The sequence below is a fragment of the Zootoca vivipara genome, chromosome 2, assembly GCF_963506605.1.
Source record: "Zootoca vivipara chromosome 2, rZooViv1.1, whole genome shotgun sequence".
Lineage (NCBI taxonomy): Eukaryota > Metazoa > Chordata > Lepidosauria > Squamata > Lacertidae > Zootoca > Zootoca vivipara.
In genome coordinates this window covers 101371480-101515658 of record NC_083277.1, presented here as the reverse complement: position 1 = coordinate 101515658, position 144179 = coordinate 101371480, and the positions used below count along the sequence as shown (strand labels likewise).

Below are 144179 nucleotides of genomic sequence, written 5' to 3'. Positions count from 1 at the left end.
CACTTTACCTGTAGCTAATTATAATTTTTTTTCCACAGCACTATTCAATAGCTTCCTCGGCTGCAGTGAAGAAACCTAAATAGAAAGGAACTGTTATATGGGGCAATTCCATTCAGATGTGCTGCTGATTTTTCCATGCAACTAATTGGACGAGAAACTCTGTGTGTGGCCCCAGAGTCTCTCTGACACACCCAAGTGCTGCTCAAATCGACTCGAAGGACTGATTTCTCTTTCCTTCATTTCCTTACCCTCCTACTCGTCAATTTGATATCCTGCTCCATCACCCCTCCAGAATTAAGGTTTATTTAAAAATGGTGAAAATAACAAAACAAAAAAAAGAGTCAGCCAACTTTCAACCGATTGAAATCACAGGTGAGTAGATTTGCTGAAACTGCTGAAATGTTGAATGCTGGGTGTGGGGTGCAGTTGGATGTCAGTTCTCAAAGGAGTACGAGGCGATAGTCCAATAAAACCTGCCCCAGCCTGGTGCCCTCCAGATGTGCCTTCCAGCCATAGTCAGAGATGATAGGATGATAGAGATGATAGGTAATGTGGGTGTCCAGAACATCTGGAGACATCAAGTTGGGGAAGGCTGCTCTAAAATCTAGGCTGTGGGGTGCAGGGTTTGACATTTAGATGTGGGAAACTTGCTGAATGGCTTTGGGTTCATCACACATCACACTGTCTAGCTGACTTCCAAGGGTGGTTGCAACGTCAGTCTGTGGTGCAGCGGTTAGAGTGTTGAACTAGGAGATGGGAGATCAAATCTCCAGTCAGCCAAGAAGTTCACTGGGTAACCTTGGGCCAATCACTACCTCTCAGCCTAATCTACCTCACAGGGTTGCTGTAGAGATTACATGAGGAGGGGGAGAACCATGCATGCAGGGAACCTTGAGTCCCTTGGAGGAAAAGGTGGGATAGTAATAATAATAATAATAATAATAATAATAATAATAATAATAATAATAATTTATTACCATATAGAAAGAATGTGATTTGTACAGACCAGTTATTTCTTTTGCACAATTTGAACCAGTGTTTTGTGTGGAACTGGAGAGATGGAAGGTGTCTCAAGAATTTACCGTATCTCATCTATTGGTCTGTTTGGAATCTGTCCAGTTTGCTACACTGTGTATAGCTCCAGTCCTGCAGAGCCGCTCAGAATGCATGGCAGCAAAGGGAGGCCAGGTTGCAGTACCAAGGAGAGCTCCTAGCAAACAACTTGTTCTGACAAGGGTTGGGAATGAACGGAGGTCTTCTTAGTGTCTGTTTCCAGCCTATCTCTCCTAGGCTCCTCTCCCAGACTTAAAGGGATAACCCTCTGACCTAAAGGCATTTTCTGCACTCTGTTGCCTCCTACGTTGTTTGATCTTTGCATTGAAGCACCAACAAGGTAATGTGGGTGGCCCTTGGTTCCTTAGACCCCAGGGGAGGAGCCCCTGAGGGCCTTGGCTTCGGTCTAAAGAATCCTGGTGCTTCTGGTTCTGTGGGCTTCTGCTAGCCAGACATGGTACAGTGGTTGCCTAATCATGAGCATCAGGCCCAGGAACAGAAACTCAGTCTCATTCCTTAGCTGGTAATCCTGTAGCCTCCAGCTTGGTGTCTGCCAATTTTGGACTCCAAGGTCATGATATATCAACCTGTTCTTCCAGCTTCAGGGATGTCACAGTGTCATCATCTCAACTGGGAGCCTGTTTCACTGCCCAATCATGATCACTATAATATTGCTGCATGATTCAAGCGTTTGGCCAAGTTACAGAAATCTACGCTCTTTTTACATGGTGTTGAAACTTCTTGGCAAAGTTATTTGCCCACAGTGTTGATATGCCATTCTGCAGCAGCAGGCTGCGAAAGATTGGAGAGACATAAGAAAGCAAAGCTAAAAATGTTAGCAATGATTTACTTTATTGTTTAAGGGTAACATGGGTTAATTTTTTTTAGTACTCCTGGGGAACATAATTGGTTACTTAGGTTTATTATACACCTTAATTATCAAAATTGAATAAAAATAATTATTTTAAAAAGTTCAGGAACTATGGAAGTTGTGCTACACAGTCACATACATCCCTATATGGGCTCGGTAGCAAAGGGGTTATTGCATCAAGTTTATCTGTGTTTGGTTTTTTATAGCTCCTTTGTTCAAGGAAGAACACCTCACGATGATTTAAATAGGGAATGATGATAGAGAAGTCAGTCCACACTCTCTGCCGTATGGAAAAGCCTCTTACGATACCCACCTGGATGTTGGCAGCAGCAGTCGTCAATCACATCCCTGCCACATGCCTTCTTTAGATGAGCAGGCATAGGCAAACTTGGCCCTCCGGATGTTTTGGGACTACAACTCCCATCACCCCTAGCTAACAGGACCAGTGGTCAGGGATGATGGGAATTGTAGTCCCAAAACATCTGGAGGGCCAAGTTTGCCTATGCCTGGATGAGGGCATGCACGGGAGAATTCATTTTGTTGTTTGGGCAAAAGAGGGGGAAATGCTTGGATTAATGCAAACAAAACCCCATCATTATCTCATTTTTGGTGTTTTTCTATATATATATTTCTAAACAAATCCCATGCAAAACATTGAGTTGAAAAGAAAGGAAATATTGTAACTTCTAACCCCTGATTTTATCTTTCTTTTAAAGAATGAATGCTTCAAAGTTGTATAAAATTACTTAATCAACAAAGATCCAGTATGGAAAATTGCAGATGGGTAAGAGAAATATTTCTTTTAAACCAGTCAAGCTATTCATGTTGATTTCTACCTATGTTTCCACCAGCAATTTGGGGAATAATAACAACTGCACTCTGCCTTCACCTGAAAACTAAAATAATTTGAATTTCAGAAACATCTGAGGCAAAAAGGTTTCATTAGCACTGCAATCCTATACATCCTACTCAGAAGTAAGCCCCATCAAGTTCAATGGAGCATACATCCAGGAACGTGGGTATAGGATTGGAGCCTGATGCTTGCCATTCTTCCTTATAGAAAGCAGATTAAAATGCTAGAGCTTATATATCCAGACATTTGTCTCTCTCCCCACCACCAAAACGAATTTATTTTTAATCTATATCTATTATATTTTTATTCATTGGTTTGAGACCGTTTCTATGCTACTCAATAAAGCAGATTAACCACCACCCCCAAATATAAATAATCACAATAAAGTCAATGATATAAACTACTGACATATAGAATCATAGAATCATAGAGTTGGAAGAGACCACAAGGGCCATCCAGTCCAACCCCCTGCCAAGCAGGAAACACCATCAAAGCATTCTTGACATATGCCTGTCAAGCCTCTGCTTAAAGACCTCCAAAAAAGGAGACACCACCACACTCCTTGGTAGCAAATTCCACTGCCAAACAGCTCTTACTGTCAGGAAGTTCTTCCTAATGTTTAGGTGGAATCTTCTTTCTTGTAGTTTGAATCCATTGCTCCGTGTCCGCTTCTCTGGAGCAGCAGAAAACAAAATTTCTCCCTCCTCTATATGACATCCTTTTATATATTTGAACATGGCTATCATATCACCCCTTAACCTTCTCTTCTCCAGGCTAAATATACCCAGCTCCCTAAGCCGTTCCTCATAAGGCATTGTTTCCAGGCCTTTGACCATTTTGGTTGCCCTCTTCTGGACACGTTCCAGCTTGTCAGTATCCTTCTTGAACTGGGGTGCCCAGAACTGGACACAGTATCCCAGGTGAGGTCTGACCAGAGCGGAATACAGTGGTACTATTACTTCCCTTGATCTAGATGCTATACTCCTATTGATGCAGCCCAGAAATTGATATATTGATATCAATTCCGTAACTGAACATTGATAGTAAACCTTTCTCCTCCTGCCACTCTTGACTACTCCAAAGAACCCAAAAGTGCAATACCCTCTGGTGTTTCACCTTTGGTTTAGATGCCCATAGTGGCAAGGCCTGCTTTTATAGGCAGACACTGAGGTCTAGTAGAGCTTCCTTAGACCCCCCCACCATAGCTGCCAAGTACCCCGTTTTCCCCAGGAAACCCCCGTTTTTACTTACCTTTTCCCGGTGGTCCCCCGTATCACTTCGTCTCCCGTTTTTCTCCGTTTGTATCTCTCCCAGTAACCAGTCAGGTGTGCTGTCAGGTTCCTGTTGCATAACACAATGACAGTGACTCTTACCTGTAAGTAAAGAAGAGATATTTATCCTGGCTAATAGCATTACTGACTCAGCAGCAAGCACAAGGTCCAGAAACCATGTTTCCTGCTGAGGGAAATGGCTGCCTCCCATGAGATCGGATCCCCAGCAGCGCCAGACATTCAGGGTTAATATGAGGGTAATTAGACCTGTAGACACCACCACCCCGGGTAGGGGGGGACATGCCACCCGCAGACCGTCTGTTAATTGCCTCTCGCAACGGAAATAAATATTCCAAGGTACTTGTTCATAAACAAGTTAGGGTCAGCGGTGAGGTGGCTCAGTTGGCTGATGATCCTATAATACTACTAATAATTTATTACAGGTAGGTAGCCTTTTTGGCCAGCTGTAGTCGAAACAAAATAAAAAAATTCCTTCCAGTAGCACCTTAGAGACCAACTAAGTTTGTCATTGGTATTGAGCTTTTGTGTGCATGCGCACTGGTATCTGAAGAAGTGTGCATGCACACAAAAGCTCATACCAATGAAAAACTTAGTTGGTCTCTAAGGTGCTACTGGAAGGAATTTTTTAAAAATAATTTATTATTTATACCCCACCCATCTGGCTGGGTTTCCCCAGCCACTCTGGGCGGCTCCCAACAGAATATTAAAAACACGATAAGACATCAGACATTAAAAAAAGGTGGGCAGCAGTAACCTGCTTGTTGACACCACATCACAAAAGGGAACTAAAGTGAGACCAGACCAGAACGTCGCTTTTCCAGAAGACGAAGCCACACCTCGGTCATGACAGAACAGCGTTACCTGAAGAGCTTTACCAAGATGAACCCAATGATCTTCGTGGCAAGTTGACATTTTCCTAGCCTCAGTGATGGAAATTCACCCATCAGCTACGCAGCTGTTGCTTCCATCGTTTTGGGAAGTGTATGACTTCACCAACCACATGAGTTTGCAACCAGGCAGCCATCCTCATGAGTTTTCAGAAGCACTGGTTGCACAATCACAGCTGAATGACTTCACTGGTGCATCAGTGGCATTTTCTGAGGCCCACTTCATTTGCAGTAGCTGTACTCCTGCCAGAACACACAAATTTCTCCAATCATGGCATCCTCAAGAAACAAAAGGGATGATGCCCAGCCACCACAGGCATTGCCTGCTAAGTTACTTCATGCAGACCCTCCAAGTGTCCCTATTTTCCAGGGACATGCTGAATTTACAGAAGCTGTCCCAGTTTTTGATTTGATCCCAGAAAGTCCACTTTTCATCAGGACGTCCCTATTTTCATCGGGGAAAGGTCGGAGAGTATGGAGTTATGTGACCCCAGAGCCAAGGAGATAAGTAACTATAGAACCCTAAGAACACATCTGAAGGCAGCCCTATATAGTTTTATTATGTTTTTATATATGTTGGAAGCCGCCCAGAGTATTGTTTTTATTACAATGGAATAGGATGTCCCTATTTTCAGCAGAGAAATGTTGGGGCGCATGCCTAAACCAGCGGGATGCGGGTGGCGCTCTGGTCTAAACCACTGAGCCTCTTGGGCTTGCTGATCAGAAGGTCGGTGGTTTGAATCCCCATGACGGGGTGAGCTCCTGTTGTTCTGTCCCAGTTCCTGCCAACCTAGCTGTTTGAAAGCACGCCAGTGCAAGTAGATAAATAGGTACCACTGCGGTGGGAAGGTAAACGGCGTTTCTGTGCGCTCTGGTTTCCATCACGGTGTTCTGTTGCCCCAGAATCAGTTTAGTCACACTGGCCACATGACCCGGAAAGCTGTCTGTGGACAAACGCCGACTCCCTTCGCCTGAAAGCGAGATGAGTGCTGCAACCCCACAGTCGCCTTTGATTGGACTTAATTGTCCAGGGGTCCTTTTCCTTTACCTTTACCTAAACCGACATAAAGCTGGGATGGGTAGAGGCAGCATAGAAGTGGGCAAGAGGAGTAAAGCTTGTTCTTTGCAATGACAGTAGGCAAAAGCCAGCCTCAAATTCCCAATCACCCCATTTCTTGCATTGTGTTGCCAGCACCAGTGGAGACGCAATGCTGTGTCTTGTCTGCCTAGCGCCGCCTTACATTGCCACACAAACAATACACCCCACAACACCCTCATCAGACCTGTTCTGCCAATGTTGTGTATGGATTGGGTCCTTACATGAATATATAGCTAAATGTGAAGTGCCATCAATGAGTGACACTGAGTGCAGTGTTACTATTCTATTGTTGAAATTGGTGTGTGTGTGTGTGTGTGTGTGTGTGTGTGTTTGTTTGTGTGTGTCTGTGTCTGTGTGTCTTTAATTTTTGCCATTGCGAAAGCATAAGATCCTGACTATACTAAGCTGGTGTAAAGTGTCGTTGTTACTTCCACTACTGGTGTCAACCAAAGGATTTTTCTGTCGGATGGAGGAAAGATTAACTTATCTTTTTACATATGTGGGATGGCAGCTCTGGTTGCAGTGAACCTTTCTGAAATCCAACAGTATTATATCATTTTCTGGAACGGAAACAAACCGGATGACAATGTGAGACCACAGGACTCATTTGCAGTTTACATGCAGGTGGTTAATTATGATTTGTATCAAAAGTGGATATTTATGTATTGCAAAATAATGTTCCCTTCAAGTGCTTAAAATCCAGTTGTTTCCATGCTATGTCTCTTCTGTATATAAAAATGTAATAAAAGAAGAACTGCAGGAAAGCTACATGTTGATTCTAGAGAAAAGAAATATTGAGTTATTTGCAAGGGACATCCTACGGAAACAAGCCTAGACAAATTTGCTTTTCCTCTGCTAAACATCAGGTGGCTTTTATACTGATGCTTGATAAACATTCATTCATTACGCTTAGTCTACTCTCTGTAGGAATTAGCTGAACACAGCCCATGGCTTTTCCTGTGTGACCCACTTACCCATGGGTATAGCAGAAAATGGCCAATATTATGCCATCAGATATTATGCTACAGAGTGGTAGCCAATATTATGCCATCCTGATGTTGATGGATTGCAACTCCCAGCAGCCTCAGCCATCAGGACCAATGGTTGGGGATGATGAGAGTTGTACTCCAATGACCTCAGGTGGGCACTAGTTTGGCTACTGGGGACTCCTCCAGATAGAATCATATACTCATAGAACTGGAAGAGGCCAAAGGGCTGTCCATTCCAGCCCCCTGCAATTTGCCCAACGTGGCGCTCGAACCCAGATTAGTAAAGAATCACGGAATATTGAGGGTAAATGCCTTCCAAAGTGAATATCCTATACAGAATTTTGCCGAGAGTGAGCTGGAGCGAGATGGTGCTATAAGCACAGCAACACAGAAGAATGATGGTAGGTGCTCCAAGCACAGCAACAGGATGCTTGAAACACAACAATGATTCTTCTCGGTCAAATACATTTCTCTTCATGGAATATCTACTTGACTCTTATTAGTTTGTGACAGTCTGCCCCTGCAGCCTGATAGAAGAAGATGGAAACCGTCTCTCATGTCTTGCTACGATGTTGTTTTTATGAGGATATACGCTCAGTCTTTATCACTCCTGTTATGCAGAAAATTCCAAGTGGGTCCGAACCTCAATGCTTAAAATCCCTGATAGAGGATAAGGATCCAGAGATGAGGCTAAGGGTGGCTATATTTGTGCGGCTGCCATAAAACTCAGGGAACAAGCTGTGCTATTACAAAGACTAAGGCCTCAGATGCAAACTCTAGATAATATTTTGGAGACTAAGACCTAAACCACATTTCTAATGGCTGTCATAGTCATATCGTTTGTTGTTATATTCGATTGTAAATTCAAACTTAATTCTTGTGTGTTTTATGTTTGCTTAGTACGGTATGTGAATCTGGTCTGGGGTCGTAATAAATTTCTATTCTATTCTAGTTTGATAGTGTTATATTAATATTGTTAGTATACTATTAGCCTACGGATTGCTTTGTGATTCGTCACATTCACCTGAGTGCATCATTTCGATAGGGAAGAGGCTTTTCCCCTCTCTTTGCTAGAATCCCTTAGGGATCTATCTGCTTTTCTCTCTGCACATACTGTTCCTGGGTGACAGCATCAAAACCCATGGCTTTCAGCACACCTCTTTTCTTTCTTTCTTTCTTTTTAACCATTGAATTTTTATTGATTTTTCCAATTTTTAACAACTTAGACATTAAACATTGATCAAAACAGTACATAGCTTTCCCCAGCTCTGACTTCCCTCCACCCCCCCCCCAGCAGGTAAATTAGTTCCGTCCTCTCGCGTATTTCTGGTTTCGCTTAAAATCACAAATATAGGATTTAACTCATAACCGCCAACGTTTTCATTCCTTTGTAATTCGTCCTAGCATAGTCTACAAATTTACTCCATTCTCTATGGAACTTCTCGTCAGCCTGGTCACGGACTCTATAGGTCAGTTTGGCCATTTCCATAAAATCAGGCAACTTCGTTTGCCACTCCGTTATTAAGGGTATCTCATGTGACTTCCACTTTTGAGCGATTAGTAATCTATCAGCCGCAGTGGCATACATGAAGAATCTTTGATCTATTTTTGCAATCCCATTATCCATCAGCCCCAATAGAAAAGCCTCGGGTTTTTGGGGGAAGGTATACTTAAATGCTTTCAGTATACCTCTACCCTGATGACACCCATCAATACCTCTCTATCCCAGAAATATTCCCCTCCACCCATCAGGCATCTCCTGTTCTTTCTCCAACATTTTAGCAGGATATTTTCATCACCATCTCATCCTCAATCTATCAAAAGCTATACATCTCATCTTCCCTTTTTTATTTTTTATTCCTTTCTCCGTTGTCCTTGTCACCAACTTTCTTGATGATCTGGCCCAAAGCCTCATCTTCGAGCCCCACTTCAGCTCATTGCCAAGTCATGGTGTTTCTATGAGCAAATAGTCCAGCTCACACTTAGACCATGCCCTGCCTTGATTATTGGAGATTTATACTCCCTGGACTTCTATTGACACACATCAAAGCTCATCTCTGTACAAAGAATTTGCCTTTTTAAAACAAAAACAAAACACAACCCTCTCTGTAATTAATGGTCCTTACATCCCTTCTCTGGCTACTGGTGATTATGGGAAAATCAATTTTACTCCATCTGCAGGATGAAACTTCGTTTATGTTCTGATGTATAATTTATGTGCTTCTTCTTCTTCTTCTTCTTCTTCTTCTTCTTCTTCTTCTTCTTCTTCTTCTTCTTCTTCTTCTCCTTCTCCTTCTCCTTCTCCTTCTCCTTCTCCTTCTCCTTCTCCTTCTCCTTCTCCTTCTTCTGTCACTCTTAGCCGAGTAAGATTGCCTTCCATAAACACGGTTTTAACCAGGGGTCCGTAAGTGACTGTGGAGGCCAATTCTGGATCCACACATCCTTCCACAGTGGGGACATTGGTTTCCAGGAGTTGATCACGGTGTGGATTTGTCAAGCGTGCCTTCCTCTTAGCACAGCATCTCTCATGTATATATATAAACACACCATTCCTCCAATATTGTCCCACATTCTCCCAACAGATGAAAAACCTCAATCTGTCAGTAGTGTAAAAATGTGGGTGGAAAATGAGTATTACCAGTGAAATTGGGGGAGTTAGTTTAAGAAGCCAGGCCTTCCAAACCAGAAGACTGGATGTCGGGAAAGATTTGTTTCTTACTTCTTAGCATATGTCCCCCTGTCTGAACCACCTTAGAATTCTAAAGAAACACACAAAGCAGATCCCACAAATCTGAAGTCTGCCCATCAATGGTGTTGTGAATAGATGATTGGACTTGGTCCAGAGAGACACAGGTTCAAATCCTCCCTCATCCATAAAGTTTACTGGGTGACCCGGGATTCGTGGCTTACTCTTAAACTAACCTCATGTCACAGGGATACAGTGAGGATGATTCTAATATAGATTACCTTGAACTCTGAAGAAGTGGGTTACATGTGTAACTAAGACAATGTGCGCACTATAGCTTTAGAGCACATTCAAAGCACATTATACAATCATAATGTGCAATGCAGGAATTCTTTCCCTCAAATAGTTCCAGGAACTATAGTTTGTGAAATATTGCTGGAAATTGTAACTCCCTGAGGGTTAAACTGCAGCGCCCAGAATTCTTTGATGAAAAGAATGTGCTTTGAAAAGGTATATTGTGCACACAGTCTAATAATACTAATACTAATAATAATAATAATAATACAGTCCCTAGTTGTTCACAGAACACAGTCTCTAAACAGCTCATATCCTTTGGCATATGCTTTTTACATCTTCTTTAAAAAAAAACCCTGGGGCATCGTTTTAGTCATTCCCCAAAGCATGCTGTTTCAACTGTGTGGTTTAATCAGGTACCTTTCCACTAGGACAAGGGTGAATTGTAATCAAGGCAAACTGCTATAAGGTCACTCTCCTTGCCTTGGTTTCCTGCGTTTAGAACCTACTATCTGAAACAATTTGTTTAATCTCCGCCTCTTTGGTATTCCAACCAATTTATAAAGCAGCTTTTGGGACATGACGCAAAACGGCAGTTTTAAAGCCACAGATCCTTCTAGTAAATCTGTAAGATTAAGCACCTCACACCCGCAAGAGTGTGTTCCTTGGGATGACAGAATTATGGCCCCGGGATAAATCTGATTTCATAATCCTGCTTAGTCTACATTGATCTGGATAAACAGAGGCCCATCAGCTGAGAGGTTAGCATGACTTAGGCAAAAGGGAGTTTTTAACTGTGAACACATTTTCTTCACAAAAGGGATGGGAAAGTGGCAAAGGATGTCAACCTAAATGTGAGTTAAATGCAAGTGTTTCTCCCTTCTCAGTCATTCTCAACAGTCTTCTTAGTGTCAAAATTACAGGAAATAATTTTGCGACTGTGCAGAGAAGGACCCTCCTTCCTCAAATTAAGAGATAAATAAAAGAAAGCAGGTGAAACGAGATTTTGAAGGGAGACAACAGAGTTGAAGGGGTCCCGTGCTGTTTGGTGATGCACCCATCAACACAGCCATTATAGATTAGCTCTCATGGCAGGAGGATGCAGTTTCTCAAACACATATATCCAGTGCCCCCCCCCCCGAAAAATAGATGCTGGTACTCACCATGAAATTGTTACAGTAAATGTCATACTTTTTAACCAAAAAAATAGAGGTGCTTATAGTCACCATGAAGTATAGGGTTCTGGTTGTGTTGCAGTATAACAAGAACTATTCACAAAATACACATCTACCAATATGATGGTTTCTATGCATCAGTGTCTAACAGACAAAGCTGCTGAAATACATTACTGGAAGCCCCTTCAAATGTTGCATTCAAATGTTGAATGTAAAATAATAATAATAATAATAATAATAATAATAATAATAATAATAATAATTTATTCAAGCCTTCTGGGAGTCACTGATGCTTGAAAGAAAAGGATGTTAATTTAGGTTATCAGCTCTGGAGATTTTCAGAATCTCCGGCACAAAATCAGACCGCAGATGCCTTTTAATTTTGAAAGCAAGAAAGACAGTGGTGTCGGACCCAATATATATCTACTTTAAAGGTAAAGGTAAAGGGACCCCTGACCATTAGGTCCAGTCGTGACCGACTCTGGGGTTGCGGCGCTCATCTCGCATTATTGGCCGAGGGAGCCGGCGTACAGCTTCCAGGTCATGTGGCCAGCATGACAAAGCCGCTTCTGGCAAACCAGAGCAGCACACAGAAATGCTGTTTACCTTCCTGCTGTAGCGATACCTATTTATCTACTTGCACTTTGACATGCTTTCGAACTGCTAGGTTGGCAGGAGCTGGGACCGAGCAATGGGAGCTCACCCCGTCACAGGGATTTGAACCGCCGACCTTCTGATCAGCAAGCCCTAGGCTCTGTGGTTTAACCCACAGCGCCACCTGGGTCCCTATATCTACTTTAAAAATTGCATAATGGCAAAAGTGTTAAGCATGACTCAGTCACACTTAATATGCATTTGCTGATTTTCCCCCCCCCCCCCGGCAGCTCTGAACAGAAGCAATATGGGGCATATGCTCATACAAGGCTTTAGCTTATTGTTATGTTTCTATTTTATATTCCATTTTCTCTTTTACTTCTATTTCGGTAGCTTCTTCCACTTGGTGGCAAAAGTACTGGAAAATTACTCTCCGCCAACAGATTCCACCCACCATTACTCCCACAAGCAGATCTCATAAGAAGATGAAACACATTCTTCTTGCTAGCTTGCAGAACAAAAAAATCAAACAAAATAGGAGACAGAACCTTAGTGAAGAGAAGAGAACAGAATAGTAATGCAGGCTGCTGAAATATGAGCTATTATCAAAAATATTTGGTTTTGTGGGGATCCTTTAAAAATGAAAATTCTTTTCATTATTTTTTTTAAAAATCCAGAAATTAGTTTTCTGGATTTACACTGCAACTGTATACCAGCTGTATGCTTGCGGGTCTCACAGTATGTTAGAACTGGGTAGAAGACAACTTGTTTAGGCTTATAGACAGATGCTGGAAACCTGCAATTAGCTATGGTGTTGTGTGGCAATGTCCCTCCCTCCCCAGAATGACCGCTTCCCCAACATAAAGGGGAGGCGCATTTTGCGCAGTCGCGTGCAGCCCCCCCTGGGAACCCTAGGGCAGACCTGGAAGTTTGGAGGCTGGCACTGCCTACCTGAGGCTGGAGGCTGGAGTCACCGCCCACTCCATCAGCCGACCAATCCGGCCGAAGGGGGCGTGCCAGGGGGATTGGCCAGGTAGGATCAGGTAGGCTTACCTGCACACAAAGAAGAGGAGCCATTCTTGGGAAGCAGCCGACGGATTCAGAGCTTTCCCACCCTCCACTCCCTAACCTTTTGCTTGCTTTACAGGTCCATAGAAGAATGAAATAAAAATAAAAAATAAAATAAAATAAAATAAAATAAAAATAAAAAATATGTTACTTCCACAGGCTTCTTGCTTTTCAGGTTTTCTTCCACAGGCTTCTTGCTTTTCAGGTTTTTCTTCCACAGGCGTACACGCACGCAGGCGCTGCTACGACCGGTCGCTGTTAAAGGGCTGGAAAGGACTTTCCCTGCATTGGCAGGTTTCGCCTTTCCCGTAGCAATTCGTCACAACTTTGGCGGATGCAGGCCTTGGGCGGAATCCTTTAGTCATTTACACAAAGGGGAGGGGCGTGGGGGCGGTGACCCCCCGCCCTATTGCGGCGGCGGTAACAGGGTTCCCGTAATCGGGCATCAGGGGGGGGCATTTGGCGATGCCACTTGGCTGGTTATTGACCTCCTCCTCCAGCGGCGGCGATCCGGGGGGCGGGCTATCTGCTTGAACATATGTTCTCCAGAGTTAGCCCAACCCCCCACTCATGCTGGACAACCCTGAAGATCACCCCACCCCCTGCGGGGGGCTGGGAGGGATATACGCCCAATGCCTGCGCCAAGGTCTTCCTACATCTGAATTTTAATAAAGCTGTGGCCAATTTTTAATCCCATAAATACGTGGTCCTGTGTCATTATTCCACTCGGGGCTGCCCTGGGGGGCTGGGGGGACTCCGCCTGACTGCGCAAATAAGGAACAAGACACAGTGAAATAGGTTTAAGTGGGTGAAAAGGCCACAACTTTATTGGTTTCGGATGTTGAGCGGTATTGGCATAGGCATTGGACCCTAACCGGCTATATCCGACTGTAACCCGTGTGTTACAGTCCGGGAGAAATTAACCACCAGAAAGGAGCCCAGTGATGTACATCTACCGAGACACCTCCTGTGGCCACCGTTGGGGGGTGCTATAAGGCCCTGACCTCCGTAGGCTCAGGACAAAGCTACCGCCCCCGGAACCCCTTTAACGGGATTAAATCTCCAATTTCGGGCAGAGGATGATGTAATCTGCCCCCCCATTCTTTATTTATGCGAACTTCCAATGCCTAACCGCCAAACCAAGTTGTGACGAATTGCTATGAGGTAGGCGAAAAAACCAGTTTGGCTAATCCAAGTGGAAAAAGTCCTACCCGGCCCCCCGGCCAACCAAGGCGACCAACCGAAGTCCATAGCAGCGTCAACCTAACCTGCCTAACCTAAAGGGCATGTGGGTGGGTGATCCGATCGCTCCAGGTGCCGGGGTAAAGAGAGGCAGCGTTCCCGCCTCTGGCCCAATTTAAACGCGAGGAGACCCCGCCTCCCGGGCGACCCGATTGGCCGGCCGAGGTATGACGGAGGCGGGAATCCCCATCTTGCGAGAGGGCTGCGCACACAGCCCCCTTGCGAGAGTTGAGACGGGCCAAGCCCACAACACCACCTCCGCGAAAAGGCGGAAGTGGTTTTCTCAGTGCATGCTCATCCTCCTGGGGAGGGAGGGCATAACTTAGTAGTAGAGCATCTTATTTGCAAGCTGAAGTTCTTAGGTTCAACACCTCTATGTAGGGCTGGGGGTCCCCTGTCTGAAACTATGTGAACCAGGAAAGACTGCATTGCAGGTACTTTAGCTACATCATGGTGTCACGAAGGCACAAATCAGTGTCTGAATGCAAGACTTTTAAAAGAGTTGGTTCCAGTACAGTGGGTGGCATTCAGATTCTACCTTAGGGATGCGGGGGCGGTGTGGTCTAAACCACAGAGCCTCTTGGGCTTGCTGATCAGAAGGTTGGCGGTTTGAATCCCCATGGAGGGGTGAGCCCCCGTTGTTCAGTCCCAGCTCCTGCCAACCTAGCAGTTCAAAAGCAGACCAGTGCAAGTAGATAAATAGGTACCGCTGCTGCAGGAAGGTAAACTACACTTCCGTGTGCTCTGGTTTCTATGGTTTAGTCATGCTGGCCACACGACCAGGAAAGCTATCTGGTGGACAAACGCCGGCTCCCTTGACCTAAAGCGAGATGAGCGCCGCAACCCCATAGTCGCCTTTGACTGGACTTAACCATCCAGGGGTCCTTAACCTTTACCTTACCTTCTACCTCAGGCTGCAAAAAGGCACAGTTTACATTCTATATTTAAGTGCTGAATTCAACTCCTGAAAATGGGTCTACTTGCATTACTGAATGCTCCCCCCCTCATTTTGAACCATGCAGAAGTACCTGGAGAAGATTGACGAAGCAGCTCATGTCAATCAATGTTTGATAAGCCAACAGAAGCAGATCCAGGCTCCTCATTCTTATCTCAAAGTCCCTGCCTGGATCAGACTCCCCTGTTGCAAGATTTGGTTTTATGGATGGTGAAAAATGATTTCCTGACGTCTTAAAAAACATGCTCTTTTTCCTGTTTTGATGGAGGAGAAAAACCCCATGTATTTCATTAAAATGGAAACTTTTGTCCCAGTGCTATGCAGTGTATCACTTGATCAAGATTTCTTTTTTGGAAAAAAAATCTTAGCCAAGATGTTTTCCCCAACAGAAACATCTTGTGTTTGGGAAGGAGGAGGTGGGGTTGAGGAAAGGAAGGTTGCAATTAAGAAATTCCAGTCTCTTCTCTCTGAAAGTAAGAATTAAACACAAATGAAAGGCCAGGTAATGGTTGATGGAACATTCAAGCATGAATCACAAATGCAGCATGCACCCCAACCAAACATGGTGGGCTTGCTGATGTGCAAAGTTGCTCCGTGGCAAAAAATTGCAGCTGGTAGCATGGAGAGCTATGAATTCACTGTAGTAACTGATTGAGTATGTACAAGCATGAAGTCCCTAATGGAGCTGGATGGTTCAAACATAAAGGGTTTGCAAAAATATTTCTTAGGTCAGAAAGCATGGCTATCATATCCTTCATAAAGCAGGGGTGGCCAACATGTAGCTCTCCAGATGTTGCTCCAGACTACAATTCCCATCAGCCCCAGCTAGCACGTCCAATGGTCAGGGATGTTGGGACTGGAAGTCCAACATCTAGAGGACCACACAGGTTCATCACTACTGATGTAAATCAACAGTAGACAACAGGACAGCACAGCAGCTTCACTTTCAGGATACTTCTTGCAGAAGATGCTGCTGTTCAGATATGTTTCCTGCTGTAGCTGTTCCTTTCGGAAGAAGCTACCTGAGAAGATAGGTCCACTTTTGACCCACATCCCATCATTTGTTCCACTCCGATAGGAGACTTCGCAGTCAAGCACAACTTACAATTACGCTGGAAGAGGTCAAGCAGAGAATTACTGCAATAACGGCCTCCTGCTTGTATTGCTCTTGACCCCAAAGTAATAAGCAGTGGGTGAAGAACAAAAGCTGTTTTCTGGGTACCACTTCAGTCAAGTAGAGTGGGGAGCAATGACACCACCTTCTTAAGGTGTGAGATTATTAAACTCCAAATTAGACAGCATCAACATTTGGGTAAGCAGCTCTTGAGATGATTAACTTTTGTCACTCACCACTAACGTCTATTATCGGAAGATGTGACCCTGCAAAAATTAAAATCCACTACACATCCCAGATGTGTCTGTTTGTAGCTGAGGGAGAGGTAGGAGGAGAAGGTGCCTAATCAGCTGAAGGTTAATTTCTGGTTAAACTGGGTCTGGATTGGAAAACTATGGCAGTTCAAGATTTACATACTAATGCACCCTCTGGGTTTCCAAAATATGACTGACTTTGTTGCTCCAGTTCTGTCTCACCTTATGTGTGATAAAGGTGGAGGTAAGGCTATACTGTATCACATTTCTCTTGGGCCATTAGTAACCCATGACTGAGAACACTGAGTGAGGAAGTTACATAATTTCACAGCTAGAGTCTTCTTTTAAGGAATTGCTTGTCTTTCTGGTTTTCCCCCACCATGTTTTTTTTTTAGATTTCACAATTCCAAATGTTAATCTGTTTTTTAAAAAAGTATTTGTTGTTGTTGAATTCCCATTTATGCTTGAGTGCATCTGACATATTTAAGCAGTGTCTATATGTGAGAGAGTGGAGTGAGTGGAATTGAACTCCAATGAAATTCTAGGCTGCAGTGGAATCCCACCATGGAGGTAGACTATAAATTGGAGGCAACAGCAGTGGGTATTCCTCTTGTAATTTTTTTTAATGTAACATTCTTCAAGGTTAAGAGAGTTTGTGTGTTCACAGACAGCATGAATGTGTGAAGTAAACAGCATGAGACTGGTGTTCCATGTTGACAATTGCTAGCATTAAAAAAATAGTAATGCTGACAATGTGAGAAACTTTTGTGTGAAAGTTTCTGTTTCCTTAGCTAATTGAATATGAAAGGGAGTGCTAATTAAAGGTGCTTTCATATCAAATCCCTAGATTCTGTTGGAACCAGCTAGCACTGAACAGATATGTCAATTTCAGGTCCTTTCATCTTCTCATTTCCCCTCTTCTGTTCTCCACATTTCCACATTCCTCACAAAAACTCAGCAGTGTTTTAGAACAGGTTTCTCCTAACATACACTCATATATTTAATTTTGCATAATATATACATTTTTTATGGAACAATTTCCTTTATTATGATGCATCTGTGTATGGTATTTTCACTAATATATGCATACTCATGCACACTAACACACAGTTGTGGGGAACCTTTTCAACTGTAGGGTCGCCATATTTTGAAGAGTAAGAAAGAAGACACATATGCCAACTTCTACTTTCAACTATGGATCGCTAAGACGACTCTACCCATGAAAAAGAGGATATGTCCTGGAAAAAGAGGACATATGGCAACCCTTATCAGGATCTGTCTCACAGGCTAAATATGACAGGTGGGTGATGCTGCCCACCTGTCAATTGCATGACATCATTGTGACATCACATGATTGACAAGGGGATGGGATACCTGCCTGTCAAAATCTCTAGGACTTTGTGAGTCATCCTGCTTAACAGGAGAGCATGGGAGAGTCACAAAGGACTCTGCAAGTTTTCTCACTTTAAGCACATCCTTTGCTTGGAGCTAGGGGTGGAAAGGCACGCCAGTTTCAGTCCTCTTATTTTCTCATTTTGCTAATCTTAAATCCATTTTTCCACATTTCAGTAGTTATTTCTCTCTGTGTGTTTTATTTTTTAAAAAAAATCGTCATAAAATAATAGATTTGGATCCCTGTATTATACAAAGAAAAGGGCAATTAACCTTTACATTTTGCCGATTCATTCGGATGCATTATAAGAAGCTCTGATTACATATCCTAGAAATGCTCCTCCACCTTTAACAGTTGCATGATAGTGATTATCAAGTGATTTTAATATTTGTTAATGGAAGTTTTGTTTTGTTTTAAAGAGAAGCATATAACTGATCAGCGCTACCTCAACTGTTTGCATGAGTTGGCTTGAAAGCTTGGGTGAATGCCTAAACCAGAATACAGAGAAGTTAAACATCCAAGAGGGTAGCAGGAACCAATAGTCTCTCTCTCTCTCTAAAAAAAAAGTATCAAAGAAAACCATTTTAATGCTCATATTTCCTCATCCTTTCTCTTCCCCACTACTTTAGTGATTAACATCTTTTTTCCTAAAGTGAAAGCTTGACAGCAAATAAAGGGGGCAATGAATGTTTGGGACGACGTGCAACATTAACAGCCTTGTAAAAATTAAATGACGCATTACTTGCACATTATTGCTGAACTGGCACTGCACACTTTTGCATAATGCACATGCCTTCCACTTTATTCAACGTTTTCCAGTCAAGAAACAGCTTCTGATTCTTGCAAAAGTTTCCAGTGAAATTGTGCACTTCTATAACTTTTCTCTAGCACACTATTTTTCCTCTCTTGTGTCTCTCTCTAAATCTTTAAAATGGATACCAACTCTGGCCATTAGGAGCAGAGTTGATCTATTTATAACACAACATAGACTACTAGCCAAATAGCAGCAGTAATTTGATAATCATAGCAAGTAAATCTAAAAGATTAGGAGATCAAACTGTCAGAAGGGAAGAAGATCTAAATTAGCTAAAATACAGGTGGGTAAAGATGAACAAGAATAAACATTTTTGACTAGTGGTATGCTTAATGTTCACATACCTTTTCCCCCCCCATCACTGAGAATTTCCGAGACCTGCAAAAAAGCATGTTCGCTGCAAGTGATTATAGCACTTTGTTGCAACATCACAGATTGGTATAATCATGGTTACAACAAAGTGATGTTGCAGCAAGGATCTCACACTGCTTCACGCTCAGAATTGGCTATGTGACAACATCATGAAGCCAGTTCAGAGCAAAGACAGTGCTTGCTCTGAATGGGCAAAAATGTTTTCATGCCTGTTTAGAGCCCTCCCCACAAAAAGTTTCTGAAGGGGCTGCTTTTCATAGGAGACAACAGTGTTCTTAGAAAGTCTTCCCCCAATTTCAATTCTGACTTTATTTTTACCATTAATCACCCGACAGAGTGCAGATAACAAAATTTAAAACAAGGGGCAAAGGGAAAGGGCACAGAGATCTCATTTTGAACTTTCAATTAGATGACTTTATTTTACCATTAATCACCCAGCAGAGTGCAGATAACAAAATTTAAAACAAGGGGCAAGGGACAAGGGCACAGGGATCTCATTTTTTGAACTTTCAATTAGATGCAGAACTGGATGAGAACATACATTTATTGGTGTGGCCTAAATATACCCTTGAACCAAATACCTTTGCAGATTTACCTTAAAGATGGGAGGAATGTGATCGTTTTAAGTACGACAAGTGTGTCCGTGTTAGATATTTGTAAGTCCTGCAGTGCTTTGTGTCGTTTTTCTATCCACGTCTTTCCATGTAATGTAAACCACCTGGAGCTGAGTGTGTGGGATGGAGCATTAAATGCTATAGAAAGGCTGCTCTGTCCCACAGAGGAAAGAGAAGCCGGGTGGTGTAGGAGGCAGGGGGAGTGTGCAGTTTATCACACATGCAGGTTGGAGGGGAAAGAGTCGAGATTTCCAGCTCTGAAATGGTGTTTGCTTATCTTCATGAGAACTGATAACTGTACCATACTGAGAATGCGAAATCTAGAGGCTACGTTTCGTTACGACTCCTTTCTCTTGTGTGGCTTGGAATAATAGAATCTCCCTTCCTCAGGAACAGGAATGTAGGAGATGCTCGGAAAAGAGGCAGAAAGCAGAGGTAGAGACCGAGAAGGGACACCTGCATAGCCCTACCCAAAGGAGGCTCAAAGTAAGCCATAGGCAAATCTGTCAGTTTTCCGCCCATGTCACCTTGGCACATCCTTACCCATAATTCTGTTCTCCTCCGTGCCTGCATCTAATCTGTGGGATTTCAACACAAGCTCCTCTCAAAACATTTATTTAAATCGGCGTTTAAAATGTATTCAAGTGTGGATGTTTTCTGGGGTTTTAGCAGTTCTAGGGGGGGGGGAGGTGCCAGTATTCCCCATCAATACTTTTAAACACTTTTTAACAACAACAACCAACAACAACAACAACAACAACAATTTATTATTTATACCCCGCCCATCTGGCCGGGTTCCCCCAGCCACTCTGGGACGGCTTCCAACAAAATATTAAAATACAGAAATCGAAGAAGAAGAAGAAGAAGAAGAAGAAGAAGAAGAAGAAGAAGAAGAAGAAGAAGAAGAAAAAGAAGAAGAAGAAGAAGAAGAGGTGCTGGTATTTTGTACCCTTGTGTACCCCCTTGTTCAGTTAGCACTTAACATTTTGAAGGGGAATGGGTGATCAGGGCTTTGCTCTCGAGATGATGGAGGCGTCCCAGAGCAGTCGAGTTCTCCACTGTGAGAAAGGGCAGTCCGCTTAGATGCATTTCCAAAAAAGAACTTTTTAATCATGAGCATGCTAATTCCACCTTTTGGAAATTAACAGAAGTAACATGCTTCCTATAGGATGGATGAATCAGCTGAGCTGCCTCATTCAAGGCCGCCTGCAATGCCCAGCTGTCTGCAGAAAAGGGAGCTGAGGAGGTGTTTCTGCAGCACATGGTGGAATCATAGAATCGTAGAGTTGGAAGAGACCACAAGGGCCATCCAGTCCAACCCCCTGCCAAGCAGGAAACACCATCAAAGCATTCCTGACAGATGGCTGTCAAGCCTCTGCTTAAAGACCTCCAAAGAAGGAGACTCGTTACTGACAGAGGCCAAGAGTTGACCAGACAGTAGTCTTAGGAGTGTGTTTAACACTCAAGTACTAGGCCAGGCATCCCCAAACTGCGGCCCTCCAGATGTTTTGGCCTACAACTCCCATGATCCCTAGCTAACAGGACCAGTGGTCGGGGAAGATGGGAATTGTAGTCCAAAACATCTGGAGGGCCGAAGTTTGGGGATACCTGGCCTAGGCAGTCTTTCCATGTCACTGTATAGCATAACCCAGACCCTCCAAGTGTCCCTATTTTCCTGGATTTACAAAAACCAACCCAGTTTATGATTTGATCCTGAAATGTCCCACTTTTCCTCAGGATTTCCATATTTCCATCAGAGAAACGTTGGATGATATGGAGTTATGTGACACCCCCCCCCCCCCGAGCCAAGGGTTTAAGTAATTATACAACCTTTAGAAGTCCTCTGAAAGCAGCCCTGTATAGGGAAGTTTTAAATGTTTTATTATGTTTTTATATATGTTGGAAGCCATCCTGAGTGACAGCAACAACCTAGTCAGATGGGTAGGGTATAAATAATAAAGTTGTTGTTGTTGTTGTTGTTGTTGTTGTTGTTGTTGTTGTTGTTGTTGTTATAGAATAAAATGTCCCTATTTTCATCAGAAAAATGTCTGGAAATGGGACTTCCTTCTGAGTGGACTTAGTTACGATCGCAGCCCTAAGTCTCAGTATTTCACAGAATGAAGAAAAAGTGCTAGGGGGGAAAGGCTAAGGATTTACTGTGTGCTGATACACATGACAGAAGCCACTTGTATAATTAGTGAAATGAAAGTCTGGTTTAGATAGTGGTTCGCCACCCCCACCCCATTTCACATTTGGCAGTCAAACAAATTCTGGCATGGGAGAAGCCTTTATTTTAAGTTGCTATTCAAAATCCTTTCTTTTTAGAGGGCTTTTGCTAGAACATGTATCAGCTGGAAATGATGTGGCTATTTTTAGGAGTCATTTATTTCTTCTTGAAATAAGAAGGGGTGGGGGAAATAGCTGCACATGCTATTTGCAATCATCCTTGATCACAGGGATGATATAAGAAGGCACTTGGTGTATAGCACGTTGCCATCCAAGTGCCTTTGGCAATTTCTGCACTTAGCTCATTGATTATTTCCTTCCACCAAGAATGGACCGACTTCTCCCCAGAAGGCTTTGAACATTCTATCCTTCTGTGGTGTTCAGGTCTCCTGAATGGACACTCCACTGTTTTTCAATCAGGTAGGTTTCCCCCCCTCTTTTTCATTTTATTCACCAATCCTGTCAATGCTTTCTCCTGTTGCTACTGCATCGTCCATCTGCATACAAACCTTCTCTAAATCTTCCTTTACAAAAAATGCATATAAATGTACAACTTTGCAGAGATAGTTCCGTGCAATACCAATCACTGCATTTGTGGGTCTCTCAGGCGACTTCCACCATCACTTCCTAGGAGCCTCACAGCTCAACCCTACACAGGAGTAAACGTAAGTCTCATGAGTTCAACAGGACCTACTCCCAGGTAAGGGTACATAGAATTGTAGCCTTTGCTTTTTAAAACAAACAAACAAACAAACTCAAAAACAAAAGAAGAGGGCATGAGGTCTCATGGTTAGGAAAATAAATCTGGAAAAACAAGATAGCAGCGGAGCATGCTTCCCAAAATGGGGGGAAATGGTGGAAAGGCTGTTGTCATCTAAAACTGCACTCAGCACCACAAGTGCTGCTGAAGGAAAGGAGTTTTGGGGAGCTGCCTGTGGCATTTGGGGGATCATTCCTAAAGCACAGCACCATCGGACTACAGTAGTGACAATTTTGGGGGACAGGTGTATTTCTTTGGTCATTCCCCTTGACAAGAAGGAGGTTATGAAGGTGATTTTCCCCTTGGGTCACTGCATAGAGGTGTGTGGGACCTTTGGTCCTCCAGATGTTTTTAAACAACAACTCCCATCACCCCTGGCCATCAGCCATGCTTGCCGACATAGCCACCTTAAATATTGGGGCCAGAGAAAGCAGTAGGCCATGCTGTTGACCTAAATTATGCTCACCAGGTTCTCTCCTTAACCTGTGCTACTAACTTTAGCCTTTCATAAACTAATAGACCCACCTTAGGCTCTGTCTCACCCAAAAGGGATCACATATATATCTTAATTCGCTCTGGAGGTCCATTCTGAACCTGAAACCATTCTTAATCTGAGGTACCACTTTAGCTAATGGGGCCTCCTGCTGCCGCCGTGCGATTTCTGTTCTCATCCTGAGGTAAAGTTCTTAACCCAAGGTACTACTTTCAGGTTAGCGGAGTCTGTAACCCAAAGTGTTTGTAACCCGAGGTCACACACACACACACACACACACACACACACACCCCCCACACACTTCTCTGAGGACCAATCCACTTCCTTTGTTTCTTGATGAGGTGGCCTCATCACATTACATGTCTCTATGCTCCAATTCCGCTATTACCCAACATCTCCCTAAGGGAATACCATTCTCCTTTCAGCTATAAATCCTTAAAATGCCCAGTCCACACATTGCTTGCCTGCCTTTTACTTCAAAGATTTATATTGGGATTGCCAGATTGAATACCAGGTTGGCTTATGGTGCCTTTAATAGCTGTGCCTCAGGAAGAATCTCTGAAAATTGCCCTTTACACACACACACACACACACACACACACACACACACACACACACAGAATGGAACATTTGTCTTTTCAAAGCATCTGTTAAAGACAGACACACACACATTTGTAGGGCATGGTAGCCATATGACATACTTTACAAAGGACACTCCTCTATTTAGGGGTTGTCCAATCTAAGTCCAGTTTAAAGACAGAGAACCATCCATAAGACTGGAGGGCAGAAGTTGCCCATTAACAATGAACACACAAACAAGAGGTCTATGTTTCCAGGGTCACCTTCTCCCTCACTATGATGAGTTGCATTCAATTTCCATTTAAATTATCATCATCTGTGCATATAAAGAACATCAATACTGTGTTTTATTATGCACTTGGGAGTATGCCCTCTTCAGCTCAATGAAATATGCATTTGATCAGGATATAAGGCTGCAATCCTAGTAACGCTTATTAGACGTAGGGTGAAAAAGAGGTTGGGGGTTCCTGTACCTTTAATACATGTGCAGAAGAGGGAAGCTACACCGACTGAAATCTCCCCACCCTTCTGTGCAGCCATTAAAAGTGCAGGATACTTTTAATAGTTAAAAACTGGCTACCCTTACCTAAAGTCCAACTGACATATCTGAGACACGCAGCTTTGTAAACATACTGCCATGGATATTGCAAAGACCATAGTTATGAAACTGAAATTCAGACACACCCCTCTTTCTGACCAATCCAACAGCCTCCACTCATCGCCACCCACCCACCCCGATTCCTTCCGGTACTTCACCTGGGACAAAGGCAAGCTGAAACATTTTACCTTTGCTCATGCTGTCCTCCTAAGGAGGGGAAAGTCCATTAGCAGCAACGGAGCAGTTTATTCCTGTCAAAGCCAGATTTTTTAATAGGTGTTTGAATGTTAACTGTTGCTTGCTGTCAACAGAAGGCCCTTCGTAAAGACTCATTAGGCACCAAGTGGCTGGCTCTCAGTGTAGCTGCAGGGCGTGAGCACAGAGCCTGATCTCGGTTTGTGCGCCGAGAAGCAGAGGAACGGCATTAGCAGTAAAGAGCCTGGTGCCCCTTGAAGGCCCTTCAGGATGGAACCAAATGTTTTATTGCAGAATAATTCCTAGAAAACCATTCCTGGATTGCGAAAATTACAGTTTAACTAGAGAGTGGGCTAGAAAGAGTTTTGATTAAATGCACTGCTGCTTCTCTCTCTCTCTCTCTCTCTCTCTCTCTCTCTCTCTCTCTCTCTCCCTCCCTCCCCCTCCCTCTCCCTCTCCCTCTCCCTCTCCCTCTCCCTCTCCCTCTCCCCTCCCATTCAGTTTGGGTGAAAAGGCTTCAGAACTGCAACATAGACAAGGGCAAACCCCCCCCCCCGTGCCATAGAACAAAGAGAATTTGCTTTTACCTTCACTGAACATAGGAAAGAGGGAATATTAATAACAGCAACAACAGTAATAGGCTCTGTGGGATTCACTGGGCTGGACTCTTAAAAAGTGTGTTTTAAGGTGCTTTACATATTGTTATATGGGACCCAGGTGGCGCTGTGGTTAAACCACTGAGCCTAGGGCTTGCTGATCAGAAGGTCGGCGGTTCGAATCCCTGTGACGGGGTGAGCTCCCGTTGCTCGGTCCCAGCTCCTGCCAACCTAACAGTTCGAAAGCACGTCAAAATGCAAGTAGATAAATAGGAACCGCTACAGCAGGAAGGTAAACGGCGTTTCCATGTGCTGCTCTGGTTTGCCAGAAGCGGCGTTGTCATGCTGGCCACATGACCTGGAAGCTATACGCCGGCTCCCTCGGCCAATAATGCGAGATGAGTGCGCAACCCCAGAGTCGGTCACGACTGGACCTAATGGTCAGGGGTCCCTTTACCTTTACCTTTACATATTGTTATAGAATTGGGGGGGGGCATTTAGAAATTACTACATGGTAGGATTTTGATTAAATTGGGATAGGGATGAAAGTACAAACTGCAGAACTGTGCCAGGCAAGGAATGCCTGGGCTGGCTTATGCAAACTAGCCTGGCCACCCTAGCAAAGGGCAAATCTGTTAACTTGACAAAAAGGGGTTGATGGGCCTTCTGAGAGGAATCCTTTGGCCTGGGGAGACAGATGTTGTCAGGGTGATGGGGTATGTGTTTTAAAGTGACAGCAAATGAGAGTTTTGAGCAAGGTGTTCTGGGAAGAAGGAGGAAGAAGGAGGAAGATGGGGATTCATCTTGGGCAGGCTGGCTGCAGGCTGGCTGGGAGGGATGCCTTGCACTGCTGTGGGGGACGAGCCCCTCTTGAAATGACCGTGCTGTAAGATCTGGACTCCCCCCCCCGCCCGGTGCAGACTGAAGGTGTAAGTAGGTGACTAAACCATATTTCTTAAAGCTACAACAGTCTCTGCTATGTCTCAGTTCTCCAAAGGAACACAGACCCTGGGTGGGTGCCTGGAACCTCATAAACTATTGCTACCACTCAGCAGAGAGGGAGGGGTGGAGGCACCCAACTTTTGTAGCAATAAGTTATTGCAGAAGTTCTTTCACATTATCATTTCCATATTGCAGATGAGGGAAGGGGAAAGTGATACTGTCAGAATGGCTTACTGAAGGTCACTTGTTGAGTTCCTAGGCATGGTTAGCCCCTACACGGCTAGATCTCTGCAACAATGCTGTTGCCGAATCACAGGATTGAGCAGGGTCTAAAGCAGGCACCCCCAAACTGCGGCCCTCCAGATGTTTTGGCCTACAACTCCCATGATCCCTAGCTAACAGGACCAGTGGTCAGGGATGATGGGAATTGTAGTCTAAAACATCTGGAGGGCCGAAGTTTGGGGGTGCCTGGTCCAAAGAGAACTAGACGCCAGCAACCTCCATCCACAGAAATACTCCAATAAAACAAGAAGCAACCCAAAGCCCAGACAAAGGAACCCTGAATCCAATCAGTTAATTAGGGGCAGAAAGCATGACAGAGATGAAGAAAGGCAGGGGAAAGGCCAGGCCAATGCAGAAGAACCCCATCCCCATGCTTTCCGGTGGTGGCACCAAGGTCTCTAGCACAGAGCCCGCTAAAATCAAATTAAGGACCTCGGAGCCACTGCCCCGTGTATTCCGCTTCCCCTAATGAGTCCGTTATGAACTCCAGGCGAAACATGTCTTTGTGGTCAAAGCAGCAAAGCAGTGAAGGCAACACTCAAAACCACCATGTTTCCAAATTAAGGGCTTCAAAGCTGCTGCACTGTGTTTTCCCCCTCCCCTAATGAGCCCAATGTGAAGTATACAGCACAAAGAAGCGGAACCCCAGGCTCAGTGCCCCTCCGCAGCCAAGGCAGCCAAGGCTGGGGAGGCCAAGCCAGAAACCGCTGCTATCCCATGCCTTGCTGTCAGGCTCTTCAGAACACACCATGTACCAGCGACAGACGGCGAGGAAAGCACAGGCCAATCATTACAATTATAATTTTATTATTTATATGCCGCCCATCTGGCTGGGGTTGCCCAAACCACTCTTGGCGGCTCCCAACAAAATATTAAAAACACAGTGAAACATCAATCATTAAAACCTTTACTGAACAGGGAGAGCCTTCAGATGCATTCAGATGTTTATCTGCGTGACATCTGATGGGGAAGGCATTCCACAGGGTGGGCGCCACTACTTAGGCTAACCCAATATGCATGGGCGTACCCAGGATCAAAGCTAGGGGGGCACACCAGCCACCCGATTGGCTAGCTGGCAATGACGTGGCCAGGATCCCCCCAGGAGGCATGGTCAACGTGCACGCCCCCCAGAGAAAAGGGGGCCGTTTGCAAGGCAGCACACGGAGCCACCCGCGCTTGCACTCCTGCCTCGCCTGCTCCTTTAATGGCAGCAGTGACTAAAAAGAGGCAGCAGCAGCAAAGCTGCCTCTGTTGAAGGAAACCTGGACCTGGGCTAACTTCAGCCCACACTCTTTCAAGTCACAGCGAGCACAGCACAGAAAGTGCTGCCCCACAATGCTCCACGGCACTTCATTTGCACTTGAAGGAGTGTGGGCTGAAGTTAGCCCAGGTCCAGGTCCAGGTTTTTTTCAACGGAGGCAGCTTCACTGCCGCTGCTGTTTCGCTTCAGCCAAGCAGGCTGAGGCGGAGCACAGCAGGCAGCGCCCGTGCCTGTCCTCTCCAGCTGCCCTGCTTCTAGGGGAGGGCAGCTGCCCCCCTACCCCATGCTGGGTACGCCCATGCCAATATGGCTGACTGATTTTGCCATGCTGCAATGATCCCAGAGATGTCAAGGAAAAAGGGAGACCTGGGGGAGGTGCAAATCATTAACGGGGCGTGTCCCCCCAAGCCTATTGGCAAAAAAAGAAGAAGCCACATAGTCAGGAGCAGATGTCCCCTCCCCTCAGAAGATAGCCAGACATGACTTCCTTCTTCATAGGGATGGAGCAAACCCACCTTCAGCTAATGATGTGTATAAAAAGCAAAATTGTTAGCACTATCTGGGCTTTAAGATCCCGAGGAAATGCAGCCAATGGAAAAAAAAAATTAATTATGTGATCTGTAATCACTGTGCAAGTATTAGGGATTCCCATGCTCTTTTGTGCTGCTAAGACTCTGCTCTAGCTTCTTTCTGTTGTAACCCACTTGGCCACAGACGATACCCATGAAATCCGAGCTCACTAGAAGTGTTCCATAGATATGGTCAACAGAGAAATACATTTGTGTAACTGGAGGCACAAACAGTTCTGTCTTATGCCACCGATACACAGCACCCCACTGAAAAACTGAAATCGCTGCAAGGCATCTGAAATGGCAAGAGATCTCGCGCTCCACTGTTGTCTCTAGCAGACTTTACTTTCATGCTTAAACAGCCAATGATGCTTTCCATGGATAGATATAGCTCTTGTTGGATGGAACCATTCAAACTGCAAGGTGAAGCATTGCTGTTCAAAGGGCTGTACCATGAAAAGAAGGGTTGTACCATGCAGATCTCCAAGTGTCCCTATTTTCCAGGGATGCAGATTCTTATTGGCAGATTCCCAGGAAGTGGTATTCAGAAGCATAGTTCCTTTGACCATGACACCTTTACCTAACTGCAAGCCTTACTGGATACCGTGGGACTTATTTCCACATGAACATGCACAGAGTTGTACCGCAAACCAGAAACCAATGCTCAAGTGGGAGGTGAAGGCAGAGATGGAACAAGCTAAGTGAGGCTTTCAGAAGAAGGCAAATGGTTTTTATGATGGAAGGGAGAAGGCAACTCAGAAAGCAATGATGATGATGATGATGATGATGATGATGATGCCCCAAGTTTTTAGGACCTGAGGAGAATCTCCCCTAGTAGGGAAGGAGCTGTACAGGCAGGGTTTTTGTGTGTTTTTTTAGCAGAAACTTGGGAGAACTGAGTTCCTTTACCTTTTTAAAATTAAATATATTTTTGTCACATATACACCCAATGCCTGAGCTGAAAATCTACCCATATCTTTAATCAATAAAGTTGTGGCCATTTCTAATCCAGATCATTGTCTGCTTGAGTTTATTAATCTCACCTTACATTTAACCATTGCCCGGGGTAGGGTATGGCACTGCAACTGGGCCCACAACAAACAAACAAGCAAACAAACAAACAAACTTTGTGGTGAGTTCCCCAACCTTTCCCCCTCCAGAAAAAAAAGCACTGTGTACAGGAATCTGCTACCTAAGGAATGAGGTGGCATTCCCTTCCAATGAGCCTATAATGCAGCCCAAACTCCATAATCTACCATTTTATACAACCCCAAACACAGGGATAATATGCACAAGTATTAGCAGACACTCAACATACTCGTTTTGTTTCCTATCCTTGAGTAAAACAAGTCTGTCTTCACTTTAATCAAACAGAAAGCACTCGGAAAGGAGCTAATCGCAGCTACCCAGTGGTGGTTTGCACAGAATTATATTAAAGTGCCAGAGCTACAAGACTAATATACTTCTAAACATGTTTCGTTTTATTAGACTTAGCACAAGGGTTTGTACGGTTCCAATGATCTTTAATGGAGATTAGTCTAAATGGAAAATGTGTTTTTTATTTAAGCAACTAAAACACAACAGGCACTGCCGCGCTGGGGATTGCTGAGAGCACTGCTTCGGCATTCCGAGGCCAAAGCGAGAGCAATTTATGCATTCTGCAAAGGGTTATAACCCCTTTGGAATACAAGGCCTGGTGTGTCCGTATGGCAGTTATGGAATGGAGACTGTAATTCAGTTCCAATGTGCGTATTATTCACTATGTATCATCAACCCAGGTCTGACATAATTGGCCATGAGAGACAATGCTTCAGTAGGATCCAGAACTAATGAAACTGTAATCTTGGTCATTTCATCGGATTTCCTCCCACACTATTAGATCGCACTATCTCCGATAGTCGGTTGATAGAAATAAAATGCATATAATAATAATAATAATAATAATAATAATAATAACAATAAATTGTTTATACCCCACTCATCTGGGTGGGTTTCCCCAGCCACCCAAGGCAGCTTCCATCATATATAAAAACATAATAAGATATCAAACATTAAAAACTTCTCGATAAAGGGGTGCCTTCGGATGTCTTCTAAAAGTTGTATACTGTAGCTCTTTTTTTCCTTGACATGTGGTGGGGGGCCTTACAAACCTCCACTGAAGGAGAGTCCACAACCTCCAGAGGGAGACTGTTCTAATGTTGAACAGCTCTGACTGTCAGAAGGTTCTTCCTGATATTTAGTTGGAATCTCCTTGCATGTGTAATTGTGCAATGTATTGGTGCAACCATCTCCTTGGTAGCAGAAAAGTAAATGAGCACTGATGAGCAACCAAAATGGTCAAAGGCCTGGAAACGATGTCTTATGAGGAACGGCTTAGGGAGCTGGGTATGTTTAGCCTGGGGAAGAGAAGATTAAGGGGTGATATGATAGCTATGTTCAAATATATAAAAGGATGTCATATAGAGGAGGGAGAAAGGTTGTTTTCTGCTGCTCCAGAGAAGTGGACACAGAGCAATGGATTCAAGCTACAAGAAAGAAGATTCCACCTAAACATTAGGAAGAACTTCCTGACAGTAAGAGCTGTTCGACAGTGGAATTTGCTGCCAAGGAGTGTGTGGAGTCTCCTTCTTTGGAGGTCTTTAAGTGGAGGCTTGACAGCCATCTGTCAGGAATGCTTTGGTGGTGTTTCCTGCTTGGCAGGGGGTTGGACTGGATGGCCCTTATGGTCTCTTCCAACTCTATGATTCTATGATGGGTTATCTCCAGGTTCACCTGCCTCCAAATCCTTGATTATTTCCCAGTTTGCATACAGCATTCAGTGCCAAATGTGATGAGTCACGATTCTAGCTCCTCAGAATGGCTAGGATGCTCTAGTGTAAACCCTTATTTGTGAGCACAAGGTACCATTTCTGCTAAAACTAGGTTTCTAGAGTAGAAAGGACAACTAATGTAACTTGCTGGGAACATTGATTTTATTGTTAAAAGGCATCATAAATATCCGAGTGAACAATGAGGAACCTTGCCCGGAATTCTTAAAACATTTTCCACTGGTCTTCATTCTTGTTTGCGTATTAGATGTCAGCTTTTATATTTCTCTGTTCAGTACAGAGCTCCTAAATGCCTATCCAAGGGTAATACATCATCATTATTATTTTGTGAAAAGTCCCAACGCATAGAGATTCGTCGTACTATCACAGAAGTGTTGATTCAATCAAAGCTGAGCAATCAGATTGACTTGGAAAAAGTAGCTTATTGAACATGCGAGATTACTTAAATCTGTGGGGTTTGAGCCAATAGCTTATGAAAGTTGCATCCTGATTAGACGCCACACCTCCAAAATAGTGAATACAAGTCCACCCCACCCACCCGTTGCTTGTTTTCATATGCTCTTTTGAAAGAGGGGGTGGGACCTAAAAGGGATATTTACTTGTTACATAAAAACACAGTGCAGTGATTATTTTTGTGCAGCAGGGATCTGCTAGCTTCTCAAGAATCACAATGATCCTTTTTTAAAAGTTTGAATGCGTTGCTAGTGAGGAGCCACGGTATAGCCATGTTTTTAAATATTTTGGATTATTCATTTATATTATTTTCATGGAAGGGGTATGGGTGGCGCTGTGGTCTAAACAACTGAGCCTCTTGGGCTTGCCAATCAGAAGGTCGGCGGTTTGAATCCCCATGACAGAGGGAGCTCCCGTTGCTTGGTCCCAGCTCCTGCCAACCTAGCAGTTCGAAAGCATGCCAGTGCAAGTAGATAAATAGCTACGGCTCTGGCAGGAAGGTAAACGACGTTTCTGTGTGCTGCTCTGGTTTCACCAGAAGCGGCTTAGTCATGCTGGCCACATGACCCAGAAAAACTGTATGTAGACAAACGCCGGCTACCTCAAAAGCGAGATGAGCGCCACAACCCCAGAGTCATCTGTGACTGGACTTAACTGTCAGGGGTCATTGCCTTTTGCCTATTCTTTTCATACTTACCAAGAGCGCAAGAATGAGCAATGCACGTGAAAATGTTCGTGCTTATACAAAATTCATGGAAATTTATTTTAAAATGTGGAGTTCCGCTCAAATTCTTTGGGGGACGTAATTTCTACTTTATGACTTGGAATGCAAATTTTAAATGGTGGAAGAATTTCTACCTACCTGCAGCTGAGAAGCTAAGACAGGGGCTGCTTCATCGCAAAGATCCTTTAGTGCTGCAGATGTACATTTCCAATCAGCTAGAATTAAACCAGTGGCTTCACCCATGACTTAGGTGGATGCAATCTAATGGGCAGAATCTGTAGAGGAACTTTGTTGAATGGAACTTCCTTGTGCGTACAGAGAAGAAAAGGGGGGGAGGAACCAAATACCCCAGGACTACAATTCCCATCATCCCTGACCATTGGCTATGCTGACAGGGGTTGATGGGAGTTGGAGCCTAACCATCAGTGTCGCAAACTCCTTTTCCCTGTCCCAAATCCCTCTCTAGGGTTTACTCACAAGTAAGTCCGCTACAGATCCTGCTCATTTGATTGCAGCAGTGGTGGCAATATCCCTGATGAATAGCTAATTGTCTCTTAATTACACTCCTCCTGTTCTCAGCAGCAGTTGGGGCTTTAATTACTGCTATCCTTTTATTCTTCCCCTCCCTTTTTTCTGTTGCGATCACGAAAGAGAGATACAAAGGGGAAATGTTATTTATTAGCATTATTAGTATCACCTCTGAAAAATGAATGGCAATTCTGAGAAGGGGGCTAGAGCACAAACCAATCTAAACAGATTTTCTGTGTGAAAATACAGGAAATGGGGAAACTGTTCCAACTTTCTTCAAAGAGTCCTCTGCAGTTACTTTCATTCCGACATTTGCAAGCTGCTGTGACTCTCTAGAGTGTAGCCTGCCTTCTTCACTCTTCCTCCCCTGGTTAGCAGTCCCACAGCCAACTGCATCTCTGTGCTTAGAGGATCAACAGCCTGGCTGGGTTTCTTTAGTTTGGAAAAAAAATGGCCTACATCCCTCGGAGTAAGAGCTGCTTCAAAACAACAAACAAACCAAGCTCTAACATTGTGTATCGTTCTCTTACTAGCATTCCCTAGTTGCTTCTAGGGGTTGCGAATGATACCTCTGGCCAGATTGCTTTTAGTTGTTTGAAGCATTAAGGTTTTCAAACTATATGAAGCCTTTCAGCCAGGAAGCACAGAGCAAAATGCTAAACTTCAATCAAAAGTGCAGTTAAATATCAAAGTTCAGTTATTCAAGCTTAGCCTGAAATCCTAAACCCACTTACCTTCTTCTTCTTCTTCTTCTTCTTCTTCTTCTTCTTCTTCTTCTTCTTCTTCTTCTTCTTCTTCTTCTTCTTCTTCTTTTTCTTCTTCTTCTTCTTCTTCTTTATTCCTTGCCCATCTGGCTGGGTTTCCCCAGCCACTCTGGGCGGCTTCCAACAGAAATATTAAAATACACTAATTTCTTAAAGATTAAAAGCTTCCCTAAACAGGGCTGCCTTCAGATGTCCTCTAAAAGTCTGGTAGTTGTTTTTCTCTTTGACATCTGATGGGAGGGCATTCCACAGGGTGGGTGCCACTACCAAGAAGGCCCTCTGCCTGGTTCCCTGTAACTTGGCTTCTCGCAGCGAGGGAACCGCCAGAAGGCCCTCGGCGCTGGACCTCAGTGTCCAGGCAGAACGAAATGTGCATGCACACGAAAGCTCATACCAATGACAAACTTAGCTGGTCTCTAAGGTGCTAGTGGAAGTAATATTTTTATTTTGTTTTGACTACGCAAGACCAACACAGCTACCAACCTGTAACCACTTATCTAGGAGTAAGTCCCACTAAGCCTCTGAGGAGGCTTTATGAAGGCTTGTATAGGCAGTGCTCTTTTCCTGGGGTATGCAGGGGTACGCATACCCTTAAACATTTTGTGAATCTAAGTTTGGCCTCATTGAGGGGCAGTATTTCAATATAAGTAGGAAATGAGAATACCCCTGAACATTTTTTTAAGGAAACAAGCACTGTGTGTAGGATTGTTCAAAGCTCTCTCAAAGATAAAGGTAATTGAGGCAGATTTAACGAGACTGTCTCAGTGACCAGATGACTCAGGTTTGTTCCTGTTGTTTTTTAAAAGATTTTTTGAACGTTTTAAAAATATACTTTTTGCTAATTCAAGCCTATTTCTATTCCCACAGGCATGTGACCTGTCAATAACTTTCAATGTAGTCTAATTATTATAATGTGAGTTCTTTATTAAAGAGTGCCTAGAGTATATTCAGATAAATAGACTCCATCGCGTCTTCAGAATGTTACTTATGTAGCGGATCCTGGACTTCTGCCATTTATTTCATGAGCTAGAGCTATGCAGTCTTTACAACATCAACATAAGACTTTTATTGGAGCCGTGAAAAGGTTGTTGTCTACAGCCTTGTGATGTGCCATAATTCTTTATACAGTTAATTCCCTTCCCAAACACAGCTTATTGAAGTGATTCTGGAGCAGGTACCAACTGGGCATGTTAAATGCACCTGGTAATGATGTAAACAGAATGAATTAGGAACTATTAGGACTCCCAACATGGCACAGGATACCTGGTCCTCAATGTCTTTCCCTCTATATTCATAAAAAGTCAGATAAAGATGTGCCCCCCGTCTATGGTTTCTCTGTGATAAGCCATGGGTGTGTGTGGTCTACCAGAAAAATGATGCTTGGGCCCTGGCAGTGGTACATATGGTGGTACATATGGTGGTCCCCTCCCCATTTTATCCGCACAAGAACCTCATGAGGTAGGGTAGGCTGAGAAATAGTGACTGGCCAAAGGTCATCCATTGAGCTTCATGATATGAATCTGATCTCCCACATGATACACTTGGACCACTGTGCCACACTGGCAGTCCTGTGTGTTCCTGCAGGTAATCTTGTGAGGCCCAATGAATAACTTGGACAGGGCCATAATACTAAATGGGCCCTCTGCAAAGCTGACCAAGTGGTAATGTTCTGTGAGGATTAGCCAGGGGCTAAATATGAAAAAGCAGAGACAGCATCTTAAAAAGCAGAGACATCACCTTGCCGACAAAGGTCCGTATAGTTAAAGCTATGGTTTCCCCAGTAGTGATGTATGGAAGTGAGAGCTGGACCATAAAGAAGGCTGATCGCCGAAGAATTGATGCTTTTGAATTATGGTGCTGGAGGAGACTCTTGAGAGTCCCATGGACTGCGAGAAGATCAAACCTATCCATTCTTAAGGAAATCAGCCCTGAGTGCTCACTGGAAGGAAAGATCCTGAAGCTGAGGCTCCAATACTTTGGCCACCTCATGAGAAGAGAAGACTCCCTGGAAAAGACCCTGATGTTGGGCAAGATTGAGGGCACTAGGAGAAGGGGACAACAGAGGATGAGATGGTTGGACAGTGTTCTCGAAGCTACGAACATGAGTTTGACCAAACTGCGGGAGGCAGTGGAAGACAGGAGTGCCTGGCGTGCTATGGTCCATGGGCTCACGAAGAGTCGGACATGACTAAACAACAATTATGGAAGAATCCAACAATGAAGCCACCTCAGAAGTTGCTTTTCTTAACCTGTCTCAAAGGACAGATGGAAGGAAGGAAGTTATGACTGAGACGCAAGTGGGGGCTGGTGCCCATTGGTACAGAAAGCAGGAAGGCCAAGAATAGGTGGAGGTGAAGCCAGTGAGAGATGGAAGAAACTAATTCTAGTTTTATCCCCATTCCCCTCCCTTTTGAGTTCTACAAGGGCAATGCTGAGATTAAAGAGGAGGAAGCTTGCATGTAATGCAACCAGCACCCCACGGACTGGTTGGAAGATAGAAGGCAGACAGGTGGGGGCTGGTTGAGGGCAGACTTTGGTTGGTGGGGCAGTGCCCCATGCTCCCTATGGGATGAGGCTGTGCTGGACATGAGGAAGAAACAAGTGAAGAGTCACTCTTTCCTTACCATTGCTAGGCATTTTGTTGTTGTTCCCTGTCTTGTTCCAAAGGGTCCTTCAACTCAAAGCTCAACCCCAAGTTATGAGGCTGCTATAAAGCTCCAGGAAATGGACTATATGGTGGTGGAGTAAATGAGGGTTGTCGTGTGAGCTGGGTTCATGATGAGACCATCGTACAACAACTGCCAGTGGCAAAGTCTACTTGGTGCCACACAAGCCATATCCTCCCTCTACTTCAGTGGATTATATGAACTAGCTCTGCCTCACAAGTGGAGATGATCAAAACTCATTCCTGACATTATTCTTTTCTGCCCCATGAGTCATTTGAAGACAGATGGGAAGCAGCCCATTTGTGGTAGCCCTGCAAACAACCTATCTCTTGACTAGCTTCTCTTTGGTCATGTTTCATCTGTGATTACGTGGTATGGTTAAAAAAACACAATGCCACTCAATCTGCCAGCTCTTCTGTTCTTCTGATGCCCGCTTGGTTTTCCTGGAAGAAGAAAAAAAATCAATTTTTCTTTAAACATGTAAGAACTTTTCTAATGGTGCTGCTGAGCACAGCTAACCAACGCCAGCTAGTCACTCTTAGGTATTAATTAAGATGTTATGTGGGTTCATTAGACGGAACACTGGGAGATAAATCCATTTCTGAGGACAGTGAAATCAATGGTGGCCTCGAAGCTACGTCAAAGTGTGGGCCTGGGGATATGGAACTTTCCAAGGGTCAAGACAAGGTCTTTGCAGTTCCACTTTCTCTTCTAGTTGCTTTCATTGATTAATTATTTTCCCCTCTTCAAGGACGTTAATTCTGAAGTAGGGATGAAGAGTTCATTCCATTTACAGTTTTCATGCGTCCTTTCATAAGTCTGTTCCATCCTGCTTCCACATTGATCTGTCTGAAAAATGTTGTTTAAATCCGAATTGAACATAAGTTGGACTAGATGTTCTAAGGGACCTCTCTACGTCTACCCAGCCCCAAGCAATTTATCTTGGGAAAGGGGCATATAAAGAATGGACTAACCATTATGTGCCTGGATGGCTCAGTTGGTCAGAGCGCGGTGCTGATAATGCCAAGGTTGCAGGTTCAATCCCTGTATCGAACAGCTGCATATTCCTGCATTGCAGAGGGTTGAGACTAGATCAGTGGTTCCCAACCTTTTTTTGGCCATGCCCCACCTAAGCATCTCTAAAATCCTAATCCCCCAATTTATAATTCTTATTATTCAAAAAGTGAACTCCTATTCATGTGGAGGAAGCCCAAAAGGCCATGAACTGTTAATAACTCATTCTCGAATTGCTCCCCTTAAAAATCAAATTGCCCCCCTCCTGTGGGGCGTGCACCCCATGTTGGGAACCACAGGACTAGATGATCCTCAGAACCCCTTCCAACTCTACAGTTCTATGATTTGTAAAGCAGACCCATGAAGCTGCTAATTAGCGAAACAGAAACTTCAGGAGCACCTAATTGTGAGTCTCCTCCATCTTGACTGGTTAGGTGGCTCTCCGTATGAGGCAGGTATTCCCATATGCTCCATGAGGGGAATGGAAACCAGGTGTAAAGATATGGAAAGGGGCTGGTTCAGAACCATAATGAGGAAGATAGAGCAGGGAGGGGAGAGAAATGAGACAGATAGCCAATAGCACAAGTAACTGGTTTAATTTCCAGTCAGTGTGTTATGCACATGCTGCGCAACTGCAGCTTACAAAATGAGAATGCTCATCTGTAATATTTCCCACCCCCCAATTTCCCCTTTTCCAATACGATTTTCTTTTCTTTTTATATCTTGCGTGCGTCGTCGTTAGCGCTGCCTTTGTAGTGGTACAGGCTCGTCTTTCCTACAGGCGCGACGTTGCCAGGGAGAGGCACCCGGCACTGCGTGGTAATTAAAGCCTTTGTAGATCATGCATATTTTAATTATGACTTGTTTTAATGTTGAAAGTATTGACTCAAGCTGCCCACATGAGACACAGCCACACATTCCATGAGGGCCGGCAGTGACGGCCAACACATTCCTCAAGAGCCCCAAATATTAAACAGACATTTGCTCGTTTTGAGCCTTGTCTGTTTCTAAGCATGTATAAATCAAGCTGTGTAATGGGTGTGTGGAGAGAAAACCTCCCATATGTTGGAAAGTTGAACCAAAGCACTAAGAGTGGCAAAGAGCGGTGGCGACACTAGAAGAGGGGGAGAAAACCCGCACGCTGTTTTGTACGGAATATGAGCGCACCTTGTCTTTATTAAGGGACAAGCAGAGGCTGGCTTTCCACTAACATAGCCTCCAACTTCCAGCTCGATTCCCCACAGGGATCCAAAAAGTTCTCGAGTTTCGACCTGCACAATGGCAACATTCTAAGCTCTGTTGAGGTTGGGGAAGGTTTGGGGGGTTTTTTGGTCAATGAAAAGGGGTGTCAAATAACACAGATGTGCCCTAGACAAAACAAGATGTGTAGACAGGATGGAAACATCTCAATCTGACCATTACCTGATAGAGAAGGAATATGTGTCTACTTAAAAATAAAAATAATAATACAAAAGTTCCAGGAATGGAAAATTCCCTGCCTATGCTTCCTGCTCTTTTTTTGTTATGCTGACCAAGGTGGGGAGGATTAGATTTCAGCTGCCAAAAGAAATATCGTCTGTATGCTTCTCATTCTCGAGAAGGAGAACGCAGACACACAGACCTTTTCCAATTCCCGTCTTTCGTATTTTTCTCTCACGTAATGCCAGTCAGCCAATGGCAGGCACCACAAACCGGGTTCCCAACTGAATGAAATATTGCGGGGGCCCAGGTAATCAATCACATGACACGTGCATGCACAACATTTGAGTGGCAATGTCCACCAATTTTGCGGTGTCCTGGCCCCCTCAAATATTTTATCATTAATCATTAATCAACAGAAAGTGAAAGCAAATAAGGTGCCTTGCATAATGGCTTTTGGCAAAGCTAGCTACTTTTTTCAAACTCTGTGTAAGAATTATTCTTTACATATTTTAGGGAGAATTCAAAATATTTTATTAGAAATTGCAAAAGAAAATTCTGAGAAAGCCTAAATCCCCCATAGAAAAATCGTGTGTGTGTGTGTGTGTGTGTGTGTGTATTACAAATAAACAAAAATGTGAAGTAGTTTAATTAACTTCTCTTTGTACAATAAAAAGAGCTACTTGAATGAGATGTGGGCCTAGGGTACACTTGACAAATAGGCTACCAAGCTATGATGCAGCACACAAATAAATTATTTTGCAATTCTTTAATTTACTGAATTGCACACCAATCCAAAAGTCAGTCACCTTGAACAATTCCAAATTAATGCGCCTACGGTAAATCATAGGACTACAAGGTCCTGAGGCATGTTTTAACTCAAATAATCTGACTTCATGGCTTCAGTGATAAACCAACTTTGAAATCCTTATCAACAGGTATCTTCCACTTTCAGTATTGATGCTGAATATTGTTAAGCATTCTTTTTTAAAAATAGGACACAAAATTCTATTGTTTGCAAAAAAGGAAATTGTAAAGGAGATGAGTAATATCAGCATTATCTACTAAAAGAAAATGTGAAGTAGTTTTACTAACTTCTCTTTGTACAACCAGAAGAGATGTGGGCTTCGGGTGCACTTGGCAAATAGACTACCAAGCTTTGCTGGAGCAAACAAATCAATTATTTTTGCAATTCTTTAATTTGCTGAATTGCACATTGATCCAAAAGACAGTCACCTTGAACAATTCCAAATTAATAGAATTGTTGTTGTTGTTGTTGTTGTTGAATAGGACGTCTCTGTTTTCAACGGAGAAATGCTGGAGGATATGAGATCGCAGGATTGGTTACAGCAGGAAACCACCTCAGCTTTGTAAACCAACATGAAGTTTGATTGAAGTAAAGCAACCTTTTTCAGCCATGGGCCGGTCCACCGTCCCTCAGACCATGTGATGGGCCGGACTATATATTGGGTGGGGTGGGGTGAACATATTCCTATGCCCCACAAATAACCCAGAGATGCACACATTCTATTCATGTAAAAACACGCTGACCGTCCGCGGGCCAGATTGAGAAGGCGATTGGGCTGCATCTGGCCCACGGGCCTTAGGATGCCTACCCCTGAAGTAAAGGTTTCACCGAGCATTCAGTCTGCATGGCCAATAACCTTCCTCAGGCTAGAGGCCGTGTGTGTTCCTCTTAGCAGGTTCCAGCTTCCACACAGGAAGAGTACCATGCTCAGGCTGCACCTGTGGCGTTTTCTTATTAAGGTGGCCTGAATGCCCTGCCTCCATGTCTGGAAACAGCAGGTAAGGGTTTTGGGGGACTGCAAGGGCTAAGTCCAACCCCTGCTGACCATCAAGGCCACCCCAAGACATTTGCTGCCTGGGGCAGCAGTCAGGTGAGTGGCCTGTCAGTTGAATCTTAATTTCAACTCTGGGGATGTCAAAGCATCCTCCATTGCACCTGAGTGGAGCTAAGGAGATTCCACAAGCTCAGGGGGTGCATGACAGGCTGTGTGGCACACATTGCTCTGAAACTCAACAGAGGTGAAATGACAGGATGCTCAGAGACTGTGATTTCATGGTGTGTTGAAGTAAATGAAGCTGAACAGAAGCATTGGTTTGTTTGATTACAGCGGTACCTTGGTTCTCAAACTTAATCCATTTGGGAAGTCCGTCCAAAACCAAAGCATTCCAAAACCAAGGCTTGTTCTCCCATAGAAAGTAATGCAAAATGGATTAATCCGTTTCAGACCTTTAAAAACAACCCCTAAGACAGCAATTTAACATGAATTTTACTATCTAACAAGACCATTGGTCCATAAAATGAAAGCAATACACAAGGTACTGCAGACACACATCAATCAATCAGTAGCTGAACTGGGTTCCACACAGTCACAAAAACAAAACAAAAAGAGCCGCAAAAACAAAAACGCAAAATAAATAGCACAAACAGACAGACTTCAGCGTAACACTCAAAACGGAAGTGTAACACTCAAAACGGAGCACGTTCGGCTTCCGGAAAAAGTTCACAAACCGGAACACTTACTTCCGGGTTCAGGGCTGGCCGCGCTGTGTGCTGAGCCTGCCCGCCCAATGTGCAGCAGCAATCTTGGCAGCTGCGCTGCACGCAGCGACCTTGGCAGCTGCTATGCCTGTCTAGGGCTTGTCTGTTTTGGAGCAGGAGCCCAGTAGGAATTTTGCCATTTGGCCAATCGGCTGGTGCCCCTTGGTTTTTGCCTACCGGGTAGCAAATTGTCACAACTTTGTAAGGTTGGCAGTTAGGTATTGGTTCAATGATTTGGGGAGGGGACGTGGTTGGGTGTGCCTGACCTTCCATTGCTGCTGCTAGGGAATTCCGTTAAAGGAATCCAGGGGCTCGCCTTGCTTTTGTCCGAACCCTGTCAAGGGGCTAGGGCCACGCCAGAGCCCCTGGGAGCATCGAAGGAGTTCCCCCAGGATGCTTTCCCTTACTGACATATGGTGATGCCCAGTGACAGTCCTGTTCCTGCCGCCGTGCAGGTTCAGGTAGTCTGGAACCAATGCCTAAGCAACCACTCACATGCTGTGATCAATAAAGTTGTGGCCTAAATTTAATGCCAAAAACCTTAAACTAAATTCTGTGTCTATTGTGTCTTCATTTGGGGGTGGTTTTTTTTTTGGGGGGGGTCTTCACACACAATGATGAAATCCATTTGACCACCATCCTTCCCACTGTAAAGCTCCCAGGACAGACATGAGAAAGAGCATGAATGGGATGCTTGTGTGTTATGTGCAATTTGGAGCAAAGAAGTAACTAGAGAGGGTTGGGGAAAAAATTGATGCATACCAAGAGTTTTGCCATGTCAGGAAACATATACAGTAATAGCAAGAACCTAGAAAAGCAATGCAAGATATTATTCTGCTTTTCCATAAATCCATCAGTAGGCATGGCTGGGATCAGCTGTCTGGGAATGTCTGTCTGGATAAAAAAATCAGCATATGCTTTGAAACCTCTTTGGTGGAAATAAATACTGTAAATACTTTTATGTGTTTCTAATTATGTTTTTTTTCTTAATTTACAGTCAAACCTCGGTTCCCAAATGCCTCCGTTTTGGAACATTTTGGCTCCCAAACGCTGAAAACCTGGAAGTAAGTGTTCCAGTTTTCAAACATTTTTCGGAAGTCGAACATCTGACGCGGCTTCCACTTGAGTGCAGGAAGCTCCTGCACCTAAACATTCCACCTAAACATTAGGAAGAACTTCCTGACAGTAAGAGCTGTTTGACAGTGGAATTTGCTGCCAAGGAGTGTGGTGGAGTCTCCTTCTTTGGAGGTCTTTAAGCAGAGGCTTGACAGCCATCTGTCAGGAATGCTTTGATGGTGTTTCGTGCTTGGCAGGGGGTTGGACTGGATGGCCCTTGTGGTCTCTTCCAGCTCTATGATTCTATGATTCAATCAGAAGCCGCCCCTCAGTTGTCAAACATTTTGGAAGCCGAATGGGCTTTTGGAATGGATTACAGTACTTTCGACAACCAAGGTTTGACTGTATTTTTAGGATTTATATATCACTTCACACCATAGCTGTGGTTCACCATTAATGAGCCATAAGCACAAAACAAGCTCTTAGCGTGTTGGGAAATGTATTGTTTTTAGCAGGTATGCAGTGCTTTTTTTTCTTTAAAAAATGTTTAGGGGTACTCTTATTTTGACTTAAGGAAATCACCATTTTATAGTTCAAATCAGGAAAAATAAATACAATTAATGGACAAAAGTACAAAGGTTCACAAAATGTTTAGGGGTATGCGTACCCCTGCGTCCCCCCAGAAAAAAAAGCACTGGCGGTATGTCTGAACTTAGTGTCTGAAGGTTCTTGCTTTCCCCCTTCTGGAGCCGACCTGGCACTGATTAACTGTTCCATTTAATACACCACCCTACTTAATAGTAGCTTAACCCCTTCCTTTTGCCTGCTCTGGAAATTTCCACTCCAACTTAGGGCAAACAGAGGAAAGAAAGAGGAATAAAAAAGAGAGCTCTTTTGAGATGACTTTTCCCTTTAGTGACTTTTCAATAGGTAACACCAAACCAGGTATTTGTATTATGAATGGTTGTTGGATTTTTGTTTTTCTTGACCCAGGAAATCTTTCTCTTTTTCACAGGGTGTTGAAATCCTAGCCTGAATGTGCTCCAGTGACTTTTGTGAATGTTTCAGCACACGGTTTTTTAACGGGGTGGGCATGGCGGCAAGCAAGCGGGCTGCCTGTCACCTGATTCTCAAGATGCCAGGAGCGACCTAAGCAGATTCCTGGAGCTAGATTACAGCTGCAAATTGGGGTAAATGTTTAACTGGGGACTTTGGAGGCTGTGGCTTTGGAAATGTCTGATCCTTAACACAACCCTTGTTTTCTTTTACAGTTTCATGATTGCAGGCGTGGAGGTAGCAAAGGGACAATGGTAAGTGGCTTCATATTTGATATTGCTGCTCCTATTACATCTATAAATTTGACGCCAATACCAGTGTTTTCCTGAGTGGCATTCTCTATAAAGAAACAGCAGAACATCAAAACTTTGTCAATATTCTCCCGGGGAAAAGAAGGCAATGTTTTAGCGCAGAGAAAAGGGCAAGCGCCTTGATTGACATGAAAGGTTTTGGAGGGCGTTGTTGATTTGATTTACCTGGCATCTGTAGTGGTTTGTCTCTTGGACCAGGCTGGTTGAAAGCTCTGAAGTTGAGCTCTTGCCATTAGGAGGATCTCTCTCACCTGCAAATCGACTTTGCTCTTACAAGGAAGCTGCTGTAATCCTGGACATTTTATGGTGGGAAACAGACGCATACTGAGGAAACCTGCCTCTTAAATACATAGGATTGATTCTGAAGGAATGTGTTTCCTCTACGCACAGATACTCTTGGAGTAAATCAGTTGAGAACTGCTTGAATATGAAATCCACATGGGTTTTTGAAAGGTTCATAATCAGGAGCAAGCAGGAAATCTAATCTAATGCAATGAAAACAATAATAGAGACTGTGATGTGATGCTAAAACAAGGGCTTCATGTGAGTGAGATCCTAATGGCAATGTTAACATTTTCCATATGTGTTCCTCTGTAGGTATTTTTCCATGGGGGAAAATGTTCCATTGCAATGGGGACCTAATGTTTTCTTTCTTTCTTTCTTTCTTTCTTTCTTTCTTTCTTTCTTGCTGAGGGGTGGGCAGGACAGTTAACAACCCATACAGGCAAGCCTCAGTGCAGAAACTCTCCTCGAGAAATATTTGTGGAGAGTTAGTGGAGACCCCTATTCCTCAGAGTTACAATTCCTGATTCTCCATCCCTCTTCCCAGGGAAGTCTGAGCCTTGTAACTCTGTGAGAGGAATAAGGGCCTCCTCATGATGCTCAGCACCGTTAACAAACTATAGTTCCTGGGATACTTGACAGGGAGGATCAATGACTGTTTAAAGTGGCATGATACTACTTTAAATCTATAGAGCAGATGAGGCCTAATTCTAGTGTTGCCTGCCTTCTATGAATCAGCACAATGAATCAGTCTTTTTTGCCATTTTGCCTTCTATGAATGGCTGCCCAGAAATCTTTGGGCACCTGAGCAAGGCCAGTCCTACCATGAGGCAAAGTGATGCAGCTTCCTCAGGCGGCAAATTCTGAGGGATGGACAATGACTAGAAAGATGTGCCATGTGGCAATCTGAGGTGAGCCATCTTGGGTGGCCACAGGGAGCAGGAGATCACAATCTGGCTTCAGTGTCCGTGGCTTCCAACTTGGCTTTGGGTCAGCCAAAGACACAGCCAAAACCAAAGCTAGGGAGAGCAGTAACAACGCCTCCTGGAAAGTCCAATTTTCACATATGCTCTCAGTGAAAAAGGGGGTGTCCCTCAAAGCAGCTGCATTGCTACTGGTCTCCTTCCAACCTAGATCTGTGTTGGGAGCCATTAGTCAGACATCTTGCCTCAGGCACAGGGTCAGCTCAATATATTTTGGCACCTGAGGCAAACTACAAAGTGGCATCCTCTCAGGGAAGAAGGGGTGAGAGAAGATCTACCTCAGGAACAAGGGGGGGAGGGGAGTAAAGCTCTACACTGGAATCTGATGTCTCTGTAGATCCTGCTGCCTGAGGTGGTCTCCTCACCTTTCCTCATGGGTGGACTGTCCCTGCTGGTGGTGGTGTGGTGGTTGGGGCTTCTGAGTGACAGAGGAAAGGGTTTCTGGACAGGCCTGAGCCTCAGCGCCTCTCTTCTTAAACATGCATTTCAAACTTGAATTGCTCTGTAGGTCAGAAGGGGGGTGGGTGGGGACTGAACAAAAAGCTATCTGCCCATTTAAAGCAATGTCTTCAACAGTCGTCGTTAGGTTTGAAAAGCCCATTAGGTTTCAGGATCTTCACTCCCATTTGTTCCGTCCTGGGTAATTGCTGTTGGTGTGGGAAAATAAGAAAAGTTCTTTGTAGGTCATCACTTGGCAGCTAAAGAGGTCAAGTACAACTCAAAGCTAACATGGTAATCAGCATGATTTTGGGCAAAGTGGGGCAGAAACGCCTTTCTCCTCATGCATTCTTTCTGTTTGTGAGCGTGAGCAACACAGAAGATGAGTTCTACTGATAAGAACTTGCCTGCTGTGACAATGACGGCTGAAGCTTTATGTCAAGGGTGGATTCGGATAAATCTGCTATGAATTCACATATAAAACCCAAAGGGGTAATTTCGAAAGCAATTTTTCCTTCAGAATTAAAGTAACTGTTAACAGCGAGTTTTTCCTCCAGCTCTTTAGAATTCTTAAAAGTCAATTAATATAGCTCAACCATCAATCTGTATTCTAGGTGAGTTGTTGGGTAAATTAAACGTGACTTAAGATAAAGATGGTATCATACTCCTATCATTCATTAGTGCCTTAAATGGGTTCCTCTTCTACTCTTTTATACCTGTTAGCACTCCACTTTCTATGAAAAGATTCAGGGCAGCAGTGAAAATCATTACTCTTCTACCTACTTTTCAGAAAGAAAATATTCCTTTAAAGCCAATTCTGTCCAGTGTGACTCTGTCCTGGGGGTGGGGTGGGAACACCATTTTCTGCAGTGCTTCAGGCTACGAAATGTCTTGGAACAGCCCTGCTTCAAAGCAGAGACTTTTAGGTAGGCTTGACCTTCTAAGTCCTTTTTGTTTCTTCATGAACCGTCTCTTTTCTGGGCCACCACAGTCTCACTTCATTCAGTCTCACTTCATTCACATTTTCCACTGTAGACAGGGCAAGCTTATAGAAATCTACTCAGAAGCAGATTGCACTGGTTTCAGTGGTGCTTACTTCCAGGAAATGGGTTTGGGCCAACTTAACAGTTTTCTGCTGTTGACCTTTCCTCTTTTCCCTATCCGTGATTTGGGATTCACATTCGGCAGAATGAGGTGCTAATTGAGTGGCGAAATAAGAGTGCTGAGGTGATAAAATTGGCTGGATCAGTTCAGGTAGTGGTTGGGGGGGGGGGAATCACCTTTTAACATTCTTCATTTTTTTTAAAGGAAAAAAAATAAGAAACTAGTACAGCAAAGAACAAACTGGGATAGGACATTTCTCCCTGTTTGGTTGGTGTCAGAGGGTCTTCGTGGCTACTCTAGAGTAACTCTGCTTGAGTCCTGTTTGTCTTTAAAGACTTTTATTGTGCATGGTATTTACAGTGCAGAGATCGCTTAAAACATGACCTCTCAGTCCAAACCAGAATCCGGCAATGGCGTACGTCTGTTCCTATGCAAGCAAAGTAGTCGGGGCACCCCAAAACGCCTCCCCCTTGACCTGCGTCACAATGCTCTCCTTAACTCTTGCGCCGGAAGGAACGATGCCCTCTCAGCCTCCTCCTGGCCAAAGTGGTGCAATGGCTCTCCAGCATCCCAGAGCCCTTGCCTACATCTCTCCTCCCCTGGGCTTTCCCATTGCTGCTCTCTCCCTCCGAGTCTCTCCCTTCCCCCCTGGCTGCTTCAGACCCACTGCACTGGACGTTAGGATGATGGGGGCTGGCTCCCTGTAGGGAGTCACCCTTACAGTTGGCCTCTTCCTCTCCCATCTTGCAGCAAGCATAATAGTGGGAAAGCAATACAACAGCTTTCTCCATCTGTACTCCAGTCCATTCTATCATCTTAGGATTCTGCCTTCTGAGTCTGCATAGACTAGACTGGTGTCAACTTGCAAGTGATCTGAACAGAAATGTTTAAAAGTAGCTTCAACTGCCCCATCTTTTTCATTGATATGCACAATAGGCCTTTCTGAACCCAGTTAGGTGGAACCCACTGAATTCAGTGGGTCTTACTTTTGAGGAAGTGTCTCTTGGGCTGTTGAGATCCATAGCAATGTCACTTCCAAGAGGCATCTAGGCGAAAGTGCCTTGACCTGGCTGTTAACCCAAAGTCCATAAAAGCCAGTGATCGCCAATAAAAAGTAGCCTCTGAAGCACTTCTTAATAGATGAGCCGTAGGCAGAACAGTCCATGCCAAAAGAGCGGGATTTCACACTTGCCTGTCTGCCTGGGGGTATATTTAGCAATTTGAATGCTCGTGATTTGATGAACAGTTGCTGCCTCATGGAACAGATGGCTTGCGAAATGATCTCTAGGAAGGCTATATAAGGTCAAACGGCAAATGTCCTTTCTCACATTTAATAGCACCGACATGAATGCTGAGTTTGGAAAATGGTGCTTGTAAGGATGAGGTGCCAAAACTTTCTCAGCTTTGGAAACAATGCAGCCCCGCTCTGGCATTTTAATTTTTAATAGCTTGTTGCCATGTTTTTTTATCACACTGTGGTAAGTAGGCTGGATCTGGCAAGTGGGTAAGAGACTACCAGTTGACTAGACCTGATCTGGGATGCCATCTGTATACAGAAGCCTCTTTTAGGGGGTGAATTCTCTTCTCTGGACTTTGATACAGGAGTCTACCACATCTCTTCATTCTCTGGTGAAGAACAATTCCCCACCATGTGTTCTGGTGAACATGAGAAAACGACATAATCTTGATATTTTTTTTAAAGTTTTAAACTCTTTCTTGCCCTCTTCAAATGAAGCTTTCCTGACAAGCTCCTCAACTTAAAATAGTCATCTTGATGTAGTCACAAGCAATCTTTCCCCTAGAGGAAATAATCATTCTTGATCAAAAATGTCATTTTTTGAGGGAGGGGGAAAGAAGTAGGCTCCATCACATAATTTATGAACAGAATCATCTGACACTTGATAGTAACAGAGAATTCTAACTTCTAGTGAAATTACTGGCTGCCAGTAAAAGATAATTCTTATGCAATCATTCCAGCAAAAGAAAAAAAGGGAGGGGGGGTGCAGGGAGAAAAATGAAATGAAATATTCCGCGTCTAATCTATTAGTCTATTGTACTTTCTTTCTTTCTTTCAAAGTAATTGTGCAATAATGATAGTTCAGTAGCTGTCAAGCGTTGATGATGTTTATTTGCTATGCAAATTAAAATTAAGTCAACTCAAAAATGGTTCTAAATTGTTGCAATTCTTGTCAATAGACTTGGTCTTTGGGGCTTTGAAATCCTGAATCACAGCCTACATTCTGGAAACAGGGCTCCCGCAGGACTTGACATGAAATCATAGAATTGTAGAAATGGAAGGGACCCTGAGGAGCATCTAGTCCAACCCCATCAACGCAGCTGCCCCATACAGGGATTGAAACTGCAACCTTGGCATTATTAACACCACACTGCAACCAACTGAGCTATCCATGCACTGAAATGAAAGTTACTTAAAATCAATGGAGATTATGCAGCTGTAATGTTTGTTGGGGGTCATCCCTTTAACTGCTGGAAAAAAATATTGTTAAGGTTGGCAGGATTTTATTGTTACTTTGCTTTTTTGTACTTTATAACTTATAGAGGCACCCACAATGCATGATCCCAATCAGCCTTGTTAAGGGGTCGAGAGATTGAGATAGAACAGCTGGCTGTGCTGTGGACAGTCAAAGGGATTTTTAAGGGATTTACTCATCATCATAGAAATCACATACTGTCTTGTCTTTCTCATTTAGTCTAATAGAGGAGGGATCTATTCCTTGCTGCTGCTCTTTCCCTCGGGCAAAAATGCCATTATAATAGCTGTGCCAGTTTCGCTCCTGTTGCTGTGGCAGAGCTGATTGGAATATTTTGCAGCAAAAGAAGCTTCTGCTGAAAGCGTTTGCGCTCATTAAAATAAACCAACGCTGACAGTGTACACACTTACACATTTAGAGCACAAAGCAGTAGTTTATTTGACATACACAATGCAGAATTCTTTGCAGTCATCCTCAATGTGCTGCTTTTAATCCAGACATATTCTAGATCAGGCATCCCCAAACTTCGGCCCTCCAGATGTTTTGGACTACAATTCCCCTCTTCCCCGACCACTGGTCCTGTTAGCTAGGGATCATGGGAGTTGTAGGCCAAAACATCTGGAGGGCCGCAGTTTGGGGATGCCTGATCTTCAGCCCACAAGGGTGGGTGTGGTTATTCGAAATGTGTTTCGATATCCTCCTCTCGGTGAGGTTTTCCATGCCTTCTCCATGCCCTCAAACACAATAGAGAAGTAGTTGTTGTGGTTTTGTTGTACACCCCCACCCACAACAACACTGGGCAGGTATGACTGCACCCCCTAAAGCTGGGGCCACTTCCATCTGTTATCAGTGAAGTCAATATGGGCTACTGAGTGGGCACTTCTGGAGAACCACAGCCAATTGCAGATCTCTAACAGGTGGCGCTGTGGGTTAAGCCACAGAGCCTAGGGCTTGCCGATCAGAAGGTCGGCGGTTCGAATCCCCGTGACGGGGTGAGCTCCCGTTGCTTGGTCCCAGCTCCTGCCAACCTAGCAGTTTGAAAGCACATCAAAGTGCAAGTAGATAAATAGGAACCGCTACAGCGGGAAGGTAAACGGCGTTTCCATGTGCTGCTCTGGTTTGCCAGAAGCGGCTTTGTCATGCTGGCCACATGACCTGGAAGCTATACGCCGGCTCCCTCGGCCAATAATGCGAGATGAGCGCGTAACCCCAGAGTCTTTAATGCATGTTGGGGGTGAGGGGGAAGGCTTCTTTGTCATGCTAATACATTGCATTTTTACAGAAGCATATAGCACATTGTATGCATGCTATCTAATGCAAGAGGTGGAATGGCTTTTAGATCTGAAATTCTGAGGTCATTCACAAATCTGCTCACAACAAACCTGCTCACAAATCACACAGTAAAGCCAGTGTTGTGTTGTGGATAAATAATATCAGGCTAGGACTGTAGGGGCTGAGGTTCAAATCCCTACTGTCGTCAAGTTCGCTGAGTGATCTCAGGCCAATCATTATCTCTATGTCTAATCAACCTCATAGGGCTGTTGTGAAAATACAAATGTCACATCTGCTTTGGCCCTTAGCTGCAGGGTTGTCGATATTTCAGTAGGTTCCCTAAAGTTTGGACCAAATACCCTATCAGCAAAGCCTCTGTTGAAAAGCAGGGCCATCTTCTTCGCAGCCTCTTTCTCACCGCAGATCAACTTATGCTTTCACAAATAGAAAGTAGATATACACCACACACACACACACGATTGCAGAGCAATGCAAATAAGTGAACATGGCTAGTTAACTTAGTGGAAAATTTCCTCTTGATACCAGATACTGCAAATAGGGCAACCGATTGTTAAAACAGATCCCCTGCAACATCTGTCAGTGAAGCTTGTCAAACACATTTTGCTCAGAGCTTGAAACAAGGCAATGGAAAATAGGAAGATTAAACACAGATTAGACCAACCTGCTTTGTGCAATTTAGTCTCCTTGACTGCATATGTTTACCTTACCATAACAATCGCATCAGTTTAATAAAGCTCATTCATATGAACATAATTTATATTTTGAGCCGGGTGATGCTCATATTAATATTTTTAGTTAGGCCATGCTTTGCATTGGAAAACTCCATCCTAGCTATTCTCATTTCTTCTTATCTATGGCAGTTAATTTCAATAAGTAAGAAATCACTATCCACCCATCTGGTCTATACTGAAGCTGAGTATATACCGATGGAAAAGCGTCTCCCCATTCATGTTAATGAATAACATTTATAGAATGTGGATTAGATCTGAAGGCTAGGAGGACCAGGCAGTTTATTTATATGGAGCTGCTGCTACTGAAAAGAAAGATATCTTAGCTTCAAGAAATAGTGGCTTTGATAACTTGAAGTATTTTTTGTCAGTTGCGACTGGTGTGCCAGTTGAAATCCTTCAAAGACATAGATTGCCGGGCCACTATTATCTGTGTCCTGGGAGCTTCTTGTTTAGATTATTTCAGTGTGTGTTGTACATAAGGGCTGTCTTTGAAGACTGTTTGGAAATGTCAGAATATATCAGCACAATAATTAACTGGGCCTAAGTGTTTGGTGCATCTCACTCTAGTTTTGGAACAGCTACCTCATCTGCCAGTCCATTTCCGGACAAGATTAAGAACCTAAGCAGGTTGGAACCAGGATAGCTTAAAGACTGCTTCTTCCCACGTGAATCTGCTCAGTTACTGAGATCAACCTCAGAGGCCCTACTTGGTGTCCCTATTCCCTACCAGCCCCTCCATTTGGAGCAAGGCAGAGAGGGGTCCTTTTCAGTTGTGGTTCATAGGAATTTAGGCCTTTGGTCTATCTAGCTCAGTATTGTCTACAGTGACCAACAGTAGGATCTCCTGCATGCAAGGCAGATTCTCTGCCAGTGAGCTATGGTTTCACACAGGCATCTGATTGGCCATTCTGATAAAAAGGATGCTGGGGTATATGGGCCTTTGGTTTGATCCAGAATACTTTTATTGTATTATGATCACCTATGGCCCTCTCCCAGAAGGAGCATCTCCACCCACATCGTTCAGCCCAGACACTGAGGTCCAGCTCCGAGGGCCTTCTGGCGGCTCCCTCACTACGAGAAGTGAGGTTACAGGGAACCAGGCAGAGGGCCTTCTCGGTAGTGGTACCTGCCCTGTGGAACGCCCTCCCATCAGATGTCAAGGAAATATACAACTATCTGACTTTTAGAAGAGATCTGAAGGCAGCCCTGTTTAGGGAAGGTTTTTAATGTTTGATGTTTGATTGTGTTTTTGATATTCTGTTGGAAGCCACCCAGAGTGGCTGGGGAGGCCTGGTCAGATGGGCGGGGTATAAGTAAATAATAATAATTATTATTGTTATTATTATTTATTACTATTATTCAGTCTTTCAAGGTTCGATCATCTTTGGAACTCCTCCCCAGTAAGGACACTGTCCATATTTCTTCATTTGGGTATCAGGTGAAAACATTTTAATTTGCTCAAGGTTTCTTGAATTTCCTTTTTTCCTTTTTGACTTTTAGCTATTTAGGCTAAAAGGATTGCTGAGGATGAAACAATGTTTTGAGATTCACTGTTGCTCATCAGCTTCTCAGCATGTGATAAGCTTTCATTCTCCGGCTGTGAAGGCCTCTCTTTTCCAGGCTCTAAAGAGATCTGCACATAATAATGTATGTGTCAATGTTGTGTTTATCGTGGCTTGCTTGCTATTATGGTGCTGAAAGGATAGCGCCTACTCCTAAAATCTGTCAGGGTATAGACTCGGGAGTAGCTAAACATCCTGCTTATTTGTTGATAGAACTAAATGGAGCCTGTATTATAGCTCCAGAGGAGTGAAATTTACTTTACACATTCTTATGCCAATGTGTTTTTTTGGAGGGCATCCGAGGACATAGCCTTGCCTAATATGTTGCAATATTTGGTTAGAGAATGCTGCTTCACCTATATGAGAGCAGAAGTTCCCAGAAGTTTCTTGGTTAAGCATGTATGCATTATTTTAAAATTCAATGAAATTTCTAGCTTTGTGGATTTTTTCTTTTTCTTGTTTTTCCCCCCCTTTTTTTATTCAATTGGAAATTTAAGTATATGTAAAGCCATGATAAATGTTAAAGGAATAAGGAATGGATATAGAAATGGAAAATACAATGAACATAGAAACGGAAAAACTTAATAAAAATCATTGCAGAGAAAAAGAAAAGAAACAAAGGTGCAGTTTTTTCAGAAACAAAATCTGCTATGAGCTTTCCCTGTCGTGGGCTTTGATTCGAAAGACCAATGTATTGGTTAAGAAAAATAATAATGCAATGCAAACTTCTTGGGCCTGCACCACTTTAGAATGAAGAAGAAGGACTTGCTCCTGCAGATCAAAAATACCCTTCTTCCTTTTTTGCTAGCTTTTCATGGGTAAGCTTTTGCTCACTGTTTTAACTTGCAGCATTTAAACATGCAGTTTCAGTAATATCAGAATTAATTCTGTAACCTATGTGTCATCATCAGATTAGCACTGCCGTTGTATAGTTAGTGTGGGAAACCTATGGCCCTCCATATGTTGTGGTATCCCTGACCGTTGGCCACGAGGGCTGGGGCTGGTTGGTGATGGAGTCCAAGAAGTCTCCCACTTCTGAACTGAAGTACCGTTCCTTCCCAAAGTTCATCACTACTAAGATCCGTTGACTTTATTGGTGGCTGGATTGGGCCTTAATACTTTACTGGAAAATTGAGCTTTAAAAGGGCTCACCGCCGACAGAATGTAAACGACAAAGGGGTCATGCAAATAAGTCTGTAAAGAAACTCAAATTGACACACAGTTTAAAAATAACACGTGTAAAAATAGGAATACAAGTAATATGAAAGGTTAGGATCTAATTGATTCATACAAAAGGTCTCAGTGGTGCCTACAAATATTGGTGTAATCTTTTTCCAAAGTTGTTGAGCAGAAATAGCCTATTATGCAACTCAGTGGAAAGCCATTCCATCTCACTGAACGTGTAAAATGTTCCGTCCTTCACCCCTTCTTGGTTTTTTTAGCTGTTGACGCTGTTCACCCGAGACTATGCTACATCTTTATCACTTTGTGACTTCATCTACCACGCCTTTGACCACAGAACTGAATTGATAATATTTGTGCATTAAAACAGTTATCCTTTTCCCAGGTGTTAATCTTTGCTCGAGGCTGCAGACTGATAAATGGTTTGTACAAAATGAATGCCAACGCCTACACTTGGCACAAATATAAAGCAAATTGACATTAGATTTTAGGTGTTAAATGTCAATAACATTTCACCCCTTGACAATCCACAGTGTGTATACACGAAGTTTCGACTGACTGATAATAAAATTGCGCAGATAGAAAAGGCAATCAAACCCATTGTTTACAAGGCTGCTACAACAGAATGATGAATAGGAGATGTGAGCTGGGAGTTTTATTTAATGTGGTCAATGAGTCCTTGGACATGGAGAGAAAACCAAACGCAGTGGGATGTGAGTGGCCGCATGATGCTTTTATCCTTGAATGGCACACTTGACTCCTGAGCTAAAGTAGCAGTGAGTTTTCATGCCTGTTGTAGCTTAAGGAGAGGTGGACAAAGGTCCCATTCAACAAATGGGACTTACTCATAGTTACGTGGTAAACTTGAATTTTACCTTGCCTGAAAATAATAGTTGAGGTGGAAAACAACAACAGAAAACCCACAAAATATCATAAAATGACAATATAGTACAGAATAAAAATAGTTAAAACAAGACTGGTGAAACATTGATCAAAACAACCAACTAAGAACAATTCTGACACAAGCTTAAGGGCAAAAGGCCTGACTTTTTAAAAAGTATTAGACAGCAAATAATTAGAAATGGACCTTATTTGGGCATGGAGTTCTGGAGTCTGAAAATAGCGGTTGAGAAGGTTGGAGAATGAGTTCAGATGCATATAGAATCACAAACAAGGCAGGGGGTGTCAGTAATAACCACCATCTGCTCATCATCTAAAGGTCACCTAGATAGTAGTTGTTTTTTTAAAATTATTATTATTATTATTATTATTATTATTATTATTATTATTATCTGGTATTAAAAGGAGGCCAATTATACCTATAGCTCTTTTACCAATCCATGTTTTCTTCCTTCCTTTAGAAAAAGGAACATAGTTTGTATGAAATATAGGAGACAAATAAATGGCAGTACAGTGCCTTCCGTTCGGAAGGAAAATGACAGGAAGATAATTATTTGGATCAAGGGAAGAAACAGTTTGTTTCCCTCTGTTTGAGACCTTTCGTATGTTGTGCCTGCGGTTTCTTTCTTTCTTTCTTTCTTTCTTTCTTTCTTTCTTTCTTTCTTTCTTTCTTTCTTTCTTTCGTTACCTGTTACACTGAGAGAGAGAAATAAAAGGAAGCCAAGTTAAAATTTGTTATATATAACAGCCATCCCCAGAGTTTCACAGCCCTCTCTTCTCAAGTGAAACCTTGGATTAAAAATGGCCATCGTAATACCTATTTTTACAATAGGTGTTAAATAAGCCTGCCTGACTCATCATAGGTATGGCGTGGACACATGGGCATGCAAAATTGCTTATCTTGGAAGACATTTTAAGAGTTAGCCAAATTTTTCAGAACAATTACAAATACATGGGATTCCCCCCCCCCATTCATTTAAACGTTAAAACAATAAATTTGAAATGACCGGTGGCAACAACTTGGTGACGAATGCCACTGATCCAAACCTATAATCAACTGAAAATCTTATCCCCTTTCACATCTGAACAACAGGTTCTGAGAGAACATGAACCTGATAGTCCCTGCCTGTCTCAGGAGTGGTTTTTATCACCTGATCATGCCTGAAGCCTAGACATTCAAGAATCCATCTCTGACAACCTTATTCGCTTGCTGCTGAAGCTGGCAGAGATCACTTCTGCTAATAGTATTCAGTTCTTCTGCTTGTCTAAACCAAAGGTCTTTCAAACATTAGTCCCATCTTCTGGCGCCGACACTTTCGGAGGCATACACCCCATGCAAGGCAGCTTGTGAAAATCAAAACCACAATGAAATGTATCAATAAAGTACAGACAGGCAGGACATATCGAAATAGTCATCAACGCAGACTCTTACCTAAAGCTGTTCAGCAAAAGTCTGCTGGTGTAGGAAAGTCTCCACCAGCTGACAAAAAATGTGAAAGAGTCATGTGAACAGCAAAGGACAAGGTGTTCCACAATCTTGGTGTGTCCCCCGCCCCCTGGGGAAATAAATTAAAAGCAAGGATTTGCTGGCACCAAAAGGATATTAAGGGGGGCACCAGGCAAGCCTTCAAGTATTGTGCAATTAAGTGGACTTGCCTACACGTTCCTTGTGGGCGGAAGCCTACAAAAAACTAATAAGTACCAACCAGTTGGAACTGTAGAGAACCGGGTTCGAATCCTTGTTCCTTTTGTAGGAGGAGAGAAGACGTTATGCCTGAGAATGTATAGTCAGTGGTGCTGAAGTTGTTACTTGACATGGGTTTGTTTCTGTTAAGAGGGTTATATTATTCACTGTTACGTTGTTATGCCTGCTGTTTTACAGACTTTTTACTGTGAATTTTACTACTTACGTTAACTCAGCGAGGCTGCTCTCAGTTTCAATGCATTTTTCATAAACATGTTTTAATATGTTTTGGGGGTTTGGTTGTTTACTTTAAAAATTGAATTAACTTTTTATTTTCTGAAGTACTATTGTGTGATATATTTGCATTGCTCCTGCTTGTTAGGTTTTCATATCCTATACAGTGATACCTTGGGTTACAAACACCTTGGGTTACGAACCCAGAAGTAGTACCTCGGGTTAAGAACTTTACCTCAGGATGAGAACAGAAATCGTGCACTGGTGTCCCCATTAGCTAAAGTGGTACCTCAGGTTAAGAACAGTTTCAGGTTAAGAACGGACCTCCAGAACGAATTAAGTTCATAACCAGAGGTACCACTGTGTGTGTGTGTGAGTGTGTGTGTGTGTGAGTGTGTGTGTGTGTGAAGGAAGATATTTTAGTGTTTCATTGTGGGTCTGCAAGCAGAGAGGTGACAAGCGGTGGATTTCTTTCTTTCTTAAAGGAGTCCTCAGGAAAATGTGTACAGTGGAACCTCGGTTTACGAACACCTCGGTTTATGGATTTTCGGTTTACGAACGCCGCGAACCCATCTGGAACGGATTAATTCACTTTCCATTACTTTCAATGGGAAAGTTCGCTTCGGTTTATGAACGCTTCAGTTTATGAACAGACTTCCGGAACCAATTACACCCATGCTTTGGGTTAAGTACACTTCAGGTTGAGTACTCCGCGGACCCGTCTGGAACGGATTAATCCACTTTCCATTACTTTCAATGGGAAAGTTCGCTTCAGTTTATGAACGCTTCAGTTTAAGTACTCCGCGGACCGTCTGGAACAGATTAATCCACTTTACATTACTTTCAATGGGAAAGTTCGCTTCAGTTTATGAACAGACTTCCGGAACCAATTGTGTTCATAAACCGAGGTACCTCTGTATGCACATTTGTTCACATTTCCAGTACTGTATATACATTTCATAATTTTGCCCTCCAAGTCATGGAAGGTTGCAAACATCGCAAAGGTGAAGTGCCAAAGTGGGCAGGACTTTTCCCCCCAAGTGAGCAAGCATAATGTGTGGAAAAGTTCATTACATGGGTTTACATGACACATGTCTCTGACACGGTTTTTTAATGTGAGCCTCCAGTGAAGTTGGCTAAGGGAAGAAAGAGAGGAAGCTGCCTGGAGGCTCATCCTACTGTGCCAGGATGCAACATATGAAAAAAGAAGAGATGGCAAGCAGCTGTATTCTGGCCACTGAGGGAGAATACAAACTTCAGAGACCCATCTCCTCTTCCTTCCCATCTTCTATCCCTCTGCAGAAGCATCTCCCCACCCCCCACCACTTTCTCCCTGCAGCTTGAGTTTGCTCCAACATTTTCAGAATCTAGTCCAGTCGCTGTCACTCAACGCACCTCTCTTGCATAGCTTAAGAATCCTGCATTACCTGAGATTATAGGGACAAAATGTTCCATTTGGTGGGTTTACAGCATCCATGAAATGCTGTGCAAACAGTTTACTCTGGTTTCACGAGGAGGGCTGAGGAAGAAGGAAGAATGAAAAGCTTGTGAGCGGATCTGAACTGCGACAGACAAACAGTTCAGATTCGTGGTTGTCTTCCAAGCACACCCATAGACTCATAGAGAACCATACTGTGGTGAATTTATTCCATTTATTCAAAATGGAGTAGAATAGGAAAGTTGCAAGCAATAGATCAGCCCAATTAACCGAGAGAAGTTCCCTAAGGCAGGAGGGATCCGCTGCCTCCCAACTTCTGGACACATTTACAGGCTCATACTGTGGCTCTGCAACAAAGGACTGGGAAGAATTCTTCCTCCTTGCCACATGACCCCACCAGGTCAGTGCTCACCCCAGAGCACATGCCAGACCTCCCTCCATTTTGCACCCTTAACCTTTGGTTGTAACAATGTCAAATGGCTGCTGCTCGACATGGCTAGAGGCTCTATGAGAAGGTGATACATTCCCACCACAGATGGGAGACCCTCCAAGTGCCCCCCATTTTATGGGGACTGTCCCGGATTTACAGAAGCCATCTTGGTTTCTGATTTGATCCTGGACTGTCCTGCTTTTCCTTAAGACGTCCCTATTTTCACCGTAGAAACGTTGGAGGGTATGGTAGGATGTCCCTATTTTCATCGGAGAAATGTTGGAGGGTATCTCCATATGTGACTCCCCCCCCCCCTGAAACAAGGAGATAAATAACTATACAACTTTTAGAAGACATCTGAAGGCAGCTCTGCCTAGAGAAGTTTTTTTTATGTTTAATTATGTTGGAAGCCACCCAGAGTGGTTGGGGCAACCTAGTCAGATGGGCGGGGGTATTATTATTATTATTATTATTATTATTATTATTATTAAATACCGGTAGGATGTCCCTCTATTCATCAGAGAAAAGTCAGAAGGTATGTTATTCCATGTTACAGGTAGGTAGCCGTGTTGGTCTGAGTCGAAGCAAAATAAAAAAATTCCTTCAGTAGCACCTTAAAGACCAACTAAGTTTATATTTTGGTATGAGCTTTCGTGTGCATGTGTGTATCTGAGGAAGTGTGCATGCACACGAAAGCTCATACCAAAATATAAACTTAGTTGGTCTTTAAGGTGCTACTGAAGGAATTTTTTTATTTTGTTATTCCATGTGTTATAGATACTGGCAGCAGAGCACAGCTGGTGGTGGTGCTTCTGGGCTCTGGCATATACAAAGTGCCTCTAAACAGTAAAGGTAAAGGGGCCCCTGACCATCAGGTCCAGCCGTGTCTATAGGCCGAGGGAGCCGGCGTTTGTCCGCAGACAGCTTCCGGGTCATGTGGCCAGCATGACAAAGCTGCTTCTGGCGAACCAGAGCAGCACACGAAAATGCCATTTACCTTCCCGCCAGAGCGGTCCCTATTTATCTACTTGCACTTTGACGTGCTTTCGAACTGCTAGGTGGGCAGGAGCTGGGAGCTCACCCCGTTGCAGGGATTCGAACCACCGACCTTCTGATCAGCAAGCCCTAGACTCTGTGGTTTAACCCACAGCGCCACCTGGGTCCCTATAGGTAAAGGGGCCCCTGACCATCAGGTCCAGTTGTGTCCGACTCTGGGGTTGTGGCACTCATCTCGCTCTATAGGCCGAGGGAGCCGGCGTTTGTCCACAGACAGCTTCTGGGTCATGTGGCCAGCATGACAAAGCTGCTTCTGGCGAACCAGAGCAGCGCACGGAAACACCGTTTACCTTCCCGCCTCTAAACAGTAATCTGAGCTTTTTCATGATATAGTTTCCTTGTTCTGAAACTTCATCAGCTTTCCTTCTGAGCTGGTTTTTATGTAGCAGCATTTCAGTTAAGCAAGTGGGTGATATATCTTCTTCCTTCCAGCTACCTGAACTGCAGCAATGAATAAAACTGAGTCTGTACTCCAATGAAGTTGCACGTTTTCAAGGTGGCCTAGGTCTCTTTATCATTTTCCTTGCTCCGGAGGTTATTGTTATTACTTCCATTATGCGGCAGGGAAAATTAGGCTAACTGCTTCAAGGCTATTCGTCATCAGGTATCTGAACCCAGCTGTAGGGTTCACCAGCTGACCACACTGGTGCTCTTCAAGTCTACTCCTTGAATAGGTCATTTTTTCAGGAATACTTTCAGAGTGTTTCCAGGCATGTGATGTTTGTTTAACAATATGAAAGAGGGAGGGATTGTACCTACTAGCAAAATACAAGGGGGAAAAAACCAGCTTGTTTGTCATGCCAGAGACCAGGGCTATGAATTCCCATATGCATGCTGCAGCAGGTAACATTCAGTTTCTCTTCTTACAAGTAATTATTGTTTTGTTTCTGTAAATACAGCAAATGTGGCATTAAAGCTGTTTGAATTTGTGTCACGGTGTTAAATACTTACCCTTTGCAAATGAAATGTTTCTCGGGAATCTGGAAAGGCTGTACTTTCTCTATATTTCCTGAAGACATTTACTCAGTGTGCCATTAGAAAGAGGAAGCTTAAAAGGTGTAAATAGCCTATGTTGTGATTTTTTTGCAAAATGAATCCATGTAATTTGCAAATAGATAAATAGGAGAGGCATTCATGTATGGCAAATGCAAAAGAGGCAGCCATTTTAGTCTGTTTTTATATATATAAAAAGTTAACGTGGCACTTCAAAGATGAACATATTTATTGTGGCATTTAGTTATTGCATCAGACCTATGCTACAGAAACATATGCACCTTATATTGTTGAGAAATTGAGTTTTCCTTTTCAGGTTGTAGGAAGAATTAGCTGTTGTGTGGACAAACAGTTTAAATTAAATTAGTAAAAAAATATCACTGAGCTCTTAGTTTGTATCCAGTGCTGTTTAACTTTTCTCAGCTGTTGAGCAGAAGTACAACATAAACACACCTCTCATAAAGTTTATTTTGAATGCTTACAGGTTTTAGATATAGTTGTGAAGTATCTGACACCCAAAACCTGCTTGCTGCTGTATCTACTGGTGTTGTGGGAAATTGTGGAGAGTATTTCTACCTGTTTTCCACAATGCCATGCATGAGTTTAAACTCTCTTCATTCACCATCTCCCTCTCTCCTTGACTTTTCTCATGTCATGTTCTAAATGCCCTTGTCTGTCTGGTGACCAACACAGTAATTTCTTGTGAATGTTCATAAAGTGTATACACCTCAATAGAAAGAGAGGCATTTGTTAGTTGTAAATTTTAGAACGGTAGCTCTTTTTGCCAAATGAAAAAACAACAACAGGCAAACAAAAATGGTCCTTTGGCAAATTGATTGTGGTATTTAGCAATTGCATCAGGCCTGCATGATAGAAATAAACACACATTAAATTTTACAGTGCTCTTATTTTGTCCCACTGTGAATTTTGACATCAGAAAATCAGCAGTAGGACCTCTACTAGGCTGACCTGTACTGGTAGTTTGATTATATCTTCATTTCAAACATCCAATGGTTTCGCTAGCTCAGGGGTAGGCAACCTAAGGCTCATGGGCCGGATGCGGCCCAATCGCCTTCTCAATCCGGCCCACGGACGGTCTGGGAATCAGCATATTCTTACATGGGTAGAATGTGTCCTTTTATTTAAAACGCATCTCTGGGTTATTTGTGGGGCCTGCCTGGTGTTTTTACATGAGTAGAATGTGTGCTTTTTTATTTAAAATGCATCTCTGGGTTATTTGTAGGGCATAGGAATTTGTTCATTTCCCCCCAAAATATAGTCCAGCCCCCCACAAGGTCTGAGGGATGGTGGACTGGCCCACAGCTGAAAAAGGTTGCTGACCCCTGCTCTAGCTGCTACAAGACACCATGTATTAAATCATCTTGACTTTCATGGTGCCTATAATGGTGAAACTATTTACCTCCTTTCACACCTGGGCAACACTTCATCTTCATTCTGCTGCTTTTCATTCTCAATGAAAACCAGACTGATTTTTCTGCAGTTTCATGAATCTCAACTAGTTCTTTTCAAAGCCAAGCTTTCTGATTGGCTGTCCATTTATTCCATGATAAGTTGTTTCACAGATCAAAGTATGAAAACATGCCTGTTTGTTTTAGACTTTAGGTTAATGTGAGAGGGTCCTCCGTATTTTTGTGTGTGTTAGAGGAAAGGGTACGAGGCAGCTGTTCTCTATTCATTCCTCCCCTCCAGACAGTTCATGAATAAATGTTCTTTTCAGTGCAATATTTGGACTGTCTCTCGTTTTATTTATGTGGGAGCAGAAGGGTGGCGCAGTTTCCATAGCAATAATCCAAAATGGAATTGGAACCTTTTGAGCAACTTGCGGAATGTGGTTGTACAGGTGTTGCAACAGCTCTAAGTATTTTAATTACTATGAAAAATAGCAGTGCCAGAGCAGCTGGCGGTGATTTATAGAGTCTCTCCTGATGGGACAATGCTATTTCTGTAAGGGTGGCAATTCTTAATGGGACGTAAAGTGTTTGGTAAAATAATTTATACTGAATGACTGCTTTGGGGCTTGGTTTTAAATCAAGCCATAATGCCTGATACCTGGAGTTATGGATGAGGACAATGGACACCAAACAATGTTTATGAAAACTGAATTGTAGGCTCCAATACTACAAAGTGTCAAAAATCAGCCCCACAGCTTGCCCTGAAATGGAGACTTTGGGGATTGAGCCTCTACATTATAGCCAGTTGGGGGTGGGATCAGGGCCGGATTTAGGTTTGATGAGGCCCTAAGCTACTGAAGGTAATGGGGCCCTTTATATGTACAGCTGTCCTTGGTCAACAACAAATTGTCGCTGTTTTTTGTGTTGAATATATGCTATATGGTAATTTATGGACCTAATGGGTATCTAAAGCCATTTGCACATAGGAAAATATGTATTTTATCAAAGCAATTGTTGAACTGAAATACAATTAAGAAGAAGTATATTAATAGTGAAATAATTACAGTATTAAGCTCTAACTTAAAATGATTTTTTATTCATAACAAACTTAATAATGCAAACACATTGGCATTTGGCAGTAACAAAAGTTCCTTTAGAAACACAATTTACAAAGACTCATAATCTAGTCTCTAGAAACTTGCTATAACATGTTCCATTTTATTTGTTTTTTATCTTATATTTTGGAAATGTACATCCAGTTTTTTTCCCTTCAATTTTTTTGGAGTCCCCCAAGAGAGTGGGGCCCTAAGCTATAGCTTGGTTACCTTATATGTAAATTTGGCACTGGATGGGATATAGTCAGACCTGTCTGGCATTCAAGACCTCCTCAAACATCAATAGCAGACCATAGCATATCACTAGAGCACATAATGTGCCATGGCCTAATCTCTTCATATTCAGAGATGATTAACCTTTACATGAGAGGGGGCGGAACCTGTGGCCCTTCATATTTTGCTCGGCTACAACTCCCTACTACAACTTATGCTGGCCGAGGTTGTACACCAAACCTTAGTACAGGCATCCCCAAACTGCGGCCTTCCAGATGTTTTGGCCTACAACTCCCATGATCCCTAGCTAACAGAACCAGTGGTTGGGGAAGATGGGAACTGTAGTCCAAAACATCTGGAGGGCCGAAGTTTGGGGATGCCTGCCTTAGTACAATGTTCCTCAACCAGTGTGCCTCCAGATGTTTTGGGACTACAACTCCCATCATCCCTAGCTAGTAAGACCAGTGGTCAGGAATGATGGGAGTTGTAGTCCCAAAACATCTGGAGGCACACTGGTTGAGAAACACTGCCTTAGTACATCCAGGTCAGGTCTTTATCAAAGCAAAGGACAAATAATAAAGTTAAATTAACTAACATCTTATTAGGTCTGAATAAACCATTGGTCTAATAATCAAAGAATGATACTTTCAACTTGTAACAAGTCTCATTGAGACAATGAAGCTTTTTGCCTTATTTTACAGCTGCCCACCCCCTTTGTGGACAATACAACTTCATTCTTGCCCAGGAATCTGTGCTCTTTCCTTTGACTCATTCTGCCATTAAGAAAAAGTACCAGTGAGCTGAACAATGGTCAATTTTTCCTTTATTATTGAATGGGAAGTGTACTTGGAAGTTAGTGAAGAATTCATAAACAGTTCAGGGTGTGTGATAGGAAGAATGCCCTCATAATAGTTTTTGATGGGTAAGAACAAAGAGATCCGAGTTCCTGGTTTGAAAAACACCCAAAGTTTCAGCGGCTGTCATTGGGACATAATGGGACATAATAACGTCAACCTGTTGCTCACTTGTTGACACTTGTGCTGATGCGCTGTGCAGGTTGGCTTGCAAAGAAGCATAGAGATTTCTGTGCCCTTATGGAATGTTTGCAAACAATGAGTTGCAAGATAACTTCATCCATTTAGTATTTGTTGGAAGCAAAGATCCCCCCCTTTTCTGCTTTCCTCAGGATGCTTCGTGACGTCACCACCTGCAGCTTGTTTTTCGCTTCTTGTAACATTACTGGCCCTTTTCCAAATTGTTTTCTCTTATCTGTGCTTCCTGCACAGAGTGCAAACTCCAATAAACACGACAGTTGTCCTCTGAAGCAGAGAGGTTCAAGTGTCACAAGCGCTCCTTGTGTTCTCTATCTTAGTCCTTCCATGGCGATAGACCACTTGATACTTTGACACACTCTGTTTCTGAAGAACGTAGCCTTTTCAAACCTGCCTTTGGTATCTGATCCAGCTTGCCAAACAAACCCCACAAGCCATGTTTCAATATGGTTTATTTAAAACTAATTAAAATATTCAGTCTCTCTAGAGGTGATCCTTCACTTCGAGGACATAGAAAGGGGAGCTATGCCTTCTCACTGTTATGTAAATTCAGCAGTCAATTTCTCCTACCTAAAGGTAAAAGGACCCCTGACCATTAGGTTCAGTCGCGGATGACTCTGGGGTTGCGGCGCTTATCTCGCTTTACTGGCCGAGGGAGCTGGCGTACAGCTTCTGGGTCATGTGGCCAGCATGACTAAGCCCGAACCAGAGCAGTACATGGAAACGCCTTTTACCTTCCTGCTGAAGTAGTACCTATTTATCTACTTGCACTTTGACATGCTTTCGAATTGCTAGGATGGCAAGAGCAGGGACCGAGCAACAGGAGCTCACCCTGTCGCGGGGATTCGAACTGCCAACCTTCTGATCGGCAAGCCCTAGGCTCTGTGGTTTAACCCACAGCGCCACCCACGTCCCTTTCTCCTACTTAGTGAGATCTTAATTAATGTTATAAGTATGTATGTAGGTGTAAGACTCCTGACAGTTTCCGGTGCAGTCTTTGCATCAGCACTAGCTAGGACTGCACATTTAAGCATGAGGCAGAAGCAGCAAAGAGACTAAGTTCATAATTTGGGGTGGCTCTGATTACCTTCATGAACTGAGCCACAGATAGCTTCCGTTTATTGCCTAAATGTGATCAATTTGTAGTAGAAATGTGGCTGGGAACATCAAGGAGTTCCGTTGCCAGGATTTAGGGGCCCTTCAAACAAAGTAATCCCAGTGTGCCCTGTTAACTTAAAATAAGAGAGGTTTCTCATCACACTATTGTGACCTATCATAGAATTGTAGAGTTGGAAGGGTCATCTAGTCCAACCCCCTGCAATGCAATGCAGGAATCTCAACTCAAGCATCCATGAGAAGATGCCCAGCCAACCTCTGCTTAGAAACCGAGTAAGAGCAGTGGTGGGTCCTTGGGGGAGTAGGCAATTTTCTGGTTTTGGGGTCCCAGCAAATTCTTAATCTCTGCTACCAGGAGCATCATAGCCCAGGGAAGACAAGGTTTGGAGCCCAAGATAACCCCTGCATTCAGGGACAGCCAGGAGATGATCCCGTGGAAGCTGGCTGTATGTATGAAAAGCCTCAATATTTTCTGTGACCTGGCTGTTGAATACCTGAGTTAGGCTGCTGAACTATGTGTGGAATGGCCATTTTATGACCCAGCGTCTAGTCCAGGCATCCCCAAACTTTGGCCCTCAAGATGTTTTGGACTACAATTCCCATCTCCCCTGACCACTGGTCCTGTTAGCTAGGGATCATGGGAGTTGTAGGCCAAAACATCTGGAGGGCCGCAGTTTGGGGGTGCCTGGTCTAGTCCATTCAAACTGGGTGAATGACATGATAATCTTGATAGGACATTGGATGTGTTGGATTGTTGTAGGCCCAGCCTTTCTTTAAAAACAAAACGAAACGAAACAGGAAGCACCATTTCAAGTCAGGCTAGAGATTCTTCAATTCACATACAGCACATAAGAGTTTAAAAAAATATTTTCTTAAAGGTGTGTATTCCTGGCATAAATTCATATCACTTTGGTGGGACTGTGTTCCAGCAAAACACTTTTAAAACTGTTAATCTGTAATAAATTGTATAGGCTGCAAAACATTAGACTGTAACACATGAACTTCTCAGAGATGAACTGTATCTATAAGGAAGGCCAAGAAACTTTTTTGTTTCCCCAAACATTCTTCAGGAGTTGCTTAATGGCAATAAAACCACTTCAAGGCCGGTTCAGACTGATTTTTCTTGTGCCTGTTATTTCTAATGCTTTATTTAGATATCCCAGTTAAAGTCCTTTGCGATAAGATCTGCTCACTCGTTTCATCATGTTTGCCTTGGAGGAATAAAGAGAGTCTCTGACTGACATAACAACACCATAAAGCAAACCTATTCCAATCCAAAATTAATTAGGGGTGGAGCAGCTGACTTGGTCACCTCCTATTTGCTCACTACAAAGCCAGCAAATGTACACTGCAAGGCTCAGCAAAGAGATTGTTTTTTTATATATAAAAGAAATAAGTTGGCATTATTAATTATTACATGGGTATCTTGCTTTTCTCTCTCTGCAAGCAGCTCAAGGCTGTGAATATATACAATTATTACATTTCCACATGCCCTCACAATAACCTTTGCTTGAGGTAGGTTAGGCTGAGATAGATATTGAAAGGATCAAGGCCAGTCAGTGGAGGGATTTGAATCCAGGTCTTCCTGGCCAAGAGCCAATTGCCACATCTCACTGGCTGTGGTGCCAGGCAAGAATTCCATAATATTGATGGAGCACAGTCCTATGAGTGCCTGTTTGTTCAGGATTAAGTTCCATTAAACTACAATGTAATACTACTACTACTACTACTACTACTACTACTACTACTACTAATTTATACTCTAGCCACTCTGGGTGGCTTCCAACAGAAATATTAAAATACACTAATTTCTTAAAGATTAAAAGCTTCCCTAAACAGGGTTGCCTTCAGATGTCTTCTAAAAGTTTGGCAGTTGTTTTTCTCTTTGACATCTGGTGGGAGGGCGTTCCACAGGGCGGGTGCCACTACCAAAAAGGCCCTATGCCTGGTTCCCTGTAACTTGGCTTCTCACTGCGAGGGAACCACCAGAAGGCCCTCGGCACTGGACCTCAGTGTCCGGGCAGAACGATGGGGGTGGAGGCGCTCCTTCAGGTATACTAGACCGAGGCTGTTTAGGGCTTTAAAGGTCAGCACCAACACTTTGAATTGTGCTTGGAAAGGTACTGGGAGCAAATGTAGGTCTTTCAGGACCGGTGTTATGTGGTCTTGGCAGCCGCTCCCAGTCACCAGTCTAGTTGCTGCATTCTGGATAGTTGTCGTTTCCGGGTCACCTTCGAAGGTAGCCCCACATAGAGTGCATTGCAGTAGTCCAAGCAAGAGACATGTATAGGATTGCAGTCAAAGTGTGTCCATCCCCATGAAACGAATCATAGTCTCAATCCAATGCTGCCCTCTCTATATTTGTAAACATATAGAGCATGGTATTGTAAAGGTGATATCGGCAGGCTTTAGAAACTACTATGTCGTTCACATGCCTCTGCAGAAAAAGCAGAGAAATGTTTTTAGAATGGAAAGTGAAGGTAGTTATTACAGCGGTACCTTGGTTCTCAAACTTAATCCATGCCAGAAGTCCATCCCAAAACCAAAGCGTTCCAAAACCAAGGTGCGCTCTCCCATAGAAAGTAATGCAAAATGGATTAATCCATTCCAGACTTTTAAAAACAACCCCTAAGCTGCAATTAAACATGGATTTTACTATCTAACGAGACCATTGATCCATAAAATGAAAGCAATAAACAATGTACTGCAGTCACACAATCAATCAATCAGTAGCTGAACTGGGTTCCACGGATCCACAAAAAAAGAGAGAGCTGCAAAAACAAAAACGCAAAATAAATAGCAAAAACAGACAGACCTCAGGGTAACACTCAAAACAGAAGTGTGGCACTCGAAACAGAAGTGTGACACTCAAATTGGAAGCGTAACCTCAAAACAGAGCGTATTCGACTTCTGAAAAATGTTCTCAAACCGGAACACTTGCTTCTGGGTTTGCAGTGTTTCGGTTCCAAGTTGTTTGAGTACCAAGGCATTTGAGAACCAAGGTACCACTGTATTCAAGAAAGGTTACCTACAAACTCCAGCATATCACCTGTAGTTCCACACAGAACTGCTAAGTATAGACATAACAAGGCTGACATCACTCTCTATGGAAAATGTTACGAATACTCAGCACATTAAGCAAGAATCAAAGCGAACAGAACCTGATCTTTGACCATGGAACTTAGAGAGCATTTGGCTTGCACATTTGCAAACGAAGAATGAAAACAGTTTAGGATTTTGAACAAACCTTCAGCTGCACAGTGTTTGATGGTAAAAAAAGAAAGAAAAGTTTTATGACCTTTCAGACTGTGAAATGCGTGTGTATACCTACGGCTCCAGGCTCCGCTATGCGAATTAATGTAAAATGATTTGTTTTGCCATTGGGGGTTAAGAGATGAAACTTCGAAGCAAATTCTTAGTTTAATATCATGCAGAGCAATTGCTTAAGTAATATAAAAGATCTTGGTTCAGCGACTGTGGACATGGTACAATATCGTTTGACCAATCCTAGCAGTACCATTGAGAAAATGATTTGCTATTATTTCCTTCTCTTATCTCTGAGGCTGAAGTAGCTGGATCCCATCATTTGACAAAGGAATATGTGGACATACCTGTGTATATTTTTCAGATGAAACCAACATACTGTAATAGAATCTATCTAAAACTTATGAGAGCACTGTTTGTTAGACTTTCTCTGAACATTGTGTTGCCAAGAAATGCAGGGACTTTTTTTGGCAGAAATATATTAATCAGACCTCCTTGAGAATGTGTTCAGAAATATTAAAATGGCAGATGGATGAAGAGTCAGATAAGGACAAGCAGGACAAGTAATTGAGATTTTATTCATTGTGAATGCTTCTCCTTAAATTTTGCACTTCTTTCCTGCCTGGGAAAGCTGGGCTCTATGGCTTGGAGGAAAGTGTATTGTGTGTGCCACCTTGAAAAAAGCGAAGTGGAACACTGCATCCATTGTGACAGCTTTGGGAAAGGAGAGCAGCAGCAAGACATTCAGGAAGAGATGTCAGAAGGACATAATGGATAGGATGGGAAGCCGTAAGTCATTAGAATACAGATGGGGTGGGTTGGAAACATTCATGCCGAGATGTTCCAGCAATTTGTCTGAATGGGATGACCCAACTGGAAACTATACAAGATACACCCCTACCCATGCCATTGTATTACTCAAATATGGATAAGTAAAATGTAGTTCTAACATCATGAGTAGCATAGTAAAATAATCCTTGTGGGTTTTGTTTTTTGTTTTTCTGAGCAACTGTAAAACTGCCCAGGAAATTTTTGATTGAACAAATGCTTTGAATAAATAAATATACCGCAAGCATATTACGCAAGCAGTTTTCCATTAGCAGTGTGTTATGCATACTGAGTCTATAGTTTATTCTTTGCCTTAAAACTTTCAAATTCCATTAGCCCTCCTCCCAAACAAAACTGCTGTTTTTGAGATATCTACTGCCTTCCTTCCTCTCTTCCTAAGCCATCTAGCCCAGAAAGACTCGGCTGGGGAGTCCATATGACACATTCCCTTTCTTTAGCCCCCTTTGCCCAATCCCTGATGGGAAGGACTTGTAAGGTGCCATTTCTCTCTTGCAGTGTCTTCTCTCTCTTGCAGGGTGACCTCTTCCATGAGTTGTGTAGGGTGACACGCACCTGCCAGGTGAAAAGTGGCACCCGCTTTTGGTGCAGGAAACCCTGCCTCCTCTGTGATTTTCCTTGGGAGAGGATGCTTGGCAATTTGAAAGGAAGATAAAAAGGATTTCTCTCCAGGCAGATAGTTGTAATATTGGAGATCAGTGCAGAAAACAGGGCATCGTTACAAAGGTCTCTGGGGGTAGGGTGCCCAGTAGTATCTTGGGCACTGCTTTGACATTTGCTTGCACCTCTCTTCCCTGGGTCAGGAAGCAGTGTGGCTGCTCCAAAAGCCGGTTGCAAGCTTGCCCCATGAAAACAAAACCTGCATCCTCTGCTTGGCTTGTAGGGCAGAGAGCAAGGCATCAGTGATTGTGTGCAGTGCATCTCTCCTCTGAGTGTTTTGGCTGATTGAGATTCAATAGGCTATGGCAAAGGTTTTCAACCTATTCAGGTCCATGGTTCCCTTAACCAACTGCATTCTTTCTGTGGCACCCCTGTGGGGCTCAGGAGCCCAGTTATGTCACCCCTTGTCTGCAGAGCCGGCAGCCCCTCACTCCTTTTCGAAGGATTGTGGTCGTTCCGAGAGGTTTGGTGAGTATCGGGAGGAGGGATGCCACAATTTGGTGATATTAAGAGAAGGAGAGGTGGGTCTCATTAGATCTTATAAGATGGGCTTTCAAGGCCATGCTTGCGGGAGAATTTAGGTGGACTTTAAGTACATGTTCCAGGAAGGAGTTCACCCCTTTTCAGACACCCTCCCTTGTTGAGGGTTCCCTCGGCCTCCTCTCCAATCCCCTCTCCTTGGGAGTCCCCTGGGCAGCCGCAGCTGCTGTCCCTGGTCTCTGAGCTACCCCCTTCTCCTCACTGCCCCACAGGGGCCTGGGAAGCACCCCTTGGCCAGCCCCAGAGGCACCATTCACCTGGAGAGCTTGTAGCCAGGGTTGCTACAACAAACAGCTGTGCAAGCCTTTGGGAGGCAGAGACCTGAGAGAGCATCAGAGGAAGGGAGGGGATGGAAGAGGGGCAGAGGCCAGTGCTGCCCGCGGCACCCTTGACCATTCAAGTCACCCCAGCATGCCACAGCACACTGGTTGAAAACCACTGGGCTACGGGGATGTCATTGGACCAGACCCATGATCTATTTGTAAGAAGTCTCATTGGGTAGGACAGCTGTGCCTTGCAAGGGAAGAGGGGAAGTGTTGGTGTAGCCAAAAAAACCACAACTGGGTTTGCATTGAGGCCAGACGGTTGCAGAGTCCGGGTTTTGTGCCAAATTTTCATGGCTGTTTTTGGTGTGGGGAGGGGAGTCTGCCTCCCCATATGTTCTCTGAAAGCCTCCTTTTTAAATCAACAAACTTGGCATTCTCCTATTTGTTGCTGTTCCATGCCACTTTGGCTCACCTCTCCCCTGAAATCTTCTTGCTATGTGATCCAACCAATCAGGGATCACACCATCAGAATTATGATGTCACAGCTGCACATGGCTGCTCGGATTTGACTAAGGCGTCACAGAGACAAATAAGAGTGATAGCACTGCTTCTTGCCTTGAATGGGAATACATTTCTTTTTATCAGTTTCAATCCCTCTACCCCCTTTCAAATGATCACTGAAATGTGACACATATATTTGTGTGAGTTTCTGCACTGGGAAAATTACACACAGAGAGGGAGGGAGGGAGGGAGGGAGGGAGGGAGGGAGGGAGGGAGGGAGGGAGAAGGAGAGGGAGAGAGATGCATTCTGGATTCAGCTCGGCCCTGGTCCAGTCCTATTTCATCTTTTGTGGTGTAAGAAGAGTCTTGTAGACTAGTTCTAGGACAGCGTTAATCAGAAGCAGTAGAAACATTGAAACTTTCCTTTGGGAAGGTCACATGTTCAAGCAGAGCCTGACACAAAACAAACACAGATTATTTTAATTGTCTGCCTCCTAAAAGGCTGGCACATTGTATATTTTTAGAGAGCCAAATTTATTTATTTGTTTCAAACACTTGTCTGTCTCATCCTCTGTCATGCTGATGCTTGAAGTGTTGCCCAAAATACATAACTACAAAATCAATTAAAACTCAATCCATGTTTCATTTTGTTTTGAAGGGGGGGATGCATAAAGCATACACTTTTTTAAAAAAAATAAACAACAACAAAAACAAACCAAAACAAACCCTGAAGCAAACAAAAAATAATAATACCAGCAAAAGTTAAAACATACGAAATCAACCAGAACATCAGAACCAAATTTAGGGAGAAGATCCCATTTTCAGAAGAAAAAAATGGTTAGGAGGATTTAGCAAAGCCACAACAATGATTCAGAGATGAACTGACCTTTTTACACGCAACTTTCTCTGTCTCTGTGTCTCTCTCGGTTTTGTTTTGCTTTCTTGGAAGTATCTAACACTTTAATGCGGAAGCACAAGTCTGAATGGCTGCCAGGGTTATTGTGAAGAGCCCGTTTGTCCTAAATGCTCAATGAGCTGTGGGAGCCAAGGTTGCTTAGCACCCCATAGAATCAAGACCTCAAAGATAAAAAAGGCTAGCTTGAGCTGTAGCTTTCTGGGGTGTGGTGTGGACATAAATAAGAAAATTAAGGAGAGCGCAGTTTTGTTCCACTTCAGTAATTGCCGTGGCTCTTTAGCTAGCAAGCTCTAGCTGGTACTCTGTGGATGCAGCTTGCCCTCTTGGCCAACAAACTGGTGAGTGTATTCGGGACCCTCAGAACTGAGACACGAGAGGCTGCATCGAAATGGCAGGCTTTGTAGCTGGGCTGAATTAAGGTTTTAGACCCCTTTGTGGATTTTGCACTGGTGAGATTGGGGGAAACTGCCCATATGGATTAATTTCCCACCTTCCCACAATAACCAAAAGCCAAGGGAGAATAAAATTGGGATTGAGTATGTTTTACGTCATGCCATTTTGTTCCGGTTTGGAACTCGTGCAGCACCCGAGCTCCGTTTCAGAACTGCAAACGGCAAGAGAGCTACCATGTGTGCAGATGATAATGATATGTTTGTTTTGCATGTGATAAGAGAGTGCGGGGACAGATAAAGTGGGGCTTGGAATCACATGCTGCTCCTGATCTATTCAAGGGATTGCTCCTGAGTGGAGAGAAAGCTTTCAATGTCAAGTCAGGGCTGCTCTCACTAGTCTCCAACTGTAGGTGCTCCAAAGAGGAGAAAATTGCATTGGTAAGAACTTTGGTCCATAGAAGCACAACATGACAAGGTTCTTGGGGACCACAGGCTGGTAGACTGGGAGAAGAAAGAGGAAATGGGGCCTGGAAATCTTGGGAAAGAGCCGCAGTGGTGCAGAGGTACCATTGTGGAAGGACGGAGAAGCATGACATTTCACAGACTTGTGGAATTGTAGAGTTGGAAGGGGCCCTGTGGATCATCTAGTCCAACCCCCTGCAATATAGGAATATGCAGCTGCCCCATAAGGGGATCGAACTTGCAACCATGGCATTATCAGCACCACACTCCAAGCAACTGCGCTATTGGTGGACAAGTACCTGGTGACAAGGGATGTGTTGTGGTAGCAAGGAGATTCAGATCAGAATCTTGGATCTTCTAAGAGTGATCCCTTGTACCAGTGCTCTTCTGCTGGGCTTAGTAATCCCCTTGGGTCCAACTTGTATTATTGGTTCTTCTTCTCTTTGCTGTGCCCCACCCAGTTATTGTGACAGAGCCCTGCTCTTCCCTTTCCTGATATCACCCTTGATTGCCTTTATCATACAACAAGTCAGAGTAGAGCCCCTGCCTTAATCTTCTTGATCTCTTTCTCCACACTTTGGTCCCTGAACATCTCACCAGCTTCCATGGCCTGCCCATTCCTGCCTTCTCTGGATTCTGTCCTCAACCTACCATTTGACCTCTGATTTTTGTTCCACCCCCCTCTATCCAGAAAGCTCAACTGTCCTCCCCACACTGCCCCAATCCCCAATTACGTGACATTGAATCTCTTGGTCCGATGAACACAGGCACAGGCTCACAGTGTGCCTCTATTGGCTAATTTTTGGGTGCCTGGTCTTTCCAGTATACTGCTTCCACCATTATTTATAGCATGCTGTTAGTGCTTTTGTACCAGTTTAGTCTTCCTGTGTCACAAACTAGCTTTTACATCTACAGTGATGCATTTTCTGTTATTGTCTGAATAAACTTGTTTTCTTTTGTTCCTTCCACTGTGAGGACTTACAAACTTTCACATGCTTACAGCCGGCTCTTAGACCTCTGAATCAGGGCACTGTGTACATAATCTTGAGAGTGTAGGGCAGACAAATGGAAGAGGGAGAAAAGAGTTTGGATGTAAGTTCTAGGAAGAACTAATTACAGTGGAATTCCCCAAGCATGTAACTGGTGCCTACTGACATTTTAATAATAAGAACATGAAAATAGGATCCACATTAATTCCAGCTCACACTCTTCAGCATCTTAGAGAACATCAATTAAATTTCCCTCGTCTCTAACCTAATCCAAACGTCACTACAACATGATCATATGCCTTTTTATATATATAAAAGGGAGGGGGAGGAGAGAAGAAACTTCAGTGGCTTGTGGCATTTCCAAGGAAAAGTTTTCTAGCATCAATGGAATAATGTGCGTAGAGTGTGTCACATATATCCAGTGGGGTCCCCCCCCTAAAAAAAAAGTTTAGGAGTACTCTCATTTTGACTCAGATAGAAAATCACCATTTTATAGTTCAAATCAGGAAAAATAAATACAGTAAATGGACAAAAGTACAAAGGTGCACAAAATGTTTAGGGGTATGTGTACCCCTTCATCCCCCCCCCCCCAGAAAAAAGCACTGCATATAACTTTTATGTAAAATAACTTACTGCCATACTAATGTAATGGGGACTTTGACATTTCCAAAACCCCATCATTGATTTTATATTATATATGGATCTGTTCAACAGCAAAGAACTTTCCTTTTGTAATTGTGAAGCTTTGTTTTGCCTCCTCCTGCAGCCTCCTTATTTGCTCTTGAGTTGTTCTATTAAATGATAACTTTCCAGCAGCTCCTGTATGGTACCTTCATTACTTCTACTCATGCCTCTGAAACACACTTTCATTGCGATGATCTGTAAGAGAGGGGTCATTTTGCATTGCCGCTATGACAATGCTAGCGCATTAAGATCCCACTTTGGGGTAAAGGTTATTTTAGATTATCCAGGCTTCTACATCATTGTTCTGTTTGATTCTCAGTTTGACAGATGCTGCATACTTTATATAATGCATCTCATTGTTTTTAATGTGAGCTGCCTTGGGAACATATTATATACCCAGAAAAGCCGTATGCAGTTTGCATTCTGAAATTAATAAATATGCCAGAATGAATCATTTCTACAGAACAATTCCCGATCTACTTGGTGCTTTGTGAAAGAATTGCCCCACCTGATTGGGGCTGCCAGTTTTAACATCACTTGCTTGTGGGTTGATGGAGAGGATGACCTCTCAAGTTGCATTGTCAGTACAGAGAGTGGCAATTTCTTGTTCAGTGACAGTGTGTGTGTGTGTGGTCTTGATTGAGCAGGCAACCCCACAAATTGGATATGAAGGTTGGTTGGGCTTCATATTTTTAAAAAAGTTAACAACAAGTAGGCAAAAATCCCTGTTGGTCTCATTCCATAATCTTATGAATCTTTCGTTACATAATGGAAATTATAGCCTCCTCTAAGTTATATTTCTTTCCAAAAATAACACCCTGAAATCACATCCATGCCTCTGCTAGCACTGGAAGTAAATGTTGTACAAAATGGGAAGAATTAAAAAAACCGAATGAAATTTTAAATAATTTAGAATATGTTCTTTAAAAAGCTTACACATTTTATTAGTTTTTTTCAACAAAAGCCTAAAGCTTGTTTTCATTGCTATTGTGATGATGATGATGGTGGAATAGGATGTCCCTATTTTCATTGGAGAAATGTTGGAGGGTAAGCTGTTCAAGATTGGCCAGGACCCTGAAAAGGAGCAATCCCCTTAGGAGTCATTTTCCTGCAGCAGGTCCTTCTTACACCCTCTGTCCCAAACAACCGAGTGCCTATTATATACATGTTCTGCATAACTAATATCCAATGTATGCATTTTCTAAATTATAGAAGTTTCGGTTATACAAACACGCTACGAAACAAATGCCTTTTAGCTGCTATGCCCATTCACTGTTGAATCATCTAAGCACTGCTGGTTGAAATGTCAACAAAACAGCCTATTAATTATAATTTTAAAAACTACTTGAGAATTCAGGCCACGTTAACAGAAAACAGGCTACATTAACAGGAAGTGGTCAGACCTGATCCTCTGATTGTTGGTGAGATGCCTTTTACCTGTTATTCAATGTGCTGTTACATTACATCATGTCTTGCTTAGAACCACAAGAAACTCATTTAGTCTTCTCTGCCAGCAAGAGCTGGAAATGGGGATTGGAGTTTTCTGTGTTCCAAAAGCTGCATGTAACCCATGAGGTTCCTTGGGGAAAGAAATCTGGAGGGAAACAATCAAGTTCTCTACTTCTGGCAAAGGGGTGAAAATGTACATAGACATACTAGGGATGTGTGGAATGATTAAGTTCTGCCCCCCAAAGTTTTGGCAGGAAGAATGAATCCACCCAACTCTGCACAAACTCCAGACTGGGGTTGAGACATTCCACAATCCATTTCAGCCATCCACAGAGAGGCCAGCTGCCTGGCATATTAGATGCTTTGGGGCAGAAGATATCAGTCCTGTATACCTGAAGGAGCGTCTCCACCCTCATCATTCAGCCTCATCACAGCCTCATCATTCAGCCTCATCACTGAGATCCAGCACCAAGGGCCTTCTGGCGGTTCCCTCATTACGAGAAGTGAGGTTACAGGGAACTAGACAGAGGGCCTTCTCGGTAGTGGCACCCGCCCTGTGGAACGCCCTCCCATCAGAGGTCAGAGAGAAGAACAGCTACCAGATTTTTAGAAGACATCTGAAGGCAGCCCTGTTTAGGGAAGTTTAGGGAATGTTTAATAGATTATTTTATTTTTCTGTTGGAAGCCACCCAGATGGGCGGGGTATAAATAATAAGTTGTTGTTGTTGTTGTTGTTGTTGTTGTTGTTGTTGTTGTTGTTGTTAAGCTTGCTTGGCTATGGATGGTCCATTGACCACCCACCCATCTGCTCCAAAGCCTCTGGCATACTAAGAGAGAGTTCAGTGTGGTGTAGTGGTTAGAGTGTCAGACTAGGACCTGGGAGACCAGGGTTCAAATCCCCACCTGGCCATGAAGCTCACTGGGTGACCTTGGGCCAGTTACTGACTCTTATCCTAACCTACTTCACAGGGTCATTGTGGGGATTAAATAACGAGTGGGGAAACCAGGCATGCCACCTTTAGCTCCCTTGAGAAAAAAGTGGGATATAAATGCAGTAAGTGAATTAATAAATATTGCCAGATCTTTGGTGTAGACTTGACATTCAGGAATGGCGGGTAGGTGAGATGTAGTTGTGTCCACCTGTCTTGAACCCGCTGGAAAGTAGCAGGTCGTGAGTCTGCTCCACAAATGCTTCCACCCCAAACAGAAGCCATGTTCTGACCCAGACTGTTGTTGGGGACACAGCACTAGGCTTTGATTCAAACAAACACATGAACGAAATCTTTGCCATGCATTATCATAAAGAACTTGCATAAAGTTTGCATAAGATTTACATTATTATGATCCGGCAAGCTTCCTTGCAAGTAATCTGGAAATGGTAGCTAGGTGGCGAACAAGGAGCCTCTAGCAGATACCCTCAGAAAACGTTCCCAAGAGATTTCATGGATGAAACCTTGAGACCTACACAGGTTCAAGTTTATGGTGTAAATGTGCCTTTAGCCTCACAATGAGCAAGAACATATGGAGATACCTTCTGCTGAATCCAACCATATATTTGGTTGTATGAACTCATGATTTGGTTAAGGGTTGATGAGGTCTACAGTTGGTGTGGCATAAAAGTCACTCACACAGATATGGCAGGATAAACTTTTAGGAAACAGTGTTTCCGACTCTTGGTATTGACAAAATCCTGAAAATATAATGGTGATCAGAATATCTACCTAATAGATATCTAGATGTGGTGGAGAGTAACTTTAGCCATGAAGCTCCCTAGGGGATCATGGGCCATTCATTGTTTTCTCAAGGAATCCTAAACATACCTACAAGGGAGCAAGCACCCTTTAATTCAGTAGGGTTTTGCAAGTAAAGATGCTTAGGGTCATATGCTGTCAGTCTCCACTTCTGACCTTAATTGGTAGAAATTGGTAGCTACATCTTCATGTCCCATCTAATTTAGGAGGTCAAATCAGTTGAGAGCAATGGTCCCTTCTGCCTTCGGAGGCCATGGATCTGACTGCCAAAGGAACCAGCTGCAGTCAACTTCTGTGGACTCCCCCATCCTTCTGTCAATCATCATTGGCCAAGTACCACCTCCTCCTTTTTTTACAGGATCTGGTTTCAGTTAGATGAATTACTGTAGGCTGTTCTAGTGCGGATGACAGCACCGTTGCATGACATTCAAGTCTGCATAACAGCCTCCTGCTCTGTGCTATTTATGTCTGTCTTTCAAATGTTTAATAAACACTTTTATATTGACATATTAAGGCGTCTCTATTGAGACCAATCCAAGTAGTATTTTGCTCCTACTAAACATAGATTCCAGCTCGTTTCAAGCATATTTATATTCCCATGTTCAAACTATTGTACTTTACTTTGATCTATTTTTAAAGCACAGAAGAATAAGGCAAAATTTCAAAATGAAGGGGCAACTGAGTCCTCTGTTTCCCTTTCCTTCCCAAATCATTCCACTGGTTCTTTATACATGCAGTATAAGGACCTCCTTAAATGGAAGGAATTACACAAATGGTCCATACATGTATGGAGAAGAGAGCAAGAAAAACTCACTATAGAAGGATATAGGGTGCAAACCATTTTTACATTCCACTAACTTTCAAGTATTTTATTGTCTAATATTCTGTTGGGAGCTGCCCAGAGTGGTTGGGGAAACCAGCCAGATGGGCGGGGTATAAATATATTATTATTATTATTATTATTATTATTATTATTATTATTATTAAATATTATTAAATATTATTATTATTATTATTATCGTCGTCATTATCTCACTTGTCTTGTTTTCTACAAAATCTAGCATTCTTGTGTGGGCTTCTTTCCTAATCTTAATTTTTTAAGATTATCTATATTCCCAAAGCAAGAATAACATGATTACACTCCCAGCTTCCAATGGAAAAAAGTGCTATTTAAAGCCTCTGTATACACCATACATATGCCACAGTGTATGTAGGGTTCTAAGCAAAGTCCTACTGCAAAGAAAGGCAGGGAGGGGGAAAAATGTGTGTGTGTATGTGTGTGTTGCAATAATTCATTTCCAATGTTATTGTAGCTCTCCATGTAAAGCCACCATATCTTTACATGGTGACAAGGACACAGCTGTCAGATTGTGTTCAACCAGAATCTGCACAGGGTAAACAGTGGGTGGTGCAAGTGGTAGGTCTTTCATTCATGAGCATCTATGGTATCTGTATCTTCCATCATCTATTTTCCCATTCATGAGCATCTATATTTTTGTTAGATATGAAGCGTTGGTTCCATAGTTATTGGATTTCCAATAACTGGAATGCGTCCAGTGAATCTTGCATAGCAAGCTGGTCATCTGGGGCAGCAGTGGCAAACAATATGCATCTAAAAATGAAAATTACGATTATGCACGGAGATAAGAGGCTTTGTCAAGAGGAGTGTCTAGACAGAGCCGCAAGTGAAGGTGGAAACACAGGAGATAAGCATCTGTCAAGGATGCTTTACATCAGGGGTGGGGAATCTCTAGGTCTCTCTGGCCCTTGGGACTTTCTCCAGACTATGCCCCCTACCAGACCACACTCTCTCTTTCAAGGCCACAGCCTTTGCCTCACACTTTCTTGAGTGTTTGCCTGGCTCGAATGTGTCATTGAATTCTGATAATGCATCTTGCTTGATTGTTGGAGGATAGACAGGGGAGTCGACATGTGTCAAAACTAGCCTACAGTGGTGTTGTTGTTGTTGTTTAGTCGTTTAGCCATGTCCGACTCTTCGTGACCCCATGGACCAGAGCACGCCAGGCACTCCTGTCTTCCACTGCTTCCTGCAGATTGGTCAGACTCATGTTGGTAGCTTCGAGAACAGTCCAACCATCTCATCCTCTGTCATCCCCTTCTCCTTGTGCCCTCAATCTTTCCCATCATCAGGGTCTTTTCCAAGGATTCTTCTCTTCTCATGAGGTGGCCAAAGTATTGGAGCCTCAGCTTCACGATCTGTCCTTCCAGTGAGCACTCAGGGCTGATTTCCTTCAGAATGGATAGGTTTGATCTTCTTGCAGTCCATGGGACTCTCAAGAGTCTCCTCTGGCATCATAATTCAAAAGCATCAATTCTTCGGCGATCAGCCTTCTTTATAGTCCAGCTCTCACTTCCATACATCACTACTGGGAAAACCATAGGTTTAACTATACGGACCTTTGTTGGCAAGGTGATGTCTCTGCTTTTTAAGATGCTGTCTAGGTTTGTCATTGCTTTTCTCCCAAGAAGCAGGTGTATTTTAATTTCATGACTGCTGTCACCATCTGCAGTGATCATGGAACCCAAGAAAGTAAAATCTCTCACTGCCTCCATTTCTTCCCCTTCTATTTGCCCGGAGGTGCTGGGACCAGTGGCCATGATCTAGGTTTTTTTGATGTTGAGCTTCAGACCATATTTTGCACTCTCCTCTTTCACCCTCATTAAAAGGTTCTTTAATTCCTCCTCACTTTCTGCCATCAAGGTTGTGTCATCAGCATATCTGAGGTTGTTGATATTTCTTCTGGCGATCTTAATTCCGGCTTGGGAGTCATCCAGTCCAGCCTTTCGCATGATGAACTCTGCATATAAGTTAAATAATCAGGGAGACAATATCGTACTCCTTTCCCAATTTTGAACCAATCAGTTATTCCATATCCAGTTCTAACTGTAGCTTCTTTTCCCACATAGAGATTTCTCAGGCGACAGATGAGGTGAACAGGCACTCCCATTTCTTTAAGAGCTTGCCATAGTTTGCTGTGGTCGACTTTGTACTGTTTGCCTACAGTACAAAAGTAAAATTTATATTCATTGCTCTCCCTGCTTTTGCCTCTGGCCTCACCCCCCCCCCCATTGGCATGTGGTCACTATAAGGTTTCCCACAAGAGAAAGTGGTCCTTTCACTTGAAAAGTTTCTATCAATCTATTTAACACATAGGCTACGAAATTGTGTTCTGCATTGAGTAGAGATGCCTATCTCAGTGCAGAAGTTCACATTTAGTGGCTTTTCTAGCTCTGTAATTTTTATTTTTTTCGTGCAAGGACAGGGAGCTTGACAACTTTTTAGGCAATTTATTATCTCTGTTCATCTTAGGCATGTAAACTGTTGGATGAATTCAGAGATAGATGAGCAGAACTTTGCTCAAGCAACAGGGGTTTTCCCAGTACAGCCCTGAGACCTCCCAAAAATCCATCTCAGGGGGTTGATGGAGTCTCTGGAATAGCATGTGACGGGGATAGAGGACTTCAGTGCAAGACATCTCTGAATTCAAGTCTGCATATTTCACCTCTCCATAAGTTCAAGGTGTCATTTACTAAAACCAAATGAAATGACCAAAAGGGACAAAGCTATAGATCCAGTCTTGTTGAATCAGATGCTAAGCCCCAGTTCAACATCCCTCATAAAAATCCGTGCGACCAAATGCCATTTCAAAGAGATGCTTTTCCTAAAGCCCAGGAGAAATTCCACAATTTGAACATTGTCATTCTAGTGTAGAGTTTTCTTTACCTTTTACAGCTAATATGAGTCCCACTGGAAGTAAACATTGACCAACTGGGTGCAAAGCTTGAGACTTCTAAGTTCATTGGGCACCCTCAGAAGAGGAAGGAGCCCATTAAAGTCAATGGACCCTAAGTGGCACTGAGCTCTTAGGTCCACTGATCTCAGTGGGATGTCAGCAGGCTCCATGAAAGCAGAGGTTTATCTCTTCATGCGCAGAACAGAGTGTGTATCTGTGTACACATATCTGAAGTCTTTGGATCACAGTCGCTGGTTCCATAGAGACCTGAGGAAGTGAAAACTAAAATCACAATTCACATATAGCCAATCAGAGAAAGGGCTTCATTTGAGATGTTGCCTGCTGAAACAAATTTATTTTTCTTGAAAATGAGTAACTAGTGGATTTCAAAACAGGTCAAAATGTTCCAACTCTTCACATTTCTTTGTCTCAGAACAGAAAGTGTCGCAAGGTTACACAATTTCACTGGGAAAGGATAAAACAAAAAGCAAAAAGCACTAAAGCTCATTCCAAACCCTCACTGATGAGTAGTGTGAAAGTGTGATTCGACTACTAAACCAAAGCTTGAGTTGAATTCATTGCATGCTTGGGAGATTACAGAGGGAAAGCCCCCCATTTCAAGCAAAGACAGGCTGTTTTCTTTTTTTTATTTAATCAGATTCTCAGAAGAGAAATACTTTGGAACACAGGTTTCGTGCTGCTTGCTTCACTTTTTCCCTGTGACCAGATTCTTGAAAAATTCAAATTCCCCACTTTCTGCAGTGACTAGACAATGGCATCACAACATAGCTGCCAAGTTATCCCCTTTTTTAAGGGATTTTCCCTTATGCTGAATAGGCTTCCTCGCGAGAAAAGGGAAAACTTGGCAGCTATGCATCACAATGGCTCTTTACAGGAACTGCAGGTCTGTGTCAAGGCCTTTTCCAATGACCATGCTTCCATGACCAAGACCTGTTTCTGTTTTCAAGACAGCATAGCAGCTTGGTTGTACACGGACTCTCCCAATTCTAAACTGGTGATTTGAGGGCAACATCTTAATGCTGCTGCAGACCCTACAGCAGCACCCAGGTCAGGATCAGAGCGGAAGAGTGTGGCAAACAATATTTCCCTGTTCCGTTAGATCATGGGTGAAGAAGGCAATGTCCTTCAACTCCCAGTGCACCCAGACCAGTCATTTAATTTCATGTCCGTGCCACAAACAACAAATCTTCACGAGCCTTCCCTTCGTGTAGTCTTCCTCCTTTCGGAACAGAGGACTCAATTTCAGTAGACAGTTCTCTTGTTTGAAGGGGCTATCTGGTCCAAATCCAGTTTAAAGAAGGGAGGGTAGGGACACGGGTGGCACTGTGGGTTAAACCACAGAGCCTAGGGCCTGTCGATCAGAAGGTCAGCAGTTCGAATCCCCGCGACGGGGTGAGCTCCCGTTGTTCGGTCCCAGCTCCTGCCCACCTAGCAGTTCGAAAGCACGTCAAAGTGCAAGTAGATAAATAGGTACCGCTACAGTGGGAAGGTAAACGGCGTTTCCGTGTGCTGCTCTGGTTCGCCAGAAGCGGCTTTGTCATGCTGGCCACATGACCTGGAAGCTGTACGCCGGCTCCCTCAGCCAATAATGCGAGATGAGCGTCGCAGCCCCAGAGTTGGTCACAACTGGACCTAATGGTCAGGGGTCCCTTTATCTTTACCTTTAAGAAGGGAGGGCGGGGATCACGGTGTGATCCACCAGTCGTATGCAGGTAGACAGGCTGCCTGTCCACAGTCCTCCCTACAGTGGGATGTACTGAATTTCTCTTTTCTCTTTTGTGTTTTATGCTGTAATTTTATGTTGCAAACTGCCCTGTGATCTTTGGGTGAAGGGCAGTATGCAAACAACACCACCAACAATAATATTTTAATCCTTACGATTAAATCCTTACGACTGTTTCTAAACTTGCATCTATACCAGTGCCGGATTTACGTATAAGCAAGCTATAGCTTAGGAACCCACTCTCTTGGGGGGGGGGGGCGGCAAAAAAATTAAAGGAAAAAACACCTGGATGTACATTTCCAAAATATAAGATAAAAAAAAACAAATAAAATGAAACCTACATACATCAACAGTGGCAAATGGCTTTAGATACCTATTAGGTCCATAAATTACCATATAGCATATATTCAACACAAAAAACAGTGGCAATTTGTTGTTGACAAAGGACAGCTGGACATATAAAGGGCCCCATTACCTTCTGTAGCTTAGGGCCTCATCAAACCTAAATCTGGCCTTGATCTATACATATCGATCAGCATATGCATATGTTTTGGAAATGCCATAGAATCAATCATAACATCTTAGAGTTGGAAGGGACCTTGAGGGTCATCTAGTTCAACCCCCTGCAACGCAGGAATCTCAGCTAAAGCATCCATGACAGATGGCCATCCAACCTACGCTTAAAAACCTCCAAGGAAGGAGAGTCCACAACCTCCCCAGGGAGATATATGCCCTCTTTTCTCCTTTTTTGTGTGTGATACATTTCCTCTATTTTCATGATGCATAGATGCCTACCCTATATATCCCATAATACCAGATTTATTGTGAGCAGACGGTGCAGAAGCTGCTGGTGAGGCATCACAGAGCTGCCATTTCAACACTGGAATTGCAGTTATTTATGTGGACACTGCAGGGTCAGGGCTATGTGGGTGCACCAGCAGAGCCAATTTTCCATTGCTACTAGCGCAGCTGCAAAGTCCAAACTTGCCACCAGCCTGCAGCAACACTGGTGTTAAGAGAGCAGCTCTGGGTAATAATAATAATAATAATAATAATAATAATAATAATAATAATAATAATAATATATTATTTATACCCCGCCCATCAGGCTGGGTTTCCCCAGCCACTCTGGGCGGCTTCCAACAGAAAAATAAAACACAATAATCTATTAAACATTAAAAGCCTCCCTGAACAGGGCTGCCTTCAGATGTCTTCTAAAAGTCTGGTAGTTGTTTTCCTCTTTGACATCTGTTGGGAGGGCGTTCCACAGGGCAGGCGCCACCACTGAGAAGGCCCTCTGCCTAGTTCCCTGCAACTTGGCTTCTCGCAACGAGGGGACCGCCAGAAGGCCCTCGGTGCTGGACCTCTGTGTCCGGGCAGAATGATGGAATGCAGTTATCACCCCACTGCATTGGCCACTCCTGAAAGGTTTATCCTAAAGAGACCACAACTCAGGCATCTGTTTAGGCAGAGCAAGCCTTATGCAAAATGGCGTGTCAGGCAAGGAGAAGCTTTGATACCCCCCCTCAGTTGCTGAGTAACCTCAATATTGCTTCTCATGACATTGATGCAAGATTTCCCCATCATATACTTAGGCCACATCTGCCAGAATGGATCTGATCAGTTTGTTGACTGTGCACCATGTTGTAAAAACGGGTTCTCCAATCATGGAGAGCACGCGTTGCGGGAGGGGAATCAGGATGACCTTGGGTTGCTAGGCAGATTAGGCAAGATGGCCACTGGCATGACTGGGCATTTTGGTGCTGTTGCTGGGTAGAAAAGCTTGTTGCAGGTTGGAGTAAGGGTCGGCCCCTAGCCTATATAAACCCACTGTGTGACTATATTGGTTTCACTTTTGCCAAGCGCTTCGGATCTCCTGCCCACCCACCTCCTTTTTTAAGGGTGTTTTGCGATTTGACATTGTTGTGCTGTCATGGGGTCGCCTGCCTTGGGACAGGGGCCCGGTAGGAATTTTGCCATCTGGCTGATTGGCTGTTGCCATTTGGTTTTTGCCTACTGCATAGCAAATCGTCACAACTTGTAAGGTTGGTGGTTAGGCATTGGTTAAAATTGGCTGGTAAGAGGAGTATGGAAAGGCTGGAAAGCTATGCTAAATTGCTGCTGCTTATAGAGGTATTCTGTTAAAGGAATCCTGGGACTCGAAGGGCTCTCGTTAGTTAGGGGATTGGGCCTAACACAGAGCAAATTGAGCCTCGGGGAACATTTGAGGGAGGACAAAAGAAGGGCCTGAGGTACCCGGCTCCGTCCTCCCTCAGGGAATGTTTACCTACTGACTTCCACAAAATGCCTAGAGGAAGTCAGTGCAGAATCTGTCCCAGGGCAGGGGACAGATGAGTTAACCAATGCCTAAGCAACCACTCGCATTTGATTCTAATTTAATAAAGTTGTGGCCAAAATAATGCCAAAAACCTTAAACTTAATTAACGTGTGTGTGTGAATTTATTGGGGGGAATCCAGTGACCTCGACACGCAATGAACCCCAACACAACACTGTCCAGTCATAAGTGCTGTCAGATCTAAAAATACTATAAATATGAACTGGTAATATTATTTATTTCAGATGTTGCGTGATTTGGCGGGTCCTCCTTGGACCCAAACACCCAAGGCAGTTGGCAATATCCTGCAAGATTTCTCCGATGAAAATAGAGACACTCTATTCTATAACAACAAAGACCACAACAATTTTATTATTTATACCTCACCCATTTGACTGGCTTGCTCCAGCCACTTTGGGCGGCTTTCAACATATATAAAAAAAACCTCCCCTACCCAGGCACCTTCTAAAGGGTGTAAAGTTTCTTATCTCCTTGGCTCAGGGTTCCCATAACGCCAAACATACCCTCCAACATTTCTCCAGTGAAAATAGGGGAAAGCGGGACATACTGGGATCAAATCAGAAACTGTGACGGCTTCTGCAAATCCAGGACTGTCCCTGGAAAATAGGGACACTTGGAGGGTCCGAGTTGACACTCGTGTACTTAAGGGCTCCTCCAGATGTTCTTCCTGTTGCGCATTCATGATGCTCTTTATTCCATTGGGGTTGTGCCACATGATCCTGCTTTCAATACTGTTCGCCCCTGCAAAATTATGGGGTGGTCACACTGTTTCATTTCCAACCGGTTGATAACCTGCGGAAATCACATAACTTTTTTAAACAAAGTAAAATGTTTTGGTTTATTTTGGTCCTTCTTTAGCTCCTCTGGAGAACAATAATGTGGTAGCGTTGAAGCAACATAGCATAGCAGAGTAAGGCAGAATAAATCCACTACTAATGCAATATCACTGTGCCAAGAACATGTTGCAGAATAGAGCCACAAAAAGGCAGCAGTCTGGAGAGGCCTTTGGTCTCTTTCATTCTTGAAAAGCCCATCATAAATACTTATTTTGAGATTTTTCTTTCCATATTATTGCCCGCCTTGTCCTTCCCTTCCAAGACCATTATTCCTTTTAGCTGTGGCTCAAGCCAGCATTACATTTGTTTGCAGTTCTCACATGAGCTGTTGTCTGACCTAGTCAATACCAGAGGTGGGGTGGTGGGGGGTGGCGAGGAGAAACAAATTATAACCCCTGAGCATGTTTTTAAATGGGAGATTGCTGGCCTTTGGTTGCAATGCACTTCCTCTTCACACCTCTTAATGTGCAGCTCCTTAAATCACCACGGCACTTTCCAATTGCTGTTTGTTTTTCAAAGACAGCGTATTAAAATGTCGGTTCATGAGAGAGCCATGGATGAAGAAGAAAAAAGAGGGGGGGAAATGGCGAGGGGTGTTTTAAAGCTGCAGTTACAGCAAGTCATATGAATATTTCCAATAACTGTGTTCCAAGAAGTATTTTTGGAAGCATGAATGTTGTGTTTTTTAATGAAGGCCATATTCTGAGGATACGACACCATATGTCACAATCATTCTTCGACCAGAAAAGTAAAAGGAAAGTATGCTAGGCTTTAAAGTGTTTTGGAAAACTGTCTTTGCACGGCTGTCATTACTTGCCTGGCGGAGGGATTCTTTGTTTTTTAGCACATCCTAAATGAGATGTACTATATGCCTCACAGGACAGAGCCTTTCCAATTTGCTGCTTGGGTAGAAAAATGATAGCTCACTTGTAATTTTCATGGGTGACACTTAGGGCAGCTAATCTGTGGCTGATGTAGTAGAACAGGTCATGAAACAGGTCATTAAACAACCTATGGCCTTTTAAACTGTGTGTGGAGTTATTGTTTTCGTTTGTTACTGTGTGTCAGAGTTTGTTGTGACTACTCTTGAGTAATGACCTTCCACATGCTTGTCTTTCAGACGTTTTTATTGGTGCACATTATTTACAGTGTAACGGACTGCTCATTTCATGTCTACCCGCTTGAGTCAGATTCCTGCACTACCCCCCTCCGTGTTCGGGACCAGCATAAAAGCCTCGGAACTGAGAAGCGCCTCCCTTTCTTCCTCCTCCTCAATTCTGGCGTCGAGGGGACGGGTCTTCTGTCTGACCTATTCCTGCCCACTCTTTCCTCCTCCCTTTCTTCCTGCCTATGGAGCAGGGGCTCTTTGATGTTGCCAGAGCCCTGGCACTCCCTCTCCGTTTCCTGACTCACCTCTTCAGACCCCTCGCTCTCATGACTGCTGGGAAACGGGCTGCTTCTGATGAGGGGGGAGGGTTCTCTATAATCCCTCCCCCTTACACTATGTCAGGTATTTTTGTGTTTTTATCTTGTAAACTGTCCTGTGCTCCTTGGATGAAGGGCGGTATATGTATTTAATCAATCAATCTGTTGTGAACTCCCATCATCAATGGCTTTTGGGCCATGCTCCCGAGCCTGATGGGAGCTAAAAGAGCAGACAGAGCTGCCAGACAAGAAAGCATAGCCCAGGCATCCCCAAACTTCGGCCCTCCAGATGTTTTGGACTACAATTCCCATCATCCCTGACCACTGGTCCTGTTAGCTAGGGATCATGGGAGTTGTAGGCCAAAACATCTGGAAGGCTGCAGTTTGGGGATGCCTGGCATAGCCTCTTGTGGCTGTTTTCTCCACCCTGGGCCCCTGAAATGTTTGCCATATGGGCTGGATATGCTGGATGGAGCTGAATGAATGAGGTGGTACATAGAATGTACGACTTCAAATTACATGTAGGGGGGCGCCACTTCTGAACATCTCCATTTGCAACACCCTCCCATCCAACCCCCCACCAAAGACTTCTGCCAATGGAAATCTAGCACACAATGGAGAAAGGTTCTAGCCCAGGCTTTTGTCTGCTGTGTTGCTTTTCAATTTATAGGTAGGAAAAACATAGGGGAGCACTAAGAAATTCAACATCTTGCCTGTAACCTGTGGTGATGCTGTACATTTTGCCTTCTTATTCAACAGTATGCGTAGAATTTCCCAGTCTGCAGCAGTGCACACTCCTCATCCATGCTAAGCACGCACACTGACACTGATATATATGCTTTGGTATTTACTTAGAGGCAAAAATATGAAATCTTTTCTCTTTGGTTTCATCTGCAGGTTATAAATGAAGAGAACAAGAGCGAGACCAGCTGGTGATTGGCATCTTTAGTTGCATCTTCTGAATTAATCGCACAGCACAGATTAAAGAAGCATGGCTGAGCCTGGCGAGAAGCTTTTAAGTGTGGAAACGAATAAACTCAGACATGCACACAGCTACCAAGACACAACTTCGATTGGGATTAAAAGAATGCAAAAACGATTTCTCCAGAAAGACGGAAGCTGCAATGTGTACTTCAAGCACATCTTTGGGGAGTGGGAGAGCTATGTGGCCGACATTTTCACCACATTAGTGGACATTCAATGGCGCCATATGTTTGTGATCTTCTCATTGTCCTACATCCTCTCCTGGTTGTTCTTTGGCTTGGTCTTTTGGTTGATTGCACTCCATCACGGTGATTTATCACTCGATGAAGGAACGACCCCTTGTGTTGCCAGTGTCCATAGTTTCACAGGGGCATTCTTATTCTCTCTTGAAACCCAAACGACTATAGGCTATGGATCCCGTTGTGTCACCGAAGAGTGCTCTGTCGCAATCCTGATAGTTATCATACAGTCCGTGTTAGGCTGCATCATTGACACATTCATCATCGGTGCTGCCTTGGCCAAAATGGCCACTGCCCGGAAGCGAGCTCAGACCATCCGCTTCAGCTATCACGCCACGGTAGGCTTAAGAGACGGCAAGCTCTGTCTGATGTGGCGGATAGGTGATTTCCGCCCTAATCATATGGTAGAAGGCATAGTGAGAGCCCAGCTCTTGCGGTATGTGGAAGACAGAGTTGGAAGGATGACAATGGAATACAAGGACTTAAAACTGTTAAATGACCAGATCATTGTTGCAACCCCAGTGACCATTATCCACGAAATTAACCAGGACAGCCCATTGTATGATCTGGACAGGAAGGCTCTTGCTAAAGACAACTTTGAGATCCTGGTTACATTTGTTTATACTGGAGATTCAACGGGGACATCCCATCAGTCAAGGAGTTCATATGTGCCTCGAGAAATCCTCTGGGGGCACCGGTTCAATGACGTCCTGCAAATGAAGAAGAAGTACTACAAAGTCAACTGCCTCCAATTTGAGGAAACCACCGAGGTTTATGCTCCTTATTGTAGTGCCAAGCACCTAGACAGGAAGGAGCAAGAATACACCACTTTGGAAAAAGCAGTGGATGGAGAACCTGGAACATCGTCATCTTCTTCCTCTTCGTCAGCACCAGCACCAAGATTAGGACTAAGAGCCCGGTCCTTTAGTGCTGAAGCTTTAATCATCCACTCTGAAATTTCTGAAGAGTCAGCCAGAACTTCTCACCAAGCCAATGTTATGGAGGTGCCGTATGAGAGAGCGCTGGTGACTTTAAGTAGAATCTCAATGGAATCCCAGATCTAACAGTCCGTTGCAATGGCTGCTCTTGACTTTGCAGCAGTTTTCAAGGCGCACAAGTTATGGACCTGGTATCCTCAAATCATAAAACAGAAGAACAGACTCGTTGACACCTCAGTCTAGCTGGTATTCTTGTTTTAGTAGATAAGAAATAGATATTATTCATCTCCTTTAAAAAAAATCCTTTTATTGCAAACAATAGAATTTTGTGCCCTTGTAATTTTTTTTAAAAAGAATGCTTAACAATATTCGGCATCGATACTGAAAGTGGAGGATACCTGTAGATAAGAATTTCAAAGTTGCTTTATCACTGAAGCCATGGAGTCAGATTATTTGAGTTAAAACTGCATCAGGACCTTGTAGTCCTATGATTTAGGTGCATTAATTTTGATTTGTTCAAGGTGACTGTCTTTTGAATTAATGTACAATTCAGTACTGTAAATTAAAGAATTGCAACACAATTGATTTGTGTGCTGCAGCATAGCTTGGTAGTCTATTTGCCAAGTGTACCCTAGGCCCACATCTCATTTAAGTAGCTCTTTTGATTGTACAAAGAGAAGTTAATTAAACTACTTCACATTTTCATTTATTTGTAATATACAAATATATATATATATATATACATACATATATACATACATACATACATACATACATACATACATACATACATACATACACTAGATTTTTCTATGGGGGATTTAGGCTTTCTCAGAATTTTCTTTTTGCAATTTCTAATAAAATACTTTGCTTTCCCCATAAAATATGTAAAGAATAATTCTTACACTGTTTGAAAAAAGTAGCTAGCTTTGCCAAAGCCATTATGCCTTATTTGCTTTCACTTTCTGTTGATCAATGATTTATTTGCTACTAGACACTGCAAAGATGTAAGGCCTATCACATTCAACTTTATGGCTTGTTTTCATTTAGTTACTTTCATTTCTTTTCAACTAATCATTTCATGTTGAAAATGTGTTTTAAAATTGTTCTGCATATCTGGAAAGAGGATTTGTAACTTAGAGATAATGATGTGATAGCTGGTGTATTATTATTTTCAAAATAATAATAATATATAAATATATTTCTTCCAACTATTTTCGATCCTCTCTCACTTTGTTCTTCATTCTTAAGCACACAGATAGATCAGACCAATTTTCTAAAAAAATTTGTCTGAAAATTGCATCCTTGAACTTTTAAGTTGATGGATCTCACTTTTCACGCAGTGCATCCTCACCCTAAGTTCAGATGACCCCTATTGTCATAATTGGACCTTGTTGCCTAAACAGTTTTCCGAGTCTGCCTTGGTTCCGTGGTCTGTTGTATTCTTCCTTAGGTTGTAAGTTCTGCAACTGGCAGCCCATGGACTGTTCTGCAACTGGCAGCCCATGGACCATGTCATACTGTCAGGAGCTGGATTGAGGCCCCCGCCTTTCCTGAACCTCCCCGAGAACAGGAGGACAGTATCAATATGGAACAGTGGTTTGCAGAAGGACATAGTTTAGAGACTGCAGAGGGGGAAAGCTGGGAGAAGAACAGGAGGAGGAAGAAACATCGGGGGAGGGACAGCTGACAGACTCAGTGTCTTTGGAGAGTATTCCTGAGCCCCCCTCTCCCAGGACTGGGCATGCATTGAGAGTAGTAGAGCAGAAAGCTCAGAGGCAGAAATCCCAGATCAGCCGGTACAGGGATGATGTAGGATAAGAGAGAGACAGAGGGGGAGCAGTGGAGGAAGCCGCTTGGGCACCTGGGGTAGCATGTAAGGGGCAGGCCGAGCTGCCCATAGGGGCGGGACACACTGCAGGGCCCCTGGAGTCTGCCTGCCTCCTCCCACTCAGCCACCCTACAGCTGGGGGGGAGGCAATGGGCGGACCGTTTGGGCAGCGCAGAGCCTACGCGTGCCCAAGCCACCGTGACTCTCCCAGGAGAGAAGCGTGGCTCAGGTGCACTGCAGGCCCGGCGGTGAGTGTCACCTGGCATTTTGTCACCTCCCTCAGTGGTGACACCCGGGGTGGCCCGCATCTACCACACACCCTTCCTCCACCCCTGAGAGGGGGTTGGGCTTCTCAGAGCAACACCATCATTGAATAGGGACTACATTCCTTTCTCTCTCTCTCTGTGAATACTGAATGAATTATGTGGTGAGGATTCTTTGTGTTTATCTGCTTTTTTGGCTGCCACCTGGGGAGGGATAGGATTCCCTGAACATTGACACATACTTGCTTTATAACAAGAACCACATATAGAGGAATATATATGTAGAGATGCCTTGCACTGAAACAGGCTATTGGCTAATTGTTTGCTCTGATTGATGGAAGCTCTCCAGGACTTCAGACAGAGATCTTTTCCATCAAATTGTAGATTCCTAATTTTAAAATTGAATTTTAACATTGTATTTCATCTGCATTTTAATTGAATTGTTTCTTTTATGCTTGCTTTGATATTCTTGTTGTAGCCACCCTGAGCCCGGTCTTGACAGGGAAGGGTGGGGTATGAATAAAATTATTATTATTATTATTATTATTATTATTATTATTATTAACACCACAAGTTTCTTTTAACAGGACATGCCAGAACTAAACCCGAGACCTCTTTTCATTCAAGCCTTGTTCAAGGTAAATACAGTATAATAATAAAATATTATTATGGCAGCCAGGAGTCTAGGGGGCAGATCCAGAGCAATGGCTTAAGGGTGTGACTAACTTGGGAATATTAACTAACCTTACTGCCTTCTGGTCCCACCAGCCTCTACTTTCTTGCCAAATCTCTACATCATGGGTACAAGAAATAATAATACCACAAAAAAAAGGTAAACGCAGACGGTAAAGGATGCTAGAAAACTAATTTGAGAAGCACATTGCTAAAAAACATTAAGACCAGCAACAGGAAGTTCTTTAAATACATTGGTGGCAGGAGACCATCTAAAGAAGCAGCTGAACTCTTGAATGACAAGGGAGTGAAATGTGTGCTAAAGAGCACAAGGAGATTGCAGAGAAGTTGAATTAATCCTTTGCATCTGTTTTCACAGTAGAATATATAGGGCAGATGGTACCTGAACTAACTTTTGCAGGATTGGAGTCTCAGGAACTGAGGTAGATAGCAGTGATGAGAGATGAGATCCTAGACCTAAAACAAAAACTGGAAAATTGCTGGGTCCACGTGGAATCCACCCAAGACCAGCCCAGAAATCATTAAACCATTGGATGTCCTCCAGGAAGCTCTGAACATGTTACATTCCTTTTTCCCATGTGAGCTTAAATCCTTGAAGAATTTTGCTTCATCTCTCGGTGGATTCCAGTATCATGTACCACACTGAAATCAGAAGAATGAATTCAAAGTATTGCCCCTACTCGATAAGTCCTGAAACACTGGTCTGGATTTCTGCTGTCAAGACCAATTCTTCCTCAATTTTGAAGCACCCCTTTAAAAAAGTGTGGGGTTGAACTGGATGACCCTTTGATGATGACCCTTTGAGTCACTTTCAAATCTACAATCCTACGATTCACAAGAGGTCAAATGGCATTGACTCTTAAGCATTGACTCTTCTACGGAGTGGAGAGAAAGTCCCGGAGTTTCCCAAAGAATCTTGCCAGACTGCATGAACATACCGTGTACGGTTTCTGTACATTTCCAAAATATGTTTTCACTTCAGGGTTCTTCACCATAGCATGGATCCCACACAGGTTCAGAGAGTGCACACACTGCAGGGAGAAAACAATGCCTGAGGATTTTCATTCTGAATTCCAGTTCTTATGCTCTGTTATTTCCCAGGCATATTTATTTGAAGCACTGTCACACTTTTGGCCCCCTACAGTTTTGCAACTATACCTTGCAATCCTGGCTTAGAAGCCCCACAGCTGCAAAACAATTTACTTCCACAATACAACCAAAGAGTAGCAGCAAGAAAGGAACTCTGTGGCACAGTCTGCAAAGCAGGCACAATTTGGAAAGTTGCTAGTTCAAATATACACAGAGTTGGGTTTTTTAAAAAAACTGGAATGGAATGGAACTAGAGCTGCCATAAACTATAATCCTAGGGGCACATGGGGGCTGCTTGCTAGAGGTTTATGGAATAAAATACTTGCAAATCTGTGATGATGCTGATCATGCTCCCACCCAAAAGAAGTCTCTGTTGAACTGTGGGAAGAAGGATGAAAATGAATAGTGAAAATGAGTAGTGGTGCATTTTTAATTTAACTGAAGGGTTCCATTGCGCTAGCTGGTGTATGGAGGTATGTGGGTAAACTCTTTTGTGCTTTGCAGGCTATGGTGCAATATCCTTCTGTTCCATTGAAACTTATGGGGTACGAGAAAAGATGGATTAGATAACTGCTAACTTCATTCACTAATTACCATATTATGGGTAAAAGACAAAACAGAAAACTGTCTTCTCAAAAGCAGAAGTGTGAGATGATAGCTCTCAGTTTTTATTTATTTTTTAAACGCGTATTCCATCCCCCCTACAAATAAACTAAAAGCATCTTACAAAAAACAAGATATACAGGATTACATGGGTAAGATAGTATGTTAATGACTAACTTCAAATTAACATCGCATCTTTACAATACACAACAAATAGGCAAAAAAGGTTTTTTGTTTTTTTTTAAAGGATGTTGTGCCAGAGCCTGTTCAAGCAATTTCTCAAGTAACTAGTGGCAGTGATAGGGAGAAAGAGAGACCTGCCTCCCTATCTGTCTCTTTTGATGGATGTTTTTAAATGTGAATGGGCAATAATAGAATCTAAATGATGTGGAAAGTAGCAAGGACCTTTTCTCACCAGCACATTAACTGTTCTAAGGGAATTCTAAGGCAATTCTGCCTGCCTCATATTCTCGAGACATGGAGAGAGTTTGTCAGTCCCACCCTAGAGCTCCATGGCATTGAGGAAGTACCCCCTCATCTCCCAGAAGATGCCTCATTGTGTTCATTCCCATTTTCAGCAATCTACCCAAAAGAGGGTGAAAGGCCCCGGAGCCCTGACCACTCTGCCAAGGCCAGTGTGATGTCGATGGGTGTGGGGAGACCAAGAGTCCAATGCCAATCAGGATCTAAATGGGTGTTGGGATCCTACACGGCTCCAAACGATATAGGCAAGTGATAAAACCTACATTGAACCGAGGGCAGACAGGAAGCTTCAATCTAGGACACAATGGGGGACGGGGGGACAACAGTGTATAGCCATGGTCTAAAGCTGAGTGGGTGTACTGGCAGTGTAAGGGGGAGGGATTACAGAGAACCCCCCCCCATCAGAAGCAGCCCGTCTCCAAGCAGTCATGAGAGCGAGGGGTCTGAAGGGGTGAGTCAGGAAACGGAGAGGGAGTGCCAGGGCTCTGGCAACACTAAAGAGCCCCTGCTCCATAGGCAGGAAGAGAGGGAGGCGGAAAGAGTGGGCAGGAATAGGTCAGACAGAAGACCCGTCCCTCCGTCGCCGGAATTGAGAAAGAGGAGGAAAGGGAGGCGCTTCTCAGTTCCGAGGCTTTTATGCTGGTCGCGAACGCGGAAGGAATTAGTGCAGGAATCTGACTCGAGCGGGTAGACATGAAATGAGCTATCCGTTACACTGTAAATAATGTGCACCAATAAAAACGTCTGAAAGACAAGCATGTGGATGGTCGTTACTCAAGAGTAGTCACAACAAACCCTGACAGGCAGGAACACTGGATTGGCTCTGCCACTGCTCCCGGGTTGCCAAAAAAGAGGACAGTCCAAGCCACTGCTGGCCCGAGCTGGCAAAAGAGGTGCACAGGTGAGCGGGGCTGCCACCACTGTGCCTGCGCACATCTTTCCCCAGCTTGGGCTGGCAGTGGCTGTGGCATGCAGAGCAGCCCAAGCCTGAGCCCGAACCGCCCGAGCCCGAAAAACCTGGACATATCCTTTAAAATGTAAACATCTGCCCAGGGTATGTCTGGGTTTTCCTGGACGTATGCCAAGCCTATCCTGCACAGGCCCAGTCTTCCTTTCTCTGTCCCAATAAGCTGCATGCCGCTGCTGCTGGGAAGATAATGTTTTGACTCTGCTCCACACAGCAAGCCTGTTCTGTCCTCAAGGGCTTTGGAGCCTTTGAACAGAATGCTTGAGGAGCACAAATACCTTTGAGGAGGAAGCAGTGGGAGCTTCGTACATCCCTAACATCCGACGCAATAATGTTTAGAGCCACACTTTGAAACCTAGGCCCCTTGAAGTGTCAGAATCATCAACCTGTTCGTTGCTTCGCATCTAACCGTTGCTGACATTCAAGTTTGCTCAAAACTCTTGTGCAATGGAATTCTGGGCTTCTTGAAAGCCCCAAATCCTCATGAGGAAGATGAGGCAAGGAACAAACCAATCTGGCTTGCGATACTTCATTTTTTCCTAGTGTTAGCTTCACTTTTCTGGGCAAAGAAGCAGGGGATCTCTGAGTTCTATACAGTTCCATGGAGGTTGTGGTTGTTTTGTTTTGTTGTTCCGTTTGATTTTTCTTAAAGGTAAATACTTTTCCACGAATCCCAATTTCCATACTGGTGTGTCCCACCATGGCAAAAGAGCAGGAAGAGAAACAAAACATGCAAAAGACCCGTTCTCCTAACCTGGGCTCTCTTGCAGCCACTTAATGGTGGGATATTGTGAGTCATCAGCCCGCCACCTTGTGGACATTTAAAAAACACGGGATTCAACACGCACAGAATGGTTCGGTGTGTTTGATTTATGCTTTGGGGGTGAGGCATTCAGAGAATCATTGCTGGGAAGCACTTACTAGTGGAAAAAATGGCTCACTCTGATTCTTGCTTCACACCCCAGGGAAAGTTTTTGCTCTTTAGGGTCCTGATGGCCTCATTATCCGAGTACTGTACATACTGAAGATAGAACAAAGGTGCAGACCAGCCTGCCACCCAAACGCACGTTCAAAGCCTTCTCCTCCTCCAGGGAGTTCTTCAAATATGTCATTGCATTGTCCAATGCAGGACTTAAGCGTGCAGAAGCTCATGGAAACCAAGAGGCTTAAGCAGATTTAACCCCTATGGACTGACCTCTAAGGGGCAAATAGTGTGCACTCCAAATTATGAGGTGACTCAGGGTGATTCAAGACAGACTCAGGTCTCGCTATGAACAAGGCATGTCGGGGCAGACTGGGGACTCTCCTACTTTCCAAGTAACTCTGCGGCATCAGTTCTTCCAACCTCCACCCAAAACACTGATATTTCCTTTTCTTTTCTGAGAAACGTATCCAAGTTACCTGAGGAAACTCTCAGAGCTCATGAGAGGAGCCAGTGGAGAGCAGGGAGGTGTGGTGGAGAACGGAGGGTCTTTCGTTTTGATGGGTGTGCCTAGTTTTTAATCACAATTACATTATTTTCTGAGGACACTCCAATCACCGTGATTTGGGGGGAAGGATGGTGAAATAAAGTTATTCATCATGTGGGTCCTCTGAGTCTGGCTGTGAGAACAGAATACAGTGGTACCTCAGTTTAAGTACACAATTGGTACTTCACCTGAGGCGTACTTAACCTGAAGCAAACTTTCCCATTGAAAGCAATGGAAAGTGGATTAATCCATTCCAGACGGGTTCGTGGAGTACTCTGTGGGTGGGGAAACTGGGGGAAGAAAATGTGGCTTCCATCCCTGCCCCCAGTGTGAAATCTGCCCTTGCAATAGCATTGCTGCACTTCTCTTTCTGGAATTTGGCAGGCTTTATCCCCTTGGAAGGAGATGGATTTTCCAGTGGATAAAACAGACAATCCTGTTGAGGCCCTTTCCCCACTATGGAATGGTGAGACTCATCGGACCATCAACACCATCGCCCCTGAGTACCCTCTCAAGCCCATTAGAGCCCATTTGGTTCCTTGGTATATGAGGAGCTGCAGTCAAGGAAATGGACTAGGAGATAATTTTGCAGGGCCATCTCAGGTAGGTCGGGCGCCCTGGCGCTGAGGTGTGGAGATCGCTCTGGCACCCCCACCCTCGCAGTGCGCAGCATGACTTCCGTGCGGCTTCGCTGCGCAGCGCCCCCCCTGCCGGCCCCGTGCCACCTAGAGGGACTGCACCTAGAGCCGGGCCTCTAATTTTGGTATCTGATCTATCTATACAAACCCACTGATTCCCACAGTAGCTTAATACACTCTCTGTAGCCGGGACATAGAGCCTGTCGCCCTCCACATGTTGTTAGACTACAACAGGCATCCCCAAACTGTGGCCCTCCAGATGTTTTGGCCTACAACTCCCATGATCCCTAGCTAACAGGACCAGTGGTCAGGGATCATGGGAATTGTAGTCCAAAACATCTGGAGGGCCGAAGTTTGGGGATGCCGGGACTACAACTCCCATGATCCCTGACAATTAGCCCTGAAGACTGATGGGAACTGGAGTCCAATGACATCCCAAGGGCTGTGGTTTCACTATCGCTGCTATATATCAAACTACTGGTTGGACTGGATGGCCCTTGTGGTCTCTTCCAACTCTATGATTCTATGATTCTATACTGGTGCAAATGGCTTGTACAAAAGGTAAGGTAAAGGTAAAGGCACCCCTGACCATTAGGTCCAGTCATGACCGGCTTTGGGGTTGCGGCGCTCATTTCGTGTTATTGGCTGAGGGAGCCGGTGTATAGCGTCTAGGTCATGTGGCCATCATGACAAAGCTGCTTCTGGTGAACCAGAGCAGCACATGGAAATGCTGTTTACCTTCCCGCTGTAGCAGTACCTATTTATCTACTTGCACTTTTGACATGCTTTCGAACTGCTAGGTTGGCAGGAGCTGGGACCGAGCAATGGGAGCTCACCCCATCGCGGGGATTCGAACCGCCGACCTTCTGATTGGCAAGCCCTAGGCTCAGTGGTTTAACCCACAGCGCCACCTGCGTCCCGTATAAAAGGTAGTCACTATGAATAGTAGTTATATTATTTATAGATTAATTAATATTAATCATGGCTGTATATGGCAAGCAGTCACTGGCTTTGTATACAAACTGTATGTAGGGAACATTTATTGCATAAATTCAGACCCTTGCTATTGAGCCAGTAACCAATTGTGCCGTGTTATTCAACCTGGGAAACAGAACTTGATGAAAAATCTGATAATCAGTTTGGTTCAATTGCTCACTGTCAACACACAGCACATTAAACTTAGCTAAGTAGGTGATGCCATGAATGCCAAGTCTTGAATTCCCTGACATGATAGCATATCATTTCCATTCCTATTATACATATATAGAAGCAGAAGGTTGTCAGGGGTTGTTTGTTTGGCCAGGCTCAATGTATAAGCAAGTTAATACCGGTTGCACTCTACAAGGAACATCTCAAAGACAGCAACAATCTATTTGTGGCACAACATAGTGACACCAAGGGAGTATCCATTACAAGAAACTAAATGCTGCCAGTCTGCTTACACTTGCACGCTGCGATAAAAGAGGAATGATGTTTCAATACTTTTAATCAAACCTTTTAACAAAGCCAAATGAGGTTGTTTACAATGATTTCCAGCTCAATAGCATGCATGCTGAGCTCCTATTGCGCATTCAAGCCACAAGCCATGGAAAAATAATAACGGTTCTGAGCATGCTTTATACACATTTGTGAACTATACGGTCATATGCACACATGTTTGTGCATTGGCCAAGGCCAAACACAGCTTTAAGCTTCCTCAAGACTGCTGAAATCACAATCATGGGAATAGAGGATGTCCATACACCCAACTCCTACTTAAAGGTAAAGGTAAAGGGACCTATGAAGTTGCAGATGACTCTGGAGTTGTGGCGCTCATCTCGCTTTACTGGCCAAGGGAGCCAGCGTACAGCTTCCAGGTCATGTGGCCAGAATGACTAAGGCATTTCTGGCAAACCAGAGCAGCACACGGAAACACTGTTTACCTTCCTGTCGAAGCGGTACCTATTTATCTACTTGCACTTCATGTGCTTTCGAACTGCTAGGTTGGCAGGAGCAGGGACCAAGCAACGGGAGCTCACCCCATCGCCGGGATTCGAACCGCCAACCTTCTGATTGGCAAGCCCTAGGCTCTGTGGTTTAGACCACAGCACCACCCACGTCCCAACTCCTACTTAGCAGGTGTTAAATGACTACTATTTAAGAAGACAAGATGAAATAGAATATGAGGAAAAACAAAAGCCATTTGATGTCAGTAGAATGCCCTCTTCCACTTTGGTCTTCTGACACATGGAATTTCCTCACAGTCCAAGCTGGTCCTCTGGGACATACTCCAAAAAGGGTCTCATGGTCTCTTCTGAACTAAATAATCCACTTGGTAAAAAGTCTGTCTGGGAGAGCACATCCCAGCAGTGGTGCTGAGGGATTATTTCTTAGCCTCTAGGCCACTAACCCATGGGGCCTCTCAAGGTCAAATTTATCCCTGATAGGGTATTTAACATTGACATAAAGACACAGAGAGAGGTCACTGGCCTGAGTTGTTGCCAATATGTGAGTGCCTTTCTTCTTTTAATTTGAATCTAGGGAGGCAGTAAAGATTCTGAATCAGTGTCTGCAATCGGTGGAGGATTAGATACGGGCTAAAACATTCAACAGCAGAGGTGCTTTGGGTCAACAGGAAAGCTAATCTGGGATTAAGTGTACACAGCCTGTTTTGGACCAGTTTTGAACCATGTCAGTGCTCCTAGAATTGGTTTTGTTCCTGGACATTCAGGTGGTGTTGTGAGTAGCAGCATGCCCTTGCATCGTCCACAAGTGCCATCTTTTTCTAGAAAGAATTCCTAGTACAACATCCAGACTGGATGACTCCCCTGAAAAGTGAACTGAAAGTCCAGCATCTACAGAATGCTGCAGCTCATGTCATGAGATGTCCTTTAATTAATCAATTTGGATCATCCAGTCAAATGTGACTATGGGGTGTGGCACTCATCTTGCTTTTCAGGGCCGAGGGAGCCGGCATTTGTCCACAGACAGCTTTCTGTTCATGTGGCCAACATGACTAAACTGCTTCTGGTGCAACGGGACACTGTGACGGAAGCCAGAGAGCACGGAAACGCCGTTCCCCCCCCATTGGTACCTATTTATTTACTCACACTGGTATGCTTTCGAACTGCTGTGTTGGCAGAAGCTGGGACAGAGCAACGGGAGCTCACCCCAGAGCATGGATTCGAACCGCAGACCTTCTGATCAGCAAGCCCAAGACCTTTATACCACAGTGCCACCTGCGTCCCTTTTATCATAACTATTACTATTACTGTTACACACCCCACTTGGCTTGATGCCCCGTGTGTGGGAACTGTTTGCAACGCTCTAAATCTGGCACTGCCGAAAGATGTTTAAAGGGACCCAAGGCTTTCTGTCATACTCAGAATTTGCTCCCTAGTAATGATGCTTAGGAGGAGATTTGCAGAGAACTCATCAGCTGAAAACCATTTGAATTTTAGAGAGCACATTTTACATTTCCATTCATCTGGAAAACAAACTCCTAATGAATCATTATGCCAATCTAAAATGGCCACTTATGTGAAAGGTGAATGGAAATCTGATCAAAAAGTTGTTGCAATTCAGCTGCATTGCCTTCACCTTTGTAGATGAATATGTTAGCATTTTGCGGTCTTTAAAATGGAAAAGTTTCAGGTACCAAAGATCAATTGGGCAACGGAAAACAGACTTTAGAAAGCTATTTTCAGTGAAAAGCGAATGAATAAGAAGTGTTCTTTAAAAAATCATTTTCTTCCTGTTTTTTTTTACTTCTTGCTTCTGAATCTGCTACCTTCATATAGTAGCATCCGAAAATGCCGAAACTTACCACTTCATGCTTGTGAGTATAGCTGCAGAGCCGGCAGGTTGAGATACGCTTTGTATCTTTCACAGCAAAGCCATTCTGCTAAGAATGTTCTTCAACCTTAAGTACAGGAAAAATCGTGAATAATAATAATAATAATCCTTGATCTTTTATCCTGTTTGAATACTTAGTAAGAATATGACATTATCCTTTGCCCATTCAACCTTTGTAACCCATAAGTTGCTAATAGGATTTGGGTATTACCCCAATTAATGCAAGACGATCAAAGCTGACTTTTAAACTATTGAAGGTGATTATAATTTCTGGCTCATGCCTGCTGGCTGCAGCAGGAAGAAGGATGATCAGGAACATGGTACTAGTTAATCTCTAAAATGGATTCCATAGTATGCAGGAGTTGGTCTGCTATGGAATAAGCATGAGAAACACAACTTGTCCCCCATAGTTAATACATCCACAGAAGTGAGCTCTGAACTTTTATGCCAAATACGCTCTGGAATGTGGTGCCAACCCAAGAGATAAGGGAAAGCCCTTCAGCTTGGTAATCTTGTACCTTCTAGGGCAGTGATGGTGAACCTATGACACGCGTGTCAGACGTGACACGCAGAGCCCTCACGGCTGGCACGCGCCCCATCGGCCCATTCGCGCTGTTGTTGTTGTTTCCCCCCCATTTGTTCTCCCACTCCTCCTCACGCTACAGCTTGTCTCCGCTGTTAAAACCCAGATTTTTTTGTTGTTGTTGTTGCTGGTAGCCAGAGATTGGTTTTTAACCCCTTCTGTGCTGTTTTTCTGGCGCTTTGGCAGACGATGATTGGTGTAACAGCGTTTGTTTTTTAACCCGTTCTGTGCTGGGGTTTTTTGGCGCTTTGGCAGACTATGTCAGTGCTGCGTGTTAGTTCCAGTGAAGGTATCATTCGTCATTTATTTCTGTTCTCTTTCCCCTCAAAAAAGCGCAGCAGCTTTGGGGCACCCCCCCCCCCGCCCAAAAGCAAAGCAAATTTGGCACACCCCACCCAAAAAACCTCCACAACTTTGGTCAGCAGCTCCCCCCAAAAAGCTCAACAACTCTGGGCACTTTGTGATAAATAAGAGGTTTTTGGTTTGGTTTGGTTAAATAATTAGTTTTTGGTTCATTAAATACAGTTATATATTACAATTATACATTTTTGTTATTTAAACTACAAATATCGCAAAATTATGGGTTTTTTTCTCGAAGTGACACAACACCCGAGTTATGCTCGGTTTTTTGGCAAATTTTGACACACCAAGCTCAAAAGGTTGCCCATCACTGTTCTAGGGAATGATAGGGCTCTCAGCATCAGCTTCTTACACCCTGCTGCAGTACAGTATAGCAATTTATTTATCTGTCACATTTATACCCCACCTTTTTCTCCAAGGGGCTCAAGGTGGTGTACATAGATCTCCCCCTCATTTAACCCTCACAATAACTCTGCGTTGTAGAGTAGACCGAGCAGCAGTGACTGGCCCAAGGTTACCCAGTGGCTAGCTCAGCTGGTTAGAGTATGGTGTCGAGAACACCAAGGTCGCAGGTTTGATCCCCCTATGGGCCACCTGCATATTCCTGCATTGCTGGGGGGTTGGACTAGGTGATACATGGACCCCTACAGTTCTATGATTCTTTGATTCTATGACCTTGTGCCATTGCTGCCTGAAATGCAGGGCTGCCGTGCAATGGCCAACTGGTTTCGGGTGGTCATATGGAAATAATAATAATAATAATAATAATAATACCGTAATATTATTATTATTAATAATAATAATAATAATAGATAAGTCGTCCATCTGGCTGGGTTTCCCCAGTCACTCTGGCCAGCTTACAACATATCTAAAAACATAATAAAAAACACCAGTCCTTAAAAACTTCCCTAAACTGGGCTGCCTTCAGATGTCTTCTAAAAGTCAGATACTGTAGTTTATTTCCTTGACATCTGAACAATGGGGGTGGAGACGCTCCTTCAGGACAACAGAATGCGGCAGCTAGACTGGTGACTGGGAGCGGCCACCAAGACCACATAACACCGGTCCTGGAAGGCCTACATTAGCTCCCAGTATGTTTCTGAGCACAATTCAAAGTGTTGGTGCTGACCTTTAAAGCCCTAAACGGCCTCGGCCCATTATACCTGAAGGAGCATCTCCACCCCCAATGTTCTGCAACAAACACTGAGGTCCAGCTCCGAGGACCTTCTGGCGGTTCCCTACCTGCGAGAAGTGAGGTTGCAGGGAACCAGGCAGAGGGCCTTCTCGGTAGTGGCACCTGCCCTGTGGAACCCGCCCATCAGATATCAAGGAGATAAACAACTATCCGACTTTTAGAATATATCTGAAGGCAGCTCTGTTTAGGGAAGTTTTGAATGTTTGACATTTTATTGTGATTTTAATATTCCGTTGGGAGACGCCCAGAGTAGAGTAGTCTGTTACTTGCAGCGCTTTATCATGTTGCATTTTGACCGCAGTGTACGCAGCAGGAATCTATGGTTGGCTATGGCTCCCTGCACTTTGTATATCAGTCAAGAAAAGTTTTGCATTACTCTTGCGTGTGCTGAGTAACAAACAAACACCAAAAACCCTATACTTTTGGAATACATCAGGGATTATAGCAGAGGTGGAGGAAGGGGCGTGCGGGTTTGCCATAGGCAGAGAACTCTGCTTTGATTCAAATTCAAACAAAGTGCGCACAAATAATAATAATAATAATAAAAAGCTTGCAAACCAGGAAAAGACAATTACGGTTGTGTTCACCTCCACTCTACATCTTCATTTTCATGAAACCTTTCTGAGTAGTAGAACTAGCATCTGGGGGTTTTAAGGAAGAGGATGAAAGCACATTCACACACTGGGCCATGTGTAAATTGCTGGCTCTTAACCCTATTCCTTCCAGGAATTGTCAGCTCACTTATGTCAGCTCAGGAGAGGGGGAAGGGTACGTTCCCACCACTCCAGCAACTTTTATTAACCGTTAGCTTGGTTTCCCTTGGTACACGCGAAACAAAACCAATCATTTCCTTTTATAAAAAGTATTAGACCCACTGACTTTCAGTAGGTCTGGAACAATAAGTGCTCACACAGTCTCCTCGCTTCCCAGTCTTTGAAGATAATGCATTTAGCACCCATTAGGACACACTGTCCCTCCAAACCATCTCAGCAAAGGCTTTTATTGGAAGGTACGTAGATGCCATCTTTCACTTATGGTTGTCATCTTTTTACTGCCCTGGCTTCTGTGCCTTTTTTACTGCCCTGGCTTCCACTGCTCCCTATGCCAAGGCAGTTTCTCTTTCCTTTTCTTGCCGTTTTCTTTTTCTAATCCAATTTCCATTAATGGGAGGGAATTAATTAAGACAGTTTGTAGGGTTGACAGAGTTTAGGGCCCGTTGTTTGGGCATGTCTGGCAAATGAAGAGGGTTATTTATGACCTTCCAAATCCTGTTCCACTGCTAACACTCCATTTCTCATTGCAGGCATCTACAAATGGTGCTTATTTATTTGCTTATGTATTTATAATCTACACTTTCATACAAAATATATCATGGCAGTGTACAACATATAAGAATGAAATCAGCCCAAGGGATTCATTAAATCGTCAATAAATACTGAATGGTTGAAAAAGAGAAAATCCATAGTGCATAGGCCTGTCAAAACAATATGGTGGAGAGTTGCACAGGGCAGGGTCTGCCACACTCAAAGCTTGGTCCCTGGTGAAAGCTTCTGCCAACCTTGCAGTTTGAAAGCATTCTAGTACAAGTAGATAAATAGGTACAGGACTGCCCAGGACTGCAAGGGGTGCTGGGCACCCGGGTGGTAAATTCTGGGGGGCACCCGGCGCTAGCTGCTGAAACTGCCTAAGCTCTTAACCATCTCAGGACTATTTAATTGCTCATCTTCTAACATTGGGTATGCCATCAAATGCCAACAGTGCCCTTCAGCTCTCTATATTGGACAAACAGGCCAAACCCTACGCCAAAGGATAAATGGACATAAATCTGACATCAGGAATCACAAGACAGAGAAACCAGTAGGAGAACACTTCAATCTCCCAGGACATTCTATGCAAGATCTCAAAGTAGCTGTTTTATTGCAGAAAAATTTCAGAAACAGACTGGAAAGAGAAGTTGCTGAATTGCAACTCATTACTAAGCTTAAAACCATGGAGAGACCTGGTCTGAATAAGGACATTGGATTCTTATCTCATTATACATGATAAAGCTTTGTTTAGCACCTCACCCCTTGCTTTTTCCTGCAAGACCAATTGCAGTCGTTAACAGTCATCAACAGGTTTACCACTCCTATCAGCCAACCATGCATTCCCACCACCCTTCTGAGTAATACCCCCACCCCCACCCTCTGACTATTCATAAGGATCTGGTGACTTCTGTTTCAGTGTATCTGAAGAAGTGTGCATGCACACGAAAGCTCATACCTATGACAAACTTAGTTGGTCTCTTAGGTGCTACTGGAAGGATTTATTTTTATTTTTGTTTTGACTGCGTCAGACCAACACGGCTACCTACCTGTAACTAAGCTCTTAACTATCTACCTGTTATGAAATAATACATAATTTTGAGCAAGCTAGAAAAACAAAATACATATATACCTAGGTACTACCAAAATGTATACCTACTGTTTCACTAAAGGACTTTCAACTTTGTGCACTCATTTACCAAAGATGCGCCACGCCAGTGGTGGCGCTTGTCATTCACAACGGCGGCGCTTGTCAGACTCAACGATGGCGCTTGTCATTCTCAACAGCGCCGTGCACACGAAATTAACTCTGACATCAAAATATTATGTTACGTATTGAGCTGCTATGCGGTAGTGGGGTCAGGGGCACCTTTGACATGACTGATGTTTCTCCTAAGTAGGTGCCTAAACAATACTTATAAGTTTAAGAGTGGTGGTGTTAATCTGGGGGCTGAACTAAATTTGGGGGTGTTGGGCGGATCTTTGCACCCTGGCAGCGCACATGCTAAAGACAGCGCTGAATAGGTACCGCTGTGGCCTGCAGGTAAACGGCATTTCCGTGCACTCTGGTTTCCGTCGCGGTGTCCAGTTGCACCAGAAGTGGTTTAGTCATGCTGGCCAAGTGACCCGGAAAGCTGTCTGTGGACAAACGCCGGCTCCCTTGGCCTGAAAAGTGAGATGAGTACCACACCTCATAGTCGCCTTTGACTGGACTTAACTGTCCAGGGGTCCTTTACCTTTTACCTTACCCTAGTGAAAACCAACCAAAGCTCTGGGATGTGGGGAACCACCAGAAGTGCCTCATGAGAGGGCTTGGTGATTGAGTTGGAGCATATAGAATCAGATGGTCCTTAAAGGATGTCCTTCTGACTCAATTTCTTTGGGCCAAGTAAATTAGCACAAGTGCCTTGAACCTGCCCTGGCAGAGCTCTCCACTCTGTTGCTCTGTTCTGCACTTATTCAGCTTCCAACAGCCCCTGAAATGATGTTAGGGTTGCTTCATTACTTTTCCGTGTGCTACTTTTTCTAATGGCATCATATTTACTAATTGCAGATTCCAAATGCCTATCCTTATGTAGCTGAAACAGCACTAGCCATGCACGAGAGGAAGACATCAGCAGACTTGGGGAAACCCAAAGTTTTTCAGAAGCACCAATAATAATAATAATCCCCACCTCTATGCAAATAATCCTAAAGTATTAAACAAACAAACAAGTACTGGATGAAGACTCGGCACACTTAAAGGGCACACAGTGTTGATTGTCAGGGAGAGAAAATGGAAAATTCAGGGTGTCGGTGGTGGAATAGAGTGTACAGCTGAAACTTTGAACAGCAGCATCCCATGCGACAACGTTTTGTTCTAGGTCCCACTTATTTCAATGCCAATTAGAGTAGCAAACTGAAGGATAAGAAGGGAATTCCTGTCTATATCTGCTATAGCTGTACACTCGAACTCAGAATGCAAGGGAGAAACATGCTAAGAGGAAGGCAGGCTTGGCAAATCCACATTGTGATCAACTCCCACCTGGGAACCAATGTCTCCACTATGGAAGGACGTGTGGGTCCTGAATTGGCCTCCACAGTCACTTACGGACTCATTGTTAAAACCGTGTTTATGGAAGACAATCTTACTCGGCTACGAGTGAACGCCAAAGAAGAAGACCGCAGGGGTGGGGGATAAATTTGATTCAGTTGTATTTATAGGTGTGCCTACCTGATTCACACTTTTCAAAATAATACACAGCTTGAAGCACAGCCATTTTTTTGTATAAAAATGTGCATTTCTGAATTTCGCAAGCTGTACGGAAATGTGCAAACTATTGAAAACAGCATACAGGAATAAGGGGGGAAAGTGCATACAGTATTAGGCAAAACATGGCATACAAAGCTGTGTGTATATTAGGATAACTTTGCAGGAACATGCAGATGAATTTCCATGGGGACTTTTTTTGAAAGAAAAAATTCAAACTGGTATGGAAATGGGAAGAATTTTGGAGTGAAAAAACGAGAAACTGAAATTGAAAGATTCGCCCATCTCTACTGTACAGTAAATTGGACAATGAGTTTTAAAACAAAAGCAATGAGAAAACAGAATTCATTTTAAAGAATACAGTGGGTGCAACTCTTCCTATATTCTAGGATGTGAATGGATGGATGGCAAGATACAGAGCCAATAAGTGGAGGAAAACAAACCTTCACCTTTCAGTAAGAGTTAACTTTTCAACTGTATCTCACCCCTTCTTTCTCAGTCAAGTAAATGCAACAGGAAGAGGGTTTTTGTTTTGTTTTCATGTAACATCAACTTCCTTGTGTGTTGGTCATTAAGGAAACATTTGTCTTCAAACAGATGGCTTTGCTAAGCATTTGACAACAGTTAGCATCTGAATCTGCAATCTTCAAACTGCTCTTGGGCTTGTAAATCTTGGGAAGTAAGGGGCACACAACATTCACTTCCATGCTAGAGGAGGAAGAGAATAAAAATGCTTGGCAAGAGCCTTTATTTATCTGTTGGCATTTGTATCCTCTCCTTCCTTCAAGGAGCCCAGAGTAACATCTGAAGCCTGACAACAAGCCTACCAGGCAAGGAGTTGCCCGAGGTCACCCAGGACACCCTCACACCATGCATGAAAACCATCTTTAAATTAGTTTTTATTGAAGATTTTCTTGTGTTGCAAAATATGGGAAAGTAAATATAGCATCTCCGCATTCGATTCAGAGACGCTTTTTTGCAGTTCATTAACTGTTCCATTGCATAGTGTTAGTATGGGGATTGTGTCAGCATCTCATCGGTAGGTCCCTTATTTATATATTTATTTATCTTTATTGGCATTGCAAGGGTTTGGGGGGTGGGTGGGCCCAGAGCTTGGTTGGATGTGTTCAGTTGGTTGCAGTGTTGCTGGGAGCAGGTGGCGCCGTGGTCTAAACCACTGAGCCTCTTGGGCTTGCCGATCGGAAGGTAGGCGGTTCGAATCCGAGCTCCCGTTGCTCTGTCCCAGTTCCTGCCAACCTAGCAGTTCGAAAGCACACCAGTGCAAGTAGATAAATAGGTACCACTCCGGCGGGAAGGTAAACAGCATTTTCGTGCGCTCTGGTTTCCGTCGCAGTGTCCCGTTGCGCCAGAAGCGGTTTAGTCATGCTGGCCACATGCCCCGGAAAGCTGTCTGTGGACAAATGCCGGCTCCCTCGCCCTGAAGTGAGATGAGCGCCGCAACCCCATAGTCGCCTTTAACTGGACTTAACTGTCCAGGGGTCCTTTACCTACATTACCTTTTACCTTTAGTGTAGCTTGCTTCTATATGTGTGGAGTGGGTGGGTTGTTGAGTCATATGCCACTTCAACAAGTTCTGGGGACCATAGTTTGCTAAAGGAGCTGGGAATTGTTACTCTGTGAATGGCCTCCTAACAACTCTCAGAAAGCATGGCCAACGGTCGGGGTGGTTCCATGGTGTGTGGATGTGGCTCTTGTAAGCTCCAGTGTGCTGAATTTCAAGCTATATTTCCCACATCAACATATGCTTGAGCTTGCTTTTTCCCGTCCTCCATCCCAGTTCCTCTCCCGACCCCCGATTGTCATGTCTTTCTCCAAACTGATTTATGTGAGGCACACTGAGAGCCCTTTTGGCTAAAGGGTGAGGAACGAATGCTGTAAATGAACAAATACCTGATGTCATGGTCCGGTCGGCGGGCGGTTGAAGCCCTGGCTGAGGACGTCAGGACCAGAAGCAAGATGGTGGTGTAGAAGCAGGAGCAGGTGCAGGGCTGAGGGTCCAGCAGCAGGCAGTCACAGGGTCAAGGAGCAAGGCAGAGGCGAAGGTCTGGGAGTCAAGGAGCAAGGCGTTGGCAAGGCAAAGGTCCAAGGGTCAAGGAGCAAGGCGTCAGCAAGGCAGAGGTCCAAGGGTCGAGGATCAAGGCGTCGGCAAGGCGAGGGTCCAAGGAACAAGGCGTCAGCAAGGCAAGGGGTCCAAGGAGCAAGAGGCCAGAGGCAACCAGGCAGGGATAGCGTGGCATTCTCCTGACACCTGATCTGAGGATGCCATGGAAGGAACCTGGGAATGATGCTCTGCATTGAGAGCATGTGCTGTTCTACTGAACAGCATTTCCGTTTCCATGAAAGCGTGTGCTGTTCGCTTCCCTAAAGGAATAAATATACCCTCCAGTTGTGCACACCTGTGAGGCGGAGCTAAGGGATTCTCCCAAGTACGTTTTATTGGCCTCAAAAAGAAAAAAGGGGACCTTTCTCTCTTTCCTCTGCTGCCATGTGGGCCAATGATTTATGTATTGTTTATTTATCAGATTTGTACACTGCCCTTCATGACATGGTGCACTTTGGACTCTCAAATTTCAGCAGATCCCTGAACAATGCTAAAATTGGATGCCCCCACATATTGCATTCCGTTCTACATCATGGCTGCAGCACTCCCTGTAATGCCAGCACCCAGTGCGGCCGAACTGGTCGCATTACCCTAAAACAGGCACCCCCAAACTCAGCCCTCCAGATGTTTTGGGACTACAACTCCCATCATCCTTAGCTAACAGGACCAGTGGTCAGGGATGATGGGAATTGTAGTCCCAAAAACATCTGGAGGGCCGAGTTTGGGGGTGCCTGCCCTAAAACTACCTCTGATGATAACCACAGAATCGTTTCCAACGTAATATATAAAAGATAATACGGAATAAAACCTAACAATAGAATAGAATACCGTCAAAGAACAATACTGTACATTGAGTTAAGAAAGACCCAAAGCAAAGTCATAGCTCAGTGGCAGAACATCTGGTTTGCATGTAGAACAGGCATCCCCAGACTTTGGCCCTCCAGATGTTTTGGACTACAATTCCCATCACCCCTGACCACTGGTCCTGTTAGCTAGGGATCATGGGAGTTGTAGGCCAAAACATCTGGAGGGCCGCAGTTTGGGGATGCCTGATGTAGAAGGTCACAGGTCCCATTCCTAGCATCTCCAGAAATATCCAGCCTGCAACACTGGTGACCCATTGACAGTCAGTGTGAAGAATATTGAGATGAATCAATGGTCTGATTCAGCATAAAACAGCTTCCTATTATCCTGATAGCCTCCTAATAGCAACCATTAACACAAAATATTAGAAATATAAGATGGCCAAGTGCCTAAAGGCTAGAGAATTAACTATCACCACAAAGCATGACCCAGAAAAGAATTACCGCAAGACGCTTGATCTTTGGCATCTGTTTGCTTGCATGAGATTAATTCAACAAAACTGCGCCTTTATTATCTTGAGTCTGACTCAAGTTGTGCCTCCTACTCTCCTGCTGAAATGTGGGGCTATGGATTTAAATAATCTGCTACCACTATTGCAAGTGCAAACCACAAACCACATGCACACAGCTTCGTTCCGATGTAAATTAACTACACAAATGCTTCTGACTGCTAAAATCAATTTTCCTCCCACCTTCAAACATTAAGATTTACCAAGCATATATTTAATTTAGATATTTAACAGAAAACAATGACTCATAAAAAGTCCAGGGTAGATCTCATATATATATATATATATATATATATATATATATATATATATATATATATATATATATATAATATTTGTACCTTATCAACCCATTAATAGATTTGGTAATCCTTGCAGAGTTTTCAAAATTGCCTTTTTCATAACTTGCTCATTTTCCTTGATCAATGTGCTTGGGGTCTGCCAGCTCATTTTTCGTTTTAATTGTGCAAAAAGGGGGAGCCAATTCCCACATGTCTTCTCACATTTTCAAAACCTTAACCAGATCTTCTCTTCCCACCTGGTCTCCATATGTGAGAATGGCTAATATTTCAGTCCGGGGTGAACGTAGCATCTGACGGTGTTAGTAATTATAATCTGCCAGATCCATGGTATTCAGATTTGTGACCTTTCCCACTTAACAAGCTATCCTTCCCGAGATTTCCCACCGCAGAATAGGAGGCCGGGGACCAAGCATCTCACCTGACAGCACCAAGAATGGTTACTGTTTTCAAAGAGCAACAACTGTGTGTTGTGCTTAAAAAGTGACCACCTGCAACAGTCCCTAACCATCACAGCCACGGCATGAACATAGCAGCCAACAAGCCATGCCTTTAAGCTTGCTTTGGTTCCTTTGGGACATTTGGCAGATCATGGCACCATTGTTTTCTTTATCAGATGTTTTAGAGCAGGCGGTAAAAAATAAATAAAAGGCAGGATATTGGAATAGTTATACCCTTTAAAATCACAATCGCACTTACCTAACTATGGTGTGAACAATCTGTAAAGGAAAGCTGGTCATTACAGTAGTGAGCATGCAGGCCTGGCGACCTTCAGAAAAACCATATTCATCTTGGGCAGTTTTACGCCAGCAAAGTTTAGTGTAAGTTTTATACAGCAATAAAGATTTATATGATGCCGGCGGCTTGAGATCGCCATAGATTCCAGCTCACAACACAAAGCACGTTGAGGGCAGTGTCAAAAGGGCTGCATTGCTACCTTATTTCTGGAAAAGCATGCTTCTTTAAAACAAAACATTCACTGTTAACTTCCCCTCTTCTGTCTACGCTCCATAGCCTTTTCCTCTCTTTGCTTCATTTCAGGTTCCTCAGAATCCTTGTCCTGTGGTCTCTCCATTCCACTCTTTCCCTATCCTAAAGTTCATTCTCAGTTTTCTCTAGTCTTAAATCTCTGTAGCCAAATTACCCCATTTCTTTTTTTTCTTTTCTTCTCCATCCACTCTTCCTTCTGCAGCCTTATCTCCATTTTGCCCTTTTCTGGTATATTCCACAACACTCTTTGCACCATCATAGGTCTTTCTGCATCCCTATTTCCCATATTTTTGTTTTTCTGTTTCCAACTTGCAGGCCCCCCTCAAACATTTTATTGTGGGCCAAAGCCCCCACAGCCCCCTTAGAGTTGGCTCCTATATGGTGGGCTGTTCAGTTGAGTTAGCATAGGAGAGAAACTTACACCATATCCAGGAAAAAGTACCAGGCACTTTGACACCTGTGCCTCTCATTCTTTTTTGTCCACCCAGGTATACATCTAATTTCCTATCTTCATACTGCACTTGCATTTTCAGTTTTCCCTAACTGGGAACACAACCAGGGCCGGCCCTAAGGCAAGGATGGGTGGCGCAATGCGCCAGGGCGCCGGATCACCAGGGGCCGCCGCGCCGCACCCGTGGCAGCCGTGCTGTGCCCGCCAGTCAGCCCGGTCGCCCTCCTGCTCGCCCTGCTCCTTGCCTCCTTCCCTCCCTCCCTCCTGCCATGGGTTCGAGTCCCAGCCTCAGCCTGGCAGGTCGGGTCGGGGCATGAGGAGGACAAGAGGCCAGGTGCTGCGTGGCATCCCCCCCAGCAGAGGCCTCCGCGCAGGAGGAGGTGGCACCGGCGCCCCGGAGGACAACCAGGCAGCCTGGCCCACCCGCTGCAGTGCTCCTGAGCCCAGCCCACCCTCAGCTCCCGGCCCGCCCATGCCATGTCCCTCCTCTGTGTCCGTGGTGAGTTGGGGCAGCGGCGGCAGAAGGACCTTTGCGCCACGGCGCTCGATGTGGTTAAGACGGGCCTGAACACAACCCCTCATCCGTGATCCCTTATCACGTGGCCAAGTGGAAGCGGGGTCCTGCTGTCAGTGGGGTCATATTGTGAACTGCGGATTTCTCAAGGAGCAGAACAGACACCTTCGCCAGGAAGCAGAGGTAATCTCAGGGTAAAATCAAGACCTATGTTCTAAGCATGGTGCGGGCTGTTGCTGCCTTGAAAACAAATACCATGGAATGCACTGAATGTGTGTTAAAAACCAGTTCTACCAAAACTTTTAAATGTGCCCTTATCCTCAAGTGAACGAAAGCTTGGCCTCTGAAGCAGAGCGGTTAATCCGCCCCATTCAGAAGCCATGTCAGTCTCATAGTTCATTTGTGCTGCTCAGTGTAGTATGACGACACCAGCGACTGTCTGTAACATTGTTTGGCCTTCAACATCCTTCACCTGGGCAGGAGGTGTGGAAGCACTCATGATCTCGTGCTTCTCTCAACACTCAAGGCGTGCTTATACCTTACCTACATTTCATATTTGTGATCATTTCTGGCCCATTTCATATTTGTGATCATTTCTGGCCCACAAAGCCTTCTGCCGTGATAAAATGGTTCCATCTTTTAAGTGGGGGGGGGGCTGAGAACATCACTGCAGTCCAACTAGATCAGGGGTCAGCAAACTTTTTCAGCAGGGGGCCAGTGGGGCAGGACTATATTATTATTATTTTGGGGGGAGGCATGAACAAATTCCTATGCCCCACAAATAACCCAGAGATGCAGTTTAAATAAAAGCACACGTTCTACTCATGTAAAAACACCAGGCAGGCCCCACAAATAACCCAGAGATGCATTTTAAATAAAAGGGCACATTCTACTCATGTAAAAACACGCTGATTCCTGGACCGTCTGCAGGCCAGATTTAGAAGGCCATTGGGCCAGATCCAGCCCCCTGGCCTTAGTTTGCCTACCCATGAACTAGATAATACACACATTGCCACGGGGTAGGTTAGATGAAACCTACTACTGCAATACATTAAAAACAAGGCAACTGAGTTTCTAAAAGGTCGTGTGCCCCCCCCCCCCGGGTGGTACCTGAAATCTAGCTAAACTAAAAGTAACTTGAAGAGTATTTAGGGCAAGTTCATATATTACATTATCCACTGGTGTGACACTGGTTTCCTGGGAAATGTATTTTGTGACATATGCCATTTCCTCCCTTGTGATTGCCTCCCTTTAAAAATATGATCGGTAATGCAATAGCTTCGTTTTCAGATGGAATGTCAGGCGTACAGCCCTTTTGTGTTAGCATCTGTCAGAACTCTTCCACAACTGCAATCTCTCCTTATGCTCCCTCAAATATAGATTACTTACTGCACCAAACCAGAAACAGCTGTCCATTTATTCAGGCAAACGAATGGGAATCACCAGGGGGTTCCTTCTAGACCTGATGCCATTGCCTTTTATTTAGAATGTCCACCAAATGTGATCAGCCAATCCGACAAGCCCGTGGAAATATGACCCTCCCTCATGGTTGGATTCTCCAAAAACAAATGTGTGGAATAAAAGATGCACTTACTGATGACCTACAAGACCTGAAAAATGAGGTGTGTTTGTGGGGGACGACGGCGACTAGTGACCTGAATATATACTTCTGCTTATGTTCACATCAGCATTTCCAAACTGAAGTACAGTGAAACCTCGTGTTACGTACCGTACCGTCCACCTTCTGAATGCTGCAGGTTACGAGCTCCGCTAACCCGGAAGTAGATGCCCCTTGTTGTGAACTTTGCCCCAGGATGCGAGTAGAAGTCATGCGCCAGCAGCGCGGCAGGTCCATTAGTGAAACCGCGCCTCATGTTACGAGCGGTTTTGGGTTACAAACGGACCTCCGGGACGGATTAAGTACGTAACCAGAGGTGCTACTGTTTACATTCCACCCAAGATGTATTCTTGATCTTCTATTGTGTGTACAGTGGTACCTCATGTTGTGAACGGGATCCGTTCCGGTGGCCCGTTCGCAACATGAAAGGGCCACAACATGAAGTGCCACATCTGTGGATGCAAAGCGCAATTTAGCACTTCTGCACATGCACACAGGTCAGGGATGCGCCGAACCTGGAAGTAACCCGTTCCGGGACTTCTGGGTTCAGCGTGTCCGTAACCTGAAAAGACGCAACCTGAAACAGATGTATCCTGAGGTACGACTGCACTGACCTTTAGACTTTCTTTCCTGAAGGCCTATTTCTTAAGTCCAAATCATTTAGAACCATAGAGTTGGAAGGTACCCTAAGGACCATCTAGTCCAGGCATCCCCAAACTGCAGCCCTCCAGATGTTTTGGCTTACAACTCCCATGATCCCTAGCTAACCAGTGGTCGGGGAAGATTGGAATTGTAGTCCAAAACATCTGGAGGGCCGAGGTTTGGGGATGCCCGATCTAGTCCAACTCCCTGCAATGCAGGAATATGCAGCTGTCCCATGAGGGAATCGAACCTGCAACCTTGGTGTTATCAGCACCAGACTCTAAGCAACTGAGCTATCCAGGCCCTCATTGGACCCTAAAACAAACAATAATACACAGAATTAAAACAGCACCACATCTGTTTATCGCAACAAAATGCACAGATGAGAAGAACTGGCTATAGACACATTACATGAGAGGTACACATTGGCTTATTCACACAAAATAATTCTGTACGTTTCCAACTACAATTCTGCAAATTTCCGAGGGGAGAAGAGAAAAATGAGTAGACATTTTCCCCATTTTCAGAAATACATACTGATAGAAACTCCATAGTCAATTAAACATTTAGTGATATGGTGACATGAGTAGGTGTGGAACTCTAAAATATCCTGCGTAAGATGATTCCACCTCTAGTTTGAAGATGGACATAGGGTGATGGAGGTTATAAGGAACAGAATTTGTGCCTTTCATGCTCAGTGTCTTAGTACCTGATTGGAATAACTGTGGCCACGGATTTATTTATTTCTGGACAAATTAGCTGGTGACAGAGCCATTTCAGGTGGGTGGGTGGGAAAGAAAATAAACTTTGGTGCTTGAGATGAAGTCACTTTAATAACTTGATCGCACAGCTTGATTGTTTGAATGGTGTTTTGTGATATTTTAGGGACAATAGTTACACAACCACGATTTTAACTGTTGCTAATTTGCTGCGTTTAGTTAACAGAAGCTCAGCTTTTCTTTGTCTCCATTCCTCCCAGGAATTCGGATTTTCACACACGTTCTTCAGTCGTTTTACTCCTCCACAAATACAAGACCCTCCTTGCTCTGTTAATGCCTCATTCACTCACTCTCTGCCTACATCACTTTGCTGCCATTCAGCCTCTCCCCCCTGAGCTCCCTTCAATTCCCCCCACCAACACTCCCAGTTACCTCTCTCTGCAACCCACACAGCTTTCCCCGCACCATCTTCTCCCAGTTTTTCGCTCCAGTTTCTCCATCCCCAACCCCCGCCCCCAGAATCCAAACTCAGGTGCAATTCTCTACCAGCCCCTCATGACTTCCCTTCGCCCCATAGACTTTGCTTTTAAAAGAACGAATGAGCAGTCCTCCATTCTACTCCCACAGGGACCCTTCCTCCCCAACCATCCCCTTCCATCCCTTTTTTCCTGCGCTCCCCCCCCCCAGCCCACTTCCCAAGGGTTGCCTCCTTTTCCTTGGCGCCTGCTCTGCACCTTTTTAACAGCACGAAATCCAGCAGGGTGCCATTCTCCCTATTCCTGCGATTGCAGGATTTCTGCTTAAACCTCTTGTCAGGGGGGAGGGAAAGAAGGAGTGGCAACTTGCCTTTGATCCTTCACACAACCCCACAACCCTTCACTAGACACACAGCTCTCTTCTCCAGAGCACCTGCTTTAATGTCTCTGTTCCTCTCCACGCCAACCAGCTCTGCCTCATATTTTGGGGTAAACCCACCTGCAAAAACCCCTCACGTCCAAGCTTGTAAAAAGGCAAGCAAGACCCATCGCCTGTGCGCTGCTCTTTAGGGTGAGCAAGTCTCTCACTTCCTGGCTCCTCCAGACGCACCCCCCCCAAGTGACTGAATGCATTTTTTCTATCTTTCTTTCGTTGTTTCTCTTTCTTTCTTCCCCCTTTCCCCTCTCTCGGGCATCGCGCCCTCCTCCCGACCCTGCCGCACTTCCTCAGCGCGGAGAACCGTAGAGTCAGACGGGACCCCCAAAGGTCCTCTAGTCCAACCCCCTGCGATGCAGCAATCTCCACTGAAGCATCCATGGTAGAAGTCCCCTCTCGGCCTCTCCCACGTCCATCTCCTCCGCCACCGGCCGCTCCACGGCTCCTCCTCCCGCAGGGCCAGAAATGCTCCGAGAGCGCAGCGGGGCCATCCCTCTCCCTACCAGCGAGCTACCCCTTTCCCACCCGCCCCGGGGCTGGGACGCGCATTACCCCCGGGGGTCGGTCATCATGCAACCCCCTTTTCCCACCCACCCGCGGTTTAATTCCCTCCGAGCCGCAGCAGGACTCCGGAGCTGCTGGACGAGGAGCTCGGCGCTGCGGATGGAAGTCCCGGGAAGCAGCTCCGTCGCCTCCGCTCCCCTCTCTCCTACTGGCGGAGCGGAGCCACTGCCCCGGAGCCCCAGGCGCTCCCGGCCCCGCCCCCCGGCGCTCATTGGCCCGAGGAGGCCCCCGTGGGCGGAGACTGGCGAGCCGGTATTAAAAATCACATGGGCAGCGCTCAAAAGAGAGGCAGTAGCTTATTCCGTTGTATCACTTGCCAGCGGCAGGCTGGGGCTAGGGAGAGCTTGGGGATGGTTTTCCTTTTTTGCTCACCACTGGATCTAACACCCTTTTTAACCATATAATTTTTGCCTAGCTTAAAATTCACCGACAGGTAAGGAAGCCTTTCTCTCTCTCTCTCTTTTGACCTTCGGGGAGCGGGGTGGCGTGGAACCTCTCAATCGAGAGGAATATTGCGAACTGTTGCTCTTCTGAGTCATAATGTAACCCTATAGCCCCCACAGATCAATAGGCTTGAGGGTCTTCAAAGAAAGAAGTCAGAAATGGTTTGTTGCTTGCTTGCTTGCAATAGGGAGGTTTCCCCGGACGTCCAAAAATGGAAACATTTTATAAACTTGCTTTCAGCTACCAGGTTCAGTAGCTGCTGAAATTGTTGCAGGTAGATTTTATCTTGAATTGCTGGCGGTTCTTCTGTGCTCTTAACTTTCACTGCATCTAGTTGGCTTTGCAATGGACTGTTTTGGATGGAGTTTAGCAAAAAATAATAAATAAAAAAATAAAATGCTGCCAGCTCTACTGAGCTCTAGATTATTTTTGCTATTTCCTTTTTCTTTCTTTCTTTTTTTTGCCTCTGGTTTGCAACTAGGCTGTGACTCAGGAATAGTTCACAGCATCAAGACCTCTTAGGTCCTCCTGAAGCTCTGAAACATATTTCAAAACAGCCGAAAATACCACATGTCGACCTTTTCCCAAGATGCTCCGAAGCAACTTGTGGATTGTTTGTACCCAACCCCTCTTTAATATTTTTTTGGGGGGGAGGGGAGAGGGGGTATTATTCCATACCAAAAGCGGGCATCGAAAGAAAAGATCAGCATGTCTTACGTTTGGGCAGAGATTGCATCACTTTAGTTTGATTCATCAGGGTCGCCCCTCCCCCCCGGGGGGCAAAATATAAGAAATAAATAAAGAACAAATCATTTTGGCTCTGGGCTGTAGCCTGTTACAGACGTTGCCATCTGAAAATAGTTTGTGCTGTAGCAGGAATGTTTAGAGCTTGAAGCAGCTTCTGCAGCTGAAAAAACTATTGTGAGGAAAACCTCTTCCTTATCACCCTTCTCCCCCCTCCCAATATTTCCGCTTCCCATATTCTTTCATTCTCTCACTGTGCATAATTTCTGTATTCTGCCCCTTACCCTTTTTTTTGCACTCCTTTCTTTTTCCATCTTAAGCAGCTTGTCAACGACACCCCCCCTCTCTTGGTGATTGTTACTTTGTCATCATCTAGAAATATGTTGCCATCTTCTCAGATCAAAAGGCTCTCATCCTTCCCGCTTTCCCCTCACACACTTCCTTCTACAAACTTTCTTCTTGCTGTTGGCATTGTTTTTTTAAAAACCGCCCTCATTGCTTTGGTCCTCTGTCACAGTGAAGTATTGGAGGGGCAGCCCTGTGCACTGTTGTGCCTTAACAATAAAATTTTAAAAAATTAAAAATTAAACTGAGAATATTAATAGTCTGTCAGTAAGGGGAAGACAGACTAGACTCCTGAACCACTTGAAGGGGAGGGCATGGCTCTGATTATTGATTTGAGCTCTAGCTCACAGCCATTCTGTTTACTCAGGGCACAGGAAGGTAGTAGTTAGGTTCACTTAGCAACATGTGCCTTGAGCAGCCTCAGCAGAGGTGTGCAGAGACAACTGGGGAATAACTGCTGCTTGCTCATTAACTATTTCTCTCCCCCTGCTCGCTCAACCTTGTTAACATCTCTGAGCAGCCTGAGCGTGCTGCTTTTTTTTTCTTTTTAAGAATGCTTCTCACCTATTCCATCATTGCAATGTTCAAACAAACGTGAATGCGTTTAAATTCAGAAAGCTGCTTGTGCCCCAAAGCTTCCTCCCAGTTCCTAGACACAGTTTGCTCAGATTCAGAGCCCATTATTTGGGGTGGAAGTGGGGGGAAATTCATGCAACACATACATGCAGAACACATCTACAGAGGCAGTGGGGAGTAAACGTAATGCATTGCACTTATTTGTGGGCTATGTTCAGGTTGCACGAGGCTAGCTCAATATACATCAGTGTTTTGATAACCTTAGCAGTGGCACTGGAATTGAAGCTTCATTCTGAAAGATGCTGATCCCGATTCTATTTACGGTTTTGGAGGAGCCAGCTCTGTAGTTCTCCAGCATGTGGACTCGCAGTCAGCTTACTCCACCCCCACCCACCCCTTTCTTCAAGTAGAGTGTGGGAAGACTGCTGGTAGGCAAGAGAAGTAGCAACAGCTTGGAAGGGGAGAAAATCCTGCAGACTTTTACCCACCTCTCAGTACTGTGGACTTGTTGTATAGGAATAGAGCAGGTGTTGGTAACATGGGTTTGATAAATTGTCGCTGGGTGAAGGAAGTGCACCGTCAGAAATGATGCTGGACATTCTCTTTGGATAGTGAGTGGCGTCTTCATTTACGAAGGAAGGTGTGTGTGTGTGTGTGTGTGTGTGTGTGTTAGACAGCTGAAAGGGAGGGAGAGTTCAGAATTTTCTGAGACTTTGGCACTGCCCTTTTAATGGTGGGGCTACATGCTCATAAAGCATTTCACAGGGCCTGACCTCTGCCCTGTCCAAATTCTACACCTGTGCTGTAGGCCTGCTGCTGCTGTATCAGTTCTGTTGTCTCTGTGGCTCCCACAAAATCCATGTGTGTGTTAGATGCTTGCACAGTTCTTCTAAACACCCCCAGAACCTGATCCTGCTTGGATAAATAGCAGGGATTTTGCCATTCACTTTGTGGACATTCGATTTCTGCAGCTACTAATGTGCCATTGTCAACCTTGTTTGGAGATTCATTGTGAAGGTTAACCTGTCGCTCTGCCTGCTCCCTGTTTGTATCCTAGTTACAGTGGGAGCAGAAGTGGGCAATTTGTGTTGTGAAAAGAGAGGGTAGTTATCCTATAACGAAGGCTGTAATAAGTGCTCTGTGTGGCATGCCAAAGTTTTGTTGCATGATGTACTTCTAGTCTATAAACACTTGAAAGAGTTGTAACCCCAGGCTCTTTGTTTAAGAATCATTTTAACCAACCTGCACATAAGGGGTTTGCTTCCAGAGGCAGAGTGCCCATAGTGGTGAAACTCTATTAGCTAATAATACCATGCAAATGTACAACATATGGAACAATGACTATTACTGGTGGTGGAAATCTGCCAGTAATAGGTACTTGGTGCTATTTCTAGGGTTCTAATTTGAGCAGGCATTTCATAGGAAGCTGGTATTACGTTGGAGTGATGCTTGGAATTTGATCAAATGCCCAAAGGTCAAGGTAGTTTTCCAAAGTCTCATGTAGACCTTCTTTCAGTATCTCTCTCTCTCTCTCTCTCTCTCTCTCTCTCTCTCTCTCTCTCTCTCTCTCTCTCTCTCCCTCCCCTCCCCCTTAAACTGGCTTGTTTTCCTCCTTTAAATCTGAGGAAAAGATCAGCCCAAACAGTATGCCTACGAATGTAATTTGAACATGGGCATGGAGCATGATCACAATAATAGGATGTGGTTTCTGACATGGAATAATCTGCAGACCAATAAAGCTATCTTTCAGTTAACTGTTTTTGTTTGTGTATAAACAGAAATCTGGTTCTTTCTTAAATTGATAGTCTAGACTACGCTTATGCATAAACAGTAAAATAGTGCAAATTGAACACTGAAAGTAGTTTTGCCTAAGGGGTTAGATATTGGCGTAGCTATTGTTTAACTAAAAAACAAAGCATTAGTAGCTGGAAAAATTGAACTTTTGCCTTGCAAACAAATGATCAGATAGGTATAAATTAACTAGAAAACTAGTGCACATTTGAATAACCCTTGATTGTTGAAAGCTGCCAAAATACGTAGCACAATAATAAGTTTGACTAATTTTAAGAAGATGTCACCCATTATACACTGCATTCAGCACCCAGGGACAGACCTATCCTACACCCAGCCTAGACTTTCCATCTGTAATTATTATGGGAAGATCTGCTTTTGTTATCTGGGAAAGTACCTAACATATAAGGTTACCTTATGCAGGTGTGACCTGGAGAATTAGACAAAAGTTTATATAGCATCATCTGGAACCATGCTTTGAGAGTCACTTGACCTTTGAAAATTCTTCTACCGGTATATTTGAATTGCTATTCTAGACTTTTAAGTGTAGTGTTATTTGATGTTTGTTTGAGTTTGAATTTTTGCTGTGGGGTGACCTGTGGCTTTGACCCACTGAAGGTGCGCGTTGAATTTCGTATGATGCAAGGCAAGTGCTCCTCTTCATTTTAAGAGTAAAATGTCAACAAGACTACTGTTGTGTCACCTGCTGCATTTTAAATTGATCTTAGGAGGAGTCACTGAATATGCTTGATGTGGTTAAGACTTCATGGCTGCAGTCTTATGCACACGTGCCTTACAGCAAGCCTCTTTTCAAATAAGCAAGCAGCATTCTGGGTTAGATTTTTTTTATTTAAAAAAACCAAACAAACCCAGCAACAAACAAACACATAGGGACATAAGCCAGTCCTGACTATATGGCAGCTCCTTCACATTGCAAATTCAAGAAGTTCCAACCATGCTGTCCAGGCAGCCGAGCTGCAGAAATCTGGATGGCAGCAAAATGGATGGATGCAACAAAAGAGATCTAGACAAGGAAGCAGGCTTTGAAATGCATAGGCAATGTGAATGCAGGATCAGGGCCATTGTTTTACTCCTATATTAAATGCCCTTGGAACTTGTATACAAGTTGAATGCTAGACTGTATATTTTGGTTCAGGCCTCAACCTGTGCTTGCTTAATTTATTAGTTAAAACAAAACAAAACACAAGCACCATACTGATCCCCCACAATAAAGGTGAACCTGGATCTCACTCACAGTTCCATGAGGTTCGTTTCTGTATATTTGCTCTAGTACCAAAACACACATCTTGCAACGATCACTATGTCAATGTCCAGCATCAAGATACTTTAGATTCACTAGCAACATATGGCTTTGTGGACTGAATTCTGCGGGGAAAAGCGAAAGCAAAATTCAGTGCTTAGTTTCCAATCAACTTTCATTTAATAAGAGAAGGGATGTCAAATACTGCAAAAGGGTAAACTTGAATTGGATACAAATGCATTATAGAATTATCGAGTTGGAAGGGACCTCAAGGGTCAGATAGTTCCTGCAATGCAAGAATCTCAAAAACACGGTTTCCCATCCTATATTGAAACCATACCGGGCCCTGCTTAGCTTTGCAAATGTGCTAGCAGTTTTATTGCTGCACCACTATCTTATGTTAAAACTGGTATAAATCACATCAAGGATTCTCAGATCTAGGACTCTCAAAATGGTTGGCTTAAAACAAATCAACAAGATACCAAGCTATTGGCAATTCATACTGGTGGCAGTGTAATACCAGAGTTTAAAGTGAGTCCCCTTTATACCCTTAAGAAATGTTTTATGCAGCCAGAAACCAGAATTGGACAAGTGAGCCCCAATATCAAAATGCTGGACAGTTTAAGGAGTGTTACCTTGTTTCCTTATTTTTGCAGAGTGACTAAATGAGACATGCCCTGACCCTGGCAAAAATGTGTTTCTGGCCATTGTATACTGTGTTAGATTAAATTCACGATACCATCTTTGGCTGAAGTTGTCATCCTATATCGGCTGAATCTACTGGGATCGCTCAGTCGCTAGAGCATGAGCCTCATAATCTCAGGGTCATGGGTTCGAGCCTCACTTTGGGCAAAATATTCCTTCATTGCAGGGGATTGGACTAGGTGATGCTTTCTTAGTTGTGTGATTTCCCACGGCTATTCTGAGTTGCCACTGAACAAGATGGTGTGCCTCTGGAATGAACGAAGCTGGGAGCAGGATCCGTACAAGGTCACATGGGGGCAGTCAGAAAAATAGAAATGCAATCCCAACAGTTGCTGACACAACTTTCTCTCTCTTTTATTACAGGCCATGTCTCCTTGTGGCAGATGATTGGCTGCTAAGTTGGCTGCTAAGTTGGCCGCGACGATCGGAAGGCTCTTTGGCGCAGTCAAGGTCTGACGGAGGCCCCGGCTTCTCCCTTTTTTCCTCTGAGTGTGTTCCCCGAGAGCATTCAAAACTGTTTCTCCAAAGGGTTCTGCAGAAACTCAGACTGTTTTCTAAAGCAGAAGCACCACAGTCCACAGCGGAAGCGATGGGCAGCGTGCGAACCAACCGCTACAGCATTGTTTCCTCGGAAGAGGACGGCATGAAGCTGGCCACCATGGCTGTTGCCAATGGCTTTGGGAATGGCAAGAGCAAAGTACACACCAGGCAGCAGTGCAGGAGCCGGTTCGTCAAGAAAGATGGCCACTGCAACGTTCAGTTCATAAACGTGGGAGAAAAAGGACAGCGGTACCTAGCAGACATATTTACCACCTGCGTAGACATCCGCTGGAGGTGGATGTTGCTCATCTTCTGCCTGGCTTTCATCCTCTCCTGGTTGTTTTTTGGTTGTGTGTTTTGGTTGATTGCCTTATTGCACGGGGACCTCGATAAAAAGGAAGGACTCTGTGTCTCTGAAGTTCGCAGCTTCACTGCGGCCTTCCTTTTCTCCATCGAAACGCAGACGACGATTGGCTACGGCTTTAGGTGCGTCACAGACGAGTGCCCCATCGCAGTCTTTATGGTGGTTTTCCAGTCGATAGTCGGCTGCATCATTGATGCCTTCATCATTGGTGCTGTGATGGCTAAGATGGCCAAACCGAAGAAGAGGAATGAAACTCTCATCTTCAGCGACAATGCGGTGATAGCTATGCGGGATGGAAAGCTGTGCTTGATGTGGCGGGTTGGGAATCTACGCAAAAGCCACTTGGTGGAAGCTCATGTGAGAGCCCAGCTCCTCAAGTCCCGAATCACCACTGAAGGAGAATACATCCCGCTAGACCAAATTGACATCAACGTTGGGTTTGACAGCGGGATAGACCGCATATTTTTGGTGTCGCCTATTACAATTGTCCACGAAATAGATGAAGAGAGCCCATTGTATGACTTGAGTAAGCAAGATTTGGACAACACAGACTTTGAAATTGTAGTAATATTAGAAGGCATGGTGGAAGCTACTGCCATGACTACCCAGTGCCGTAGCTCCTATCTGGCAAACGAAATCCTCTGGGGCCACCGTTATGAGCCTGTACTGTTTGAAGAGAAGAACTACTACAAAGTGGATTATTCTAGGTTCCACAAAACGTACGAAGTGCCGAACACACCCCTCTGTAGTGCCAGAGACTTAGCGGAAAAGAAATACATCCTCTCGAACGCAAACTCATTTTGCTACGAGAACGAAGTGGCCCTCACGGGCAAAGAGGAAGAAGATAGTGACAATGGAGTGCCTGAGAGCACAAGTACGGACACACAGCCAGACATGGAGCACCACAGCCAAGCTGGTGTCCCCCTAGAGCCTAGGCCTTTAAGGCGGGAATCTGAAATATGACTGATGGAAATGTTTTCCGCTCTGGTTAAAGTATATCTGTCAGTAACGGGCAGGCTACATGCAGGAGTGGCCGCAAACAGTTTTTCAGATGACGGTACTGTCGAACAGAGATAGGCATGCAGGCCAAAAGGTCCTCCTAGGCTGGTTTTTTAAAACGCTGTCTTCATGGGAGGTACAGCAAAAGCGTGAATTGGAACATGAAGCACTATGTCTGTGCGTGACTAGAAAGCACATATATGTTGTAGAATAAATTATGTATATATATTTTTTACAAAACTTGAACTTGCAGGCAAGCTTTGGTTGAGTTGTATTGTTTGTCGTCTATTTTTCTCTCTCTGTCTCCCAAAATGCTTCTCTCTTGGGAACAAGAATGTTTTTAATGGCATAACAAAGGCAAGAGACTGCCTTACTATTTTTTTTTTTAAAATGTTGCTGCTAACTACACGAACACAAATTGTAATTATTTTTTGTCGCAGTGTAGTATTTGTTTTTTCTTTGATAGATCCTTTTTTTAAAAAAACAAAAAACAAAAACGCAAAACAAAAACAGGAAAGGGGGAAGGAAATTCTCAGTGTTGAACTTGTTAGTTTCAAAGCTCTCTGACTGGTGATGCTGGGGAATCTGAACTTTTGATGAGGCCAGTAGATTGGTGGCTAGAATCAATTTCTCTTCGTACTATCCAGTTACATAAGGAGTATTATGTAACACAATGCCATGCAGTAGCCTACAGCAAGATATATATATTTTTAATTTGTGTTTGGGAATGGAATGGGAGTCAACCCCCCACCCCCACCCCCCAATCCAAAATGTGTTTTATTTCAAAGCTACCTAAGTGAATACCAAAGAGAAAAAATGCACACATTTGCACAGTTTTTTACTTAAACAGAGCAGGTTGCTTTCACACCATCTCCCCCCCCCCAAGGTCCTTATGCATGTAGTATTTTTTTTTAATGCACCTTATTCTAAAATAAAAGACTCCCCTTTTTTGCCCCACCCTTTTCTGGGCAAATAAACTTCTGATCTTAAAAGAGGAGGAGGAGACGAAACCCACTGAGTGAAAGGGAGCAAACATATGTTATTTCCTGTTTGCAAAACAGCAAGACTGTGGCAGAAAGTCAGCTAAGAAAGTCACGCATTCCAGACCAGTTTTTAGAACACAGAACCCTGTTAGAAGTGGAGCAGCATTTTGCAGGGACTACAATCCTAGAGGCAGCTGGGAAAAAGCGCCTATTGAACTCAATATGTCTTACTTCTGAGTGGACATGTATAGGATTGTATTGTGAGCCATCAAACGGAACCAAGGCCATAGTTACGGTCCATTTGACGTTTAATCCAGCTTTGCTACACGTTGGCAAAACCATCATTTCAGCCATAGAGATAAACTTGAGCATATGTAATAGGCTGCCATGCATAAATCAACTGGCTGCTCCCAGGAGAGAGGAATAATCTGATGCAAGGAGATCAATGATTTTGTTTTCGATGGGACAGCTTGCCAGGGTGACGGGGGCGGGGCGGGGAAGTATGCTTAAAAAATTCTAGATTGTTGTTTATCGGGGGGGGGGGGCAGGGGGGCAGGTGAGTTTGAAGGGAACAATACTGTAAAAGAGTTCCCTCTTTTTGTTTTCCGACGACTTGATAAAGCCACAATGGGATGATCGGCAGACATAGCAATATATCTCCACCGAAATCTTTAAACAGCTATTGCGACCGACTGCTGAACCGTGGCTTTAATGGCATTTTGGGGCCCCTTGCCAAGAATGCTTTAAAAATTCTCCCTGCCTCGTAAGATCAAGTGTACCGTTTCAGCGGCACCCATAGGTTATAGACGTAAGAGTCCTCCCAGCAGGTGGAAGGGGAAGATGGTAACCGAGGGAATGAACCTTAAACTCTTTTACAGTATTGGATCTCCCTGTATGCCATTAAAAAATAGCTTGTTCTGGGTCTAATGCTGTTCCTAATAAATACCTGCAAAAGCTTTCCAGGCCACAGTTGCCCTGTCAGGAGGAGACAAATTCAGTAATGTGGTATTTCCCAGTTAGAATGAACTTTGCAGAGTTGGTGGGTTCTAAACTGCAGAAATTGGAGATGGCGTTATATACCATAGTCAGGTTTGTTTGTTTTTCCTCTGAAGTCAGATATTGTTTATGTACCATGTACTGAGGCTAATTCTGAAGAGTGAAAAAAGGAGGGGGGGGTTTAAAGAACTAAATATGCATGACAACCTGACTGGAGTCTCCGGGTCAGGGAAACAATGAAAGCAATTGAACATGACTCGTGCTGCTATTGTGATATATTTTGCAAAGGAAAATAAAGAGCAAACCAAAGAGTATTTAGTGACATGTCAAACAAAGAAGGGAGGAAACTATTCAAAAATGCACAAAGTTCCCACTTGCAAGACTTGAGACATTAAAGGGAAAGGTGGGTTGAGAAAGTGTTGAATATATTTGTTTTAAAAACAAATACACAGAGAAAGGGATTTTGGGTTTTTTTCTTTAAAATAAAATAAAAATAGATCTAATATTTCTTTTCTTCTCCTGGTGCAGAGTTGAATTTTCTTTCCCCAAGAAGCAGGGTTTTGTTTTTTTAATGAAAATGTACATTTTTTAAAAAAAATAAAGTTTATCAAGTATTTTCATATTTAAAGCCAAATGTAAATAGAGAAGTCCATTGAAAAAGAAAACGATAGGAGAAAAGGCCAAGATGGCATCAGTTAGAACCTATGATGCTACAGGTTAGCATGGTTTTTAGCAAATAATTGCAAGCCTTATGGGATTTCTAATGCTATGAGGGGTTTTTTTTTTGTTATTTATTTAGGCATGGATGTTTAACTTGATTGTGTTTGTCCTTGCTATTGGCTTTTTTTCTTTTCTTTTTACTTGCATTCAGATTGCTACAGACTTGATGAGAGTGGTTAATCTATTGCAGTCTTTGTTGGGGATATGTTTCTCTTCCTCAAATAACCCTTTGTCTTTACCTGTTTGCTTCTGCATGTGAAAAACAACGAAGCTTTCCTTTATGTATATATCATGGTACCTACTGGCCCTTAATTGTCCTCATAATGTTTTTTTTTTTTAAAAAAAACAAACAAACAAGCTCAACATGCCTTGGGAGGCTCAGCCTAGGTTTCATGACCATTGTGAAGCTACCAAAAGGTTATTTTTAAGCAGCTGATCACAAGGGACAATTGTGCAAAGTGTTGAGCAAGTATAGATTTGTGGTGCAATCGCTTGCCACTTACATGGATGGGAAATTTCCCCACTGACCTTACTGGAATGTAGACTGCATGCAGACCTGAGTGCTCTCAAGCCACAAATACGAGCTTTGAGACAAGAAGTACGGTAATTTTCCTCTTCCCTAGAAATACTTGAATGGGGGTGGGGGTGGGGTGGGGCGGGGGCTTCTCTTGTATGTAACTAACAGTGCAATCCTGGGCAGGTCTACTACTCAGAAGTAAGTTCCATTGCTTCAATGGGGACTTACTCCTAAGGAAGTGGGCATACGATACCGGGGTGCAGCCTTATTATCTCGCTCGTGCAACAAAGGCTATGGGTTGCTGTTGTTTCTCAACCAAGACCTGGTGTGCAAGGTTTTAAAATGAATAAAAATGTGTGTATTCTTTGGGTACATGGTTCATTCACAGTCGACCCCCCCCCCTTTTCATAGCTATTTATTCTATTGCACGTGCATTTGGCAAAGACAAAGGGTTCTGAATCTGATATTTTTGCTCTCTTATTTTTGTTCTCCTTTTATTTGTTGGGGTGGGGTTACAAAGTAAAAACCGATAAGTACTGTAATGTCTTCTTTTTTTTAAAAAAAACAACGACAAAAACCTGGCTGCTGTTGTTGATCATTTTTAAGATAGGAGAGTGCTGCGCAGTTGCCACCCCACAGGCAACTGGAGAGACCTCTCTCTTCTCCATAAATGGATTTTCTGTCCTGCAGCTGTTTGTAAGGTGAACAAAACCAACAGGCATTTGACAATCGTTCTCCTTTACTTATTTTCCTGTTTGCAGCCTTTTGTATCAAAGTCTTCCTAATGTACTGCACAAATCATGGACTGTACAAAGTTTTTATATATATATATATTATGTCTTATTTTATTATTTCTAAAAAAATAAAAAATAAAAGTATTCTTGCATATTTGTCGCTGAATCTCTTTACAAGCAGTAACACAGCAGCTTGATTGCATAAGCATGCTCTGCCCGTCTGAGTGCAATGTGCAGCTAGCTACCCTCTTTTGGGATGTGTCCCAATCGCTGTAGCAGATTCTCAGCCTGTATGAGATTATGCATTCTAAGCCTATACGTGGGATAATGATCAGGCCCCATCTCATTTATGACAACAAGAACAGTGGGAATCTTGATCACACCATTTGGGGCAGGGGGTATCTTGTGCCACAAAATTAATTTGCTCTTTATTTCTCTAGTAAGAGTCACTGTCAGGCCTTCACAAGAGAGAGAGAGAGAGAGAGAGAGAGAGAGAGAGAGAGAGAGAGAGAGAGTGTACAGTGGTACCTCTGGTTACGAACTTAATTCATTCCGGAGGTCCGTTCTTAACCTGAAACTGTTTTTAAACTGAGGTACCACTTTAGCTAATGGGGCCTTCTGCTGCCACCGCGCCACCGCGCAATTTCTGTTCTCATCCTGGGGCAAAGTTCTTAACCCGAGGTACTACTTCCGGGTTAGCGGAGTCTGTAACCCGAAGTGTTTGGAACCTGAGATAACACACACACACACACACACACACACACACGATAAAACTGTGTGGTCTTAGTGTCATCTTTTTTTAAATGGACTCATTTACAGTTGAAGCTTCGCTGTGTTTGTGAACAAAAACCTTATTCAGCTTTGCATATTAAATGTTCAGAAGCCTGATTGAAACCTGATGGGTGGTATTCAATTTTTGCCATATGCTGAGTAGGGCCATTGAAACTGATAGGCTCAAATTAATCCCACTGATTTCAGTGGGTCTACTACTCTGGGTTTCCCTTAGCTGAACACCAACCTATCTGCCTCTTCCTCTCCATTGCAGGGGAACATTTTATATAGATAACATTTCCAAGTTGCAACCCTTCCCTCTGCTGATGCTACACTAATGAAACATTATGCCCTCTCCTATTGGCTGCTACCATGAGCTGCAATTCCTCTTCACATCAGATAAGATGCTGCCTCTTCTTCTAACATGATGCTCTTTCAATCTGAAAATGCCACAATTGGGAGATCATAGAATTGTAGAGTTGGCAGGGACCCTAAGAATCATCTAGTCCAACCTCCTGCAATGTGGGAATATTCCGCTATCCCATGCTGCAGAGGTTTTCAACCTTTCTGAGTCCATGGCTCTCTTGACCAACTACATTCTTTTTGTGGCACCCCTGTGGGGCTCAGGAGCCCAGTTACGTCACCCCTTGCCTGCGGAGCTGGCAGCCTCTCACCCTTTCTCGAACACCCTCCCTTGTGGAGTGTTCCCTCAGCCTCTTCTCTCTCCTTGGGGGTCTTCTGGGCAGCTGCTGCAACCACCCCTGGTCTCTTAGCTGCCCCAAAGAGAAGTGCCTCCTCAGGGGCCTGGGACTTGTCCTGTCCATTCCCAACAGCAAGGGCCGGCTGGGCTCCCTCACCCACTTGCTTGCTTACTCCAAGGCCGCTTCAGCTCCTGACAACCAGCGTCCCCTGACCAGTCCCAGAGGCACCATTCACCTGGGGAACTTGCAGCTAGGCTGCTGCAACAAACAGCTGTGCAAGCCTTTGGGAGGCAGATACATGAGAGGGCATCAGAGGAGGGACAGAGGCCAGCATTGCCCATGGCACCTCTGACCATCATTCAAGGCACCCCAGGGTGCCACGGCACACTGCTCGAAAACCACTCCCATACAAGGATCAAACCAGCAAGCTTGGCATTATCAACTCCATGCCCCAACCAACTGATGATTCCAGGGCATAGGGCAGTTACCTGTAGGAGCTGTTCACATGCAACCCTCTTCAATTATCACCCGCCCATCCATGGTTTCAATATCTGATAACCCAGCAGCCCCACTTCCATACAAATTTCAGAGAGGAAATTGACCATTTGGAGTTCTTGGTGAACGAAGGTGCTTGGTATACTACTAGCATGAGTATAAGCAAATTCAGTATTTATTAATGCCCGGTGGCATTTTGGTTCCAAGATCTCTCCTAGTACTGATCTAGTGTGGCATAGAAACTATGTGCCTGCGGTTCAGGTCTTTCCTCTGCCGCAAAGGAAGCCTAAGGCAATTCTCCCTCCATCTCCCAGTCTCGGCCGCAAAGTGAATTATGATAGTAAGAGTGATCTTATAGGGCTGGGTTCCATAGGGCATTGTCTGACCTACTATTATTAGATGCAGACAACCATAGCACTATCAGTAGTGGAGGCTGTTGCCCGTGGAACTAGCTGGAGCCAATGATAGCCAGAGCCAAGTAATTCTAGTTTTGTCCCCATCCTTCTCCGTGCTGAGTTCTACAAGGGCAATGCTGAGACGCAATGCTGAGACTAAGAAGGAGGAAATTGACAGCCCATGAGACCTCCTGGGCTGGTTGTAAGAAAAATGGCAGACAGTTGGGGCAGACCGCTAATGGCAGACTGTGGTTGCTGCCTCATTTGCCCTAACAGATCTGCTTCCATTGACTTCCAGAGGATGGGGAAATGCTATTTTACAAGCACAGTAGCAGATGGCATGGTAGAGTGGCAGCCCACACCCAACCTGAGAGCTGAGTTGCTGTTGCTTACCAGGGAGGAGATGGGGAGGGAGATGGTATCGAGGTTGGCGTGATGGCAGACCTTCCGGCAAGCGTGCCAGATTGCCTCTGCCATTGTGTCTGCACTATGCTAACCTTCCTGCTGCCTTGCCCCTCTCCATAAGCAACAGCAATTCAGGTCTCAGGAGGTCAGACGAGCACTTGTGATCCTCCACTCTGTCTGCTACTGTTCACAAATACACTCTTAAAGATCTATACTATTGTCTTTTCTGGTGCTGCGAGGTCCTTATTAAGGAGATGCGCAACTGATTCCCTCGCCACCCGATACACGTATTCTAAGGAAAGGCTCTCAGGCATATTTCATGAAGTCAAATTTGCATGCAAAAACTCAACTTTGATACTCCACCAATTATTGATGTTGAGGGGGTGGGGGAATGGAGGTGTCAAAGTATAATTAGCAAGCTAATGCTTAACCATATTGCTTCTAGCATCAATCTGACTTAAGATTCAGTTGTCGAATGCTATCCCTTAGCAGGATAAACTGAACGGGAAAAGCCCAGAGCTCAGACCTTCGCAAGGAATTTCAGATCTTAAATTCACGTGGTATTTTGCTTCATTATCCATGCATTAATCAGGTAAACAACTCAAATATACTACATTTCCCCAAAGACTAATCCCAAACGTTTTGGTATATATTTTTTTTAAAAAAAGCTATAAAATAGAATAATGCATTGCAGCTATGAATCAGACTTAATAGGGAGTCAGTTGCAAAAACCAAAACCACAAAATGAAACACTTTGGTGAATAAATGCTTTTACTACTCTGCTCTATCATGAACATATTATCACAACATCCCTTCTTTTGCAGAGGAGTTCTTCCTGTGGGAGAAAATCTCTGGTGGCTGTAATTTATCTCCATGCCAAATAAAAGTGCTTACCTCATTGGTAGTCCTGCATTAACTGAAGTGGCTTATGGTTACAGGTAGGTAGCCGTGTTGGTCTGGATCGAAGTAAAATAAAAAAATTCCTTCAGTAGCACCTTAAAGACCAACTAAGTTTTTATTTTGGTATGAGCTTTCGTGTGCATGCACACTTATGTGCATGCACACGAAATGTTTTGTGTGCATGCACACGAAAATGTTATGTGCATGCACACGAAATGTGGCTTATGTTTGCCCTACATAGTCTTTATTTATTCTTTATATTTATTAGCTGGCTCATAAACTTATTTCTCTGGATGATGCCCACAGAGATATTTGTTACCCCCAGGGCAGATGCATATTTATATATTGCGTCCAAACCAGGTATCAAATGCACCAAGAGCAATCTCTTACATCAATAAAATAACCCACAAAAAGTTATAATGCATAAGAGGTTGGATGCACATAGCACCCTCAGAATAGGCCCTTGAAACCCAGAAATGTAATAATATGCAGCACACATCTTTCCTTCTCGATTTAGTTCTCTGCAGTATGTTTCTACAATGCATATGTGGCATCGGAATCTTTGGAGACCAACAAACCATGAACCATGGTTTGGACATAAAAACAAGACAGGCTATCGCTTGTTCCTTTCTCAGAGTGGCAGGAATAGAGGAGGAACAGACTGGGTACTTTTGAGCACTATGCAACTTGCATGCTGCTCAATTCAATTTAAACCATATTTTATGTTAACCGTGGTTTGAGGTGATGTATGAACCAGCTCCCCAACCCTTGATGTGCATGTATGGCTCGAGTGGCTGCAGTGCAGCACATATATGGGTAGACAGAACAAAGACTAGACCTCAGTTGTTTTTGTTTTGATTGGTCAGCGTAAGAATGCAGGAATGCGGGTCATAAAGTAGCAATTATTCATATCGCAGTGACTGATCAACGAAAAGTTAAGTCGGTTTGTTCAGGAAGGAAGTAAACTTTTCCCAGCTTTTTGATGTGCAAGCAATATAACTTGAATCGGACATATACATAAATATCGGACATATACATAAATACATATGCTGTGTATTTCAACGCATAGGAGAAACCTATTGAAAAAGGAATCCACAACTTAGCCCCCATTCCTGTTCTATGTGGCTTGCACAGTCTCTAGGTGATAGTCCTTCTCTAAGGCACTTTGTAAAATGACAGCATCTCTAAACTGCATTTTCCCCATTAGTAAAAGGGGAAAGAATGCTGTAATGAAGTCATGCTTCCAGGGAACTCCACTGGTATTACGGGAGCTATTCATGTCCCAGCCAGCTGTGCCTTCTCGGGGGAGATTTGAGATGAAGTGAGCTGTGATCAGTGGTGAGCTCGTTCATGCATCTGTTGGCACTTAGCCATAGCAGCTAGGTTTGCAAACACCATGTCTCCTTTATTCCCTGTTCTGAGCTCATGTGGGCATCATCATTCTTTTATTATATCAGACCCCTCCAAGTGTCCCTATTTTCCAGGGACTACCTGATTTGGAGAAGCTGTCGCGGTTTCTGATTTGATCCAGGAATGTCCCAAGTTTCCTTAGGATGACTCTATTTTCATTGGAGAAATGTTGGAGGGTATGGAGTTACCTGACCCCCCCCCCCCTGAGCCATCTGAAGGCCATCTTGTACAGGCGTACCTTGGAAGTCGAATGGAATCCATTCCGGAAGTCTGTTGGACTTCCAAAATTTTCAGAAACCAAAGCACGGCTTCTGATTGGCTGCAGGAAGCTCCTGCAGCCAATCGGAAGCTGCAGAAGCCCTGTCGGACATTCGGCTTCCAAAAATAATTTGCAAACTGGAACAGTCACTTCCAGGTTTGCGGCATTCGGGAGCCAAAATGTTTGAGAAGTAAGCTGTTCGAAAACTCAGGTATAGGGAAGGGTTTTTTTTTAAAAAAAAGTTTAATGTTTTATTATGTTTTTATATATGTTGGAAGCGACTCAGAGTGGTTGGGCCAACCCAGCAAAATGTGTGCGTATAAATAGTAAAATTATCACTATGGAGTGGGATGTCCCTATTTTCATCGGAGAAATGCTGGAGGGTATGTTATATAATGTAAGCCTACAAGTGTTATCCAAAGAGAAGTTAGAGATTCATAAAGTTGATAAATGCAATGCACAACATTTCTCTGATCTTTCAGTGCATAATCTTATAATTTGTGAAAGGAAGTAAGAAAAAAATGAAATTATAGACCTTTCACAGCATGCGGTTCAAAGAAAAAAGTAATGTTTGCAGAAGTGTATGCCATAAGGGTTAAGAAAAATTAAGTCCAGCTATTGCAGGTATGAGTGTACTCTGCTTTTGTCAATGGTTGTACCAGCTGAAGGGGCAAAACCTTGTTTGCTACCTGCCTTTTCAATGGGGCTTTTGCCAGAAAGGTTCTTGGTCTGTTGTCTTCCATATATTTCTCCACCTTGTTTTACTCATGGTATTAAGAGTTTTCAGAGATCAAGGAGTCCTTGGCACCATTTCTGGTTCTTCAGTTACATCATTCATCAGCCAAGGTATTGAGTATCACATTTTAAGATTGTTGTGCCAAGTGCCAGAACTATAGAAAATGTTAAGAATAGCATCTCCAAGCAAGGATTTGCTTTCTTGCTAGCTGTTTTCCGAGATACAACCCCAATGGGGATTTTTTTAACACAAAGGTTAATGTAATTAGGAGCACATGACATCTTTAAACGTCCAATTCGAATCATATTCATTGTTAACTGCTCCCTCACAGCAGTCAAGGCTGCCGCCACCGTTGCGCAGGACAACACCGGCTGACATTCATCCCAAAAGTTGATGGCAGTTGCACTGATGGGGGAAAAAGGGATATTCCAGGATCAAATCAGAAGCCAGGATGGCTTTCATAATTCCAGGACTGTCCCTGGGAATTTGGGATACTTGGAGACTATAAAACGATAAAATATTCTTTTTCCTGCACGGTAATTTTATGGTTTGCAATTGATTGCATATGCTACCATAATTATAACAGAATGCACTGATGTTCATATTTTGTGTGGGTAAAAGTTGAAGAAAATTTTGCTCCTCACAGAAGATGAATGAGGGGTAACTTTGCTCCAGTCTACCCCTCAGCAAAATCACTAGTGGATAGTTTTCTCCTAATTCATTTGTGGGAGGTAAAGGTAAAGGACCCCTGGACAGTTACATCCAGTCAAAGGCAATTATGGGGTTGCGGGGCTCATCTCACTTCAGGCCAAAGATGCCAGCGTTTGTCCACTGACAGCTTTCCGGGTCATGTGGCCAGCATGACTAAACCGCTTCTGGTGCAACAGGACACCACGACAGAAGCCAGAAGCCGTTTACCTTCCCGCCGCAGTGGTACCTATTTATTTGCACTGGTGTGCTTTCGAACTGCTAGATTGGCAGGAGCTGGGACAGAGCAACAGGAGCTCAATCCGTCTTGGGGATTCGAACCGCTGACCTTCTGATCAGCAAGCCCAAGAGGCTCAGTTTGGACCACAGCACGCCAACTCCTTAGAGCCATAGCTAGGGGGTGGTGAGGTGGGTCCCCACCAGGGGTGCAGGTGGTGCCCCCCCCGCAAAATAGGCAAAAAATATGTCCATAAATATACATATGGATTATTGCCTCATAAGAAATAGTTTTAAATAGAGGGTGAATTGAATGGGTGGGGTAATAATAATAATAATAATAATAATAATAATAATAATAATGGTAAAGGTAAAGGGACCCCTGACCATTAGGTCCAGTCGTGACCGACTCTGGGGTTGCGCGCTCATCTCGCATTATTGGCTGAGGGAGCCGGCGTATAGCTTCCAGGTCATGTGGCCAGCATGACAAAGCCGCTTCTGGCGAACCAGAGCAGCACATGGAACGCCGTTTACCTTCCCGCTGTAGCGGTTCCTATTTATCTACTTGCATTTTGACGTGCTTTCGAACTGCTAGGTTAGCAGGAGCTGGGACCAAGCAACGGGAGCTCACCCCGTCACAGGGATTCGAACCGCCGACCTTCTGATCAGCAAGCCCTAGGCTCTGTGATTTAACCACAGCGCCACCTGGGTCCCATAATAACAATAACAATAACAATAACAATAATATATTATTTATACCCCGCCCATCTGGCTGGGTTTCCCCAGCCACTCTGGGCGACTTCCAACAGAAAAATGGAATAAAATAATCTATTAAATAAAATAAAATAATCTATTAAACATTAAAGGCCTCTCTAAACAGGGCTCCCTGGAGGGAGGGGGGTTGGAGGAGAGGCAGAAAGAAGAGCTAATTTAACTGTGGCTAGGGGGCGTAATATGGATGGTTTTGCCAGGGACTCAAGATCACCTAGCTACGGCTCTGTTGCTCACTTTATTTGTGGACCAACATAGTAAACAATGAAAATTGGTGGTAGGCAGTAGATAAGTGTTGATGATTTGCAATAAATAATAATAATAATAATAATAATAATAATAATAATAATCACTACCCCCCCAGGTAACAAACCCTGAGGTGATTTCATGTTTCACCAAACTGCAGCTCAGAACTCTTCTGACATCCCCTATCTCATCCACACACCCTCTGTCCCCAGCCCTCCCTCCTCAGTCCTGCTAAGAAAAGGATTAGACCGCAGGGATTAACTGTCACTGTACAGTACTGGGCTGAGGAAAGCAGAGCGCCTAGAGAGGAGATGGCAACACACACACACACACACACACACACACACACACACACACACACACACACACACAGCCTTCCCCTTGGCCTTGGGATAGTAAGGAAGAAAGCATGCATCTGTTTCTCTTGGCTTCTGGTGTACATTCCCCTAAGATTTGAAGGCAAGAAGAGCACCTCTTGAGGCTAGTATATACAGGGATATCAGCTAGGAGTGGCGTGTTTAGGTAGGAGAGAGAGCAAGCTGTTGCCTCCCACAGTGACAGAGAAACTTCGGGTGTCCTTGTGTCTGGGTAGGGGAGAGATTTAACGTGAAGTTTCAAAGGCTTGCTCTTCTTGCTTTCAAATGCACCCAGTTTCAGACTTCAATAACATTGGTCATTGTCTGCCATGACTTTTATTTAAAGCAGGCATCCCCAAACTTCGGCCCTCCAGATGTTTTGGACTACAATTCCCATCTTCCCCGACCACTGGTCCCGTTAGCTAGGGATCATGGGAGTTGTAGGCCAAAACATCTGGAGGGCCGCAGTTTGGGGATGCCTGATTTAAAGCGTCTTTGAAGGACCTGAATCGCCAAGGATACCAAGATGCCCAAGCTCCATTGAAAAATAATACCAGGGCAATATTGTTATGCAACGGGCTAGCTGGCTAAGCAAGGGGGCAGTGTTGCCATGCATGGGTTCTTGGCTTTTTAAAACAAAATACATTGGATATTTCACCTCAGTGCCCTTTACAATGGTGTTGCATTAGCATTAGTGTAGCTGAATAAACAAAAGCAATCTGTCTCTTTCTCATTCCGATTTTTGCCCTCTGTGATGAGCTTCTCTGTATGCGGCAATGCATGTGCCCAGTGCTTGCATTTTGAAGAGGTGCAACTGCCAGGTTCATGCTCATTTCATGGGGCACATTTACAATTGCCCATGAGCTTAGCGTGCCTGTATCTCTCACTCTTGAGAGACCTCCAAGCCAATTTTGGGAGTGAGTGGCTAGGAGAGGGGGGGGGGAAGGCCCATTACACAGGTGCAAGTCTTTGCACGTGGCTTGGTTTCGACTGATGGGACTTTTTGAATCCTACCCAGAGAGTCTAGCTAGATTGGCTATGAAACAGCAAGAAAACTGTAAGCAAATGAAGGGCTCAGCAAAGAGTTCTCTTGCCTGCCACTTCCCCACTTCCTCGATTTTACAGATGTTTGACATTAAACATACACAAACACGCAAACACATTTCCAGTTGCAGGACCTCTGTGTTCCCTGGGAGGTGGGATGGCCTCAGGAATGCCTCCTTCACATGAGATCATAACTTCACATTGATACACAGGCGTTGGCATCTGATTAATGTCGGTACTACAGAGCTGTATGAATCAACCTGTAACATAGAGCTTAATCGCCTATGGCAGAATTCCAGATGTTTTCAACTACAACGTTCATTAGCCATGCCAAACATCTGGAGGGCACAAGGTTGGCAGTCCAACCTCCAACTCTTCCTTGATCCAGGATTAAGGTGTCCTTTATTATTTGTTCAAATAATATATTATCATCTTGTTAAGGGGAAGGGGGGGGGGATTATTTGAAACACGTCAACTTTCATGCAAACCAACCTCTCCTGTTCTTCCCCATTATAAGATGTGTCCAGTTAGTCTTGTTCCTTTTAGAAAATCCTAGCAGCAATCACAGAATTGTGGGGTCATCTTCTCCAACCCCCTACAATGCATAAATCACAGCTAAGGAATCTTAAAAAGGTAAAGGTAAAGGGACCCCTGACCATTAGGTCCAGTCGTGACCGACTCTGGGGTTGCGCGCTCATCTTGCATTATTGGCCGAGGGAGCCGGCGTATAGCTTCCAGGTCATATGGGCAGCATGACAAAGCTGCTTCTGGCAAACCAGAGCAGCACACGGAAACGCCGTTTACCTTCCCGCTGTAGCAGTTCCTATTTATCTACTTGCACTTTGATGTGCTTTCGAACTGCTAGGTTGGCAGGAGCTGGGACCAAGCAACCAGGGCCGTCTTGAGCAGATCGCACACCCTGGTGCTGAGGGGCGGAGATCGCTCTGCCGCCTGCCCCGCCCTCACCGGCACCCAGCTTACCAGCCCCCCGCCATGGTGCACTGCACCACCGGGGGTCTATGTAGAGCCGGCCCTGCAAGCAACGGAAGCTCACCCCGTCACAGGGATTCAAACCGCCGACCTTTTGATCAGCAAGCCCTAGGCTCAGTGGTTTAACCCACAGCGCCACCTGGGTCCCTCTTAGAATCACATAATTATAGAGTTGGAAGGGACCTCAATGCAGAACAGCTCCTGACCACCACAGACCCTTCATAAGCAGTGCGCCGCTCCTAGAAGGCTCTTGTATATAAACCAATCCATATCCCCAAGGTGCTAATAATTTTGCCTTTATTTTGTGTGCTGGTCAACTTCCAGATATTGCAGACATAATACAAAAGCTGTAATTTACACCTCGGGGATTTGATAGCACTGCTTTTCTTTCTCTTCCCTAGCTTGACTCCTTATGATGAGGCATAACTCTTCTGCGTTGTAAAAGGAAGGGTTCTATGTGCTCGGATAAGCGGCGCGATGAATTGTGGGGGAAGATGCCATGGGCATTCCTAAGCAAAGCACTTTTACCTAAAACAGCACGTCTCTCTTGATGTGAAGCCCATAATAGAATAAAGAAACTAGAGAAATGCAAAAAGCACCCTTCATGTCACAGGCCTTTCACAGACAAAGTTATCCGTGTGATGGATTAACCAACTCTGGTCTTTAGGGTACTTTTTTGAATTTGAACACTCTAGCCCTTTTGTTACAGCATCTGCACGTTCGCTGAACGGGTGTTGATGGAACGTGGGATTATCTGCATCTCCAAACAACCTATTCATTAAGCGGTCATCCAGATTTCCTCGCATGAAGCATATGCAACAGTTAATTGCTGCATACATGCAACATTTTAGTCCCGAATCAATGAAGACTTGTTTTTCCTATGTAGTCCACACACAGTCTTGATCTACCTGTGTCTGCAGGCGACCCTCATTGAACTATATCACTCTATTCAACTGTTTTGTTTGTTTTCCCACACATCTACATCTTGTAGGTTCGTAGACTTTATTCTCACACCCTTGCCAGAAGCAGGGTAAAAGGGCACTATCTCAAACCCACTTCCTTGTTTTCAATCTATATGTGTACCCAAGGTTTCTGAGCACCATTTATTTATTTATTCTATATTCTGTATTATTTATTTATTCTATATTCTATATTATTTATTCTATATTTATTTATTTATTCTATATTCAGCCAGGTACTGAATATAGACTTTTCCCATGCAATGCTTATATTTCACTGTGTTACAAGCTCTGACCCTCCAAGTGTCCATATTTTCCAGGGACAGTCCTGGATTTACAGGCGCCATCCTCATTTCTGATTTGATCTCGGAATGTCCTGCTTTTCCTTAGGATTTCCCTATTTTCATTGGAGAAATGTCGGAGGGTATGGAGTTATGTGACCCCCTGAGCCAAGGAGATAAGCAACTATGCAACCTTTAGAAGACACCTGAAGGGAAGGTGTTTTTTTTTTAAAAAAATGTTCAATGTTTTCTTATGTTTTTATATATGCTGGAAGCCGCCCAGAGTGGCTGAGGCAACCCAGTTGATGGGCGGGGTATAAATAATAATTTTTTTGTAGTTGTTGAATAGGCCATCCCTATTTTCATTGGAGAAATGTTAGAGGGTACGCAAGCTATCTCGCCTACAAGTGCCAGATATATGTATAAGCTAAACAAGCTATAGCTTAGGGCCTCACTCTCTTGGTTCCCCCCCCCCCAAAAAAAAATTAAAGGAAAGAAAAACCTGGTTGTACATTTCCAAAATATAAGATAAAAAACAAATAAAATAAAACCTACATTACAGCAACAGTTTTTTGTGTTGTGTAGACTCCTATTTTGTTATGTGCAGATGGCTTTAGATACCTATTAGGTCCATAAATTACCATATAGCAAATATTCAACACAAAAAACAGCAACAATTTGTTGTTGACAAAAAACAGCTGGACATATAAAGGGCCCCATTACCTTCAGTAGCTTAGGGCCTCATCAAACCAAATCCGGCCCTGTTGCTTACCGTAGTCTAGGCATTTTGGGTTACTCCACAGAAAACAAACCAGTTTCTGCTCATTTCAATGAACTGCTGCTGGTGCCTGAGATAAGAGGAGTGTTCTGTATTCTTCCCTTGATTTTCCTCTACCTAAACATATTGGGAACATCCTGCAGTATCTTTCTCAAGCCATGGCGGAAACCCTATTGCTCACATTAGCCTCTTGGCACATGGACCGCTGCAGAACATCCCTTGTGGCGCTTCCTTCCCTTAAGATCAACAGGCTTCAGGGACTGAACAAATACTATCCGAACACCAGGAGTTTGACTTGGCACCAAATGAAACCATAAAAAACTCTCTTAGCCCCATTGCTTTTGTGGATATTTGAGCTGGCTGTTTAATTCTCCCCTCCATGTGGATGATCTAATAGGTGCTGGGCCTGAACGTTTTATTGTTCATCCATACTGCCACACTTTGAGCTGGAAGGGACCATCTAGTCCTGCCCCCTGCAATGCATGAATCTTTCTGCCCAAAGCGGGCCTCGAACCCATGACCCTGAAATTGTCTAATGCTCTAGCCCAATCAAAGTTGATTTTTTTATGCCTAGGGCCTTTTTGATTTTCCTTGGGGACATTTCAAGAACATTCTTAAAATAGCTGAGTGAACTGGAAGAGAAGGCGAAAGTGCCCCTAAATAAATGCTCAAAATCTGAATATATATAACAAATGATTTGCTTCTCTTGGGAAGGGTCATCCTAGCTCACCGGAAGAGCATGTGTTTGCATGCAGAAGGTGTCAAGGAAATCTCTGGCATCTCCCGGAAGTGTTGGGAAAGGTGCTGAAATACAGCTTGAAGCCTTGGGGAGCCATTGGCAGTCAGTTTAGGTGAGGGCGGAGCTGTATAAATCCTCTTCCTAGTTGCTAAAAATGAAGTTGTGGCTGCTTGATGCAATCAGGCAATCCCATTTACAAACACGTGGGTTTTCAGGAATCTAAAAGAATCAAACTATGAAAAGCAAAACCAAAAGCAATACAAACAAACAGATGAATTTATTCCATGGAGCATGAAATAAATTCAGCTATTTTTATTCTATTTTTGGTATTGCCAGCACTTGGAAAACAATGCAAGGTGGTGTCTGCTCCACCCCACATACAGAAACCAATCAGACCAGCAACCTTTTGATGGTAAGAGCTGTTTGACAGTGGGACAGACTCCCTCAGAAGCTCCCTCTTTCATGGGAAGTTTTTAAGCAGTGGTTGGATGACCATCAGTCAGATATTGTCTAGCTGTGATTCCTTCATTGCAGGGGGTTGGACTAGATCAGCGTTTCTCAACCACTGTTGGTGTGCCGCGACGTGCGGCGACGAGAAGGGCGATTTGCATTGTCACGTGCCTGGCGGCCGCCAATAGACAACGCTGACCCGCCGGAAAGCAATATTTCTCCTCCTCTTTCCCAAAGCTCAGTGCAAACGAGCCTGGCGGCCGCCAATACACAACACTGACCCGCGGGAAAGCAATATTTGGCAAGTGTTTCTTACAGTCATAATTATAATATAGTAATTATAATATAGGGCGGCACAGAGTTAAATTTTTTA

General features: G+C 43.9%; 2 protein-coding genes across 5 annotated transcripts; both read left to right on the top strand.

Moving 5' to 3' along the window:
• Positions 1-42975: 42975 nt before the first annotated feature.
• On the top strand, positions 42976-95466 carry KCNJ16 (potassium inwardly rectifying channel subfamily J member 16). 4 transcript variants are annotated; one of them, XM_035104071.2, is made up of 3 exons: positions 42976-43083; positions 43410-43448; positions 88950-95466. In XM_035104071.2, exon 3 carries the CDS (start codon positions 89044-89046, stop codon positions 90337-90339), a length of 1296 nt encoding a protein of 431 aa, XP_034959962.2. In that variant the 5' UTR covers positions 42976-43083; positions 43410-43448; positions 88950-89043; the 3' UTR covers positions 90340-95466. The 4 variants fall into 4 exon arrangements, with proteins under 4 accessions (XP_034959962.2, XP_034959963.2, XP_034959965.2 ...); XM_035104072.2 differs by lacking the exons at positions 42976-43083; positions 43410-43448 and adding an exon at positions 59037-60157; XM_035104074.2 differs by lacking the exons at positions 42976-43083; positions 43410-43448 and adding an exon at positions 71590-72546.
• A 23304-nt stretch (positions 95467-118770) lies between these two features.
• KCNJ2 (potassium inwardly rectifying channel subfamily J member 2) lies at positions 118771-127712 on the top strand. Its single transcript, XM_035104075.2, has 2 exons — positions 118771-118910; positions 124707-127712. The coding sequence occupies exon 2, from the start codon at positions 124933-124935 to the stop codon at positions 126208-126210; it is 1278 nt and encodes a 425-aa protein (XP_034959966.1). The 5' UTR covers positions 118771-118910; positions 124707-124932; the 3' UTR covers positions 126211-127712.
• Positions 127713-144179: the final 16467 nt, after the last annotated feature.

What these genes read in the sequence shown, in the direction of transcription:
- KCNJ16 (XM_035104071.2), top strand. Translation starts at nt 89,044, where the DNA reads ATGGCTGAGCCTGGCGAGAAGCTTTTAAGTGTGGAAACGAATAAACTC.
- KCNJ2 (XM_035104075.2), top strand. Translation starts at nt 124,933, where the DNA reads ATGGGCAGCGTGCGAACCAACCGCTACAGCATTGTTTCCTCGGAAGAG.